The sequence below is a fragment of the Sinohyriopsis cumingii genome, chromosome 3 (genome assembly GCF_028554795.1).
Source record: "Sinohyriopsis cumingii isolate HCF-2022 chromosome 3, ASM2855479v2, whole genome shotgun sequence".
NCBI lineage: Eukaryota > Metazoa > Mollusca > Bivalvia > Unionida > Unionidae > Sinohyriopsis > Sinohyriopsis cumingii.
Window position 1 is genome coordinate 134,228,212 of NC_142963.1, and position 134,035 is coordinate 134,362,246.

General features: G+C 34.5%; 4 protein-coding genes and 1 long non-coding RNA gene across 5 annotated transcripts in view; 2 read left to right on the forward strand and 3 right to left on the reverse strand.

Annotated features, from left to right (window-relative positions):
• Positions 1–49,758: 49,758 nt before the first annotated feature.
• Positions 49,759–89,664, forward strand: LOC149803900 (uncharacterized). Its single transcript, XR_016419993.1, has 4 exons — positions 49,759–49,891; positions 86,525–86,702; positions 87,763–87,857; positions 88,585–89,664. It is a non-coding gene; the product is annotated as an uncharacterized LOC149803900 (long non-coding RNA).
• Positions 89,665–90,627: 963 nt separating this feature from the next.
• Positions 90,628–94,449, reverse strand: LOC149803901 (periostin-like). Its single transcript, XM_089951459.1, has 6 exons — positions 94,252–94,449; positions 93,532–93,749; positions 92,377–92,566; positions 91,829–91,930; positions 91,423–91,527; positions 90,628–90,797 (listed from the first exon to the last, which is right to left on the reverse strand). The coding sequence occupies exons 1-6, from the start codon at positions 94,418–94,420 to the stop codon at positions 90,697–90,699; spliced, it is 885 nt and encodes a 294-aa protein (XP_089807585.1). The 5' UTR covers positions 94,421–94,449; the 3' UTR covers positions 90,628–90,696.
• An 11,503-nt stretch (positions 94,450–105,952) lies between these two features.
• LOC149803902 (periostin-like) lies at positions 105,953–116,370 on the reverse strand. Its single transcript, XM_089953715.1, has 7 exons — positions 112,338–116,370; positions 111,618–111,829; positions 110,534–110,748; positions 108,666–108,864; positions 108,179–108,277; positions 107,223–107,330; positions 105,953–106,756 (listed from the first exon to the last, which is right to left on the reverse strand). The coding sequence occupies exons 2-7, from the start codon at positions 111,790–111,792 to the stop codon at positions 106,635–106,637; spliced, it is 918 nt and encodes a 305-aa protein (XP_089809841.1). The 5' UTR covers positions 111,793–111,829; positions 112,338–116,370; the 3' UTR covers positions 105,953–106,634.
• An 11,716-nt stretch (positions 116,371–128,086) lies between these two features.
• Positions 128,087–130,099, reverse strand: LOC149803903 (uncharacterized). The gene is made up of 3 exons (XM_089951460.1): positions 129,921–130,099; positions 129,396–129,449; positions 128,087–128,815 (listed from the first exon to the last, which is right to left on the reverse strand). Exons 1-3 carry the CDS (start codon positions 130,045–130,047, stop codon positions 128,676–128,678), a joined length of 321 nt encoding a protein of 106 aa, XP_089807586.1. The 5' UTR covers positions 130,048–130,099; the 3' UTR covers positions 128,087–128,675.
• Positions 130,100–131,574: 1,475 nt separating this feature from the next.
• The window catches only part of LOC149803904 (uncharacterized), a 61,357-nt gene continuing 58,896 nt past the window's right edge, over positions 131,575–134,035 (forward strand). Inside the window, exon 1 of the mRNA XM_089954000.1 lies at positions 131,575–131,592. Within this exon, the coding sequence (XP_089810126.1) occupies positions 131,575–131,592 (18 nt within the window). The remainder of the gene's footprint in view (positions 131,593–134,035) is intronic.

Here is a 134,035-nt window from a genome sequence, read left to right on the forward strand (position 1 = left end):
GTTTCTACAAGATCTCGGCCTTATTCTGAAGAAAAAAAAAAACGGTTTGATCTTGTCATAGTAAAATTCGTACATGGGCAGCTATGACAAGTCCAACACGGACGAGCCAACATAGATTGGTATTGTCAGTTTGAGTTTTAATTGTTTATTGTGAACAGAAATAAAGCCACCATCAAAGATTATTCTGGATTCAAAAGCCGGATCAGCGATGAGCCTTCAAAGTTTAACTTGCTCACTATCACGGACGATATCAATTCGGATTATTTAGGCAAATGCTCCATGGTTTTCCCAACACGGCATTGTTCATGAGTTTGAAAAAGTCCTTTTTGGAGACGTTGGTGGCTTTTGTGCCTGGGCACGTATTCATCCGAATGTACGGGGCTATTAATCTTGCTGTAAAAATTCGAGAGCTCGATGGATTTTGGTTACACATACCCAGTTACAAGCACAGCTGCAGATCTAGCAGATATATTGTGCTGGGTCGTTAGACTTGGTACCAGTTTGGTGCATTTGATGTGTTTGCGACCAGACTCATCGACGACTGAGCACTGATAGGAAGACAGATATCAACCGGGCACCGATAGCTTTTCAAAGGCGAGCGGATAATCATTATGTACGTCGTGTAAAAACTATTCTAGCTCAACTGTCAAACAAGCATTCGTTATCACTGTTGATGTTGTGATGGTATTTTTCCATGTTGTTGGGGATCAAGCTAATCGGTGAGTCTGGCGCTGTGGTTGCTGCTTGTCTTATTAAGTGGCCAGCATACCTATGCATGTCATGAAGCAACACATGACTTTGGTTGTATATGGGTAAATTCTCAGTTGAAAATTGCATGCGTTGTGTGCCACACCTCTATATGCACTAATAATATGGCAGCGATCATAAACTATAACATCGATAGAAGTAAACGTTTTCTTTGCCCACAATTCCAGCAGTGATTTACTGCGGAAAATTCATGTGATGTTATCATCCGTCTTAATTGCTTTTACTTGTGAATCGAGCTGCCGTCTAATCCATTTTGCTGTGACTTCAAGCGATTTGAGAGCTACCTGATCTTTGCAACGTCTGCATGCGTATTTTGGCGATGATTTTTACTGTGCCGTTTAAGCTGACGAGTAAAATGTTTTATCCATGTAGTGTGATATCGATTTTTATTTTTTCATTTCACTCAGCAACGACAAATCAATTTGGATTCGGCCGTCTTGTCCATGGTAGGATAGTGCCAGTGAATAAACGCCTTTGTCGTAACTGAACACATTAGCAGCGATACTTGAGATAAGTGTTTCAGATTTGTTCATTGTGACTTTGGTAACCCTCGCCCAGGTATGGTTGATATCTTTAGCTATTTCTTGATTGTCCTTGACCGACTATAGTGCTAACGACATTCCCCATTCAAAACAACGATTCTGAACGTTTTTTACGTTTATAACCGACCGTGGAGGTACGCCAGTCTGGTGTGGGTATGCAACTGGATCCACGAAACTGTTAATAAAGTGAAAGATGGACATCCACTTGTGAACATCTTTAGAATGCCATACCCGATCCTGGAAAGTGTATTTCTCTAGCGTTTCGAGAATCTTTTCAATGCCTCTGCCAGTGTCATCATTCATGACACTGCTGTCTTTGCGGTTCAAGACTAAGAGGGTACCATTGTGAATTATCAGTGTAGTAGTTTAATATCCAGCCTCTCATGACTTTGCAGCTCAAAACAAAATATGAATTTAGATCAATATTTACTTTAACCCATTATGACCAACGTTTTGTAACACCGCTACGATTCTAAGAATCATATTTGACAATAGATGTGGAGCTTCTGTGCCTAGTGTGTAGGTGGGCTGGAAAATGACCACGTGATTTTCATACTCTCCACTACGCTTTTGAAATTTGAAATCCTGGACTTTTGTTTTTTTGCACGAACGTGTTAACCGTCTTCAGTAGCGATAGCAGATGCGTGACGACGCTTTTGTTCATCTGCAGCACGAAGACGGTTTTATTAAACGTGTCTACTAACTCAAAAATGTCGGCTTTTCTTGCATGTTTGGGTATTCGGATGTTATGCTCGTGTGAAAATTGTCTTAGTTATTTTACAATTGGTTTTGCTTGGTTGGTTGTTGTTATTGTTTGCAGTTGCAGTGGTAATCGATGGTCGTTGTGGATTCAGTACTAATATGAGTTTTAATAATTCAGGTGTGTCTGCTTTTCTCATACGACTTGGTATTTAAATTCCGTGTTGTTGTGCTGTTTTAGCTGCGACACTGTATGTATGCTTATACTGAGGAGAGAGTTAAGCATCTTTCTAAACGTAACATTTTATCGTTGTTTTACAATATTCACAACTCAACTAATATATTTCTCTCTTTGGCAGTACAAGCACAGCACTGGAGAAAAATCAACACAGAGCTTTTTGTTTATAGCAGTACAATCCTGTCTGTATACATTGTTTAAGATCGCTAACATATGCTTGCCTGTCTGAGTACACTTTGCGGGATTTTGTTTCTGCAATCACAGCAGAGTTATTTGGGAAACCTTCGGGGTCACTGACATCCGTACGAGACTCTACCTGAATGACTGGCTCACTCATCTGACGTACTTTTTACCACCCCCACGGAGAAAATTAAAAGTAACCAACATATATCGATCGTCTCGAGGATATCATGTCATTAGAGTGGTGGCGGGGACGGTGTCTGTGGGCCCAAAGGGAACCCATATAAAGGCATAACGCACAGTTTCTTAATACTTAAACAATTTTTTCACTTTCGTGGATTATTCATCAACTGGTTTCACATTGTATGGGGCTTGCTTGCCGCATCATGGGTGATAGAGGCCGTGACTTTGAGTCAGAACTCAAAGGTGGGGAAAACCAAACCGCGCAATCTGACACTACTAATGAGTTATCAATCAACATAATATAAAAGGTTTATACGTTGTAGACATATGTTTCCTAAAACAGGCCTGAAATTCAACAAACACCTGGTGATTCTCCACCCAATCAAAAAGTCTGGTAATTAAAATACCTCTAAATATTTTATCTATGAAACTAAAAAGGGTGATGCCTCTATATTTTTTATGTTATTTACAGACTCTTTTATGAAAAGGTATAGCAACAAACTCAGACTAAATGTCTTTTAAGCAAGCACTATTGAAAGTAACATTAACTATGTAGAGTATATATGGATCAGGGACATCCTTTCCACCAAATATGTATTCGGTATATTATCGGCACCACTGTTTTTACCGTTCTCTAACTGTTTACCTGCTCTGCTCAATTTTCCTATCGAAAAGGCAAGAATCAATTAATTTAACAGCAATATTTAATTCATTTAAACAAACTGTTTAAGTCACCCTATACATAATCATTATAGAAGTCTATTCCTTCGTTTTCTGCACTACAATGTGGGTCATCGGCATACTGGAACGCTTTTAAAAGTTTCACATTTATTTCTTGATGCAGCAGGTTTAATAACACATCCACTCTAAAGTTACAAATATTCCTTAACATTTTGCTTAAGTGTTTCTAATAGTTCATTCGTCTGGACATCTATACATCTTTAACGTGTCAGAACTAATGACCTATGGAAGTTGACACACTATATGACTACTAATAAATCTAATACTGGACTCATATATACACATATATCAGTACTTATTATGATTCAGTCTAACAACATCATCGAAAAATGTGAAGCTATTTCCCTGGTTTAAAAATCCACAAACTAAATGAAAAGGCATTGATATGTGTCTATCCAGATCAACATATACAATGTGTTTGATCAAATCTTTCATTCAAAACTTTTTAAAAGACGGATAGGCTTGAAATAATTAAAGCAACTAATTTAATTATTATGTAGATTCTTCGTAGGGGCTCCCTGGTTTACATGCAGGACACAATACACAAAAAGTACTGGATCGAATCCTACCAGCAACCCAATCATGGTCTGCTACTGTGGCGTGTCCTTGGGCAAGGCACCTTACCAAATTGCCTTGGCACTAAATAAACTAGCTGTACCAAACCAAAAGCTCTGTACAGTGGAGATACATTCATGTCAATTTCTTAGTTTCATTTATTGTTTCTTAATCAGTATAGAGTACTCCCACAAGGATACTACTCTGGTCAATTTTAACTCAAAAGGCGACTATATGCCTGTATGTTTTGGAATAACATAAAGCGAAGTAGGACACCACATATTCAATCCAAAATTCTTTTGTATAGGTTATATACTTTTAAAATATCTACTCAACCAGTATAGAACTTTAATAAATATAAAGGATTTGTATATTTGCTTCCAACCTCGTGATTTTTTTTTATTTATTCGTTTAAAAAAGTCGGCTGCACTCACACATTAAACAATAAAGTTAATTTATTTCTAAAATTCGAACGATGCAGTTTTATTCCAATTACGCTGAAAGCTCACCGCAGCTTGTGTGAGAACTGAATGTGTTTTTTTATAGATAAATGATAATAATAGAAGCATACAAGACTTTTATGTATGGGGATTATTAGAGTAAATATTTATTTTAAAGTCAGATAGATATAGTTTTCTGTACTTGCAAGCCTAACATGAAATTATTCCGATTTTTGTTGTTAAGTATATTTTAGAGCAAAACAGTTTAACAAGCGATACCTATCGTGTCATCGCATTTTTCTTATTCATTCTTCTTTATATTTTAATGGGATGCTCTCACCACTCAGATGAAGGCACAGCATAAAATCAATATATTCTCATCAGTGAAACTTAGTGCCAAGTTTCAACCTGTTTTTCAGTGGTAGAAGGTGAAACTGTTTTTTAATTTATATGAAAAACACATGTATCTAAATATATTTTACTTCAGTTTTGACTGTTGGATGAGTATGTAGTGTATATGTAGTGTAAAAAGATAACTGATGTATGTGGTGTGTATACAAAGACACAACAAAAAGGTAAATTTCCTCATACAGTCCCAGCAATGTATTTTTCTGATCAAGATTTCTCAGATTACTCAGTTGCTTTGGTTTTCCTATCAAGTACGCTGATTAACATAGATAAAACATCCTATCATCTGTAAATATCAAGGTTTGCAAATATCTTGGCCTTTTAAGAACTAAATTTCAATAGTTACAAAGAGATACAAAATAAGTACTAAAGTAATTGTAGTAATTGTGATTACTGCATGATATAGTATATAATAATCTCCATCTATGGAAACCATGTGTAATAATCAATTATATATATATATATATATATATATATATATATATATATATATATATATATATATATATATATATATATAGAGAGAGAGAGAGAGAGAGAGAGAGAGAGAGAGAGAGAGAGAGAGAGATAGGGTGTCAAAAATCGCAGACTGCAGACTCGAAATTCGTTAATGCACAACTTCTGCGGTATTATTTACAATACCGTAGCTTGATCGTGACATTAGCGTTACCTATATTTCGTGACTTTCATTACGTGTTGAATTTAAGAAAGTTTCTCATCTACTCTTGCTATGGCTTTCTTTGTGGCTGTGCCCATTACGGGCCGTGGAGCTATCTGGAAATCTTGTTTTTTCTCCCCAAAAATGGTTGGCCATATTTACATTTCGTTTTACATGCCGTTACTAATCAATACAAAAGGTCCTTCTTTCTTTTAAAAAAGAACAACAAATTAATTATGACTGTGATTTTGGACATTTTGAAAGTTATTCTGCTCCAGCAGGGAGTATGACGAGGAAACTTTATACGAACGTGTAACAAAGTCTGGTTGATTCTATTCGATCAGTATGGTACATCCGTGATTTTTCAATATGGCTGAAATAGAGAAATCTTAAAAGAGTTTCAACTCTAACTGCTTTTGAATAATGAGCTGTATTGACATACATGCTATACGACAATTAGGAATTATTTTAGTGGGAGTCTTGTACGCTAATGGAGTATATCCGATATCGGGCCGCAAAGATGACACTGAGTCTGAATTTGGTGGTAATGAAGATCTTTGAATATTTCTACTAACTACCAACATTGGATTCATGTAACCATACTGGGCAGGTTACAAAAGACGGACAGCTTTGTGTATTGTTTTATGATAGCTGGTAAACCTTACCTTCAACCTTTTCCTTTGATATATGAATATTGTAGTTTAATTTTATCAATTTCTCTAAAGGTTTTATATATTCACCAAGTAGCATCTGTAACTAATATTAATTAATATTAAGATTGGTGAAAGTCGATAATTATGGTTCCAATGTCTACGTGTTTTGAATTATTATTTAGTTGCAGAAAAATAATGTATTCAGTGTGCACTATGCCACCTTTACGGTCACTAGATTAACCGAAATAAAGGTATCAACCGAAATAAATATATTTACCGGAATAAAAACCGGAATAAAGTAATTACCGGAATAATTGTGGAATACCAATATAAAACGAAGATTGTATCTCTTTCAAACAGATTTTGGCTTAACCTCAACCACCGGATCAAGGACAGTAGTTTCACTATGAGCAAAGATAAAAAGGCTGGACAGAGAAAACGAAAGGTGAATGAAAGAACCAGGACAATAACATCTGGACATCTAAAGTTTACGGCATTAGCTAAGACAGCGGGTTATAATTGGAGTGAGTTATGTAAACGTGTGACATTGTTAAGTAATTGGTATATTTACCTTTGAGAACTCAATTATATTAAACTGAGACTGCCTTTTTGTAAATAAAATTTTATTACAGCACAACTGGTCAATGATATGCACTCAAATTTGTTGATTTTCTACGATCATAATGAAATGTTTTCCTTTTAGTCCTCTTTCCCAAACTGTATTAATATTATGTTAGATTGTCACATTTTAAAGTGAAACGTCCAGAGGTTTTTAATAATGGGAATTATTATGATGCAGTGTCTTAACATTTTTGTTGTAAAACAATATTTTCATTTTTTAATGACATATGTCCATTGTCTTCCTAGAAATCAATAATACAAGCTTTATTTCCTGTCTATAGTATATACGTGTTTTAATTTTTATTATTGTTACTTGTTTAATTCACAATAAATGTAATTAAATTAGCAGGTGCTCATTGTTTTTAGCAGCAAATATTTGATGGTAAAATACAACAGCTTTTTCTACTGTTTTCTGTATAAGGAGAATTTGAGCGGTGAACAAAACATATTGCGTAAGCGTCTCTGAATCTTTACTGACCAACGGGTACTCATTTTAAAACATTGGTTCTGCTTTTCGACCAGTATGAAGGTGTAAGCAAAATTGGATGCCAATTAAATTAAAATCACAAGGCACAGAAACATAATATGACCACCATTTTGTAAACGATTCTAGATTAGTTTTAATGCTCATATCTTTTTGTTGTAGGATGTAATTTTCACGCAGAATTCATCTAAATGTCAAATTTTGTAAAGGAAGACTTTAGACTGTGCATATTGTAAGCAATATGTAATTTAAGCTAAACATAGATGTCGCCATGTACTGCAAATGTTTGCGTTGCAAACAAAACCACAATTTCTTAAGTTGGAAATAAATGTATCAGTTTAATCCTTTTGAATAATAATCTGACATATATACATAGTTATCCAACTTTTAAGCAATTGTAGCACTGATACTTCATCAAAACACTAATGATTTGTCTAATTTGCATAATCAACAAAATACATTGTCTCTTTTTCAAGTAATATGAAAAGTATATACAAAATCGATGGAACTTGCAAGATAAGATTCAATCTAGATTTGACGTTTTCCAGCAGTGAAGAACCTGAAACTAGAATCGTACTGTATACAAATGATACTGTAAATTCTGGTTCATGAACGAACGATCTCAGCCGCAAAGACGTGGACATTTTTTTGAAGTTTTAGTACTTTGTCCTCTACTTTGCATAGAAGTGAGGTATGCGTAATCATTTTCAAAACTTGCTTGAGCTGAAAACAGGCATATTAAACGATAGATCCAGTGGGTTTGGATTAAGTGAAAGGACAACGATCAGTTATGAAAATGCTGTATTGATTAACAAAATATATATGTAAGGAAATATCCTAGTCTAGCATATCCAATTCTGACACCTTTGTTTCGTGTAATCTGCAAAAAGGGTTTGAAAACTATATAATAAATATAAAACAAATGGGTATTAATGCAGGACACTTATCCACTATATAAATTATTTTAAATGCCGGGAACAACAAGTATCCGTTCTTAGGCCTCATTTGCTAATAATATAAGTAAATTATACTGCTGATAGTACACATTGTTTATCTATCTATTTACCGATGAATCATCTCTGCAATACACGTTTCATTTTCGTGCTGAAAATAAAATTGCACATGTTTAATGATCTAGCTGAACTGGATAAAGCACAGAAGCAATTGCTCCTAAGTTTAATCCAGATAAACCAAGCACGAACGTAAGAAATATGCCTAGTCAAGTTTTTAAAATTACTTATCTAAGGTATGCGGATTATCCCTCACATTTTAGATTGCTACTATTATCCAACATTAAATGGACTTGTCATATTAATGGCACAATTACAACATTATAGCTAATATCATCAAATATTAAATGGACTTGTCATATTAATGGCACTCTTAAAACACTACAGCTACTATCATCAAATATTAAATGGACTTGTCATATTAATGGTACTCTTAAAACATCATGACCTCGACAAGCCAATCTTCAAAATTAACAAAGAATCTTAGGCAAATTTTAATACTCAGTTTATATTAATCACTCACTACAAGTAGTCAACATGACCTGCTGAATTCAAAATTGTAACATACAGAATTATATATTCCAAACGTTTCCCAGTTCACTGCATTAGCATGTGCCAAACATGGCTTAAAACATTATGTTAACATAAAAGATAAAAAGAACAAGAAATTCCCAAAATACTCCTGCTATGAATGGGGATACGAAGCCGCACTATTTTATTATCTTAAGTCACAGACAAGAAATGGTCCCATATTTTACATTCGTTTCTAGTCTGCTGAAGGACCCGTTGGGAATCTAACATACACATATTAAACCATGCACTATGGACCTCTCATACACTGAATCCACGCAATACAACCGGTGTCTAACAGACAGTATCACCGGCGTCAGCTAAAAATATTAACTGTTAGGAGACTATGCTCTTAAAATAAGTAACGGAAAAGAGTGAAAGGCAACAAGATTTGTAAACAACAAATAATACTTTATTTCCCTAGAATTAAAAAAATGAAAATGAAAAAAGGAAGATACGGTGTTATGAATTAAATCCCAAATTAATCCAAGAATGACAGACACAAGTCCTAATAAATAAATTCCTGAATAAAATTCAGTACTACTCCAGAATAAATTCAAAAACTGAAGGCGATTATTTGTCTGTGGTATCCCGGTTTGAATTCAATATACATTCAAGAAAATGTCTCTAAGAATTTTACCAGAGCACTTTTTTATTTCCAGAGAAAACAATCACTTGAATCCAATAATTTGAAGAAATAAACTTCAGCCCAACTGGACACAACATATAATACAACTTCAAAGTGAAAGATCTTAAAGTACGACTGAAAGATCCTCTAAGTTATAAGACCGTAAACTTGTCTACTTGACCTCAGGTCACATTAGCATTTTCTAAAGAGAAACTATTGCCTAATGGACAATAACCTTCTAGAATGGGCCTGATGATTGCAAAATTAAAACTATAAACTGGATTATGTAAAGAAACACAAAGAAAATTCCAAAACCTAGGCCTTGACCCAAATAAACATATTTGTTTCTATTAATAATAATTCTAATTTTAAACCCATACAAATTGAGAATAATTTAGCTATGCATTAGCTGCTCACACAGAATAAAATAAAAATGGTCAATTCGGGTCAAGCATAAATGAACTCGATTTTGTACAAGGTCAAGTCCAACATACAGTGTTAAATTATAATGAATGTAACGAAATAATTTTAAAAAAATAAAACTAACAAACAAGCAATGTATATTAAATATACATAACAATGCACATGAACGATAACACTGTTATACATGTTATGCACGCATGCACAAGAAAATATCTGGTTTGTGCACTTTTAAGATGTAAGTTTTAGGTGTATCAAAACCATTCCCGACAGCAGTGATAACAATTCGGCCATTTGTTTTAGCTTCAGCTTTGGACTTTCCTTCACTGGTCAATAGGTTCGTGAATATGCTCCATGAACTTACTACACATGGTGGTTCGGACACCTTAGCGATCTGCTGATCCGGATATTCTTTCATCCCACCATTTCCAATATCAACATAGTCTTCGATAAACGTGACCGACTCGTCACTGTCTCTGATTCCACCATTGTCAGTGACTTCAATCATATTCTCCACTACAAAGTTGTCTTTGAGCTTGACAATAATATTTTGAATGTCAACAATGGACGTATTAATTTTACCAGTTTGATCTTCAAAAATCACAAACCCACCTGGATCGATGCCAACAACAATACGACTAGTAAACCCAGACAAATTCGCTTTGGTGACAAGTCTGCTCAGATCCACATCAACACCATGTCTTCAGTTAAAGTAACGTCCGTAGCTGTTAATAATTTTGTATCATATTAAGCGAACTTTAATGTTAAATCAATAAGTGCTTGTGGAGTTGTTATCCGCATAATGGCCCATCCAAATGTCGTCAACGATCACCGTGTTTCGTTAAGTAATTAACAACTTCTACTGGCGGGGAAGTCAATACGAGTCAAAATACAAGCGATGTTGAGGTGTTACCGCGTATGCGACCCAATGGATACCAGGGCCTTTTGTTAAATCCAGGTTGACAATGTGATCTCATGTGCGAGTGATGCAAGACACCACGAAAATGTTTCATTGACTTTGCCATCGTTAGTAAATCAAGACTTGTCAACGGCGTGCTCTTTTGCGACCGTTTAATCGAAGACTTCATCCCGAAGGTATTCGACGACTTGTGCCTGACAATCGAAGGCCTTTTGCTTTGATAAGATCAAAAGACGCTATGTGTACACCTGGCGCATTTTCATTGCCATGTCTGGTGCAGTTTTGACAACCCCTAACGGCAAAGCTTTTGCAAATGATGGCGCCTCTGAGGCCAACAACGACGTAACCGGTGCAAGGAATGGAACCTTTCCACCGTTTAATTTCACTGAGGTGTTATTGTGTTTGGTCACATTAAGCCGAGCTAGATGTGTTTGGATCAATTACACCAGGATATTTCCAGTCAATTTTTCTGAAATACGTTTCATTGTGACCCCAAAAGTGCTTTGGATTGCGTTTTTAATTTGTCCAACTTATTCTCACTAAGGCCGACCTTCATTTCGTGATAGGAAATTAATATTAAATACGTAACAGGTTTAATTAAGAATTTTCCACAGGTGCATCGATGACCCACAATTGGCTACTAGCACCCTCTAACAATAGAGTCTTGTCAGAAAGTATCATAGAATAGCATAGATAACCATCAGCAACAGCTGCACTTACCCGTACATGAAAATGCATGTCAATAACGGATTCCAGGTGTTCCAATAAAAAGTAATAAAACCGGTAGAAAGTATAAAAATCTTGTTGGGAAATCCGTAGACCAGGGTCAACGTTTTGATGCCGGTCCAAATACGACCACATTTTGTGATAGGCATTTGCAATATGAGAAGTAGCATCTGTGCCGAATTTGTTCAGAGGGTTCCTGATGACCGTTTAGCCGAGTAATCATCGCTATGTCCGATAATCGTTGTGGCTAGAAAACGTTGTTCAAACTTCATTCGATTTCCTTCCCATATATGGAATGACTTGCACTGTTAAACAACCCCAAAATACCGTCACTGACAAAATCACACTAGGGCGTTGGCACCGTAATTGTTATCGTCAGCCCGTATCATTTTCCCCAAATTTCAACGAATGCCTCAAATGGAAGAAAAACCATGACGTGTCCTTCACTTTCCAATTATTTTTTTAATTCATTGGGATCCTTGGCCGGATATGAATAATACTAAACGTATCGTTTACTTTGATCGACAGCACAGGCGATCCCATGATAAATGCTGAATCAAATATCTCTTTGAACTGAGCTATTATGAGACTTGAGTTTCAACTTATACAATATTGATTTTCTTTAATACCACAGCCTGACTGCTTGCCGTTTTACGGCGCAGATCAACAACGTCCCTGTCTTGATCCATAAGGGAAAAATGAATATGTGTCAGTCGATTATTTTAACATGGAAGATACACAGGTTCCGATGAATTAATCGATATAAAATCACCTGGTTCACGGCTGCTGATAGCTCAAACAAAATATAACCCTGAACAACTACGCTTGTCGTTTCAGAATTGCTTTCATAATTACTACTGACTGCATCATAAGTTACATTAATCTGTGTTGTTGAGGTAATTCTCACAATGTCAGGCGCGATATGATATCCAGTCTTTTGAGGTCCTGCACTTTTGGGAATCTCTTTGGGCCACCCAATACATGTTTTCAACAACGCCTGCTTAATGTTAACCAAACATTGCGGAGATTCAGTGACGAAAATGGAGCTGAGTTTGGGCTCATGTTCACGTATGGAAATTTTGGAGTTCTTGCCAGTCAACACTACAATATTACGTCGGACCTCAGCATTGATTGAGCTATTGTCGTATGCGTCTGTAGGACGTTCCACAATACCCCAAGTTGATCCATGATCTGATGAACACACAAATGTGTTATTCTCGGGCAGACCACCAAATGGTCGCATTGAATCATAGATTTCACGTAGCAAATACACCGTTTAAGTTGTTTCACAACTCATCAACGGTGAAAGAACTTCTTTCTTGGCCTACATCATGAATATCTACAACAAGTTCGTGCATCAGCGTACGATATGTGTCTCTGCCCATGATGTCGTTGGTGAGAAACCGTTGACAAAACAAATCGGCTTCATTGATGACTTCTTGTGCTTTGTTTCCCACACGAACGTATCCCACAAATGTGTTTGCAGTCGATCAGCAAGGTCATTAGGGTAACACAATCCACCAAGGCCTTCTCCTTGCTTTATGGATGTACGTCTTGGTAACGGTCGCTGTGCCAAACTTTGTACCATTTGGGGGTTTTATGCACTGTCGAACATTCAGGTGCAGGTTTTTCTTCTGGTAATTTCAAGTCTTCTTTGTCTAATGGAGGTACAAGTTTTGGTTGAGGTTCAGCTGCTTGATCCAAATATTTTTCTGCTTCAAATTCAGGAGTAAGTACTGACTGATCCAAATGTTTTTCCGTTGTAGTTGCAAAGGTTGATCGATACGAATATCCGCTCTCAGTTTCATAGACTGGTTTATAATCTCCTGCACCGTGCTCGATTCTAACAACCGACCAGAGCCTTGTAAAGCACCTATCAACCGCGTTGATGCTGCGTGTTATCGACGTAACCTTGCTTATAAAGGATTGAATGCGATTACTCCACCACTGGGAGAATGAACCTCAAGATCTGTCGTTAAAAGAGTTATGTAAACAAACATTGTACTTGAATAACCTGCCTCTTGTGGACAAAAATCCACTCATTGAAAGCAAATTAATATTAATATAAATAAACAATGATTACAATAAACCAGGACGTTATTCAAATATGCTACAGTTCGCGTGAATATTGGAGAGGTGAAACCGCCGTCTAAAGTAAGCATGTGCAGTAAACGTCAATCATGGAATTGCTCGAAAATGGTTGGCCAAATACGTCGTGTGGAAAATTTATTTACTTGTGAAAGATTTTACGTGGATGGTTTTATCTCCAAACACCTAATGAAGTTCATCAGCCAGATTTGTTGCTTCTTCCATATGATCGTGTCCGTGACCAGCAGATACAAGGAAGCTGAGCCGTTGACGTCGAAAAATTCTGCAAGTGTCGCATATGCACACAAACACATTTACACACGTCGACCGCTCATATGGCCACGATTGTTACAAGTGGATCCTGGTAAATAATTTCTCGGGTCCGTCTCTGCGCTTTTAACCAAACATTATATGCGAATACCAGTCGAACATGACAATGTACATAATGACCAAGATATCGTGGAACTATTTAATCGCACTCTTGCAGAACTGTTATTGGACCATCGGTACGCATAGGAATTGTTGATGAAGCCAGAGCCGTCCTAGGAATGGATAACTGGTCTTGTTTTCGTTATTGCTGTACGGTTTAACGCCATTTTCAGCACAAGATAGGCCAATCAACATCGGATTAATTCGTACATATGTGAAAAATGGCTGGACTTCTCGGTTTGAGGGAGACATTACATGTCTCATAATGTGACGAAACGTCGATATTATCTGGATTTAAGCAGCCAACGATGTTTAGGACCAATATATTTCATGATTCAGTATTATTCCAATTATTTGGCATGTACGACTTCTTGCACCTAACAGGGGCATTTGGGCCTTACACATTTTTTGCTTCTTTGCTTTTAGTTACAAATAACGTCTGAAACTTTCTGTCGGTGTTTGCGTTGCTGATCCTCTAAGTCGTTATAATACGTTTCATATATCCACTGAAGCGTGATGAGTTCGGATGCCATACCTATATTAATGTCCCAAAATTATTTGTTTAATTTATCTGCTCTTCTGTATGTTCATCAGTATACCTAAAACAAGTTTCACGAACATCATCAAAAATTTCACTCCCTCCAGGCTCAGTATTCGGGATATTCCTCTTTTGCTGGTGTATTCATTCATGTACAATATTCTGCAGATTCTTTTTAATTTTCTTCATAGATTTGCCCAATTTTATTTCGTTTCATTTTTAAAGTCAATCCCAGATTAACCAATTTACCAATGTGTTCCATATTTGTTTCTGAGAACGCATACTACATATATTGTGTCTCTTTGATAAATCTGTATGATGCATTCAAGTGATAAAGCCAACTTGGTTTGTCCGTTGCACTTTTGATATTGTAGTCGTTTGTTAAATTAATGCCACTGTTAGATACCTCCATTAAATTCCTTCAAAATATTTTGAGAATCAATCAGATTGTTTGCCATTTATATGCCGTCGTAATTTCTTTGATAAAGGAAATTTCTTCGCCCAAGATGTGTTTGCTTAAATTAGATGTTAGAATTAATTGGCACGCAATTAATTCTAAGCATGGATTCGTGTTAGGTTTACGGTCAATCAATATGTGCAGTATAGATCAGTTTTAGATACGACCTGCCTGCCAGGTATCCATCACTGATATCTACCTTACAATCATCATACTGACTTTCGTTTTCACATTTTATCCCAGCAAGGACTAGGTTGTCTCCCAACTTTTAAGGAAAGTTAGACTCGATCCGGCAATGCCGTGTTTCAAAGCTAGACGACTTAACCTCAAGACCACTATGTGGCGATAAGCTCAATGAAAATGTTCGAATTTAACGTCAAGTTGATGAACATGTGATAACCTCTATCGTAGCGGGGCCAATATTGCAAGATATGCCATTAGATTATTTCCAGCACGCTCACCAAATATAATCTTGGGTACCTTGCAATATTAGTAGGTTATGTAACAACCGGTGCAAATGTATCTTGTATATCATGATTTCGCTTTGACTTTTCACTTAGCAGGCAGAGATCAATACCGCTAAACTAAATCAAAACGGTTTATCTCTCTCTGAATTTTGAGACGATCTACTTTGATTTATAGCACCAGATTATTATAAGCTACTTATATCACTTATACAGCTAATAACAGATGCCTGGTTATCGATCGAAACACACATGTTGCTGCTGCGACAGTAAATTATTTCATTGTTGGGTCTGCAGTGTGTATCGATCTGTATCGTTTTCAACCACATCCGGTCACGTGCGTGTAAAATTCACTTCCTAAACATGCATGGGTCGCATATGTACTAAACAAAATCATGCGAGCAGAGTCTGTGATGGGTGTCAAGGACCCAAAGTGGCAAAAAAAGGCAAACAACGGCGGTTTGCTACTACTATATATATGGGTATAAATTTTCCTTGTTTTGCGAATAAGTACAGTGTGTCCATATTTTAAATTGCGAAATACGAGTAGATGTCCCATTATGCATTGGGGTCTTTAAAATCGTGGTTTGAAACAACCACGAAATCCAAACAATTACTGATTGACATGAAATATTGCATTTTAAAATCTCATCGACAATCACGCTTTATAAAAAAAATAATGCTTCATGCTTTTCTAAAAGTATGAAGGACCTGATCAATATTCGCACAAAAAGAGAAAATATATATTTTATTATTGCCTGAAAAATAATCTTTAAAGTAAACCACCAGTATATAGAGCTCTTCTATTCTTGCTACGTTTTAACTATCTTTAGGATGTCGTTATAAAAACTAGAGTTCCTATTCTGCAAGAAGGTAATGATTTGTATCATAATATGTAGAGTTTTAAAAACAGATATGTTCATCTCCTTCTTTCATGTCGTGTAGTCTGTGCATTTTCTATTTTTGGGGTGATATATATACAAGATTCTGCTTTCGACAACATTGTTATGCTCATCAGTACAGCCTTGATAGGGCATTGGCTAATGACTTGCTTAATTAATTTTGATCTAGATGAATCTGGTTTTAGCTGTTATTCTTTAGTTTTCTTGGGTTGTATATAAAGCATGTGTCAGTAGAAGCATGAAGCACTGAACATTGCGTAGCATCATAAGGCATAATTTCATAACAGACAAATTAAGTATCAGAACAGCTGTTTACGAGACATGCAGCAGAAAATATTAAACTTGTAGCTGTGATAGTTTGGGTTTATCCATCAACAGGAAACGTTTGGTGAGATAAATTCCATAACATGCGCACAATGAGAACAGCCGGTAACCTGATTTTTTTCATTCTCCTAATAAGCATGACGTCAATAAAGGCTCAAAGCTCTTGTCCAACTGCATTACATATGATATATCCACTCAGGCAACTTGTATGGAAGTCTCCTCTAAACCACCTACCAGAGACTGTCGGTGGGGAGCAGGTCTTAACTTAAATGTTGACCAGGTCATTCTAGGTGGTAGAATAGCGGCTTACAAAATACAATGGTTTAGCGGCGGATGGTCAGGTTGGTATGTTCCAGGCATAAACGACCTAGACGGCAAGTACAAAACATACGTTCTGTTCCCAACCTGTGCTGTACCATACAAAGAGAAAGGAATGAGACGATTGTGGTCCTACTTCTACGATCACAGCCACATGTTCATCATTTGTAAGACTCCGTAAATTCAAAACTATAAACAGAAAAGACTTTCTTGATTGACAAGTGAAGATATTCCAAAAAGCATTGTGGCTGAATCTGGGGTTGTCTTTAATACTTCTAATATCTAACATCACCGATCTCAGTTCTAAAACGCACTTTGTTCCTATCCTTCAAAACAAGTGACAAGATATTTATTTGGAGATGAATACATTCTTCCTACATAATATGTTAATGACTTCATGAGTTTCCTCCAGACTCGTGTCTTCTGTGCTAACAGGAGCTTGTGTAACCCATCGTAAATATTATTCCTTGTTCTATTTTCTTGGGTAAGTGAAGACAGTTGTTTCTTATAACTATATGTTCATTTTCTACACAGTGCGGACATTGGACGTTTCAGATTTAAATCAAAAGCCGGCTACATTGTACTGCATATATATTCTATATTTCATAAAGACGTTTCTTGTGTTCAGTTCATATATCAATATGATGTAGCTCTATTTTGTAAATTTAATCAACTAATGTTCATAAAAATGTTCTTATTGTTTGATTCTTTGACCTGTTTTAGGCTAAACGCATGCCACCATTATGACATATTTCGACGAGGAAAGATCAGGGAGATTATTGTTACGTCCTACGTCGTTAGCAGCATTCCTTCTTTTGTTTATCTACCAGCGGACAAATATGAAGATACAGGTAGACAAGAAGGACCTGTGGATTTGACTGACCAGCGGAATGGTCATACTGGGCCATATCTGCTCGGGATGTTGCACTGAAAGCAATGCTAGTAAGGTATAATTATATGGCTCACACGAATCGTGCACAGTGACATGGCGCTCTTAACCGTTGGTTAAGGCCCTAATAACTATTACAATGGAAATCAAAAAGCGGACAGGTCATGTAAATCTACATACATATCACATTCAGAAACCATGGTGTACTTCATCTGACACAAGTTAAGCAGGTGAACAAAATCATCAATAGAAATCCTCATTAATTACCAAATGTATATTTAAAATAAATTAATAACGGACTTATTACCACGTACTCCAGTAACTCATTACTACTATAAGGAGGCAAAAGAAACTTAGCACGTGATACAGATTACAACAATCAAGTTAAATTATATTATTAACAATTTGTGGAATATATTATCCAATATTAACCTGATTTATTTTGACTTAGTGAACCATCTTACTTCAGGTGTTACCCTTTCTCGCATTGCATCTTCTTACCTTCATCTCTTAAGTATAACTTAATGATACGTTCACCAACCTCCTTTGTAATTGATTCCTTCGTAATAAACTTCTCCATAACAAGAATAATATTTTTGTTGCTATATAACGAGATACAATATTCATTTATTCACACACAATGCAAACGTCTGTATATATGTCTATATGTTTTATTTCTCGCAATGTTGTCTACCCAGTTTGTTTATGGCCTACATAAGATTCTAGGCCTAAATATTACATATTTGAGTGTTGTTGTTTGTGTTGGTGTGGCTGTTGGTGTAGGCGTCAACGTTACGTATCTGCACTTTCCTGTATCTTTAATACTACTGCATGTTCAGTCATGAAACTTGACTGGTATATTCGCTGCATTGGGTCTTGGATGATTCTTTAACACCAAATGTAGGTTACAATGATGAATTTGTCACGCTCCAGTGACGTTTCTGGGTATTGGAATGCATATATGTTGATAAGGCGAGACATTTCATTCTAATGATTTATAGTTGATTGTTAATCTATTTAAATCTCCGTCTGTCTTTCTACACGTTCGCATAACCATTTCTTTAAATATCTATTCATCAATCATTCATTCAGTTTCTCTCTCTCTCTCTCTCTCTCTCTCTCTCTCTCTCTCTCTCTCTCAGCGTGTACGTCTATCTTTCTTTCAATCTAAATCAGCAATAATAAATGTTCTCTCCAAGCAAAGGGGCATTCCTTTATGTAAGAAAAACTGAAATCAGCACAATATTAGTCTAACTGCCTACTAACAGGACTCGTTGACCAAACAAATTTGGCAATAAGGAATACAATCAATTTTAAAACCTCCCGAGATTCTTTCTATCATTTTTGTACGATATTGGACACCTTAAATATTATAACTATTAACGCCTCTGGGTGTTGAAGTACGCTAAATCAATAACTTTATGTGATAATAAAAACAATCAATGCAAACTAATGTACTGGTTAAAAAGTAAAGAGAAAGAACTCATTTAAAAAAGGAGCACATTTATCGGATTCCGGCTCATAGGAAATTACAAAATATTGTAAATATGATGGGAAACAATCTTAAATAATAGATATTAATTTATCTACCATTTTTCCATTCAAAATAGACTTTTAATTATATTTTTCTGTATCAAAAAGTCGTTTACATTACAAAAGAAAGAACATAAATACTAATTTTAAAAAAATTGCCACGAATAGTAAGGACCTAAAAAAAATGACAACAACTGCTACTACTACTACGACAACTGCTACTACTACTAATATGGTATTAGTTGAAGTTGTATTTTTTTAACGTAATAGACTTAAAATGGAAACACTCGTGCAAATATCATGTTTCTCGGTATCATTTGAATAGATGTACATACATACGTATATAACATACATACGTGCATACACACACACACACACATACATACATACATACATACATACATACGTACGTACGTACGTACGTACGTCCGTACGTGCGTGCGTGTGTGTGTTCGTGCTTTAATAAGGAAAATTTTATTCAAAGGACGCCCAATGTCTTGCATTAGAAAATGTTAATCATTCCTAAAAATCTCCAAGACACCTGCGAACTTTAAACAAGATATTGGTATGCACCAGACTGGACTGGATTTAAATCTTATTGCGCAATGGCCGTATATATAAAGTACCTGCAAGTCAAAGGCGCTGCCGATTGTGTCTCCTTGTCAGTTATTTCCAGAACGGCATTGCGAAGGACCTTTTTAAATATTCACATACGTAGACTAGAGAAAATTACAGCTTCTGTGATTTCTACAAGCCTTGAGGATCATGTGTAAGTTTGTCCCGCTGTTGTTTCTTGTCTCCCTCTTTTGCAAACATACACAAGTAGACGGACAATGCCCTACTGGAGACTGTGTAATATATGATATATCTACCTAGGCTACTTGTAAGGAAGTTGCAACTAAAGTACCTACAAGTGATTACCGTTGGCCAACCGGCTTAAACATCAACGTCGATCAGGTAATTCTCAAAGGAAGAATAATGGCGTACAAAATACAATGGTTCAGCTGATCATGGTCCAATTGGTACGTTCCAGGAATGAATGACATCGATAGCAATTGCAATCCAAATGACAGAACCTGCTTTATTCCGTACAATACGAACACGAAGAGACGAATGTGGTCCTACTTTTATCCCAAGTACATAAATTCGGATAATCCGCAGAAGCTACAACTTGGATGTGATTCGGATTTATTCTGCGACAAATGTGGACATCAAATCAACAGAGCTTCCGAGGGGATCATAATCCGAAATTGCCTATATTTTTTATTTTACTATAAATTATAATTAAAAGTAATTGCATGTTTATATTTTTTAAGAAAGGAGTATAGATTTATCCATGACTAGTCATAAAGCTCTTTGCAGACAATAATTCATATGAAATCTGGACCAAGCTCGCATTTTATTTACCTCAATATCATTCATAATGGAACTTAAAGCTGTTGTCAAGTACTTCTTTATCAGCTGAATAATTTATTTATTTGTTCTTTTGCTACAGATAGCGTCTATCCTATATTAGCATTTGACAGACTAAATCATCTGTGACTAAATGGGTATCTGCGGGGTGTCACTTTCGTTCTTAAAAAAAAAAAGCCAGTTTACTCCACTAGTTCTGTGATCGTTTGTATCATCATGAGCTGCATCATCATCATGGAATGTCAAACCAATTTCGTTTCACAATAAAACAGTATTATATCATTACTTGTATCTGTTTTACTTGAAAACGGAAGTAAATGAACTTTTGTTATTTAAAAGCATTAGAATAGCATTCCGTTTCTTGGTACTGATTCGAATGATATTGCCGTACATTTAATATGTTCCTTCATCCATATATTTTTTTGTCCCATTGTAACATTTCCCTTTCCATACCTTTGGATGAAACTACACAAAACTGACTGAGATAGTAGCTCTACCTTTATGCGGTACGATAGGGATACTATCTGTTTGAACTATACTGGAAAGGTCAAAACAACAAATAAACACAAATGTCAAAAGCATGGGTATTTGTAAACTACCCATATACATATCTGTGGATGCATGTATGATGAAATTCCCAAAAGAATATGTGACATATTTTCACATTTGTTTAAGCGTCAAACTAGGTTTCTTGACCTTGATTGCCGTAAAGGCTTGAAAATATCGCTCTTTCCAGGTCAGTTGATATCAGTTTGACGCAGAACGTATACTTCGTCACTTATCTGTGAATGTATGGAAAAGAGTGTGGAATATAAACTAAGCAAAATGACGAACCAACAACAGATATTTCAAACATTTTGATGTATTTAAGATGATCTAAGTAATTTTTCTGCTCCAGTTAATATTACTACCGACAATAAAATTGATTTTATCCTTCATCACTAACTCACATTCCCCTTTCCGTTGATCGGTTTCACTGTAACTTTGACCATCATTCATTGGTCCATAGATATCATATGACACAGGTGATAAAGTAGCTTGCTACAATGGTCCAGCGAGAGAGAGAGATGTTTGTGGTTTAGGGAGAATTACCATAAGGGTATTTTTGTTATTGTCAATCCCTGTTGGTCCATTAGTCTGCCGGTTGACCAACCAACACAGTGAGAGCAAGTGGGGTCAGAGCGGCCTTCAAACATTTTCATATTTAAAAACCAGGTACTCGATTGCATTTAAGATAGATAACTCTGGTGGAACTAGACAAGGGTAAGAATTATCTAGTCACAACATACACAGTTTCAGCTATGTGTACCACATTTTTAGAAATCATAAAAAATAAAAAATATGATCTAGATAGGACTTAATATAATCTCACATGTTGCCAAGAGGCTTAACATTTTAAGCCTAACAGAAAGCACAACTCGTATATAATACACCAATCACAGCTAGTGTTGTTCTTTATTTCTGAATACAATGTTCCTACACCTTAAGCTCCACCCACCTGGACTTGCGCAATTTTTACCGTTATACATATGCTGGGAGAGTAACGGAGTGATATCTTGCATCTCCATACATGCACCGGATTGTAGGTAGTCGTTTAGCCGTGGGCTAATTTGGGTTATGTTATACCCAGTGTGCTGCTGTCGGAGAGGACGTTGGCTGGAAGAAGATTAAGGTTGTTTATTAGTGAAGAACCTGGGCTTCTGGACCAAAGGGTTTGCAGAGAATGAAAGATTGTACGGATCTTTAGGCATATCAGGAGGGTCGGAATATTGGTGGTGGCTCCTCATCCCCCCGACCTAGCGTTGGAGCTGAGAAGATATTTCGCATTTCATTATTCGAATGAAACATTCATACATTTCACTATTGGAGTGCAACGCAATATTTTACTTTTTTGAGTGAAGCATATCATATTTCGTTGAACTATATCATTTATTATTATTTGTGAATATTGACGACGTTTAAGTGAATCATTTGATTTCATTGTGTGAGATCACTTTGAATCATAAATCTCTGAACTATTTTAGTTTCTTTTCTTGCATATTAATTCACATTTTTACATTTCATTTACACTGCATTACCTTATCAGGTTCGTGTATATTATGTTACCTGTCCAACATTTGGATCTTGTATGTGCACGAATTGAACAAAATTTTTTCCATTGAATCATTCATAAATAAACATTGTATTTTTGTTACCATCGTTAGTGCTCTTCGCTATAATCCGACCCCAGCCTATTTATCATGCTACAATCGCCCGGATTGAGTAAATAATAAAATAAAATAAGAAATTAATGGATGGAGTGACAGAGATTTGAGCAGATACATGGATTACAACTACACGTAAAACATAACAATGTTTTAATTACATAAATAAAATCGAATTGAACATGACATTTCATTGATATTTTTTTTATCTTAAGAATAAAATTACTAAATTTAAATAAAAAGAAGAAAATATGTGTTCTTTTTATATCAATGAGACAAATTTCATAATTAAATCGAATTAATGATAGAACTCAATTACCCAGCATGCTGGCACAACATGGTTGCTTATCTGTCCTTACAAATTCAACGGTGGTGACAGGTTGGAGTCAGTGGATCTCTCTCTCTCTCTCTCCAGCTTCATTTCGGGTCATCAACCGTAATGATTTTCCATTAGTTGCTTCTGTATGAGTACGTATATGGAGCTAATTTTTCCTTGTTAAAATAAATAATAAACAACCTAAATATGTGTCAGGGTTTTTTTCTGTAGTCAAACACTAGCCCTGGTCTCGGTACGTTAGATATCGTCTTTTAATAGTTCAACAGAAGCTAATTCTAATATAGGTCGTTCGCAACCTGATAGTTGATACAGAGACCCTAAAACTAGAAGACTAATGTTTCTCCCTAACGGCTACTCGATATCACTAACTAAACTATGACATAAACTGGACATATTAAATTAGCACTACGCCATGTGTGGACTATAAGTCACTAACTGTACTAAATGTCGGTCTGTAGACACTCTTAATGCTAAAACCATTAATGCTCGGTTAACATAATTTAGATCTTAATTATACAAATCCATTCACGAAGCCCACATCATATCTTAACTACAATATTTCCTAAGTAACAATTCATTGGCATAACATTTACAGGCATATTAATATCAATTCCCCGCAAACGTGATTCATAACAATTAAGCCAGATAATTTCAAACGATTCTCTCAAATTCGTATAAAAAAGGAAATGCATGAAATAGAATAAACGAATCATATAAGATTTATGACAAATGAACTCAGACAATTATTCTCTGAACTCATCAAAGGAAAATTGATGTATGAATTTAAAATACATATATAAATAAATAAACTGCTGACATGAGATTGAGATACACGTTGTGCCTTTCGAGACTCGCTCGCATTTACATAGCAGAATCTCTCTGTACCTTTAGCCCCGTGTCGTTCAAACTTCCAGACACCCTTCCCTTGGACAATTTTGACAAATAAAGTTACTAGCTATATTTCTGGAAGTCAAGACTTTCCCCTTCCGCAGAACAAAATGTATACTGACTAATTTTCCGAGAGAGAACACAAGAAACATTGAATTTCATATCCTAATCATACATCACTAATTCAGCTTAACCAATCAGGATTAAAGTTATACAATCGCCCAAAATAAACACACGCCCATCAATGTTACAATAATTCTCTAATTCGCATCTATTAAATAATCAGAGTACTATAAAATATAACTTTATAACAAATAGTTTAAAAGGCACTAACTTGTCTCGTGATTGTCTCGACTTTGTTGTTTAATTAAAAAATCGATCATGACCCAAACCAGGGATGTTAAACCAGTGCAGATTTGGGATTTAATGGTATCTAGCTCATTAGTCAATTTAATTAGTTTCGTGATAGATAGATAGATAGATAGATAGATAGATAGATAGATAGATAGATAGATGGATGGATGGATGGATGGATGGATGGATGGATGGATGGATGGATGGATAGATAGATAGATAGATAGATAGATAGATAGATAGATAGATGGATAGATAGATAGATGAATAGATAGACAGATAGGTAGATAGATAGATACAAGATAGATATACACGATGACATGCCTACTGGATAGATAGATAGATAGATAGATAGATAGATATACACGATGACACGCCTACTAATCTTCAGGGGCGTTACGAAAATAGTCATAATGTTTGATAAATAGTCTACAGAACAATCATAGCTTAACTTAGCTTAGTCTTTTTTACCAATATGAATGGTAAAGTAAATATTTTGATTTTCAACCTGAGTTCATCGTTGCTGTAAACAGATTCAGAGAGTGGTGCCACACTGAGTCTTTAAAACTTGAAGAATAATAACATTGCATAAAGGTTTCAAACCAAATCAGCTAAATACTCCATAAAATTGTCCTTTCTTTTAATCATGTAGGACTATTTATTCAAAATCATATTTAAAAGAAGATATAAATATTAATATCTCTCTCTCTCTCTCGCTCGCTCGCTCGCAACTAAGTTTCTGTAAAGGACCAACTGTCAAATCTCTCTCGCGTGCACGCTCTATTCGAACGCTGATATGTTTCTGGTAAGTGACACCTGTCAAATCTTTCTCCCATTTCTCTCTCTCTCTCTCTCTCTCTCTCTCTCTCTCTCTCTCACACACGCTCGATTCGAACGCTGATGTGTTTCTGATAAGGGGCACCTGTCAAATCTCTCTTTCCCTTTCACTCTCTCCTGCTCGCTAGCTCGATTAGAAAGTTAAAATGTTTCTGATAAAGGAGAACTGTAAATTCGATACGCAACGTATATACTGAGAGACATTATTAGTACAGCAAGTTCAAAGGTATGTCAAGAGCGGACACAAAACTTAGGAGTTGGGATGGTCATAGCGCCTTAATGAAGCCAAAAAACAGCTCGCTTTACTTGGGACATAAGGTATATTCGCAGGCCACAAATTCAATATTGTGATTCTTCAAACTAAGCTGGAAACGAATGCACCTTTGCGTACAAAAGGTTTTATGTTTGCTTGAACACGAGGATGATGACCAGCAGGTATATGTTCAGTTGTAATACTGGTCGCTATTACTTTTGATCCTGTCGGTTATTTATATCCGTTTGTATAGAATTCACTTTAAGGATAACAGTCGATATCTATTGTTATAGAATACACTTTAAGGATAACAGTCTATACATATTATTATCAAACACACATGGGCAATTTTATATTAATTGTTTCCATTTCAACACCAAATGTGTCAGCAGTATTTTTCTCTTTCATTCTTTGTATCCGTATAAGAATCACATTTATGTATGCGATAGTGAATAATCTAAAGGGTGACTAAATGAATAAAAACAAATTGTTGTTATGGTCCTGGTGATAGAGGTGACCCATTAGATAATAATTATAATACATTGGCTTCATTTAAATTATGTGAGTCTCACATTAGTTAGTACATGAGACAAAAAATAAAATAAAATACATAAAAAGCATATGTAGTTATAATCGAAAGAGATTTAACAGGCAGCTAGATGGACAAGCAATAAAACATTCAAAGAAAAATAGTTATATTGTGAAGAAGAAAAAAATTCCTTTATCTTTAAATACCCTATAGATAGTTTAATATCAAGAGTTGATAATTGCCTTCTCACAATAGTAACAACTATTTGAGAAGTTGTACAAATACATAAATGAATTATACCATAATAAAGTTGGAGTAGCGCCCCGTTTTAAGGAATTATTAAATATTTGTGATTACTTGTCTGATCATTGGAATTCGGTGCAATAGAAACATTCCTTAGCCGAAATAATTAGCCAATTACTAGGAGCAAACGTCACGGAGTGAAGTGTTAGTGAGTTTCCATGATGCCATGGTTCACTAGTAGTGAATTCAGGTCAAAACCAAAATGTGTGACCCTGTCGTAAAATAGTCCATATTAAAATCTAGTGGTGTACATTGGTAGCGTAACTGCAGTGGCAGTATTTACGGTAGGAAACCGGTAAATTACACAAAGGAATAAATAAGAAGGGTCTCGGCAGACACCGTTTATGTCGCCATGGGGGCAAATGTGATGCAGCTGTACTGGCGAAATGTGCCTGGAAACAAAAGTTTTACTGGCCTAATGTGGCGTAGTTAAAATAGTTCATTGTTTTAGGGGATAGTTGTATATTTCCTACGGTATGAACAGCTGGCGGTACGGAAACCTGATGAAGAGAAACCATGCAGATGAGCTCTTGAGAGATATTTGGCAGGTTGTGAGATATGTGGTCTTACACTGATTAGAGTAAAATTTAATGTATAGAACGGACACGTCGGGCTTTCTAATTTACCACTGAAGTTGTATGGAAGTCTTTGGAAATTAGAGGTAAATGTATGACTTCTAGCGGGAATCGCGCCAGGGTTTGACACGGCTCGGTCAAGTAAAGACCCCTGGAATTTAACAACACCATCACTTTTTCTTAACATATGAGTGTTTTCGGCTGACTCTTGTAAAGAGTGATAAACCACTTAGAACACTGTCGTTATAGGACTCGTAAATACAAAGAGTACTTAACATAAACGTTCTGAAAAATGTCAGTCTCAACTTGAATTGCAGTGTGTTGATTGATTTTTTTATACGTCTATGAGCTAAAATTAAAATTGTAACATGTTTGTTATTCTCTTTCTTTAAAATTTATTGATCCTTGAGACGGCATGAAACAATAATTAACTGATATATACCTGTATCATGTTCAAATATTTTGGACTTCTATCCGAGTAACATATTGCATTGCACTTGATTTCAAGTGTATTTTAGCAGAATCTTGCATGTCATTTGTTTACATACTACAATCTTTGTTTTCTTTCAAAATGATGCAACAAAATATAGGACAATGTTTTTATAGTCTTGAGATGCCTTAAAGTTTAAAGTTTACATTTGCCGGAGAAAACAGTGTAATAAAACGTCAGCTGTAAAGTACTTAAAGTACTTATCCTTTCTTCTTCCTTTTTGATAATGAAAAGTCATACCTGCCTTTACTGCTAAATCTCAAGAATGAATGAATGAATATATATATATATATATATATATATATATATATATATATATATATATATATATATATATATATATATATATATATATATATATATATATACATACATACATACATACATACATGCATACATACATACATATATATTGTTATGAATATTTAATTTAACTGTTTGTTTCTTAGTTTTAAATTATTTTTATTCCATTATATGTTACTGTAATGTACCATTGTTTTGATATACTATACATATATATAGATATATAGGTACAACTCTAATGTCTTAAACTAAATAACTGAAAAGAGCAAAACCTACAAATTTTGTAAAATTCAATAAATATTTTTTCTCTAAATTATAAAAGTGAAAATCTAAATAGAACTTACGGTATTGTGAATTAAACCCCAAATAATCCTAAAGGTTCTATCATAAGTTCAAATGTATGAAGTTCCAATTAAATTCCAGTGGGAGTCTAAATAAATTGAAATACTGTATGTGTTGATGTGCCAGTTATCTTGAATATGCTAATGTGCCAATGACCTGGAATGTGGCGATATCTTAACAGTTTTCTGATGTATCACAATAACATAATCCCAAATATCCTTGTCTAAATTCACTACAGTTCCAAATTAATGTTTAAGTCCAAGAATATTATTGAGCGCTTTGTAATTACAGTGAATAATTATTTAAATAAATAAATCCACCCAAATCAAAAACTGCATTCACCAATAGGGCTAATTCTGCTTCGGATGTTAAGGCAAAAATGAATAATATTTAAGTGAGCAAATACAAATGCCCATCCACTAGACCTGGCTCTCAATTAAAATTTTCCGGAAACACACTGTCAAATTAATGGAAAGTTTCTTCTCTGGAACGTTCTCAGGCCATAATCATGACTTAGCTTTAACTCAAACAGAAGTAAAGATGTTTACAGTTAAAAATGATCTCAAGTTTTAATACGTAACTATACAAAATTCTTAGATGTGTAGTAGGTTGTCTGCGAAACAAATGTCACTGGTCAGATACACCAGAAACTTCATTTTGGACTAAGATTAATTACCATATATATTATAGAATTATTATTATCATAGTAAATATAATAGTATATGGGTCATATGACGAACAGATTATCTCAGCAAAATGGACACGAGTTGATAACATGTTCCAGCAGCTGTTAAACCTAGGAGTCATATGACGAACAGGGAATCTCAGTACAATGGACACGTATGTATGTATATATATATATATATATATATATATATATATATATATATATATATATATATATATATATATATATATATATGAATCGAACGTGGTTTCTCCACTTTGATTGGCTGTAAACGGTCATGTGATTCAGATCTGGAATTTTTACACATCGATAAATTCTGTGGACTACTTTTGGTTGCTTGTTTTCAAGTCATTGCAAGTGAAGTTTTATCTATAACACCATACTAATAACAGCAACAAGCCTCCACTCATCCACCCCTTTGATTAACAACAAGAACAGCTTGGTTTAATAGCATCAGCCATTTTTCCTTAAATTCAAAAAAAAAATATTATAACACGCTCCTTAGGTAACTGCCATGACCCGCTCTGATACTGTACATATATTACAACATAAAAATCGATACCTCTTGGTTAACGAAGGTGGGGTTATGTATCCTGTCGCGGTGAAGTGGCTAATGAAAGAAAACATCAAGCTGCATAAAAGTGAACGCTTTTTTAATGAAATCTGCTGATGTGATGACAGACAAAATTAAATTAGATTTATAAGGACTTTACTTACTTTGTGAGTGATATGGTAAAATTTACATATCAATAAATACCCAATCATGAGCCTTTAATCATGTGTGTATATATACACACACACATATATATATATATATATATATATATATATATATATATATATATATATATATATATATATATATATATATATATATATGTGTGTGTGTGTGTGTGTGTATGTGTGTGTGTGTGTGTAGTGTAATTTTTTAATTTATTTTATTGGATCGTATAAGGGATAGCTTATGCAGCGAAATAAACTGCAATGGTACAAAAGTAGTTTATAACTCATAATTTTAGTGTTCAAGAAGTTTACTACCAAAAGTATTTTTTATTTCGCTTCAATTTAAATGTGAGTTGTTCACTGTGTTTTAAAGTTTCTTTTAGATATTTGTTCTAGAGTCTCTACAATCTGGGTAACATCTAGCTAGATTTATTTTATCACAGCTGCAACCAATTCCTATATTACTATTTCAAGATCTATTGTAACACTGCCTCTATTTTAGAAACAAATGACATATGAATGGGCTTCAAAACCGTTTTCAAGTATAAAAATGCAGTTATAAGACAACCATTACAATTATCCGTTCGTCTCACTGTTAAAGAAATTATCTTAAATTCAATTATTTTTGGGGGGCATGTATTTTCGTCGCCTTGCGAAAAAGCACATTTTTAAAAACGAAATAGGGGTACATGTCCTATTGTTTTTAATGAATAAGTGTTATGCATTGGGGTCTAATTCTTGCTACACTTTTACTATCCTTAGGATGTTATTATAAAAAATGGAGTCCCTATTCTGCAGAAAGGCATGGTCATCTGTGTTTCAGATCAGTCTCTCATAATCATACATTTTATTCGTTAACATGTGGAGTTTTAAAACTCGCTGTGTTTATCTGTCTTTATTGTCGAGTAGTTTGTGTATTTACTATCTTTCGAGTGATATCATATATCAAAAGATTCTTCTTTCAATAACAATGTTATGCTCATCAGTGTAACTTTGATAAAGTAGTCAATAATGGATTGCTTAATGAAGTTTGATCTAGAAGAAACTGGTTTTAGTTGTTATTCTTTAGTTTTCTTGGGTTGTATATAAAGCAGGTGTCAGTAGAAACAAGAGACACTGAATATTGGGTAGCATCCTAATGTATAACTACTTAACGCAGACAAATTAAGCACCAGGACAGCTTTTACGAAACAGTCAACAGTCAAACTTTTAGTGAGAGAATTTCTATGACATGCGCACAATGAGAACAGTCGGTAACCTGATTCTTTTCATTCTTCTAATGAGCGCGACTTCAACAAAGGCTCAAGGATCTTGTCCAACTGGAGACTGCATTACATATGACATATCCACCCAGGCTACTTGTACAGAGGTCTCCTCCAAACCACCTACACGAGATTGTCGATGGCCAGCAGGTCTGAACTTAAATGTTGACCAGGTTATTCTAGGTGGTAGGATAGCGGCTTACAAAATACAATGGTTTAGCGGCGGATGGTCAGGTTGGTACGTACCTGGTATAAACGACCTAGACGGCAAGTACAATACATACGTTCTGTTCCCAACCTGTGCTGTACCATACAAAGCGAAAGGAATGAGGCGAATGTGGTCCTACTTCTACGATCACAATCACATGTTCATCATTTGTAAGAATCCATAAATTCAGAACTATAAATAAAACCGACTTTCTTGATTGACAATTAAAGATATTCCAAAAAGGATTGTGATTAAAGCTGGTATTGTCTTTAGTGCTTCGAATATCTTACACCACCGCTCTCATCTCCAAAATGTACTGTATTTGTTCCTATCAGTCAAGACAAGTGTGACTATATTTATTTGGAGATGAATATATTCCACCTACATAATATTTTGTTTGATTTTATGAGTTTCCTGCACACTCGTGCATTCTATGCTAACAGGAGCTTGAGTAATCCATCGTCAATATTATTCCTTTTTATATTTTCTTGGATGAGCGAAGACTGTTGTTCCTTATAGGTATATATTCATTTTCTACACAGTGCGGACATTGCATTTTCAAACTTAAATCACAAGCCAGCTATATCATGGAACTGTTAACTAACTATAATATAGATGTGAGGACTAGATTTGACAAGTTCTTTATTTAAACCCAAATATAATTTATATATTGTATACTGTATGCATATGCTGTATTTCATAAATAAGTTTATTTTTGTGTTCATTCCATATGTTATGATGCTTTAGCTCTAGTATGTAAATTTACTCAAGTGATGTCTATACAGATTTTCATATTGTTTGATTCCTTGACATGTTTTAGGCTGATCTCATGCCACCTATATGAGATATTTCGACGAGGAACAAACGGAGATTATTGTTGTGTCATACGTAGTTAGCAACATTATTTATCTTATTTATCTACCAGGGACAAATATGAAAATACAGGTCGACCAGAATGACCTGTGGGTTTGACTGACCAGCGAGATAGTCATAAGGGGTCATGTCTACTCAGGAAGTTGCAATGAAAGCGATGATGGTATTGTAAAATTATATACTAGTAGGGTATACTTATATGGCTAGCATGCATCATTTACAGTGATGTGGCAACCTTAACCGTTGGTTAAGGCCCTAATAACTATTCCAATGGAAAGCAAAAAGCGCACAGGGCATGTAGTTCTACATACATATCACATTCAGAAACCATGATGTACTTCATTTGATACGAGTTAAGGAAGTGAACAAAATCTTCAATAGAAATTCTCATTAATTGCCAAATGTACATTTAAAATAAATTAATATCGGACTTATTATCACGTGCTCCAATACACATTGCTACTATAAGAAGGCTAAATAAACTTAGCACGTGATACAGATTGCAATAATCAAGTTAAATTATACTTAAATGCTGACCAGGTCATTCTAGGTCGTAGAATATACTATTAACAATTTGTGGAATATATTATCCAATATTAACCTGATTTATTGTAAATTAGTGGACCATCTTGCTTCAGATGTTACCCTTTCTCGCATTGCATCTTCTTACTTTCACTCTAGTATAACTTAATCATACGTTTGCCAACCTCCTTTGTAATTCTTTCCTTCGTAATAAACTTCTCCACAGCAAGAATAATTTGTCTTGTTATATAACGAGATACTATATTCATTGTATTCACACACAATACAAAGGTCTTTATATAGGTCTGTATATATTTATCTATCGGAATGTTTGTCTTCCCAGTTTGCTTATGGCCTACATAACATTCGAGACCTAAATATTACTTTTTGGACAGTGTTGTTGTTTGTGTTCTTGTGGCTGTGGCGTAGGCGTCAACGTTGCATATCTGCACTTTCCTGTATCCTTTGTACTACTGCATGTTCAGTCATGATACTTGACGGATATATTCGTTGCAGTGGGTCTTCATGAACAGCAACAGAAGGTTACAGTGATCAGTTTTTCATGCTCCAGTGAAGTTGCTAGGTTACTGGAATATACATCTATTTAAAAGGCGAGACATTTCATTCTGATGATTTATAGGTGCTTGTTTATCTATCTAAAGCTCCGTCTGTCTTTCTGCTCGTTTGTATAACCATCTGTTTTAATATCTGTTCATCAATCCTTCATTAATTCTCTCTCTCTCTCTCTCTCTCTCTCTCTCTCTCTCTCTCTCTCTCTCAACGTGTACGTTTATCTTTCTTTCAATCTATATCAGCAATATTAAATGTTCTTTCCAAGCGAAGGGACATTCCTTTATGTAAGAAAAACAGCACAATATCAATCTAACTGCCTACTAGCAGGACTTGTTGACCAATAAATTTGGCATGAAGGAATACATTCGTTTTTAAAACCTCCCGAGATCGTTTCTGTCATCTTTGTACGATTTTGGATACTTTGAATATTATAACTATTAAGCATCTCTGGGCGTTAATGAATAACTTTATGTGATAATAAAAATATCAGTGATAACTAATATACTGTTAATAAATTCTAGACAAATATCTTGTTGAAAAAATAAGAGCGTTAATCATATTCCGGCTGATAGGAAATCGAAACAAAATATTTTAAACATAAAGGGAAACAATCTTAAATAATATATATTAATTTATCTTCCATTTTCCGTTCTAAATAGACTCTTTATCATATTTATTTCTGTATTAAAAAGTCGTGTACATGAAAAAAGAAAGAAATATATATACTAACTAAAAAAAATTGCCACCAATAATAGGGACCTAAAAACTTTTCACAACAACAACTACTACTACTACTGCTGCCTCTACTACTACTACTAATATTAATAATAAAAATACATACATACATACATACATGCATACATACATGCATACCATACATAAGTGATGTGTGTGTGCATGTGTGTGTGTGTGTGTGATTAGGATTTTTAACGTAGCTTTAACAATTTTTCAGTCATATCGCTACCAAGTTTGCAGTGTGGCAGTTTATAGTGATGCCTAGCACTGGGGCATCATGCCGCAGACATGTAGCATGATGTCCTACCATAGTCACATTATCCTGACTCCAGGCCGACCAGTCCTAACACTAACCTCTTAATGCTGAACGCCAAGCGAGGCAGCTGTTAGTACCATTTGTGTAAGTCTTTGGCATGACTCGGCCGGTTTCAAACCCACGACCTCCCGCTTCCGAGGCGGACGCACTAACCACTAGGCCACCGGAGCGGTCCATACATACATAGATACATACACACACACACACACACACACACACACACACACACACATACATACATACATACATACGTTCTCATATATATATATATATATATATATATATATATATATATATATATATATATATATATATATATATATATATATATATATATATATATATATATCCTGAGTGGTTGTACTTCTGATCTATGAAACAAAGAAAATCTATTGATTTTCATTTTGTGCATTTAAGGGCATTTCCTCACAGGAAAACTGCCTAATGAATCAATATGTATAAGATTCGCGAAGCCTGGGAAATGGAGTTTGAAATATGACTGTTTATAACTTAAGTGGAATACTTTAAAAAATGAAAATGACTTGAACATAGTATGCACATAAGTCTATTGAAAACTGATCTTTGTAGACAGATTGCCTGGCAAAGCTGCATTGCTTGATGTATAATCTTGATTTTGTTTGCATGTTTGGATGGTCTTAAAGTTCAAAAGTTTCAACTCAACCAACAGAACTCGACTTGCGAACTCGAACAAACAAGTCTTATGTTTTCACGATCTGATATTTATTTAAGTGATACGACCTATTGTTTGGAATAGACCATGCCATAACAGTGATATTAATGTCTCTATTGGAAAGAATTATGTATTTTTCTCGTATTAAATTTACAATCAGTACATGTCCCTGCTGAAATCTGAATGTAATTGGTACCCGTTAATCTTTCTTATACGGGTTGTCTTTATTTTTGTTACTATTGTAATATTACCCTCGATACAACAAATGGTATCGTCTTTTGACGACGATGTTCATTAAAACAAAAAGACAGGTGAGTTAGTTAAGTAATGTTTTGGTGTTAAAGCATCTGTAAATATTATAGCCGTACTGCACATAGGCAGTTGTTTATTGAATGCATATCTAATAATAATATTAATTAGCTTAAACCACAACAAGATGTTATTAAAAGATTTGGGTTTGGTAAAATTTGGATATTTCTTGCTTCTGTAAGCTGATCCAAGCTTATGCTAATTGCTGAACAAAGTGTAAAAGACTTTCGAACAGAATTGAATAATAAATTGCACTGTTCGGACAAACTGTCTCTATATATACGTATCATTGTTCATCTGGCCAACGGACAATTCTTCCCAGCAATCCTTGTTTGTGCATTGTGTAAGTAGATTCTTTTGCTGCCTTATTGATATTAGCATATGGAACACAGGACTTCCATGGTCAATATTGATATTAGCGTATTGGACACAGGACTTCCATGGTCATTATTGATATTAGCATATTGGACACAGGACTTCCATGGTCAAGGTACAATTGCATAATATGCTTTTATTTAAAAGTCGTTTATTTTATAAATGTGTGATAAGTTATACATTCGTTCTTTTTTTCTGTTTCTTTCCTTTTTTTTTTTTTTTTGTTGTTTAGGTTTTCTGTTGGGTATTTGCTAGAGGGGTTGGGGAGCGGGTTGTAAAATGATAGACATATTCTTTAACTCTAATATAAAAGATGAATATATCTAAACAAATGTATCTTCGTTTTTAGGAGGCTGTTCAGGTACGGTGTATTTCTTCCGAATGGAAGCAGCGAATAATTGGTATTGATCAGTACCAGAGGAAATACATTAGTTTATCAGATAGCCCGAGGAATCATGAAATAAGAGCGAAGCTTTGAAACAATTTTGAAACTTTGAGTTAAATATCACTCAGCACAGTAGCATGGGTAAGATTAATTGTAACGAAAAAAGGTTGACCTTAATTAATACGGACACTCTTAGTTATCATCCAAGTGGACCCTAATTAATACGGACTCCACTAGTTACCATCCAAGTGGACCTCAATTATCGTTTACCAGACAAGTTCAAAATAGTCAACCAAACTGTATCAAACGTTTGAAGAGGGCTACAAAATTTATTGAGAGTGATAATTGTTACCTATATTTGATTTAAGTTATATTTGACTTAATTTGTGATTGATTTGATTTGATTGTTTGTGGGTTTTGGAATCTTTTTATTTTCTTTACATGTCAATGTAATGTAATTTTGTTTACTAGGAATTCGATATTTTTCAGAAGATTCAGTTTGACCTGAATCTTTCCATTAATACCTAATAATAGAAACACTTGTTTCTATTTTTGACTTAGTTCCTGGCTTTGATTAAGGGTCAAGTAAACAACTTTTATTCTCGGAGTAAAATAAATGGTTCTTATCAAGGAAATACAGGGGATCTATGATTTTTATATATAAACATGATCACTTGATCCTCTATTTCGCAATTAGTCATTTCCAAAATTGCGAAATACTTAGTATTAATAGTGATGTTTTGAGAAGAGAGAGAGAGATCTCAGAGGTTTAGGAGCTTTTGAATATTTGATGTCAAGTTGTTTTCTTCTGTTTTTACTAGTTTTTGAGTTTTGAGTTTTATTTTAATTTTTCGGATTCTAAAAGATTAATTCGTTTCCCTGGAAATATTTTGTGTTCATACAGAATTCTTGAATAAAGAATTTTCTTAAGAATTTTATTTGGATTTCCAAAACCGGAGGATTAATTATTGTGTTTCTACAAGGAACTGTAGACCTCAGCACAATACAGTTTACATCATACGTCATCGCCTACCATGTTGGATTCTTCGTCGGGACTCGAACTTGGAATCATTAGAACATTTCAATAGTAGGACTTCAAAAAATTTTATTCGTGGATTATTCTAGGATTATTTTTGGATTTGATTCTGGAAACCATACGTCCATATATTTTCATTTTTGCAGAATTTTTCCAGGGAAATAAATTATTTGTAATATTTTTCAAAATTTGTTGTTTTCACTCTTTCGTATGTTATAGTTTTTCGACCCTAATCACGTAATATAGTAAAAATATAATTTAAATTATAGTATCTTCGGCTGAACAGAAAGGGAAATTTAACATATTTTGGTTACCACTGGCAAAACTTGCAAAACCGTAGAGATTTATATGATCGCTGTAGTGTGATTAAATGGTCTTCCATCACGCTTATATTTTTATACGCGGATGAATGGCGTTTCCGTTATAACAATTATTCAGTTTGGTATTATATTATGCTTTCTATTATTGTGTATATATAACTTGCATTGCTTGCTTTTTTTTTTTATTTTTTACATGTTGTGGGTTATGTAAAATTGTATCATGTAGCTGACCTACTACAAAATCAAGTTCACTGTGTATGTGACCTAAATCACATTTTTTTTCTATTCTGTAAACAACTAACACATAGCTAATATTTTCGCTATGAATGTTGGTTTAATAATAGGATTATTATCAATAAAAGTAAATATATTTCTCCTGGTCTGAGTCAAAGACATTGTGTTTACTACATTCTACATTATCATTTTAGTAACAGATTTTATATTGCAAACATTTAGAATATTCAAGAATGAAATTTCCATTAGGTAATAGATTTTTTAGAAAATGGTAGCTGTGAAATAGGTCAAGTAGAGAAGTATAAAATCTTGTTTACTGGAAAAATTATTCATTCCTGCAATACCGTCTCGTCAGCAATCATTTATATATTTGTATTCAGATTTTGATTTGAGTGAAATTATTTATTATTCTCTGGAAATAAAAGGTCCTCTACATAATATTTTTGGAGAGTGACAATAATTGGGAATTACTGGGAATTCAAACGAGGAAAATTTGGATTATGTTACTGCGATCCAGCGACTGTTGGCACATCTCCACTTGACAGGTCGCTACACTACTGATGACAATGCTCAATGTTCAGTGAAAGATCTTTCCATTATCATGGGCATCAATTCATCAGTTTTTTCAACATCTTGAAAATTAGATGAAGCTCAAAAAGTGGGCGCAAAAAGTTATTGAATGCTGATCAAAACCAAACTTGGACTGAAGTCGCCGAACAACTACTCGCCAAGTATGAAAGAGTTACCAAAGGCGTTTGAAAAATATGATTATCGGGGATGATGAAACATAGATCAAATTTTGTTAACTCGACTCAAGAGAAAACAATAAGGTCTGGAGCTAAGAAAATGAGTTAAACGTAAAATACCACATGACACAATCTGATTGTAAGAGATTTATACTCATGTTTTCGATGTAAATTGAACCGTCCTCCAAGTATATGTACCTGACTCAACCATCGTCACTTGACACTTTTGCATCCAAAGTATTGTCATATTGTACGGAACACTAACAAACAAGCCGGGTGATCATGGTACGTACAGTATTCATCTACTCCTTGAGCACATGCGCATTAATGTGCCGTCGTGACATACTTCCTAAGGGAGCACAACATACATTGCTACATCCAACATGCGGCCCCGATTTATCTCCAGCTGAGTTCTGGTTGTATCACGTAATCAAACTTCTGTAGAACTGACATATATTCGTACCAAGTCTCTAATGGCATGTGTTGATTCTTAATCTACAATATGGTGTCAATTTTCTGGTCAGTTTTAACTTCAAAGATGACTATGTACCAGAAGATATTTGGAATAGCAAACTAACAGTTGAATGGGGCTCTCTGGGGTTCACCTTTATGCTGCAGGTTTACATTAGAAGGCACTCATGGGTCATCAGTGAAATCCAGTGTTAAAATTGTCCATAGGTTTAACATGAGGTAACAGTCTAAGATTAAAAATCTTTCTGGGCCCATACGGGAAAATCCGTCTTATGTTTGTTATGGGGATGGTATTATAGAGCCACAGTTTACAGAGCAAAACTATAAATCCTATGTTAAAGTAGTTCATATGTATCAATGAAGATGGTATTATGGGGTTTAAATGTTTATAGGGTCAAAACTGTTAATGATGTCAAAAGTTCTACAGCGTCAAAACAGGAATAGTAATGTTAAAATGTTTATCTACAGTCCAACACACCATATATATTATTCAACAAGCCGTGTGTAATAACCAAGATCCCGTCATTGACAACTTAACATCCAAAATATATCATCGAATAAACCCTGCAAAGTGACCACTAATACGTTTACCACTCTCCAACGCAACAAACTGTACCATCAACATACCAGATGAAGAAACATTGGTGAGCACAAACAGCGTGTTAAATTGTATATATGGGGTGTCGGACCGTAGGTGACGGGATATTGGCCACTATACAGGGCGTGTTGGAATGTATGTAAGGTTTATTGGATTGTAGATGATGGTTTATTGATCACTACACACGGCGTGCTGATGGTACTGTATGGGATGATGGATAACTAAACACTGCGTATTGGTCACTACACATGGAGGGTTGATGGTATAGTGTGAGGTGTTGGGTAGTAGAGACCGGAATATCGGCAACTACCCACGGTGTGTTGGATAGTATATGTTGATGTACTGGATTGTAGATAAAGAATTCAACATTACCATTCAAATTTGACCCTATAAAGGTTTTGACCTCATTAACCCCTTCGACCCGATAAACATGTTGGCAACATTTTGACCCCATAATACCATCCCATGTAAAACCCATGGACAAATGTAAAATAGAATGTCCAGTATAAATCCCACTATGCGTCCAAATGGAAACCTATGGCGTAATGCTAATTCCTGAACGACCCATGAGAACCCCATACAACTATCAGCTCCCAATACATATAATGCAGCTAGTTACGGAACAAGACATTTAATCCACAGTTTCCTTGTATTTAATATTTACCTCTAAAATATATGTGTATATAATATACTTTTGCGATGATATGATCATAGAATAAGTATCAGAAAGAAGTACAACCAATAAGTTTTGATAAACTTATTTAAAGTAATGTAATGAAACTTTAAGAAGAACTTAGAGTATTATGAACTGAATCCAAAATAGTCCTAACACTTTCTATTCAAGTCCAAAATGATGGAATGTTCCAAATAAATTTCATTTCCTCGAATGCACTTGTCTGCCGTTGTCCTGACGTATCAAAATGGCATTCTCCAGCACCCTTTTGCATAATGAACAATAGTCCCAGAATAATATTTTAGTACAATAAGCACTTTGTAGTTCCAACTAATAATCCAATTAATAAACTAAATAAACCTTTCCTCTCAAATAATATCTACACAACATTAAATACCTCAGAAGACTGGTATTACAGCTAGAACATAAGAAAGAATACTGACCAAAGTGTCTAGCTCCATGTATTTATATCCAGGCATAATGTGAAAAGCATTTTTCTACTACTCGTCATGTGACACTTTGCAAATACCATACATCGTAATAGAACCACCTGACCTATCCCATCCAATGGGAAATAACTTAATTCTTATAAGAACCCACCTGACTCCATCAACCAATAATATATTATCCCTAACTTGTCAAAAGGTTTATTATTAATATTATTCTTGTTGTTATTAATGAGTGTAAACACCTACGTCATCAACTATTTAAAGATCCTACGTAATTTACACTCTTAATATCTTAAAAATTGTATTACCCGTTGACCAAAATGAATTGTCTAATAACTTACACTATTACAATTTACAGTCATCAATAAAATTCAAATTAATTATCTAATAACTTACACAATTACAATTTACAGTCATCAATAAAATTCAAATTAATTATCTAATAACTTACACAATTACAATTTACAGTCATCAATAAAATTTTAACTAATTTTCTATTAACTTACACAATTGCAATTTACAGTCATCAATAAAACTGAAATTAATTTTCTAATAGCTTACACAAATACAATACACATGTTATACATCAAGTTTCAATATGATGCACTATGATATAAGTATAAGTGATGAATGCTGTGCATACTCATAGACCACAAAAAACTAAACTTGTTCTTCAGGTCATAATAATACATTTACTGACCTGGAGGACTATATTCAGTTGTGTTGGATTTTCTATCGAATGCATTTATTCTTACAAACAAAACACCCGTAAGTTTCAATTACGCAAAATATCTTTGCTGAGTTTGACTAAGTCCTTTCAAAGAGATTTATGGTTATTTTTGGTACAGGGACTCAAAGGATGTTGGTGTTAAAAATGTTACGACAGTCTGGTTACTTCGTCCAGATATAATTATGACTTGTAATATTAAACAAAAATATCACGTATGATGTTTACTGGCTAACTTTATTCACGCTCTTATGTATTAATATGATTTGTAATCATCCTTTGATGACACAAAGGGAGATAACTTAATATTTACAAACGACGTGTTCCTACTGTATTTATTGCGTTTCACTCTACCTAGAATAATATCTTTTAGGACGTTCGTTCGACGGCATGTATGCGTTCTAAAGGGTCGAATCAATACGTTTTATGACATTCGCTTGATGACATTTATACTGTTTTCTGAGTCTAGAATGAGTATGATTTTTTGTACGCGGGTTTCATGGCCATATAAGCCATTAAGAGAATCGTAGATGAATTTTATGAAGAACTTGAACTACACTGCATTTATAAGAGGGGTTGTTCTGAAGAAGAAAAAAAAAACCTGCCTAGTTTAGGGAACGCGTTTTGGACACGTGCTTTTAACATTTGCGATCAATAATCATTTTGCTAGTTCTAGCAGGAACCATGTCAATATTCCTGTGTTTTATATTATTATATTTATTTGTTTTAGCAAACATTCAAATACGTAATTGTTTTATTGGTTGTAAAGTATATCAACTTTCTATATTTTAATGTTCTGTTATACCTTTCAGCTACAACAGCCATACCTTCGTTCCAAGTATGATACATTTCTATGTTGTTATCATGTAATTTTACAGAAAGAAAAAAAAATTCTTTCGTAAAATTTATTACTCTAGTCGAGCAATACTTTCTCAGGTATTCTCACGTTTATGATTGTTTCAAAGCATTCTTAATACCAATTCCACCTTCATTATGCATTGGCATGCTCCACTGGCATTTTTGCTAATTGTGTCAATAATTGTGTATCAACTATTTATATCCTTTGTTCCATATACTAAATATTTACATAGGCCTATCGTGTTGGTTCTGCCAATCATATAGAAACTATCTTATAAGTTATCATGAAGTTTTGAGGAACCTTCGTGATTATTTATTTATGTAACTCCTTAAATGGTGGCGTTGTCAATTTTTATTCGCTCTATGTCCTTTTTGTTTCTTAGTTGTTTTCTTCGAGACCCGATTTGTGTTGGGTTCTTGTTACTATTTTGACGACCGTCTTGGCGAATTTCCCCGCAAATTTTTCCAACATGCTGCTTATATTCAGACAGTACTGTTTGCTGTTAAGCGCATTTTTGTGATAACAATAACCATGGATAGCAGATATACTATCAGGCTTGTGAACATATCCTTATTCTGGATAGTGATATCCTCCAGGCATGATACGGAATTTGTTGGCAACAATGGTAAGATTGCCTTTTGTATATCCGGTTTATCGTCTTTATAGGGTCTGAGAAATCTTCTCGTCCAAGTGTTACATATTATAGAATTGCTTTCATAACATTCGTAACATTTTTATATCAGTTTATCTTTTTCACGTACGGCAGAAAAGATCTCAGACTTATATAATTACATGTCATAGCTTATTGTATATTTTGGCATCAATATCTCATTAAAAATTGCATTCCTTAAGTAACATATAAAGTGTTTGCACACTTTTGTTCTGATCTTAAGTAAATATAGATATAGATACATACATACATGCATGCATGCGTACATACATACATACACACACACACACACACACACACACACACACACACACACACACATATATATATATATATATATATATATATATATATATATATATATATATATATATATATATATATATATATATATATATATATATATATATATATATATATATTTTTATTTATTTATATATATATATATATATATATATATATATATATATATATATATATATATATATATATATATATATATATATATATATATTGTGCTGGCTGTTTCTCCGTGATTATATATTTTGTATGTCTATATGGTGCGATTGGCCTTTGTCAGTAATTGAGCTTAGGGCGTGCCTGAGTAATGTATTGTTGTTTTTTTAAACATATTGCAAAGCTAATATAATAATTCTCTGTGACTTTAGACTAAATGTTAAGATCATTATTGATTGGAGATAAACGTTTACAAGTGTTGAGGTCACGTTCTAGTTTTGACAGGAGTTAAGAACGTTATAGAAGCAAGTTCTTCACTAAATTGATGCGAAAATTATCCTCATCCTGGTTCTGTTAACGTATCTTATTTGATAATAATGTTGTTTATTTCAACATTATTCATTCCTATCATAACATCGAAAATGGAATCTGTCTTAATGTGTTCACTCTCCTTTATTTGAGAGGATTTAGTTATTGAAACTATTCACTGGAATTAAAAAGTTTGCAATATTTACAAACTAAATCCCTACTTTGGTATCATTGTGAATAATTTCTAGGACATTTTGTATTATTTCATTATGATACATCATGACTGTTGGCACTTTAGCACATTTGGGGCTATTGTCACATCAGCAAGTTCTATATTAGAATTATTCGGAACATCACTTGAATTCATTCGGAAGTCTACATTTGGACTTTTGACAGAACGTTTAGGAGGATTATTTGAGATTTAATTCACAATGCTGTAAGTTCTTTTTAAATTGTCACTTTGTTTTCCAGGAAAATATATTATTTTACGAAACTTGTTGGTTTTCGCTCCTTTCTGTTACTTAGTTTAAGAGGACAGAATCGTAACAATATATATGTACGTGACTTTACTACTTTGCTATCTCGTAATTGCGACTTAGATATCTCGTATCTAAGAGGTGGCATTCGTAGTTACTAGATACTAAGTCGTATTTGCGCGGTATAAAATTTGTATTCAAACATGGCACTAATAGTATTCCATATAAACGTCTCCACTGAATATTTACTTAGCTATGTATCGTTCGTAAAACTGTTGTTGGACTTACAAGTAAATGAGAACTTGACTGGTAAATTACCCGGCATGCACAACAGTGTCTAAAAGCTTTAACTTTAAGTATAGTAAGTACAAAGAGGACTGGGTTGTATAGAGTGAAACCTATTGATGAACATAGCGTGATACCTACATACAAACCGGACTAAAGGGAAAGAACTCTGATAAGGTTATCTTAAATCTGTTTCAATACGACAAGCCCAGCTTACAACACATATTATTGTTTTCAAACGCAAATTAGTCGTCATTTGGCTTGCTAATATCCCGCTATTAATTCATTTCCGGTCAAGACGATGATCTGAGTACCAGTTTTAGCCTCCGATTATGAATACACCAATCACAATTTAATATGAAGTCTGCGAGGTTGTTCCTTCAATGCCATATATTGGATTCTCAAATTCCAAGTTTTAAGATATTCATGACTCGCATATGTGATACTTATGTCTGAGAAACTCCGACTGTTTTTTTTATAATCCAGGCTTGGTAATCGTTAATATATTAGCTATTGTTCACAATGTCATATTAAAATTCATACCAACACACTCTATTTTTAAATTTAATATGGATGAATGCTGAATAAAGGTTATGTGTCAACACGGTTGAGCAACATCTTGTGCTAAGTCGAGAAACGATAATTTTCGACATTTGGTTAAATATCTAATCTGATGTTTGTGCCCTGTCGAAAAGAATGCTATGATTTTGAGACAAACTTACTCTAAAACCTAACTGCAACATTGTTTCGGATAGAATACAGAAAGTACCGAATGCGATTTCCTTTTTCTGTGATGCTATAGGGTAGTCAACACGCATGGTATATAAAAATCAGAATCAGGTTCTTCAGGAACGTTCTCGTTACAAAAGGTCGCTATACTTCTACATCATTAAAACCTCCTTGGGCCCCGGTAAGTCAAAGATATCGTTATACTCTAACAATACAAATTGACCCTGCAGACCAGGTAATATAAACGAATTACGTTTACTTTTATAACATCAGCATGAATTTTCACTGGGGAGTGCCAGCACACGTTGTTATTTTATTGACTTGATGTTGCAATGGTTCGTTGAAAACGATTTGTTCAGCCAAACACAGCATACAGAGAGTCAGAACAGCAACTTGTTTGTCAATCAGGAGTGAAATATGATACATCAAAGTCACCTGCACGTATGCAGAATGAACTGCATGGTATCTGGTGATGCAGATTGATTGAATTTCATGCCATTATGTCTGTATTGCGTAACCCTTATCAGCACGATATTTACAGTTAGATCGAACCAAGTGGTTCTTTCAAAGGTAATTGATCCGCAATGTCACATAATTACATTCTAAACGCAAACTTTCAATAATTTCAAACGTTAATATTGATGTATTCTATACTTTTAGAATGGTCTATCATCACATATTCATTAAAGTAATTTCCAGTAAAATTGCTCATTTCGCATTTACAAGAAGTTTTAGCAACAAATTCGTGTTAAATTCAATAAAAACTGGTTTTTTTAAAAATAATCTTATTTTGAATGTTTTATCTTCCAGATGTTGAATGAATGGATATTTTGACAACGTGAATTTGCTTTTGTGCCGTAATATATGTATCATATATGAAGAAAACACATTTGGAATCTTAATTACCCATTCATTTGCAAAGGTTTCGATAAAACCATTATATGACATAATGTTTTGGCTCTCCCAATAAAGAATACAGGAAAATACAAAATTACAGGAAGATGCACTAGATTTAAGAAACAAGAGAAATACAAGAGGAGCCCAGTTACTAAGCTGTTGTAGTTTCTGACACGTTATTTATTAAGGAACTTGCATCTGAAAGAATCGACGAATTGGCCTACGTGGCACATGTAACCGTAAACAACCTATAAATGACTAATCCGAGAGCTGACACATCGAAGTGAAGATCTTGTGTCCCCGTCGTGTCAATGTCATGATTTTCATGCTTGTCGTGTTGAACTTCATCGCTGTTTTACCTTTCATTGTGTGATAGACACATCCACAAAAAAATGAATCATATGAACAAGATGCGTGTTTACGACTTGAAACCATAAACAAAAACAATCTGATTCATGTGAACACAGTGCAAGCTTACGACCCGGTACCTAACCGCGAGAGCGGAGTCTCGTTTATGAAACAGTCGCAACCTTGAGTATAATCAGTGCTACCGGTACACTTGGGAAACTGTGGCAACCTTGAATATAGTCAGTGCCACCGGTACATGTGGGAAACGGTCACAACCTTGAGTATAATCAGTGCTACCGGTACACTTGGGAAACTGTGACAACCTTGAATATAATCAGTGCCACCGGTACATGTGGGAAACGGTCACAACCTTGCGTATAATCAGTGCTACCGGTACATGTGGGGAAACTTTCACAACCTTGAGTATAATCAGTGCTACCGGTACATGTGGGAAACTGTCACAAACTTGAGTATAATCAGTGCTACCGGTACATGTGGGAAACTGTCACAACCTTGAGCTCAATAATACATGTGACAGCTATCACAGCTTTCAGTGTAATCAGTTCTACATGTGGTTTGCAATACCAGTGTTTTCGAAACTTTAATCGGCTCGAAGTCGACATTCAGACTAGTCGAAATCGGCATTCTGGCCGGAATCCGGCTTTAAGACAATCTAATTCTAACACCCATTCTCTAGAGTGTATTACAGTCATGGCGAGAACTAAACAAACAGCTCGCAAGTCCAAAGTCCAAAGTCTATGAAAATGTAACAAGCACTCTTTGTGGATCACGCAGTATGCTTCCAAGGCCAAAAGACTAATAGAATATATATATATATATATATATATATATATATATATATATATATATATATATATATATACCCCGAGAACGAAGACCGAGTCAGACGTTCTAATGACTAGGCCACCGGAGAGGTCTGATAGCCTAGAGTGTGGAACAGAGATTTTATAAACCTAGAAGAAGTATTTAACCGGAAAGGTTTCCATGGATAAATCTTAAGACCCAAGGGAACTAAACGATATTCCTATATGGAAAAATGGTCATAGGGGGAGGAAGTGTAACTATAAAGGAGCTATCACCCATTCTGAGAAAAATCAAGAAAAAGACGGAACAATTACATATAGCGGACCTGCCATATGAATACTTCTAGAAGCCACTATAGAACGTTTTGAAAACAAGTCTAAGATCAAAGTTATGAATGCTAGAATGGGGACCCACCCATAAGCCAGATCAAGAACCGGATCAGGATATTAGAAATTGAAAAGGAAGAAATACGGAAAATCAAACCAGTCTTCTTTCTACACGGTTTCATAGTGAATACATGATATCAAAACTGTATCTGCTACAGGAAATGCAAACACTGTGGAAACACGTGTCATGCCTACAAAAATGTCCAACGCCTCGAGACAAGAAAATGGAAGAGACAGGACAAACACACGTATATGAGCTAATAATGTTTTTTTCTAAACAGAATGTAAAAGGAACGGAACAGGAAGAGAAAATAAATGAGGTTAACTGCAGAAACAGCAACGATGGCAACATGGGGTAAATAAGAATCAACAGCAGCAACAACAACAAGGAGCATACAACATTGAGCAACAACAAGTTCCACAATGAATACAACAGCAGCAACAACTGAAATATGGAAATGGCAGCAACAATTAAAAATTAACGGTAGAAGTAGAGTGCAAGCAAGAGAAAGAGACATGGCAACCTGAAGATTCTAAGAAGACAGACAGCAAACATCAGTAGGGTCAACAGCAAAATCAAAATGAACAAGTGCACGCAACCAACAAGAACAAACAAAAACTTAATATGGAATTGAATACGGTAAAGGGGAAAGAAAAGAAACCAGAAAGACCGAAGATAAAAACAAGAAGAAAATCCACACGCCCGCTGGAAAAGAAAGCAGTTCAAGTACAAGATATGAAGAGATCAGGAACGAAAGGAGATAATGAAAAAGAACTGGGAAAGAAAGGCCAAAAATGGAAGAAACAGAGGAAACAAGCGGCCAAAGAAAGTTCTACTACATTTTAAATTTTGCTGAGGAGTTGGAGGACACTTTCTAGCAACATATCAATTTAGATACATCGATTTTTATTACAATTATTGAGAAAAAAGAATATATATATATATATATATATATATATATATATATATATATATATATATATATATATATATATATATATATATATATTAAAAAAGATCCATAATGGTCATCTTAAAAGAATAAGAGGAAGTGAGAGAGTGACTGCACTCATGCACGCACCATAACATTTAAGGACAGGATTACTTTGAAGAAAACAAAATTAGTGGAAGCCCAGCTAAAATAATGTACAAACAGCTATAAACTTTGGACAAAAAGGGCGACAACCAACACTAAATACCTCCTGGCAGAGGTCGTTTACAAATCGTCTTGAGGAAATAAGTTATGGAAACTTGCCCAACGTACAACTGTCTGGAAGGAGGGAAATACTGAAAGTTGAACCCAAGACAAAAAGCTTGGCCCAATAGGGAAAAATAACGAACCTCCATAAAATTACTGGCTCTTATAATAATAAGATCACGCATGCGGGTACCCATAAGGTGGAGGGGGAATCTCGGAAGGTCTAATCAGATCTATATGGTGGTACGGACTAAGAGCTGTCTACAAAAGAAAGCGGTAAGAAAATCGCTTTAAATCAAAGCTACATAGAACAGGTTCATTACATCAGATAACAACTGGTTTTCGGAGAGAAGATGTTTTTAATGAACTATTACGCGACATTTGGCTACGGAACAAAAACTGTTTTCTAATTTAAATGTTTCAATTTTATTAAATGCAAAATCGTTTTAAAAGTTCGGGTCGATTTTGTTGCCAAATTGGTCCAGTTGTTAGGTTTTTTATCGTTTGACATGTATACTTGTATACGTGGGGGAAAAAACGAAACCTCCATATGTTAAGTTTTACTTAAAGCAATGAAAATTGAAATCTTGGATAGGTAGGAGGCTTTGTGCAGTAGAGAAAATTTTGCTTTACACCGTTTAATACAAAATCTCATTACCTCGAGTCCTTCGACTATAAGCCATCGTTACTCTATAAACCTGTCAATACGTCAGCTTGACTGAAAAGATGAATATTTCTTCTTTTCATAAAACATCGGAATATGGAAGAAATGTATGCGCCCGTGATACAGAACAATGTATGTGCTAATTAAAACTTTATTTTGCACAAACAAATTATTACTTTGTCCTTGTCCTCAGACATGAAAATTAGGTCTACTGCATTCCTTAAGTGTGTCGTCCGAACTTGAACCCATATGGGATTATTGAATTCATATTAAGTTCTTTCTAAGAGGATTTAACGATATGCGAGTGAGTCGATGGAAAACCGGTCGATTGCCTAATGGTTTTGGGTAACAATTCTTTGAACTGATTCTCGTTTATCAATCAATTACTTCGAAGTGAGAATATCTCGATTGTTTATACACTAATTATGCATCGTCATTATAAACAGGATATCGAATTTACGCAAGTGATGTTTTGTCCTTATTGATTAACGGAGAAGGTATCCAAACATTGATAAAAAGGACAGCATTGTTAAAATAACATTTGGTGCCGTGATACGCGAGACACTTCCTTGTGTGCATGTCATAAGTGGAAAATGCTGGAATTGATTAGAAGGATGGCTTAGAGGTAAATAAAAGGATAATAATGAGAGATCCTTTTTAGGTAAGTACATTTTTCATCCTCATTTCATAAATTTATTTAGAATGAAATAGATTGATGAATTTTTATACGACACATGGTATGAAACAGCGGTAGGAAAGCAAGGTAGGAAAACAGTTTTAAAAGACTTGGCAAAAAATGTCTCGTGCAAACTTGAAATTGCATAACCTTTACAAAACCAAAAGTATAACTTACTATAATGTGACAGGAGGCAGTGGAAATAAATTCAGGCCTTTACAAGTTTGGGAGATTAAGACAGATCTCTATTTTACGAAAGTTGGCAATTCTTAGAGTACCATATTCTGTGAAGTACTTTGTTGCATTACATTAAAAGATTATTGTTTTAACCCACTTAATGCTAATAAAAGGTGCTAGTGTCTTTAGCATTGTTAGAATTGGCAGGAATGTATTGGAACTGATCTTTGCACAATGACATTGGAATGTACCATTGTATATTAAAATTGGAACGTATATTTGCATAATAAAATTGAAATGTATCCTTGCACTATAGCATTGGTTGTATTTTTGAACAAATAAATTGGAATATATCCTTAAATATAACATTGGAATGCATCCTGGCACAAATAACATTGGAATGAATCCTGGCATAATAGCACTGGAATGAATCCTGGTTTAATAACATTTACCTCTTTCAAGAAAATTCCCAAATCTATGTAACAGCTGCTAAGATGATTTTGAGATCAACTTGGTATACTGTTTTTTACTTCTAGTGTTACATTTTTACGAACATGTCAGATTACCTAAGTGTATTTACTTTGTTATTTTGATACATAAGGACGCGTTGGTGAATATTTTCAAAACAATGAACTGAGTGAAGATCACACTTTCAGAATTTGGCCAAAATCAATGCTATATAAGACATCGAAATCGGTAACAACAGTCTTCAAAAACGTGAACATATATAGTTTTCATCCACAAAAGACTTAATCATTTTAAATAAAGCCAGAAGATGATATATGTAGCTTCGGGAGACATACTGAGCAAACCTGAACTTACGAAAGAGACAGTATCGGAAATGCCTTCATGCATGGGCGCATGCACATGGGGGCAAGGGGAGGGGAGTACCTCCCTCAAGCCCAGATTTCGCTTCTAAACATGCTTTTACATATACCCGTAAAACTTAATAACTGACCGTTGCCTGTTCCTCCCACCCCCACCCCAATAATTATGTGCGTGCCCCTGCTTTCATGGGAGCATTTCTATGACGCATATTTCTATTTAATTTCCAAAACCTTGTAATGTATGAATAAATATTCTCTCCACCTGCGATATTGCAACCCTATATATGCAGTCTTCGGGAAAATATATTTTAAACTTTTAGTTATTAATTAATTAGAAATAGGTGCTGAGTCGTACAGATTATGTAATTATTGTTCGAGTTGCTGACATTAACAAGGAAATTTGTATTTTTTCTAAGATGTGATATAACGTTCTCGTAGATAGCATAAACTCGTATAAATGGACAGACGATTTAACAAATTGAATAATAATAATAATAATAATAATAATGAGGATGATATTGATAATACCTAGAATAATAATTATAATAATTATTATTATTATTATTCTTATTCTTCTTATTATTATTATTATCGTGCAAATTTGAATGGCATATGATGAGTTAATTGTATGTAGTGTGCTTCAATACATCTGAGAACACACTTGTATTCATTTTTTGAAGGTAGATACTACTTGTAGAAATCTATAATTTGTGACGTTGAATTACATGTCACCCATATAACTAGCTAAATTGTCGGAAGGTTACAAATATGAAATTTCACTTTTCAGTGCTTTCACTCGAATATTGATATTTATTTACAGGCAACTTAACGACATTATATGATCAAAACGATAAAAAGAACTTTGATGGAGTTTTCGTAACGATTCACTTGGCAAGTTATCCTAAATTGATTTTTGTGGGGGGATAAAGGGTTCTGTCAGTAAATGACATCTGTCTAGTATATCGATCCGTGTATCAAATTTGCAAAAGTTTAAAAGACTACATGTATATCATTTATATTTAGGGGCTTTTTCTGAAGTCTTGAAAACCTCTTTCAGCTGATGCGTTTTTTTATGAACGTATGCGGCAGAGTGTGCATGCTTTGATTTACCTACAAAGAAGGCATTTTTATATAAATTTCTCACCCGATCTACGATGCACTGAAAACCCTTTCCGTCCGTATTATTTGGGGTCTAATTATTACTGAACTTTGCTATCATTATTAATTAAACGAAGGCCAGTATTATCTCTGATGGAATTTTATTATTGATTTGACTCTTCAAATCACGAGGTAATATAATTTCTTCTTTTGCAAACCAGAAATTAATATAGCCTCAGATTGTTTACTTGAGGACCGGTATTAGAAATGGAGCCTCTGTAATATTCGAAGAAAGACGTAAATAATTTGAGGGCACAAAGAAACTTTCATTCAGGTGAAATTTTATTGTTAGGGTTTGTACAAATCTGGTGTTTTTCTAAATGAAAGAAATACGTATAACAATTTGTTCTGTTTTTCTTTATGTAGCCAGATACGTTTGGGAATCTCAAGTTTCTCATTATTCTAGCTATTTTTGAAAAAAGTTTCCGATTCTTGTAATGTAAACATTTTTTATAATTTTCATGGCAACATTTTAAAGTAAAGTATATTCAGAGTATACTTATTCTACTATAATATCATCTTTGTCGCAATGGATAAATAAACAAAACTACATAAGTGTATGTGTTTTGTTCCGAGTGGACGAAAAAGTTTGATATGACGCAGAAATGTTGTGGCATTCAGATCGAGACGTATGTTCCTATATTGTATCAAACGACTCGGAACAAAGCACTTACGTGGTTTCGTATTTATTATATATCCCCTTTTTATTCTCGCGTTCTTTTAAATTTCTGAAATGTATCGTTTCAGAAAAATTAATTAGGCATTGGGTGTTTTATGAATGATATTGTACAACCCTATGAAAATCCCTACGTAAATTACTGAGACTTAGGATAGACGTTTACTGTGCAGTTGTGTCGTCGGTCTGACTACATTGCAGATAAGGTTATTTTCTCATTAACTTTGAATTTTCAAAACTTTTTGTATGGAACATAGGAATGTTTTTAAACAGTGGTCATAAGCAAGTGGATTGTTGTCCTTACTTCTCAGGTGGAACAGTGGTTTTGGACAAGCAAGTGACCCGTCTTCTTGCACTCAACTCACATCATTCACATACTCTACTTCCAAGCCGATTTATGGGCAAATTTGAAGAACTAGCAGTAATTAAATACATTTCATTTTACGCAGAAAGCTAATTCATTTACAGTACATTCCAATTCCCTATTTTTATGTTTTTATTTGATATAAGCACTTACTGATGCATTAAGTCTCAACAACATTGTAACCACACGTAATTCTTCTAAATCTGAATCAGTCACAACAAGATGTTGCTCGCTGTGATACGTCTACCTCTATGTTGTAATTGTTTTTCTGTGTTATCATTTACTAAACAATATATATTGTTATAATTTGTGCTTACATAAATTTATATAATATAACAGATGTCGTTACGGCTCATCGATTTCTAGGTCAATAGAAATATTTTACAATATCAGCAACCAGTTGAAAAAAACTAGTTGAAACATAATAAAGTTAAAGATTTATTTCCTGTAAAAAAAAACGTCATGTAACGTTTTGCAAACATAACCGTTTTTCTGTTATATTTGTTTGTCTTGTCTATGTTTTGTATTTGCCTTTGAAAAGACTCATTAAAGAGTCGAAAGCGCTCAGGCTAATTATATACTAGTTTCGTACTGTCCGTTGTCAGTTTATTGCATTTATCTTAATCCCTGACACACGTGATCTCTTGCTGGATCCTGTGCACTTGATTGTTATTCGCCATATGATTTGCATTATATATATATATATATATATATATATATATATATATATATATATATATATATATATATATATATATATATATATATATATATATATATATATATATTATTATTATTATATATATATATATATATATATATATATATATATATATATATATATATATATATATATATATATGACTTGTCCATGGATTAAAAAAAGTCATTCTCATCCTACCCAAGGCTGACCAAATTAATTTTTTAACCGAGGAACATAAAGCTATAATAAATAATCAAAAATATATGTTCACCTAGGACAAGTAGAGTATCACAGTCAAGTTTTGTTTATACTGATTACCGATCAATATCTGGTAAATAGCTTACAATACAAAAATATGTAAATGGATTAAAATATATTAAACGAAATAATTGCATATGATAGTAAGGTAAGTCATATATATATATATATATATATATATATATATATATATATATATATATATATATATATATATATATATATATATATATGGACGGCCCGATATTTCTTGTTTCCAAAGACTGGAAATTTATTTTGTGTTTTACGTCTCCACTGATCGTTAGGATAAACGTTTTCTCTTGCAAACAGGAAACATTCACGGCAGAATAAATGTGTTCCACTCGCTATGGAAAATGGAACAATCGATCAGATGCCATTGCTTTTATTTAAGTTCGGTGATCCTTTGAGGAAAGGTTCTTTGAATTTATTGAAGATTATGGTCGGCTTGGTTGATGAAAGTGAATGTAATATTTAAGGCACCACTAAAGGCCATCTTTGGAAGAACCAAACAAATGCCTGTTTGTTATTGCCGCGGCATCAACAAATAAGTAGAGAACATTAATTGGGACAGAGTTTTTTTTTTTTTTTTTTGTTTGCTTATTATTTATACAGAATGATCGGTATTCAAATATAACTAGTTTCATCAAAACTATTTTTTCTTGTACAGTTAAGATCGATTGTCTATATGAACAAAGGATTTGTTTATGCAACAAAAGATTCCAGTGTATCCAAATTTACGGTTTCCTTTCAAGGTGCTTTGGAATTTCTCCACTCCAAACACAAGATTGTATATACATGTTTAAACAGTCAAAACTGTTGTCGCCCAAACAATCGCCACATAGTTTTATCGCCAATGGGGCAAAAAAAGCAATTTGCGACATTGTTGAAGCCCAGTGTGATATTTCCATACATAGCTTTGCAAATTATTTTAAAATGTAATTAAAGTTCTTATTTATTGCGATGTATTATTATTCTACTGTGCATTATCATTTAGCCTGGCGAAAACGCAAAAACTATCTAAACTTTAAAGATGTTCATTTACTTTCTTGCAATGATCTTGCGATGCATGCATAAATATAACTCTGAACTCATTTTAAACTAGAAATATGTGGATGGCACGCAATCGCAAAATCAAATATTTTGGAAATGGCGTCCATTTCAATCTGAAAGGCATCGCAGATCCGCATATTTACTTCTCCACCAGCCTCCTCTTCCCGTCCGACCCCAGGGCAGTTACACAGTATCAGAATCAAGTATTAATTACACATATTGTAATAAATTTGGAGTATGCGCATTTGTTTATAGTGCTTCTTTTTAACGAATTCTTTGATTTTTGTGATTTCTTGTTAGATTATGGGAAGTCGGTGCTGGGAATATTTTCCTCAGCCCGAAATAATTAGCCAATTACTCGGATCAAACGTCACCACGGAGTGAAGTATGAGTGAGTTTCCATGATGTCATGCTTTACTTCTGGTACATTCAGGTCAGAGTCGCATGAGTGTCTCTGTCGTTCCGTGGTCCCTATTAAAGTCTCGTTGTGTACATTGATCGTGTGACAATAGGTGGAGTATTTAAGATTGGAGAATCGTATATATTCAAATGTAATAAACGAGAAGGGACTGTTCTGTCGTCGGCAGGAGCCGTTTACTCTTTTCATGTGGTAAATATAATGCTGTGTTACAGGTAAACGTTGGCATAAAACTATGTCCTAACGTGGCATAGTAAAACTAATTGACTTTATTAGTGGGATTTGTATAGTTTTATGGCGTGAAATGCTGACGGTACGTTATGGAAAGTTAATGAAGTGAAACCATGCAGATGTATGGTTGATAGACAATTGCGAAGTTGTGAGATATGTGGTCTTGTATTAATTAGAGTAAAATTATTATGGAATGGACACGTTGGACCTTATACTTTATAACATTAGTTGTACAGAGGTCTTTGAAATTAAGAAGAAACTTATGGCTACTAGCGGAATCGCGCCAGGGTTTGACACCGCTCGATCAAGTAAAACTTTTGGATTGTTGCAATATTTACTTCTCCTCCACCAACCTCCCCCCTTAGTCCATCCCAGGGCAGTTATACAGGATCAGAATCCGTATTAATCACACATGATTTGACCTTCCTGATATGATTCCATGAAGAAAGTTTGGTACAAAACTCTCTAAAAATATCACTCTTTACACCATAACAAATTCTCTGTATCTTCTACATCCCCGCCTTTCACATTATTAAGTTTTCAAACATAAAATTAATTTCGCGCAAAAGAACTATCGAAGATTTTTTATTTGGCACCTAAGATTACATGTGTTGGTGATGTTTTATTTTTCTTTAAATCTGGGACCACGCTACCCTAAATGTCTTGCATGCAAATGAGGCGTTACAACATGCATGTGTTTTGAGTTATTTAAGAATTATACCAGGAGGAAAATTGAAACTTAATGAACAGTTGTTGTTGTTGTTGGAGGGTTTCACGCAATCTTTCAGCACAAGATAGGCTATACATGGCTGCCAGTATAAATGGTGGAGGAAGAACCCAGGAAAACACCTCAAAGAACCACCGACCCACGAAAAGCTCCTGGCCAGCTTTCTCACATACCCACATTGGCCCGAATCCGAGACTCGAACCGACGCAGACAAAGGTGAGACGGCAGTGATCTGTAACGACGAATGATTTAGACCACTCGGCCACTCAGGGCCCCCCGTAATGAACATAAAAAGGACCAAGATGTATTATTTACTGTGTAATCCTGCTTAGAGGCCATGAAGGGTTGGAGATTCAGTAGACTGGCGTTGCCCGAAAACTTGGCAAATATACAGCCGACACACTGAAAGTTAACGACTATCTTGAAAATAGGATATTATAATGTTTCTACAAGATGACGTCTGCGCTTGGGTTCCAAGGTCAGTGAGAGGATAGAAATTTTCTCAATGCATAAATACTCTCAAATAATTTTTCATATGACATCCATAATGGCATGTCTTAATGATGTTTGACCCAATTGATCCCACTGACTCCACTCCACCCAATCTCCATCCGGGGAACCCGGTTGCCGACCGTGAACAGCACGCTACATGAATGTTATATCTTTGGTAATTATATAACTCTACCAACTGACACACTGAAAGATAATATTAGCAAAGAAGAATTATTATTGTATCCATTGTTTACATTTACCACTGCCCTAAGATCCCCTAGGGCCGTAGAGAAATTCTGATTCTTTGCTTAAAAAAATCTACGTTCTTTAGGAACGTGACCTGACCAGTTTGTATTTGCGTTTGCAAAAGATATCGCGCACATACGTACTTAATTACATATGTACAGATGGACGGACGGTGAAGAAAAAAAGCTAATGAAAAGACATTTGTTTTTTTTCTTACAGCTACCAATTAGAAACAAAAGTTTAGGAATATACCTGAAAGTAAAAGTAATGTATACGCTGATGGTACGAAGTGTGGCGATGATACACTATTGATAAGCCAAACAACATGAAGAAAGCTTATATAATTGGAGAAGAAAAAATTGGGGGGGGGGTATACATTCGGGCATTTCTGTGAGTCTGTTTATTGTAGTGTAAATTGCCAGTGATATCATTCCAAATATCAAACGGCCCATTTGTGAAAAATTAAATTGAAGAAAAACTTGTCTGTTGATTTTGTGTGTATTGTTTTGTTTGTTTGTTGTTTGGTTTTTTTGGCTTTTTTGTTTGTTTTTGTGGGTTGTTTTTAAATAAAGAAAGCTATGATGACCTCTTACCTGATGAAATTCGCGCACAATATAGTACAGTTGAAGTGATGTAACAATCCACTTGCTTGATTCCCAGGACAAGCCCAGATTCGGCTAGGGCAAGCTCAAATTTCTAATGCACTTACACAGACAAGTCAAAATGTTGTGTGTGTGTGTGTGTGTGTGTGTGTGTGTGTGTGAGAGAGAGAGAGAGATGACGTGTTACGTTCACAATGCTTTGTGTTTTGCACGTTTTATACCTTGCCACAGTACTAATATCAGCACCTTTTTATTTCGTGTTTATACGTAACACATTATTCTATCATATAACTGACCACAGTTTATTTCATCTAACGTCTGTCATTTGCATCTTGAAGTAAATATCAAAGTCAGTCTCGCATTTTCTCGTTTTCTCGCGCAGACGTGATATTGTGCATATTTTCAATTCAAAGCAGGTTTAAACCCAAAAATAGGAATAAATATTTATATTTTAACTTATTATGTATATTTTAGTCTTATTATTTGTATGTATCAGGGATTCTCCTACGTTTAGGTCCTAACTTAGCCTCTGGCAGTTTGTGAGCTTGCCGACTCTAAACAATTGATTTGTTACGATGCATATGTCCGATTTTATGGTGATTACGTGTTAATTGTTCGTAATATAAGTCGTGAGATTTCTTTGACAGGTGTGTTTGGAAATAAAAGGTACTCATCTCAAACGATTAACTACCGGGAAGATTTTGCTCAAAGAGTGATCGATGTACCGAACATGCAGCATTCATGTGATTTGTTGTGTACTTGATAATTACATGAGATCGATATATACTTGATACTCGACAAACAATTACATTTATAAAACAAATAAGTGCCCTCCATCTTAAAAGTCAGCTGGTCAAACAATCTAAGCATGTCGCCGATTTCAAAGAAATAATATGTAAATTGTTAAATAAATGAATACATTGATACATTCAAGTATCGACATACGGTTAAAAGGTGCCAACAAAGCCTAAAGGAAAAATATTCTAAATACATATAACACGGTCTCCTTAAAAACATCACACATTTTATTTATTTTTAATTTATTCTCTCATGGTGGGGATATAAAGTCTGTAATATGCATCGATTACCCAAGGGGAAATTCAATTACCCAGTCAGCTTGCCCTGTGCAAACTGATTTATTTTATAAAGGTTGTGAAGACCACATCTCACGGTAAACTTGATACTAGACTATTACCAGCAGTGTTTAGAACACATCTCACCGTAAGATTCATTATATACCACAACCAAAAGTGTTTAGAGGATAACTGACTGTAAGTTTGACAATAGACGACTACCAGCAGTGTTTAAACCACAGCTCACCGTAAGTTTGACAATAGACGACTACCAGCAGTGTTTAAACCACAGCTCACCGTAAGTTTGATACTAGTCCACTACCAGCAGCGTTTAAACCACAGCTCACCGTAAGTTTGATTCTAGATCACTACCAGCAGTGTTTAGAACACAGCTGACAGTAAGCATGATTCTAGACAACTGCCTGCAGTGTTTAGACCACATATCGCTGTAGGCTTGATCCAGATACTAGACCACCAGCAGCAGTGTTTAGACTACACCTGAGAGTAAGCTTGATAGTATACCACTACCAGCAGAGTTTATATCAAAGCTCACCCTAAGTATTATACTAGACCACTACCAGCAGTGTTTAGACGGCAGCTCATCGTAAGTTTGATTTTATACCAATACCAGCAGTGTCTAGACCACACCTCACAGTAAGCTTGATACTATACCACTACTTGCAGTGTTTAGACCTGAGCTCACCGTAAGCTTGATCTCAGACCACTACCAGCAGTGTTTAGACGACAGCTCACAGTAAACCTGATCATAGACCACTAGCAGAAGTGTTTAGATCATAGCTCACAGTAATCTCGATACCAGACCACTACCAGCAGCGTTTAGACCATAGATCGCTGTAGGCCTGATTCTAGACCACTACTATCAGTGTTTGGATCACAGTTCACAGTAAGCTTGATTCTAGACCCCTACCAGCAGTGTTTGGACGACAGCGCACCATCAGCTTTATACTAGACCACTACCAGCAGTGTTTAGACCACATCTCACATTAAGCTTGATACCAGACCATCACCTGCAGTGTTTAAATCAAAGCTTACCGTAAGATTGATACTAGACTACTACCACCAGTGTTTAGACGACAGCTAATAGTAAGCTTGATTCTAGACCACTACTAGCAGTGTTTAGACCACAACTCACAGTAAGCTTCATCCTTGACCACTACCAGCAGTGTTTAGACCTCACCTCACAGTAAGCTCGACACTAGACCACTACCAGCAGTGTTTAGACCACAGCTCATAATAAGCTTACTTCTAGACAATTATCAGCAGTGTTAAGACGACAGCTCACAGTAAGCTTGATTCTTGATCACTACCAGCAGTGTTTAGACCACAGATCACAGTAAGTTCGATACTCTACTACTACCAGCAGTGTTTAGATCACAGCGCACAGCATGCTTGATTCTAGACCACTACCTAAAGTGTTTAGACGTCCATCAGTCATTAGAAATTTTTTAAATTTCAGAAGGTTAGTGATTACATTAAACCAACATCATTCTAGCTATAAAAAATATGTCACGGTCTCAGATGCTAATCAATTTTGAAGGAGTTTAATCTAGCAAATTTAACATTGTTCTATTTTCTATATTTTCATTAAATGCGTATTCAGAGCTCTTTAATTTCGTTGTGGTTTCTCTGTCCCCCCCCCCACACACACACAAAAAAGTAACTTCGCAAAAATAAATAGTACATGATAAAAGTTCCATCTACCACACACATAGGCTTTCAATATCTTCATACACCTCTCGGAAATTATCACCACATTCGGCCGAGTACTTAAATTTATCGTCTTTAAGAGTGTTTGACACTAATGTGCTTTCATCTATACGACAAATTTGTTTTTCAGCTCTGATAAATTTTAACGATAATGATGTTATATCTCATCTTATCAATTATGTATGAATTTTATCTTTTGAATAATGCGTTTTTGACGTGTTGCTATTATATTCTAATGGATATTGACCCATGCACTTTCAATTGCCTGTTTCATTTATTTTTTTGCTAATTTTATCAGTGCTCCATTTATTCGGGGCCCAGGAAATAGATTAATTAAGGAATATTCTGACAAAATGCAAGTACACATATTAATTTGGATAGAATGATTAAGAGGAACAAAAAGAAATTAGATAAGAGTTTCAAAATGCTTGCAATATGTAGAAATAATTTTGGAAATGATAATAGAATTGTTCCCCTGCACGACATTTGGTTAATTGTTAAGACACTCGATCGTATTGCAAAGATTGCAGTGAGATTTCAAACTATTAAGCCGTGACATTGATGGTACAGCTCGTGAAAATTTATATGATGACGTTTTAATTTTTGTTCTATAAAATGAATTTGTATCCAAATGATTAAAAGTCCTCAAAAAATGGAAAATACCGAGCAGTGCAGTCACAATGTACAAATGCCTAATAGTGAACGCAAACAAGGACAAATACCGAGCAGTGCAGTCACAATGTACAAACGCCTAACAGTGAACTCAAACAAGGACAAATACCGAGCAGTGTCAAAAGGGAACAGTCAAAAAAGTCAAATACCGAGAAGTGCAGTCAAGATATCTTAGATTCCTCACAGGGATAAATACCGAACATAGCAGACAAAATGGCATAGATACCGAGCATTGCAGTCAGAATGGAACAAATACCGAGCAGTGCAGTCAAAAGGGGACAAATACCGAGCAGTGCAGTCAAAAGGGGACAAATACCAAGCATTATAGTCAAAAGGGGACAAATACTGAGCAGTGTAGTAAAATAAACGACACATACTGAGAATTGAAGTCAAAAAGGAACAAATACAGAGCATTACAATCAAAAGGGGACAAATACCGAGCATTATAGTCAAAAGGGGACAAATACCGAGCAGTGTAGTAAAATAGACGACAAATACGAAGAAGTGCAGTCAAAAGGGAACAAATACAGAGCATTACAATTAAAAGGGAACAAATACAGAGCATTAAAATCAAAAGTTGATAAATACCGAGCAGTGCAATCAAAATGGAACAAATACTAAGCATTGCAGTCAAAAGAGGACAAAAACCGAGCAGCGCAGTCAAGATATGTTCAACAAACTACAGAGCTTGTCGAATGATCATTACAAACATTGGGTCGACAAAATGAAAAATGCATACTATGATATAATACAACTTTAAAACATATTTTATTGTTTTCTGTTGTTAACAGAAACAGATATACATACTAATGTTCAATATTATTCAAATTATCACGCTTTTTTATTAAGTTTTCTTGCACAAATATTTTATCGAAAGCAGAGCGTTCAGTTCTCTACTGCAGGGGTCGGCAACCTAAGGCACGTGTGACATTGGTGGCACGTCAAGAGATTTTTTGTGGCACGCAAAGGGCAGCCAAAAATTTCAATTTTAACAGTGTTACTCTTTTACTGGTGGCACGCGCTCGTTCATTTTGTAATTAATCCAGAAAAAAAAGTGGCACGCTTTGTAAAAAAATGTTGCCGACCCCTGCTCTACTGGATGATGAGAATAAAGAGAGGATAAGACTGATTAAGCATTTTTATTAAGTAGAATTGAAATCCGATTAATAAGGATAAAGCAGATGATAATGACGACTATATTAATTTTGACTGCCGTCATTATAGTTATCACTATTATTTAGTATTATTACCAGAGTAAATAAACTTTCAGCTTTGACTTTGAACAACTAGGCTTTCCATCAACAGAATATTACGAAATGCCTGTCATTATATTTATATATATATATATATATATATATATATATATATATATATATATATATATATATATATATATATATGTATATGATCGTAAGCCTTTAAACAAGCGACTGCTTTTGTTCAGATTAACTGCTCGCAAATTAACGGTGTTTACTTTTATTATTTGTTATTCTCAATATAAACGTATTTTATTGTAAATTCAAACTGTTTTATATTCTGAAAATATTGGATTATTGGATATGTTTACATTCGTGCTGCCAATTTGGTGTTGGGTTCTTACTATTTGCAGTACAGTTCGATTTTGTAACTCGGATATGCGAGGAGTAAACTTTGTTACGACAGTGGCTCCATCGATTGAGCATCGACCGAAATTTAAGAGAAGACACAAAAACGCCGTTTGAAATGACAGCTTGCAAATTTATCGTCTATTCATGCACAGATTACAGCCAGATACCTCCTCCTGATCTCTGCAATTTACATTTATGCATGTTCTATTTTAATTTATTTCCACAGTAATATATATAAATATATACACACAGGTCTTAAAAAAATATTAGAAAAGGTGAGAACCAGCAAGTTTTATAAAATTCAACAAATAATTTATTTCCAAAGAATATCAACTAGAATATGTAAAAGGAAGCTACGTTATTCCGGAATATATTCCAAATAATCACATAATTTGGAATACAAGTTTTAATATTAAAGTTCTGAATAAATTTTAGATGTATTCTAAAACAAATAATCCAACGCTGGAAGTGTTGATGTGCCTGTGGTGGCCTATGTCGTGATAATGTGCCTAAAGTCTTTTGTTGAATCATAATAATACAATCCCAGAATATATCCTTATTAGAAATTCACTATGAATCTAATTCACTATTTCCAAGAATGTTATTTCTGATCACTTTGTATTTCCAGAGACGATTCACTTGATTAAGTAATCTGAATAAATCAATTGCAGTCCAAATGAAATACTGGGTACAACATTAATACCACTGATTCCACTCAGATTTTAAAGTATGGATGAATAATCTCCAGTAACAGGATTATATAACCCTAGATCTGACCTCAGTTCACTTTTCGCATTTTCAAAAAAAGCAAACATTACCCAATGGAAAATTAAATTCTAGAAGTTTCCAAATGTTTACAAGATAAAATCTTAGATATAATTAGAAGGTCGTTACTAAAATTTTAATAAAGAACAAAAAAAAAAAAAAAAAAAAAACCACAATGCCCATGACTAAGTTCAAGATAAATATGTTCACATTGATTAATAATGATTCTAATATTAAACCCTTATTTATAGAGAAAATATTGCCCATGTATTAGTTGTTTACATAATACAAAAATCTACGATTCATGTCAGGTTGAAAATTAACTTGATTTTTAAAAAGGTCAAGTCCAAAATACGGTTATCCATAGTATATAATGAAAAAAAAAATTAACTTAAAAAAACTAACAAACATCGCAAAATACACTCTCGATCTCTCAATCGCTCGATCCGGCTATCCATCCTCACGTCTATATTGGTGTAGATATTGATACCAGTTGAGGAGGCACGATCAAAGCAATTCTACCATACATGTGTTCACCTCTCTCAGTGCCTAATTACAGTATTTGTTCTTGCATAATGTTCATCTCAACCTCAAGCATCATAGATCAAGAATCTGCCCCCACATTATGTGACGGCATATACTGGTTTATCCTGTATACATTTAGGTGAGCGTTAAACACGGATTAGTATGATGCGACATATATTTTGTAATATTGTCTTTTACCTAACATCCTTACTTCGAGGAATCGATAAAACACGATCTTTGTCATTGATTTGATTTCACTGGTAAGGTATTAAATTGATGTTCTAGATACCACACTGTGTTACATTGATTACATGAGATACAAACACACAAAGCAGGACATTGAAGCCATTCATCAATTCAAATATAAGGGCACGCATCATCGATACATATTTTCAGTCTCAAGAACAAAGAATCCATAATAACTACCTTTATCGTTTAAATGCAACACACCATGTCTCATTTCTCTCTCTCTCTCTCTCTCTCTCTCTCTCTCTCTCTCTCTCTCTCAGCAGCAGAGAGGGTGAACAGACCATAGAATTCTGACAAAACAAATAAAACAAACAAAATAAAATCATCTCGTAGAAAGGTCCAGATTTTTACAAATTAACTTTTCCTTGAGATGATTTTATTTCTGTAATGGCCGATTATACTAATAAAACTTTAATTCGAAATAGCAGCTGAAAAAATAAAGTACTCTACGTGTTTATTTATTTTTTTGTTTATTTTTTTGACGACCAACGTTGGTAGGTACCCTCTCTGCTGCTATTAATTTATGTAAATTTACCACCATACCAAGTTTGATGAATATTTCTTAACGCGTTCTCCGCATCTGTTTCATCTTTATTTGTTCTATGTTTCAAGTAATATTCAAGTTCTGATGGTGGTTTTTCTATTTTTGGATTTATGTTCTTTCTGTGTTTATAATATATCATCAAACTTCTGTATCGATCTCCACCGCAATTTTTGCAAATCTGATATAATCCTCTAACGCCGTTGTTACATCCAACACAACTTCGTGGACCAGCATGAGGATTTTTCTTTATAAGATAATTATGTTTTTTACAATATTCTCCACGGCATTTTTTATCACATTTGTTAGTGGTTCCTTGACGCAGCCACGCACAGTTGTTCATTATATGAATGATATCTTTTTAATTAAATTTATTAATTTATCCAAATATTTTATCAAGACCCACACGATATCTTGTTCTTAGATCATGTAAATTTATTGTTATAAATCCGTGCGGAGTAGCTTGCGCTAGTGAAAAGAAATTTTTGAATTTAATTATATCCATGTCACCACCACACCAAGTTTGATGAATATTTCTAAGTGTGTGTGTGTCTACGTCATTAAACACAACTAAAATGTTGCAGTTGTCTCTAATCACCTTCGGAATTTGTGTGTATCGTTGAGTAACATAGATCACGTCTGTATTTTTATGTCTACCTCGGGAAAATATTCTGGCTGGATTTGATTGTTTATCTAGCATCACATCGTCGTATACAACTAAATTATTAATAAATCCGTCTAAAACATCTACGGATGGTGCTTCATCAATATCGGTTATAAACTCTATAACATAATTACTTTCATCCAGTAATCGCGCGTTTTCATTGAAATCTTTAAGTACATCATACATCGTTGATCATCAGCGGATGGTGCTACTAAATACAATTTATCCCATTTCAACCATCTCATTATCAGATTAAGTAATAACTGCGTCTTACCCGATCCAGATGGTCCTATGATAATCATTCTGATGGAATTTGGTAACGCAGGGTGGTGTTTAACTGGCTCTCGTTTTCTTGTTGCTGAGAAATCAATTATATCCATATATATTATGTCATGAATTTATATTGCTTACGCTGTAAAGTTAAAACTCCAACTACTGATTTAGCTACGGTTACAACAAAAAATAAAAAAATAGCGTATGGTGGAAAATGTTCTGTGTGCGGTAGAAAGAAATTTTCGTTTTTACCTAATAAGCACGGTGGTGATATTGCTAAAATGATGTCAAACTTTCCAGGTGCTCCATGGGCTAAATACAGCGGAGAAAAACATCTACCAGGATATAATTATTGCGGTCCTGGTACCAGACTTGATATCAGGCTCGATAATCAAAATCAACCAAAACCAGGCGAGGAACCAATAAAAGCTATTGATCGAGCTTGTCACGCTCATGATGTAGCTTATAAAAGTAAAAATCTACAAGATAGACATATTGCAGATGTGAAATTAATTCACGCGTTAAATTCCATAAAAAATAAAAATATTAGAGAATCATTAGCTAATTGGTTAGTAAGATCCGCGATGAAAGGCAAATAAGCGCTTGGGGCTGGTAATTAATAATGGAATCGATTTATTATTCACCAAGAGGATACTGGAGAGGCAAAGCAGCAATTGGTAAACTTGCTGATGCAGCAGCGGTTAAACATTCTACTGCTAAAACGTGGTTATCAAAACAAGCAATATGGCAAATTTATCTACCACCACCGAAACGAATTCAGTACGCGTATTTCGATGTCAGTGTTCCTAATGAAGTTCATCAAGCTGATATTCTGTTTTTACCGCATGATACTGTGCGTAGAAAAATATACAAATACGCGTTAACCGTAGTTGATGTTGCAAGTAGATATAAAGAAGCAGAGCCGCTATCAGCGAAAACATCATCTGAAGTAGCCGATGCGTTTGAACGAATTTATCAACGAGGACAATTACGATGGCCACAGCTGCTACAGGTTGATCCTGGTAAGGAATTTCTTGGTCCAGTATCATCGTTGATGAAACAACATAATACCAAAATACGACGAGGTCATACTGCAATTCACCGTGATCAGGCAATTGTTGAGCGATTTAATCGAACACTCGCTGAGCGGTTATTTGGATATCAATACGCGAGGGAATTTATTCAGGATAAAAGATCTCGCGAGTGGGTTGCAAGATTACCAAGCGTGATAGCTGCATTAAATAATGAGATTACACGAACAACCAACATGAAACCCATTAATGCAATTACAAAAAAAAATATACCAACACAACGAAAAGATGTTGAAAAACAAAAAATATTGGGTGATGTTACAGTTAGATATTTATATGAGCCTGGTGAACTTGAAGGTGGTAAAGCGAGAGCGACTGATCCTATTTGGAGTGTTACCACACACAAAATATCCACCGTGACAAGATCCTCAGGTAGACCTGCAATCTACAGATTAGATTCGGCTGCTCCTCAACGTGGATTTGTACGTGAACAACTACAAATAATTCCCGAGGATACACAACTACCACCGCGATCACTTAACTAGCACTAGCGCCTCTACGTCGATTATACTCAAGACAGGTCAACATGGTATTTTCTCGTGTATGACCGCGACTATTATCTTTTCTATCTACGGTAAATTGTCTTGAATCATTACTCGAATACCTCCACAGCATTATGCAATTACAACTTGCGCAATGATTATTCTGCTGCTGTTTTAACTCAATAATAAATTCAACATCAATATCAAAGTCACGTTTATTTTTTTTATCAGATTGTTTGTATCCGATTAATTGTTTTCTTATTATATCATCATCGATGATGTTAAATTTATCAACGATTTCAGGAATTATAATTCTACGTAATTGAGATATTTTTCTGACCCTCGATACCGCTAAATAAACTAAATTTGACCACTCGATACGATCGTCTACAATCCAGATTGTGTATCAGAAATAGTTAATCCCTGAGACGAGTGGATCGTCATAGCGTATCCCAACACCCATGGAGATTTGTCAGCGCGTAATGCATCTTCGACCACACTGATATCAACGGCGACACTATCATTTAATACGAGATTCTGTTTTTCAGTCTGTCCTGGAATATCAACATTAATATTCTGTTTTCGTGTATCTGATGGTCTATAACACAACGGTATGGGTAATTCTGAGTATTTTTCTTTATGTAGTTGAAATAACTGCTGTTGTAAATCGTCTCTGATTATTTTTCTGCTTGCTACGATCAAATCGGTGGGTCTCCATAAATTTAAAAAATCACTCATTGAGGTCTCTGAGATCACCCCACGTATTATTTCACACTGAATTTTGTTTGATTGTAATCTGATTAATTTTTTAAACTCCTTTAAATTTGCATCGAGAGCTCTATGATCATCATCTATTTCTTCGTAATAATCAACGAAATTTTTTAACCAATCATGTGGAGATGGTCCAACAAAAGGCGGCGGTTGACCATGATCGCCACACATTATTATAGCGGTATTTTTCGTCAACAACGAATCAAGAAACGTTTTTAATGTATCCAATGACACCGTACATATCTCGTCCCAAATAATTATTTTAGGTATATATTTTTCTCCCATTCGCTCAGGAGTCCATGTATCCCCGCGCCACCGAAAGAAACTATGATACGTTCACGATTGTACTTGCCGCTGTTTCATCTCGCGTGCAAGTCTATGTGTGGGTGTCAGCACGATCATATCTGAATTTCTATAAACAGTAATTGCTCGAGTCGTTTTGCCGCATCCACCAGGTCCATTGAGATATACTGTCTTATATCTAGTTATTGGATCACTCAATGATGGCGCTTTCGACATTTCTGATATTTTATTACCCTTACGATAAAAATCTCTCATTGGAACATCTGCTGATTCTGTATAATTGTGTAATAATTCTTTTTTTATTCTCCACGAACCTCATCGTTCATCATTACTTGTAAATTTCATAACAGATTCTAAATATTTACTTGAAATATAAAACGAATCTGTTGCGACTCTGACTGCGGTCTCAGGAAATCTATTAATCATCGATAATAAATTTATGGAAACATAAGCCAACATGGAAGATCTTAGATGAGTATACTGTGGGGAGACGTCATTTATGTAACTAACGATCGTACCCAATTTTGTTCCGTCGGATAAATAAACACTTTCTCGATTTACAAATATATTTCTCGCTGTTGTATCAGCGATTATAAAATCGTACTCGGCATCATCTAGAATTAATCGTGCGTGATGTCTTTTATGATCATATGCACCACCTTGAGTAAATTTACCTATAATTTTTCTACCGAGATCTTTTGCGGTTTTGAGTTTATTCTCGAGAATTTTAGGAATATCATCTTCGGAAACATCAGGATATTTTTCCTTAAACTCGCTAATAACTTCATCGAGATTGATAGAATCTGACATGGGCAACCAAACTTTCGTCTGTGCATGATATGATATAATCGCCTCACTGACCACCAACGATGTCAGTATCGCACAATCTAGCATATATCGTAATAAAACTATAGGTGCCCAACGTTTTTCACAAAAATGTCTACCAAACCAAACATAACAAATCTTGTGAAGATTTTCGTTAAACTCGAATGATTCAACACAAGCGAATCCAGTCAGATCAAAATCAGGTAATGATCCATTAATTGCCACTCGCGTCATCTCGTTTGCTGGGTGACCAAATCTTTTAAAGTATACAGAACAATCTCCGTATCCTAGAAAACTTCCCGGATAACATGCAACCATATCAACCGAAATAACATCATTGTAATTATATTTGGTATTCCATAATCCACCGTGTCCATATTCGACGCAACTTGCGCGTACATCCTCGAGTAAATCAAATCGTGTTGGTTTCCATGAATTTTTTTCTCTGGCGAAATGAGCCGCAACAGATGGAACGGTAAAACAATTAGTTAGTAATTTGTCAGTATTTTCCGCGTGCTTGCACTCTAAAAACTTCTCCGCAAGATTTTTCATCTCGTCATGGAGGGATTCTGTTCGATATATTTCACCATTTGGTCTGACAAACTGATCAAATTCACCTTCCTCATTACTTTTAAATAACCATACCGATACAGGATCGTTTTTACTTATTTCGTTAATAAAATCAAACATACTCATATCTGAGGGGTAAAATCTAACAGTTCGATCACGTGGAAATATTGTTACTGCGCTAGTCCATGCATGCGCGTTATGATCAATAATATTTATTGGAGCTCCTTTCGATTTATATTTAGATTCGTACAGTACCTCTCCCGTTATTGTTGATACTGCTATTGGAAATTTTAATATTTTTCCTAATTCAGCAACATCTTTTATTGTAGCACCGGTATCCTTAACTGAATCAGCCCACGAGTTTATTTTTTCACGCCTTAAATCAGTTAATCCATTTCCACGCATCGCGTTTGTAAAGTGTTCTATTACTCGTTCGGCTACACAATTTAACCTTGAAAATTTCATGGGTGCCAGTTTATCAACGTTGGGTTTTTTATTTATCTCATAGATTCCATAAATAACCGCTGTTACAGGATACGCTCGCTCATAATACGGTTTGTCAATACCCGTCAGTAGACCCGGTCTGGAATGTTTACTTAATATGACAGTTTTATTATTACCAAGGACAGGATCATATTTGTCACGGATAATCCAACTACCTGTTTCTGATAATACAATAAATTTTACTCTGAAGAAATATTTTTGATTGACCTCGTATTCAGCGATGTAGTTAATGATAGTTGCCGCTCGCTTGTCATTCATTGTGGCGTCCTTGACAGTACTGCGTATAATCTTGAACGTTGACCATACATGAGATGCACCATCCGTGTAAAATTCTTTCTTGGCGTCGTGAATTTTCGATATCAGACTTTTATTTTTCGGATCAACCAAATCTCGCACTGGCAAGTCTGGAGATAATCTGTCGAGGTTGAATTTATATTTAACAGGCCTAGTTTGGGATAATCTCTCAAACTCATTCATATAATTAAAACAAATATTTAAATAAAGAAAATTATATATATACAATGTCTCAATGCAAATGGTTGATGATCGGCTCAGTAAATCGATGCAACAAATCCTGCAGAAAGGAATTTTGTTGGATGCACTCACAAAACATACGACGAGGAAGTCTAGGACCAATACCATGTCTGCGGTGTGGTATTGGAATTGCGAGGAAAAACAGGATTATGTGGAAAGTGCGGTGGAAAACGGTTCAGATAACTTAAAAGATATTATGACAAAAAAAACAATAATGGTGGAAACGCTATAAAATCCGTGGAGGATTATATATCAAGATTTCAGACAAACAATGATTTAAACAAATAATATTATTGTATATATGGAGCAAAATAAATTTGTCCCACATCCCACAATAACAAACTATGAATCAGATATTAATGGTGTCATCAGACACTGCAGGTTAAAAAAACCAGTTGGTTATATTAATAATCATGGTTATCTAATGTTCACATACGAGGGAGGAAAGAAACATTATCTGTGTCATCGATTCACGTATGAATGTCATAATGGGATGATCAATGACGGTCTTGTTATTGATCATATTGATGGGGATCCTCAAAACAATAATTTATCCAACCTTCGTGTTGTTACGCAAAGCGTGAACTCTGCATGTGGTAATACAGGAAGATGTAAAACAATCGGAAAGAGGGCGGTAAATTCCACAAACACAGAAACTGGCGAAGTAAATATATTTCGTTCGATGCATTCAGCTGCGAAATATTTTGATATTAACCCGCATTCAGTACAAAAAGTAGCAGAAAATATATATAAAACCGCTTTCTCGAAAAATTATAAACAGAGAATCACCTTCCGATATCAATAATTATCATAACCACCTCGAATTAATTTTTTTAATTTATGTCACAGAATTTCCCCCATACACTACTTATTTTTTGACTCATGAAAGGGAGGTAATTTTATGATCCTCGGTATATGGTCATAATTATCTACTGTTTCTAACTTACAAAAATATGCAGTTCGTGTATTTTTCTGTTCTATTCGTGAAACATTTAGAACAACACAGCACATAGACAGCATATACATTACATCTAAACTACAGAAAACCGACATTTATATTCCAGCTTACTGAGTGTAGAATCCAGCGTCTAGTCTGTATCGATCTGGCGGGTTAATTTTAGATCTACAGTACAGGGATCCTGCATGTATTTACTCGATTACAGAAATACGTGTATATAGTGTTTGGAATTAAAAATCAGTTGCATTTTCCTTGTTCAGAGCAGAAATATACATGATATATATTTGTATACGTATGTGTGATTATGTATTTGTATGTGTATGTGTGGTTACTTTTTTTATCGAGTAATATTAACAACTAAATACTCCCTTGACTATATGTTCATGGATACAGATTTACGAGTGGGAAATCTCGTAATATATATTTCTCCATAGAACAGATATAGAGAGGACTGAAAATCTCGTAATAGTCATAGGAAGGATGAAAAAATCTAGCAGTTATGTTATAGGAAGGATGAAAACATCTAACAGTTAGATGATCTATCATAGATGGCGTGGTATAGTAAATAGGAAATTCCTTAATCCAGCTTTATAAATCTAACTTGTTTGGTGAAAACGTATTTCTTGAATTCAGAATTGTATTTTGAGCAAGTATATTTGAAATTGGTTCCTTAGCTATATATTAACTTCCGAAACATATGTTTGTAACAAGATTCGATGGCTCAATCAGTATCGTATTGGACTGTGACGCTCGCGGTCCAGGATCGAATCCCCATGGCTGACAACTTGTCGGTGGTGCGCATAATTGCGATTTTTATAATAATTGGGGAACCGCAAAACCCCCGCTCAGCAAAATTCAACCATAATATCGACCGGTGGTTGATACATATTTTCGTATCACCCACGGGATTGATTATTGTGGGTGGGATTTTGCTGAGCGTATATGTTTGTACTGTCCTTGCATATATTCATTGTATATATCCATTTCATTGTACATACCCATTTCCTTAATTAAGTTATATGTTTGTGCCGTCTGAGCTCGCTGATACACTCGATAGGGGCTCTTCATTCATAATCTGAGCTCGCTAATACACTCGATAGGGGCTCTTCATTCATTGTATATGTTGTACTGTCCTTGAATCATCCCGACGAACTCACTAAAGACTCGGTAGGGGTTCTATAGGGATATTTTTTTATTTTAAAGATTTATATATTACATAATGAACCATGAAAATATCAATGATGTAATTGTTGCTATTAAAAAATTGAAAAAAGATGGAATTAATATATCCGATGAACTAAATCCTGAAAAAATAGTTTCTGATTTGGAGATTTTACAAGAACGTAAAAACCAAGGAACACACACACTATCATCTGAATACAAGCTCATGAAACAGATTCAGGCGGCAACGTTTCAGTACTTCTTTGTCATGTATAAAAACCGTCACGTGTGGTACATTACATAATATTTAAGATTTCACATACAGATTTATCACAAGTTCTTCTCCACGTATGTCAGTTAAGCGATTAAGGTGGTCTGTGAGCTTAAAATTTATTCGTGTTAACATATTATTGTGACACCGCAGATACACAGGATTAGTTGGTTCTTGCACGATTAAACTTCCAGGGGGAACTTGTGGTGTAAATGTGTATAAAATATATCCTTGTTGAGCCTGATTTGATTTTCCGAGATCTATTTGATAGCTGCCATCGATTACGTCACAAACCAGATTGACCACGATTGTCGATGTTATATTAACGATTCCCGGAGATACGTGTCTGCCGCCGCCATGTGGATCATTATCATATCTAAGAACGGTTGAATGTGGTGCTAGTTTTTTCCACGCATCGAGTATTTTAGGAAAAAAATCATCAATGACATCATTGACAGATTTTCTTAATTTATCTGGATTATAATCAGGAAATTTAAACGTTACAATGTCAGCTTCGGATATTTTGTACTTGGTTGCGAAAAACCTTCTATTATAACCCGATGATTCAAAAACCAGGTTTATGATTCTATTATGAAAATATTCAATAGTATCAGCTATATTATTTAAAATTTCTACTCGTTTAATAATTTCTTCACGCGTAGATGTCAAATCGGACAAATATTCATGAAAAAGAATACGTAAATCAACCAGTTGTTCTTCATGATCTGAATTTACGATATGAATGACATTATTGACATTCAAATCGTAAAATGAATTACCACCATCAACGTTGTGTAAGAGCCAGTAGTACTCACCAGTTTTCTCGACACGAAATTGATCCCGTTTATCCCATACACGTTTTTCTATGTTCCACCAGAAACTTGTATAATTCATTTTAATATTATGATAAAAACTTTTCGATGATGTAAAATCACCCCTCGTTGGTTCTGGTAGTCCTTCATACACGGGGGGAATTTCAGGCCAGCCTAGTACGGATCTGATTGAAGATTGATAAATATCAACGACGTAATCGGGAGAATGTATTTCAATCGTCGAGGACAGGGTCGGTTCATAAACATTAATTGATATTTTTGCTTCTTTTCCGGTTATTGATTTTATTCTACGCTGAAATTCCTCATTGATTTGTTCGGCCTCATAACTGCCAGTTGGTATTCCAACAACAACCCAGTCAGGTGTTCCATCGGGTTTATTTCTACTAGCAAATACAAGCGAATTATTTGCTGGTGTACCATGAAATGATTTTGATCTGATATTTGGCCAGCTGTAATATACCCGTAATTGCGCTAGTGCTATTTCTTTTACTGGAATTGCAGTAGGAAAATTAACATTAATTTCAGGGTTAGACGAACTTACCGAGATCATCGTTATCTTTGGCGGAGTTGTGTTGGTCACGATCTGCTGAAGTAATTCTGTCATTATTAATACTTGTATCTTTAATACCGATACCTTCGTCGTATATTTTAGTCATCATTGAAAACTCGAAATCAGATATAATTCCACCACTGAGACTCGCTGATAACAACGAGGATAATTTCGAGTATGCTACCGTCGCTGTGTGTAATTTTATTATGTAATCGGATAATTTTTCGTTCGTGCCAGTACATATTTTTTTTGCGATGATATTAAGCACACCTGCAATAGTTGTTGCTGCTGAAATACAAATAGTTACAGCTGCTGGTGCCATCATTGTCACCGCTGATAATATTACACTGGTTCCAGCAACAACAGCGGATACTGAATAAACAATTACATCAACGATAACTAATCGTCGTCGATATTTTTTTACTTTTACTGTATATTGATCGACTTGATCTTTTAGCGCCGCCTGCCATTCACGCGCTTGATTGTACCTGTATTGTGCACCGTCCATATATTTTTTTATGCAGTAACCAATTGAGGTGTTTCAGCTACAAATTCCAAACACCACCAGTAAGATGTTGCGGTTAATTTCTCATCAGCTGCTTCCAGGATAAAAATTTCTTCGGTTCCACTATTTAATATAACAGATACCACCCCGGAAAACCTATCGGTTGATTAACGCCATGGAAACGTTGTAAATATTTCAAATTTTGCAGCACTGAACACAGACAGCCTGTACACGCCAGTGACTGTTGCGGTATATTTGATAGTTTTATTTTGCTGCGACTATGAGTTTTATTTTGCTGCGACCATGTTGCAAATCCCGATGATACCGTGTATACGATGTTTGTGATATGTCCGGGAGTTATTCCAGCTGGAATTTTAATCAGACTGGTTTTGTTGACAATCTCAGGAATTCCCGCTACGATGTTTTGCTGTGTTCGTTTGATCGTGTCTAGGTTAGTTTTGATATCAACGAGTTTTATATCAATGGCGTGCGGAGTGCCAAAGAATTTATCTATGGATTCGTCGGTTTTTTGAAAATGTCTGCGAAATCTTCCAAAAGCGCCCACGTGAACATCATACTCAGCCCGCAGCGTGGGTAGTTTTCCATCCACGTTGTCGACGTATTTTTTTGTTGCTGCGTCTTCGTCAGATGTTGGATCTCTTAAAACTACTATTTTATTTCCGTTCATGCTGAGTTCACCCGTCATTGTGTCGCTGGTGTTTTTCACGCGATTAGCAACGCTTCTTGCAATTTCATTTCTAATTGTTGCTAATGATACACTTGAATCTCTGATTTTGCCGCTGTCAGTAAACACGGGAATATTATCCAATAACTGCACCGAGTACTCGTAAAACTATATCATTCCATCTGATATTTTGTCGTTTTTAGTTTACCATATCGATCTTGAAAAATAACATCTTCATCTGGGTCAACTCCAGCCAGGTTCATGATATCAGCGAGGTCATCTTTAGTCGCATACTTTGACAGATCTACGTCGGATTTTTTTTTTCTTACTGATAGAAGAAGATCTTCCGTAAATATCAACCATTATAATAACACCTGTTGTTTAAAACGCTTTACGAGCAACGAATCGGTTATTTGTATAATCATGCACAACTTTATGTGGTGGTTTGGATGATTTTGATATAGCGTCGAGTACATTAATTACTTCACGGCCGCATATTGGCGGATCTGTCATTGTTTGTGTGGGTAGCGTTGAATACCAAACTTTATAACCAGAGGTTCTTGCGTGAAGTGGTGCAACATACTTGATAAATTCAACGGGTGGAGCTAACCCGTACGAATCAAAATAAACGATTCCACGTGGATCAACCGCGTATGATACCCAATGAGTACCGGGTCCTGAATTCGAGTCTAGATTAATAATACCTGTTTCGAGTTTGTTTGGTTGTTTCGGTAATTGATCTCGCATAAAAACACCTCTAAAGGCTTTTATTTTTAATTTTTTAGCAGCATCAAGTAAATCAAAATTTGATGCTGGAACGTCTAACGTGGAAGCCTTAGACCTCTCCCTCAACGAGATCCTGGCAATCTTAAGCCGCGTCCCTTTTTTTTTGTATCCATTTCCTGTTGCTTTCTTTAGAGCCATTCCAGCAGCTGTTCCAACAGTACCTAACGCGGCTGCTTTTGCTACGGCTGGAGCAGTAGCAGCTATTAACGCTGGAATAGCCGCAAGAAGTGGAAATATACCACCGGTTTTAACCATGTCTTTGATGGCGCTTGGAGAAAGATGAAATTGAACTCCAGTTTTTTATTCCAGGGCTTTATTGAAATGTTTAATCTGATTATTTGTCAACGATAATTTGTTTGGACTACCACTAATCTGATCTCGTTTTAGTGATATTTTAGTTCTGCATTTGTTGGCGGTTTTTGATTGAAGCCTTTTTACCTGACCAGGAGTCAGAGTAACATTAACATGACTATACGACATTTTTATATAATTAATATTTTTCTGAATAATTAAAGATTTTCCACTGATGCATCAACGACTCTCATTCGACCACTACCACCTTCAAGTAACATGGCTTTATCGCTAAGTATGGCCGCGATTGCTCTGTAGGTGCCTCGAATAAGAGGTGGACCAGCTATATCAGGAGGAGGTCTAGTAACACGAGCTTGAAAGTGTATATCAACGACAGATTGCTTGGATAAATCAAGATACTCCAGCGAAAAATAATAAATCGGATATAGACCTGCAAAATCTAGTTGTGATATTTGCAAACCGGTATCCACATTTTGATCACGTCCCATAAATGACATCAAACGATGATATGCACGCGCTACATGATTTTGATTAAAATTTAACAAAATATCCTCAGCCTGTTCTTGATGTCCATTTCTCCGCAAGGAAACTTCATTATCTCCAAGGTTATCAAATATCATATGTGAATGTCTTTGATTATTCATCCGAGCATTATCTTGCAGCGCAATAAAAATATGTCGTGGTGAAGAAACACCCTGTTGTGATGCTATATGCCATGCAAATAAACCATTAACATTGCTTTGAGCAGCATCTGTGGTTACTGTTAACCATGATATGAATGATTTACCGCCTTGATCCATAAAAGATAGTAATTTTTGTTCTTCAGTAATTGATGGTGTTATTACTGGCATCCACAATGAAAGTTTTGTTATATTTACTTTACCAGCATCAACATCAGCAGCAACACCAGCACCTCGCCAGATTGCATCATTATCATCACTTTTTCTTGCGAACACAATTGTGCGTTTAGCTCCAAAGATTACCTTTCTAACATTTCTGCAAAATCCAAAGATGTGAGATAATGGAATTGCACATGAGAAACTTCTACTATCTCCCGACAACGCTGCTCGGCGTGTTGCAAATCCTAGGTTGAAAGTCGGGGCAATACCCTTTATGATTTCAAAATCACCTGCTGGTCTAGTTTCACGATCGGGGTTGGCAGCTTCTGCCTGATCAGCAACAGAAGTATCCCGTGGTGTGAGTAACTTGATATACTGATTATGGTTGGCGTTGTCGGTGGTATCCTTAGCAAACATCATTGTTGGACCGGCCGATCTTATAAAGTCGTCAGAATATCTCGCTAGACCAATTATTGTTGTAGCAACATCAACATCCTTCTGAATTGATTCAGTATTTGTTCCATCAATCATGTATGTGGCGCTATCAAACAGTGCCATAATTCCGTTGTTGACAAAACCAACTCGTGCATTGGCAGCATATACCGTATTATCCCCCTTTACAAGTTTACCTTCTACTTCAATAAACGCCTCAGCGGGTAAAAAATATCTACTTGTATCATGAACCTGTAATTCGATTCTCCCCCGCTGATCTAGTTGTTTTGCGTCATAGGAATAAAATTGATAATCACGTACCGATTCATCTTTGAGGACCGGTGTGTCCATGTCAAATGCTGGGTCGGATATGCGTTTAAACATTTTATTGTAATTATATTTTTTCCAAATGATGATCATCGTCGACGAAGACCGCTTCCTGCTATTAAATTTGCTGTTATATTTTTTTCTGCTTCTTCAGATAATTCCGCTAGTTTTTTATTTACAGCCTGATTTATTATTTTACTGACATTTGCTGGCATAACCTCAGTACTTGCCAGTTTCACCGGTTGTTGTTTTCGTCGCAATAATCGTGCTAGTCTTTCTTTGATCGCCGAGAACGCCTTACCAGCAACATTGACAATTGCACCAGGAGCTTTTTCACGAACAGCCTCAATAGCCTTCATACCTAATTGTTTTGCAATCGGTATTGCTTTTGGAGCCATCCTTCTAAATAGACCCTGAATAATATCACCAAGTCCATCTCCGTAAATAACCCTATGGATTGGTAATCGTGAGTTTACCGCTCTGACCTGTACAGGTTTGCGATGATTATTATGTATGATCATCTTATTTTTATTTACCATTTATCTAACAACTAGTCATCAGCAAGTTCACAGATAAGTTCTCGGTAAACGCCGATATCCATGATACCACCTTGAAATAATCGCCGACAAATATCAGATGCTTCATTAATTAATTCTGGTGAATTATTTCCGGCACGTTTTCCTCCTATGAGAACTTCTAACCGTGACACGTCATTGATGATATTATCAGGACAAACAAAATTATTTCCCAGACCACTTCCCGTTGCTCCATCTTCTTCTGATTTCTTAAATAGTCTTCAGGGTGATCTTTTTTCTGTTGTTTTCTTAAATAGTCTTGAGGGTGATACTTCTTCTTCTTCTTCCTCATTTATTGTTCTGAGAGATTGTGATACTTTTGGTTCTTTTTGTGCAAGATACATGTCTATTTTTCTGCGATAATCATTATATACCTCATCATTGGAGTAAACTCTATCTTTATCGTAATATATACGATATATCCATTTATACCAGATTTCAGGATCACTAATACGAGCGGGATTATATTCGGGTCTTAAAAGTTTCCCTTTTTTATCCACACTTTCTACTGCAAGTTTTGATAACATATCAATATCCCTCATTTCTTTTATGAATTTGATGCCCGCCTCGGTAAATTTATTATTCGGCGTAATTATTTTCCCTTCTTTTGATTTTATTGATTCACGATCTTTCATATCACCTATCTCAGCACGAAGTTGTCCAATTTCTTCAAGTATTTCCTCACCAATAGGTGGAGGCTGAGCCGCAGCTATATTAGTTGGAAGATCTCGTAAAATCTCCCTTGCCTGTTTAGTTCTTCTTGCTACTTTTTCAGTCTGCGCTACAGTTTGTTTTGATACCGGAAGAAGATCTTCTTTGATGACAGTTGTAACTTTCTCAGTAGCTGCAGTGACAGGCTTAAACAGTTTTTTAGTTTCTTCTTCATACTCAACTTGTGCTTCTTGCTGCGCTTGCAGATTTTTTCTGAATGAGTCTCTGACAGGAAGAAATTTTTTAATTGCTTCTAATCGTTCTCGAGTTATTCTTTCAGCATGAGATTCCGAATGTACCATTATTTTTTAATATAACAATCTTTTAATTAATATCAGCAGAAGGGGTGTAAGTTTAATTAAAAAGATATCATTCATATAATGAACAACTGTGCGTGGCTGCGTCAAGGAACCACTAACAAATGTGATAAAAAATGCCGTGGAGAATATTGTAAAAAACATAATTATCTTATAAAGAAAAATCCTCATGCTGGTCCACGAAGTTGTGTTGGATGTAACAACGGCGTTAGAGGATTATATCAGATTTGCAAAAATTGCGGTGGAGATCGATACAGAAGTTTGATGATATATTATAAACACAGAAAGAACATAAATCCAAAAATAGAAAAACCACCATCAGAACTTGAATATTACTTGAAACATAGAACAAATAAAGATGAAACAGATGAGGAGAACGCGTTAAGAAATATTCATCAAACTTGGTATGGTGGTAAATTTACATAAATTAATAGCAGCAGAGAGGGTACCTACCAACGTTGGTCGTCAAAAAAATAAACAAAAAAATAAATAAACACGTAGAGTACTTTATTTTTTCAGCTACTATTTCGAATTAAAGTTTTATTAGTATAATCGGCCATTACAGAAATACAATCATCTCAAGGAAACGTTAATTTGTAAAAATCTGGACCTTTCTACGAGATGATTTTATTTTCTTTGTTTTATTTGTTTTGTCAGAATTCTATGGTCTGTTCACCCTCTCTGCTGCTCTCTCTCTCTCTCTCTCTCTCTCTCTCTCTCTCTCTCTCTCTCTCTCTATATATATATATATATATATATATATATATATATATATATATATATATATATATATATATATATTATTTGGGGACTTAATTAGCAATACCGTTAAGTTTTTTTTCTCATTTTTACTTTGTATTATAGGGAAATAGAAATAATTTGTTACATATATATAATTTGAGGTGGCATGATTGTGACACTTGTAGAATAACAGGTGTTCACTTTTCTCATTACCTAATGACATTATGTTTTCTTGCATAATGCTCATTTTTAACGACAAACATCGTAGATCCAGATTTCCTGTCATAAATAGGCCGGCAGATCGGGATTGCAGATCATACGGTTCTGCGCATGAGTTTGAGAAAGAATTTGAACTTTGAGCCAATCAGAAAATGCCTTTCAAAATTAACAATCATTTTGTGATTATCTCGATAAAATTTCAAAATCAAATTTAAGCTAAGGGTTGTACGATTTATAGACCAGGCCTGCACACGTTTTATTACGTCATTGATGTTAGGCAAATAGGCTTGCTCTTAATCTGTCCGAACATTATGTGGCGGCATACCTTGGTCTAACTGTCATATTGAGAAGAACAGTTAAATTTAGGAATACGGCTAGCACTAAGCAAACTGCCTGCAAGTCTACCGAGTAAACTGCTGTTTACCAAGTGCTAACTGTTACGAGTCTAGGGTCTTTCAAAACGTAACAGAAAAGAGCGAAGACAACAAGCTTTGTAAAATTTAACAAATAATTTATTTCCATAGAAAAACAAGGTAAAAATGAGAAAAGAACTTATGATTTTACGAATCAAATCCAAAATTAATCCAATAATTAAAAAATAGAATTCAAATTTTTAAAAAGTCATAAATGAAACTGAGTTCGAATCCAGATGAAATTCAAAATGGAAGACGATGACGTCATTATTAGTCATCGAAGTTCTGCAGTGTCAACAGTCTCTTGTTGAATCACAGAAAATAGTATTCCAGTTCTTGTATTCTATATAAATTTCGATAAACGTCCTTGTCCAAGAATTAATTAAGAGCACTAGTATTTCCAGGGAAAAAAATTACTTAAGATCCAGATAATTTGAAGAAAATAAAATAGTTAGCCCAAACTGGACACAACATAAAAAACCTGGACGTCTCAAGCGTTAAGGCACGAATGACAATTCTTTATCAAAACATTAGTAATAAGTCTAACTAAGACGCAAAACAGATTCCCCGATGAAGGTCACATTGTCATCTTTCTAGAACAAAACAGAAGCTTTGTACATGCCTAACATCACGTACTCCCAGTATTCCCGTACCCGAAATCAATCATTCTACTCTGGAAAAAAAATTAAAAAATTCAAAACGGTTGTTTACTACAAATGTCACTGATTTCTGAATCAAGGTCAGGAAATAGGTCAACATTAGATACAATGTCTCTATAAAGTTGTTTTTACGTCACAAAATAAAAACAAACAGCTAGAGCTGAACTCTATTCTGGACAATATCAAATCCAGTAGCTGATGTTACCTTACAACAGCATGCAATGGAACTTAAGAAAATTTATCACTAACAAACACACAATTAACTTTAATCAAATATAAATTAAAACAAATATACATAACATAACCAAAGTGCCATATCATAGGATGCTGTAACAGTTTCATACAAAAATTGGAAATTATAAGAAAAAAACATTTTACGTCAATTGTGGATTATGACGTTTAGCTCACTATACATGTACATCTGTGAAATATATACAAATTCACGGAATGCAAACGGAGAATCACGTGGAGGAAAGAACTGGAGAATTATTTTGAGATATATTTGGATATGGTGAGATGTAGTTAGAAGAAAAGAGAAGAAATGGAGTTCAAGCTATAGAAAACAAATATACATAACATAACCAAAGTGCCATATCATAGGATGCTGTAACAGTTTCATACAAAAATTGGAAATTATAAGAAAAAACATTTTACGTCAATTGTGGATTATGACGTTTAGCTCACTATACATGTACATCTGTGAAATATATACAAATTCACGGAACAGCAAGCAAACGGAGAACCACATTTTACGTCAATTGTGGATTATGACGTTTAGCTCACTATACATGTACATCTGTGAAATATATACAAATTCACGGAACAGCAAGCAAACGGAGAACGACGTGGAGGAAAGAACTGGAGAATTATTTTGAGATACATTTGGATATGGTGAGATGTAGTTAAAAGAAGAGAAGAAATGGAGTTCAAGTTATAGAACAATATATATCTATATATATATATATATATATATATATATATATATATATATATATATATATATATATATATATATATATATATATATATATATATATATATATATATATATATATATATATATATGTGTGTGTGTGTGTGTGTGTGTGTGTGTGTGTGTGTGCAAGATAAAAAAGATAAACCAATATGAAAAAGAAAAACGCATTGTGTGCTAAAAATATTACTAAATTCGGTTAGCATGAGAATACAGGTCCGGCCCTAGGGCAAGGCGAAGGAGGCTACCGCCTTGGGCCCCGCGCTTTCACAAAATCAACTCCACATTGCAACTTTTTTGCTTGGGGCCCCGCGCTCATCGCTTGCTGCCTTAGGCACCGCACATCCTAGGGTGGCCTGTGAGAATGTACCTTGCGACAAGATAGCAGCAATAAGTAGAACTGAAAAGTGTGATTTTATCATCCACCGTTGTTTGAAGTGATGTGATGTGATTTGGATTTTTAACGTAGCTTTAACAATTTTCCAGTCATATCGCCTCGATGTCTGCATTGTGGCAGCTTATAGTAATGTCTAGCACTGGGGCATCATGCCGCAGACATGTAGCATGATGTCCCACCCAGTCACATTATCCTGACACCGGGCCGACCAGTCCTAACACTAACCTGTTAATGCTGAGCGCCAAGCGAAGCAGCTGTTAGTACCATTTTTGTAAGTCTTTGGTATGACTCTGCCGGGGATCGAACCCACGACCTCCCGCATCCGAGGCGGACCTCTAACCACTAGGCCACCGGAGCGGTCCCGTTGTTTGGAAAAGACCCAAGTGAAATCATGGGAAATATAATAACAATAACAGAATGAAACCGTTAAACACGAAAATATACTAAAAGCTGTGGAAGTGATACCACATGAAATCCCTCTTCGAGCGGAAACAGAAAGATTCGAAAAAAACGTCAATTTATAAAGCAGAAACGCAAATATGGCAACATATAGAGAACATGCGACAATACGATCAGCAGGTAGAATTTTCAAAATAGGGAAAAGGCCAAAACATTAAAAGTAGTTTTCTACATGCATGGATTTCCAGTAAGATCGTGGAATGGAGGCTGTATCTACGACAGGAAATGCAATAATTGCGGATTTAAAAGGCGTGATAAAAGACACTGCAAGATCAAATAAGGGACAAAGGAAAAAAGACAAATGATGTACGCGACAGCATGAAACACACGCAGACCGTGCAGTGTTTGCAACCCCAGAAAATACACAAAGCACATTGACACACTTTCCAAACGTCGTAAACATAAATGCGGAAACAGACAAAGGACTACAGAGAAAGGGAGAAAAGGAGCATATATAGAAATAGCTACAAATTCAAATGAGAAAAGAATTAGTGAGATAGGGCCAACACCGCTACACCAAGACAGAAAAGAATTGCGGGGAAAAGTAGCAAGAAATAAGATGATTGCAATGCTATAAGAAGAAGAAAGAAAAAATAAACAAGAAAAGCGGTCAGTACAGGGAACACAACAGTAAGTACCAGGACCCCAGAGAAACAAATGTCAATCTATTCGGAGAAGGGATAAATCACAGAAGCTAAGAGAAACGGAGTCACTCCAGGAAACATAAAAAGAAGTACCAGTGAAATTATAACTGTGCTAGTTCAAAGGAAAACAAAGGTCTCCAAAACGAGAGAAGGAAAAAATATAAATATAAAATCACCTTACTGAGTTCGCAAAGACTGAGTGAGATTGAAGGAAAGAAACATTACACACAAAAACCAACTAAAAATATATAATCCTAACACACACACACACACACACACACACACACACACACATATATATATATATATATATATATATATATATATATATATATATATATATATATATATATATATATACAACCCCAAACAAAAAAAGTGAAACAACAAATGGAAAACCATACCTGTTTTGAGGAAGACCCCTTGTGTGACTTAGATGGAGCAATCAGAGAGACAGAGAGGGTGTTGCGGCTTTTATCTTATTGTTGTACTAACAGTATTTTGTTGAAACACACCATTATAATTCCAGGTTTGAATTCACTAAAATTCTTGCAAATGTCTTTGTCCAAAAATATTATTTTTATCAGCATAAATAATTCAGGTCAAGTTGAAAATAAACTTTATTCTGGACAAAGCAAAAGTCCAACATACAATGTTTCATTACGCTAGTACATAATAAATTTAAAAAGTTTTTTTTTTTTAAACTCAACTAACAAACAATTCAAATTCACATAACAATGTGTCTAAACTTAACTAAAGTCAACTCTTAACAAGTTGATACTTCCTAACCAAATAGTAATATTAGAAATATAAAAACAATAATCCGGAATTACCTCTTTCTAAAGGTAAAAAAAAATTTAAACCTGAAAGGAAAGGAAGGGGAAGGAAAGTCGACCAACGGGTGAAATACCTGAAGGGATGTGAGTACTGAACCGTACACCCCTAGGGGATGAAACTTTGTAAATAAAAAATATAGAGAAATATTTACGTTAGATTACTAGACCTTCCGATATTTTGAACGTTTTCAGGGGATACCTCTAAATTGCTAACCAAATGTATCCTTAGAGGAACTTAAGGAGGTCTCCACACAAAATTTGTATCTCCTGGATATATCTAGGTGCGCGTTAAACACGGATTAGTACGATGTGACATATTTTCTGTCTTCCACCTAAGATCCTTACTTCGAGATATTGACATAACATGGTTTTGGTCATTGATTTTATTTCGCTTCTAGATATTTAATTGCGTTGCATTTATTCCATGGGATTTAAACACACGAAGCAGTCAATGATCAATTTAAATCTAAGAGAACGTATTATCGATGAATATTTTCAGACTCGAGAATAAAATAAGCCATAATCACCAACTTTATCGTTTGAATGCAACTCCCAGTGTCTCAATTTTCGATTCATGCAAAGAACAAACAGAAAAGCCACACAGGTTACCAGGAACAAAAGCATGATCCAAATTTGAATGCATAATCTTGGACCGTAATTAAAAATTGAATCATAAACAATGTTTTGTCAAATAGATATACAGATGGAGGGATGGGATTGGTATACTATTCCATTAACATGGTACTTTACTTGATGTAGACTATTCCTTTATTTGACTGTGCCATTATCATAAATTTATATAAAGAGGTAGGTATTTTTTGTTTTATATTTCATCATTGTAAATTACATATCAGTACTTTAATCGAGATTATGTGTCTTATTTATTAGAATGATGAAACGTGGAAATGACAGGCACAAACTGCAGTTACACCTTATTAAACGGATCATTTATAAATCAAACGTGTTCGGTGTCGCACCCATACTGCTGTATCTCCACCGGAAGCAGTTACTGCTCAGATTCTAGCTGCTCAACGAAAGAAACAATAGTCGACATATCCGGCATCGTGTAAGTAGCACAGCTCTCTCTGTCTCTGTCTGTCTGTCTGTCTCTCTCTCTCTCTCTCTCTCTCTCTCTCTCTCTCTCTGTGTACTTGTAATCAGGGATGACATAAGTTAGTATTTTAATTGTTCGTTTGTTTGGGATCTTTTATTTATGTTTTATTGTTGTTGTTTCGTTTGTTTTCTATGTTTATTCTACTGTCGCAGCAAAGGTTTCATACATAAAACAGAACAAAATTATTTTACATACTCGACTATTGTTAAGACTGCTAAGGTTGTTATAGTCGTTGACTTGCATTTCAATATGTTTCTGAAGGTTACAAGTGCATGGTAAATTACATTCTCTCATATTTAGTTGATTGTGTTTGCTCAGCACACGTGATTTTAAGTAGCTTAATCAAAACTGATAAATACTCAAACTTGGGCGCACAAATAGATAGTGTGAAAAATGTTTGGCATCAGGTAAAGTTAGTGTTAAAACATTTGATAACTACTATGATTTCAATTAGAGACCATCTTTATATCTGTGGTAATTATAATAATGGCCGTTGGTCCGTCACGATTATCCTGTTCCATAGTATAACGTTTTGGTTACCAACAATCAATTTGGCTGATTTTCTTTCGTGGGACATAAGTAATACAGTATTCTTGTCCTTTAGAGTCTATTAGGCTTTCCTATCACCCTATACGATGTTCAACGAATGGGAAACTGTACTGAGAGACGAGACTTTTCATTTTCACACTGTAATTTTCATATCGTGTTAACCATGTTTCCTTGGTTAGATATCTGCAATAAAATTACATATGATGAACACCATCGTAATCATCGGCGTTGTCGTCGTTATCTTCATCATTTTCATTGTTACTTTTATTATTGTTAGTATTGTTATCATTGTTAATTTATCAGCCACCAATTCACCTCTATCAATCTGACATCACTTCTAGGTAAGGATTTATATTAGAGATGACTCGTGTCTTAAGTGTCGGGACAATATGACTAAACCATTATTTACGTGCTGCAAAGTTCTTAGGTAAGACTAATTACATCTTTCCTTTCTAATTTATAGGTTCTGGAGTGTCCTTGGTGGTTTATTTTTTATAGGTGTCCTCGTGGTTGCGATGACGTATGTGATTTGTTTTATGAGAAAGCCGAGAGGGTGCGGTGGGTACCCAAATGACAATCTCAGGACAGATCAATATATTCTTTCAATACTTCTTCATTTCTTTCTTTCTGCTTAGTGTTTTAATTTTTCACGTTACTAACGACGATATATGTCATGAAATTGATTTTAGAAAACAGTTTCAATTCCTTTTTCCAAAGATGCATCATTTAAACAGACAATTACAGATGCGCTATAGGCAGGCAAATGCAAAGTATATATATATATATATATATATATATATATATATATATATATATATATATATATATATATATATATATATATATATATATATATATGTGTGTGTGTGTGTGTGTGTGTGTGTGTGTGTGTGCGTGTGTGTGTGTGTAGTAATTAGTATGTAACTGTTCACAAAATAAGTCAGAATGTATAAGTTACGTAAGTCTGCCAAGTCATTAAACCATTTCCTTCCCAAGAAAGAAATATTTCATCGATTACAACATCCCCAATGTACCACGGTAAACAAAAAACAGCTATTATGCTTTTCCTCCATGAATTTGCAAAAGATACTAGGATTACTTGTTACTATTTCTACCATATCTTGCAAGCCAAAGTATTTAACTTAATATTGACGCATAATACTTTCAGTGAACTAATAGCATGACTGTGATAATCCTTTTTATGTTTGACTAGTGTACAATTGTCTGTAATAATGTCTTTCAATTATATTTAATAATATCTTTTGTTTTAAAATAAAAAAAACAGGCACAGAAGATCCATTAGAAGAGCTGTTTCGAGAGACGGTTATGGAAAGAGAGACGACTAGAACAATTACGTCGTCAAGGATAAGACCGGGAGTATCTAGCCCCAGCACCTCCATCGATAGGTATCAGTCAGAAGTCAACACTAAAAGGTTTCTGCGACAGACTCCCCTCAAAAATATGTTTTCAAAAACTCAAGACCCGTTTCATATAAGTGTTCCCTGTGGAAATACCTCTAGAGTAGATCAGAGAGCAATTATCGGCAGAAGGACGAAGGGGAGCTCACCAAAGCTGAGCAGACATGCAAAAGTGTTATCCAGTTTGCCAAGGGTTGTCGATTGACAACCCGTTTGTGCATATTATTAGTTGAATGAATTAACTAATTTATGTATTAATGAACTAATTAATTTAATTAATTAATTAAGTTGTAAAGACTTAATAAAATTTAATTGTCTGTGATATAATATGCATATACTGCTAATTGATCTTTCTTTAATCTTTGAGTTCGTGTGTTAAATGGTAAATACCCGTGATAACTGGAAATAGCTTTGCCAGAAATTTGGATCAAAATATTGAGAGTTTTGAAATAACCATCCTTACGGTTAATACGTTCTCTAGAAAAACTGAGTGACACAAATAGTGTATAATTTTTATATCATTATTACTAAACTTTAACGCCAAAGCTTTAGTTATAAACTCGCTATAGAAGACGTTGCTTCGGAAAGTAATATTGATTAAGTTTATGCTTACCACTTGCCATGAACAAGGCGTCTACTTTATCTCATTCGAAACAAAAGGATGCTAGGTTTTGGTCGGCACAGAAACTAATGTCAATACGTCTAAAACAACTATGTGACTTACAAAGTCTATAAACAGTGCAGGTATCACGTAGAAAGCATTTATTTTAAATATCAAAAAGACATATAATTATTGGTTATTATGGTCACGTGAAAATTAACGTCTCATTCACTTAATTCATTATAACTATCATTGATTTCTTGTTCGTTTGTTATTTATGTTTCACCTGGTAAAACATTAGACTCATCTTCAATTTTAAGCCTTTTTTCTGAATTAAAAACATGACAAATAAAGAAATACATTATTTTGCCATTTAAAGGCTTATGTAACATACATACATACATACGGACGGACGGACATACATACATGCATGCAAACATTGTGCATGCATACTGACAGACATACAAGAGGTACATACATACATACATACATACATACATAAAACTTTTTAATATGTATTCATATATTTCTGTTTTATTTCTCAAGCGTCAAAATTTTGAAAGAAAAAGATATTTAGCTTGAACACTTGAAAATAGTAAGCAAACCTTTTGTGACATTGTTTAAAATATTTATCAGAAACCGTTTATTTCACATTACGAAAATGAAAGTTTTCTCAGCCTGAAATCTTTTTATGCATATGCATGCAATTTTTAGAATTTAAGGGAGTTTAGTTTTTATATTAGTTCCATCCGTATCTTAGAGCCGTTTTCGCGAACGTTTGCGTCGGTTCAAAATTGCTATAAACAAGAATGTGATTTCTTGTTCTGAACATTTATAAATGTGAAATACTTTACATATTGTTTTACATTAAAAAAAATCATATACTCACAGATGAAAAATAAGTGTATTGTAATTTTAAAATATACGTTTTTTGTGTTTGAATATAGAAGCAGGTTTTATGATCCCAATTTCCGCAATCCAAAATAAAATCGTCCATAGCTGCAAAGTTTGCGCTATATATAACAAGCCAATGATAACGAAATTGTAGAAGCAGAGGACTTTCATTCTTTGGCACCTCAATTTCATTTAGGTCATAGAATTCTTTGGAATTCAAATATTTTACGAGATATATTTGGGTGTATCCCTTCCATTGATATTTCAGTCGAAATGTTGTACCTTGAACTTGAACGATATATGTATATATATATATATATATATATATATATATATATATATATATATATATATATATATATATATACAGTAAACCGAATCACATGACAATAATTCGTGTTCTTATATTTTAAAAGCATTTATTCCTCTAAAAATGTAGATAACAGAGATTTCACATGCATTGATACGATCTTAGTTATAGGTTCTACTTAGGCGGTAAGAGTACTTTGTCAATCACATGAATTACTCCATTTGAAACACTTTCGTCAGCCATCAATACTGTTGCGTCATTTACCATTACACCACCTAAAAAATACGAGCGTGTCGATGTATATAATAGAAGTGAGCACATTTATATTAGCTGCAACATCTTTTTGGTTTTCTCACACTCGTTCAATTTAGACAGAAAAAAATAAAGCCCGTGATTTTTTTAAAATGTCAACTTTGAGTTCAAACATTTATTTAGATAGCCATGGCTTATTTATGACTTTTTGGACTTCTCACACTCGTTCAATTTAGATAGAAAAAAATAAAACCCGTGATTTTTTTAAAATGTCAACTTTGAGTTTAAACATTTATTTAGATAGCCATGACTTATTCTTGAAATCTTTCCAATAAAATGCTTATTTTGTATGCAAATTACAGTGTAGACAACATATGACACGTTATATCAATAAACACTTTAAAATGCATATATATATTTCGGGAGCAAAAAGCTACAAATTCGTCGATAACTTTCTTTCATGGGAAAAACAGGTAACAACTAACATCCTCAATTATCGTTTCAGTTCCAATTATTAGAGTTATTTGAATTTGAACTATGTGTCAACTTGTCCGATGAACTTCTCTGCCAAATGATAAAATAGATACCTTTCAAAAACAAGCAAACGGTATCCGTTGCAACGAATATCTCCGCATTCTTAAATCTTACCTTCGACGGTTATTTTTACTGACTTTCCTTCTAGTGTAGGCACGTCCCCATCCACTAATCCTTTACTGTACTGAGTGCCAGTGACTACGTGGTATTTCAATACATCTGAAGGAAGTGCGAAAGATTATTTTATATTTTGTCATCACAAGATCTAGATGTTGCATGATCATCGAAGGTAACAACGGCGGAATACGTATCAATACGTGGAATAATCCATATAATAGCTTGGAATCAGTGCTTAGAAAATGAGATTGTCATTCCACAGAAAATATGGTTTTAATTTGCTAGCTTGGCTATCTGTAAACAAAGAATAATCATTACGTTCGAACATTTTGTTATTATGCAATCGTTCAATGTCTCTGAGCATGTGAATGGTGCTATGTATCAACGAAATGAGAGTAAGTACCAACTAGAGCTGTCTGATTGCTGAGAAGATCGCTGAGTTCGCCAGGTGGTAGGTTGTCGAAGGCCGTATTATCAGGAGCGAATAGGGTGAATGGTCCCTGTCCTGAAAATTTATCAGTAAAGTCAACACCAGGCATTAGATTTCCTAAGAGGACCCACTTTATACAATGTACTGCTTGTTTTCGAACCAAAGAACACCCCTCTCTTAATATAAAAGGAAATGTTTGAGAAGAGTTGAGTTTTGCTAATTCATATCTAGCAGAAAGTAATGTTCATGAGCACCGTATAATAACGGCTAACGCAGTATCAATATGAAATATACAAATTGAATCCCCCCCCATCATCTTCCTTTATTTTCAAGAGAAGTATATTGTATTATGTTAATCTTCAAGTGATATTATTTTAAGAAGTAAGAAGCATGTCTCTGTTTTGACATATTTAAACTTGAAAACATTATATATATATATATATATATATATATATATATATATATATATATATATATATATATATATATATATATAAGTATATATATATATATATAAGTACCGGACAGAACGTCGGTGAGCTGGCCCTGTACCACGCAGTAGAAAAGTGTAGACAATTCTGGACTAAAAGCCACGTATTGTGGAATGTTGTTGTCTGGTAGAGGATACAGGACTTTATCCACTACATGTATAACTCCATTGGTTGCATTCTGATTGGGGTTGATCACTTGGCTGCCATCTGCAGTGATCACCTAGCAATTAGAAAGAATAACTGTAAATGAAGATAGCTACTCTTCAATTTAAAAAACAAATAAAGTCAAGTGAGTTAACAAAAGGCAGTAACGATTGATTTTACGATGTCGTTCAGAAATGTGATGTGCAATTTATTTTTAGTTTTGAAATAAGCAACATGGTTGTTATAAATTCTAAAATTAAATACTGTTTTTAAAAGGTCATAAAAAGTAACCGTCACTTGTCTAGTCATAACTGATAGACTAGGGGAAAAAGTTTTAACTCGGTTTACGTTTAACTTCAAAAGGAACGTATTGATAGCAACATTTCAAAGTTTTATGCTATTTATAAATTCATACTTTGATTTTTAAATAACATGCATTTAATTTTTAAAATATTTATTATCGTTATTTTGCTCGTGTAGTAATGTTACGGGGATAACACGAATCACGTATAGTGTAATGCATGCTACGCTCATGCATCATGCTTATGAAATCAATTCGTTCCTGTAAAAGCTCAGGCAATAAATCATGTATGCATAAAAGGAGAACTGATTTTCTTAAATTACAAATAGGTATTGAGAGAGAATCATGTAAGTACCGCACATACTCGTTTTTAAGTCGACTCCGACTACAAACTTCACAGATCAGGACCAATGGGGTTCTTTTTTAGTTAGTACATACGGTATCGTACATTTAAGAAATAACAATGCACAATGTTTAGTGGGTTTTAAAGTTTTCAGTTATTATCTAATTTACATTTGTAAAAATCCCTAATCTATTTACATTTAAATTTAATACATTTAAATTTCATTATTCAATAGACTGAAATACTGATGATCGATAGCACTCTTGCCAGTAAGGTGCAAAGCTCTCAAACAAACATTACTTCATGTTAATCTCCGAATTATAAGTGCAGGTATGGTCGAGAAGACATATGATAAATTTATTAACGAAGGATAAAAAGGGGTGATAAAACGTTGTACCTGTCCACCCTTATAAATGTTGATTCTTATGTCAAGAGTAGTATCCAGTGACTTCACCAACATCTCATTTTGCAGCTGACTGGAATATACAGCGCCGTTTGTAACGTGAAACATGAGAACAGTTTTCAGTAGGGTCTTGTCTGTTGCCAGTTTCTCTTTTACCGCTGTGGGAAGAGAATCGAAGGCCTCGTTCGTCGGTGCAAAGAGAGTAAACGGACCTGTGAAGAAAGTGTACTTGACTGAAAAAGCCACTGACAGATTCTCTTTTATTAGACATTGATTTTTCTTTGCCTACACCAAATAGTATTAACAGTCTTTGTTGTAATCAGGCGGCAAAACGGTGTTCAAGTTTGTCAGCACATACTAACAAAATTGTTTCAACCGCCCTTGCTTTTGTCAGCAATTGCTGATTGATTGCAGTTTAAAGAGATTTTTTTTTTTGTTGCAAGAAGTCCAAGTTTCAGAAGACTAGCTAAGTCAAATGGGGATTTGTTTTTCTTTTTAAACTTGTATGGAACAATTGCCCAAGGTCTCATGTCTCTTAAATATCTAACTCGTCGTAAATATGATATCCCTTAAAGAATAAATATATATTGCTTATTAACAAAGATATGACGCGTTTTAGTTAAGCATGCAGAATTTGTGATAAAATTGAAAAGCTTTGTGATGACTTTACTTGAAGAAAATATATGTATTCAAATAAGTGTAAAACTACTTTACCATCTCCTTCAAGTGCGGTGTCAAGACCAACTGTCTTTAAGTAACTCAAGAGTGTTGTGGCTCCAAGCTGTTTCGCCAATTCAGGTATTTTCTGTTCGCCACCTAATGCATTATAATAAATAAATGTCAGGCTAACTGCTAAAATTTTGATCATGGCGATCGCTGGCATTCACAGTCAGATAAAGGTATTATCTGTACGATTGCATGATTCTACTTACTTGTATAGGTCAATATATCACGTGTTTGGAACTGTCCTTGTGTCCTACATAATAAATAAATGGGCGGATTTGTTGACACTTTTCGCTATTTGTTAATGCCATGAGGGGGTATGTATTTTACACTTCACATTTTATTAGATAGAGTAATGCCGTTCATTTCCTATATTGCCGGAAATATCAGCTATAATTTTAAATTATACGAGATTCAAAGTATTGTTATTAATATCAGGCGTTGTCTTTCATAACACAACACGTGATGAAATCTAGAAACGTGCGTTACATGTTAAACTGGAGAGATAAGCAATATATATATGTCCCTTATCCTAACATTAAGCAAGTTCATTTGCAATATTTTTGGCCAAATGTAATGTGGGACAAGCTGCAATGAAGTCATGTGTGTATAAATATTGATTTTCCTACAGACCAAAAACAACTGTAAAACTTTTTCAGGCATATAAGACTAATAGAATGACACCAATCCAGCCGATGAAAATATCAGTAATTTTCATTTTGGCAGTATAGACAAAACTAATAAACTTTTCATTGCCTCAACAAGAAGGAAAATAAAAGTACTGAATACATAAAGGACTCGAACACATCAATGAATGTATTGCCTCATGTGTAGATCATATAACAAAACGTTTGTCAAGAGCTTTCACAAAATGCAGAAGACAGACGGAAAAGGGTGAGGAAACCAACGATGTCTTTGTGCATGTAAATAAAACGACATATAAGCAGAATCCTAGACAGTTCAGTTGTCCCAAGCAAACAAAGATAAAGTAAAACAAACAGTAAAATCTTAAAACTACAAAGTCTGTTTTTTTAATACACATCACACTCTTTTTTAAAACTGCCAGACCTTATAAGCTGTATTTCGTCAATGAACATATTTCATGACAATACTGCCTCGGTTGGTTGTGTTTTACGAAATGCTGGAGGGTGCAACAGGCATATCTCCAAACCCTGTTGGGTTGGGAGGGTGGTTGTAGTGGTACGAAAACAGGACCAACTCTTTCACACAGCCGTTTTACACTGTTCACATCCGTATGCTCTGCCATTAAAGATCTAAAGCTGAAATGTTTTCCATGTTCATAAAATTGACTTTTTGACATTCTGTTTCAACTGCCATTTCTCGTACCACTCGTACAGTCTGTAAAATAGATTAATAAATCTTTCTGTCGTTACCAAATTAAGGGCTCTAAAACGTAAGGGATGATAATTGTTTGCAATACAATGACTTGATCCCTAACACGGAACACTAAGTTATGTAGGAAATGCCCTCCCACTATTCAGAATCATGACCATATATTACAAAGTCACACATATGAGGGAAATCAGATAAAAATTTACAAGGTTATGCCATGGGTTGAAGAGTAATAATTGTACAAACATGTGATTTAATAGCGATTTAATGGGCAAAAAAATCGACGAATCTTGCTAATTGGCTACTGAAAAAGGAACGGACATGGAGCCAATGTGTTCTGACTTTGTGAGGTTAAAACAAATCTGAACATTTTCATCTGCAATTCCTTTTAAACACTTTCGAGAATATTCGTTACAGTGACACCTGTCTATATTTTGAGGCTACATGTATATCACTTGATTTAAAAATTGCAATAACATTTGCATATTTGAACATAGCAGGAAAGGCAGACTGCAAGTACACATAATTCTTCGGCACATGGTTCACTTTAACTTTGTCTATTACTGGTTATGTCGTTTAAAGCTTCAATGTGCGGTGTTCGACCGTGTATAGTCTTTTTTTTAGATCAAAGTAACTGGAGTTAAAGATTCTCTTGAAGAAGCTACTGAATATGTTGCAAAGCCTAAATAGTCAGTGGTCGTAGAAGCTTCATCTGCATTTGTGGTGGAGTGAACCTTCCTTCTTTTTACAATGTTAGAATACTCCGACTACATTTAGGTTTCTCTATTAGGGAAACATCAACATGTGTGATCTAAACTTGACATTTACATTATGAAAGTGTTTTGGCTGCTTTATAGCAACAGAAAAAACGCAGTTCTATTAGGAGTCTTCGCACTTCAATACTTTATATTATTCTCTTCAAACTTTATCCTTTTCTCTTACTACGGAAATCAGAATATTATCATGCCAGATTGGAAAAAAGTTTGGTACACATTTAATTATAACCAAATTTAAATCTTCATAAAACGCTTAAAACCTTTCTAATCCACTTCAAAGACAATGTACACAAAATAAAAAATAATTCACAAGGCCAAAATCAGTCTTTAATAGTTATGTACGGACACCTTTCCTTCAGGTGAACAAAAATATCATGTTAAAACCTCATTGTTCCAAGCAAGGGCAGATTCAGCAAACTCTCACTGTTCAGTTAACGTATAATTCAGTCATGCATTTGACTTTGCCTAACGCACAATGATGTACCCAGTGGGATATGGTGTCATCAATCATCCAGATTATTTCGGGCATATTGAAATCTCCAGCAATGACTGAAAACTGGTCCATAATGCGGATGACCAAAAATTAACAGAACGTTCGTATTCAGGAATACAAGTTTGAATATGTTATTGCCATTATCGAGCAAAAATCAGAAAATGTTTGTAGATTTAAAGAACTGTTTGCAAAGTCAGGAATGAGAGCAACACCATCTACTACGACGTTACAGCAGCATCAACAACAACGGAAATAATAATGATCGCATTTTTGGAAAACTTTTCTATAGTATAACGTTAGATCTAGCAAAGAAATATATCTTCGCATTATGTTTTGAAAACTTTCATCTGTCCTTCTCATGTTTAATTGTCTAATAGGTGAAGCAGAGATCTACTGTAAAAATGAAAAGTATTTCAATCTGAGATAAAGGCTGCTAAAATATTACGTTTTACAGAATTGTTGTATAACTCTGATGCATCTTTTGGTCCATGCAAATGTCCTGGAACTTGTATGGGCTGGCCGTTATCCTTTAATGTAATTGTGACGTTTGGGTAAACCAGTGTACCATGCTTCACTCTACGGCTTTAATCACGTCCTTAGCGCTAAATTTTCTGCATTTATACAAGAGTTAATGCATTCATCTGCATAACTGTACAGCGTGGCATGTTTGCAAAGTAACATTTATGATTATATTAGATAATAAAGATACAAGAATAGATTCTTAGAGAACGTCATTAATTATGTCCAACCAGTCGTTTTGAAATACATGTATACGACATTGGGCAATTTTTTTCCCGTGTAGCTTCAAATTAAAAGAGGAGAGCGTATCACCTACTCCATAAGATTCCAATTTTCAAATGAAAATCATGTGGCAAGCAGTCATATTTCATGGATAGATGTGTAGTATTCCGACCGCCTATTTGTTTTGATCAAAACACTGTCCAAGTTCTGATAGAGACAAAGATAGGTTGAGTGACAGAAGCAGGTAAACATAATTCGGAGATTTTGTTTTAAAACACTCACTCAGTTCAAACACAATTTCATTTTTGACATGTAGGAGTGACCGGTGTTTCCCTGAGACAGTTAGAAAAAAATTCCTTTGATAAAGTAGTGTTGATACGTTTATCTGTCAGTTCCTGTAATGCTGGTTCACGACATTTTGCCAATTTCCGTAGAATATTGACTACCCTAGCCACTTTTTATAATTTGCAATAAGGATAGATTTTGTTGCTGATTCTATCGACACTTTATTGAACGAGAATTGAACTAGACTTGCTTTAATTACTCCTGTGCAAGGTGGGAAACATTATATTCTAAATCAATGACGCCGCTTGTGTCGGTCGTTACATACAGATATATATCATTGAACAGTGAGTTTGGATCAATTTGACTAAATAAAATTTTATTAGGTTCCATTAGATGATATCAGTGAACAAGATATCATATGCCCAGTACATATCATATAGATCATCAAAGATGTAGGACACTTGAAAAGGTGACATATTTATATTATGATCAAGTACTATTGTAGCTGTTGAAATTTATAATGCAATAAACTCTGCAAGGACTCTATTGACCTTCTGTTTTATCTAAATGATATCAATGTTTTTGCATTTCATATCTGGCCTTGGTCTAACACAAGACGATCCGAGCGAATAAACATTACCAGTCCTACACCATGAGAAATGCAAATATATGATCACTGTGGATGAATTGAGTTGGGCTTAGTCTCAGAAACACGTGAGAAGTCAACAACCCGATCAGTAAAAGAACAATGTAATTGTCGGAATTTATATGTGAGACAGCAAGAACAAACTTTCAAGTCATTCGTTCATGCAAATAATGAACATTAATCAATTAAAGGATGTGCCAAAATGGCTATCACCATTTTTCAAACGGGGAACAGTCCTGTAACCTGTAAACTACACGAGCCTCTGTTAATTGGGAAGTGCATTTTTTAACTCCGTTTTTGTCAGGGAAGAAAATAACACAGGGATTTACTTTCTTAGTACTGAACTTTTCAGTGTGCCCAAAATCCAAATCGTCACATCATAATCTAAAGTATCAAGCCATTCAAACTTAAAGAAAGTTTATATTCAAAGTATTTACGTCATTGTGTTTATGGAGAAACTGAACTGTAAACAGAGCAACTTGAAACTTGTTATTTAATACAGATTTCACGTTCGGGACAGTGTCGATGCCTGACTACGTATTGTAGCCAAATTACAGAAATACTTCCCTTTAAATTGCTAACAAGAATCCCTTAATTTAAACCAAGTGCTTACCTCCCAATAGGGATTAATAAATATTCTAAAAATAAATAGTGACTACGTTTGCCTCTATTTATTCGGTAACATAAATCAGCTTAAAATCAAACGAAAGATGTCTGTCCCTAGCGAGGTATGAAATTTTCACACCTTGATGTAAAAGACAGCTCACCAACTTTACCTTCAAGGGTTTGTCATAAGAATGAACTTGTGTCCAAAACTTAAAACAGGTATGACAAAAATCCACCCAGTAGTACATGCGTATTGCTTTATTTATATTATAATTTTCAGTTCGTATAAAATCCAAAATTAAATCTGTTTATATGTAATAAACATTAAAATTAAATTATTTATTTTGAATTAAAAGCATTTAACTAAGTCAAGACAGAATTATTGTGAGTAAATTTGCTTAACATACTTACACATGCGACAGATAGATCCTTATGCTTTCTAAGAGACTTTAAGTTACTTGTCTAACAATACATATGCAAAATACATTTTACAAAAATTGTTTTCGGCGATCTATTAGTAGTCACAGTTTGGCATAGTTAAAAATATTTCTTTTACAATTCAATTCACTAGCAACAGAGACAGAAAAAAAGCATGGCGAAACTCCGGGGTTTTACACGATAATACGTTAGTCTGATATGTAATGCAAAAAAACATTTAGGTTTTGTAGTGTTTAATGTATTGTGACGAAATTGTAAATTGTCCGTTGTACAGTAAAATATATTTTGAAAAAGCAAATTCTATATTATTCATTATAATTTTGACAAGCAAAGTAGCACATTCCGCATATGTATCTTACTAAATAAATTTGTTATTGGACATTAAATAAACCCAACGTCTTTATCAATATTTTCTTGGCTATCTACGACTTGCAACATCAAGGGAAAGATAACTATCTACGACTTGCAACATCAAGGGAAAGATAAGTATCTACGACTTGCAACATCAAGGGAAAGATAACTATCTACGACTTGCAACGTCAAGGGAAAGATAACTATATACGACTTGCAATATCAAGGTCAAGATAACTATCTACGACTAGCACAATCAAGGGAAAGATAACTATCTATTATCCTGGGTTTAGTTAGTGTTATGTATATTTAATTTCCATTGTTTATTAGTCAACGTTTTATTTTTTTATTTCAGTATATGCTATTGATAATCGTATTTTTAACTCGAGCTTGTCCAAAATCAATTTCATTTTGTACCTGATCCAAATCAATTTCTTTTAATTCTGTAAACAACAAGGCATAGCTAATTTTTCTCTATGAGTATGGGTTAACTATTATGCCTATGATCATTGTCTGAATCAAAGACATTATGTTTACAGTGTTCATTATTATGATATGAGTAACAAACTTTCTGATTGTAACTAAGATTTTATCTTGTAAACATTGGGAACCTTTTAGAATGAGGTTTTACATTAAGTAATAGTTTTTTCTTCATAAAAGGTCAAATAGAGGACTATATAATTATGTTTTTCTTTAATTTCTTCATTGGTACTATAAGATCTTGAGATAGAATCATTGTTGTGTCCAACATTTCATTTGGGCAGGAATTTATTTATTGAAAAATTGCATTCAAGTGTTTCTTCCCCGGAAATACAAAGTGCTCAAAATTAACATTCTTTGAGATAGAGACTTAAATTTATAATGAAATAAGGATATATTCTTGGACAGTACTATTGTGCAGAAGAATGTAGGTACATCACCACAACATGAGCCACCACAGGCACATCAGCACTTCCAGCATTAGATTTACTTTGGATTATTTTGGATTACCATTAAAGTGTTTTCATAATTGTAATCTTTATTACTTGTGACAGTAATAATAGGATAGTCTGGATTTATTTCGTAATATAGATCCTTTTACAATTGATCTTTTCGTAATGTAGTAACATAAATTATTAGTTGAATTTTACAAAGCGTGTTTTTCTCATTCATTTCTATTACTTATTTTAAGACCATATCTTCGTAATATTAGGCTCCAAATGTTCGAGTTTGAAACCGATTTAGCAGTTATTCTCTCTTTTATGCATACATTTCACTCACTTTTCTTCATGCACAAAAATGTGTTATGCATATGTGAAATAGTTTGCCTTTTTGGCACATGTGAAAGAAACATTTTACCTATGTAACATCTTTTTTGCACATGTAATTTCGTTTAAGCAATTTAATGTAGAAAGGAACTAGATGCACATGACATAGAATTTCACGTATTTAAAAATATATTCATATATAAAAGAAGTATATATTTCACATATACAAATTTATTTTCACACACATGAAAACATATATTGACATATATGCAATTCGTCTATGCATATATCAAATATAGGATTTAGTTTACACGTGTGAGAAATAGTTGAAGGTTTTGTAAATAAAAAATATTACGAAAAGCTCTGTCTCTATCTTTCACAGACACACACACACACACACACACACATAATTTTACACGAGTAAATTCAATTATAGTTAAGCCACATATATATCCAATTACTTTCAAAATTATTGTTAATTATTGGCTAAACTTTAATGATTCTAAATCCCGTATCAATATGCTTTGGTTTACTTATAACTTTCAGCAGTTTTGCGTGAACACATTTCTAAAATGATTACATTTCTTTATAAAATCAACGTATTGGTAAAAAAAATAGTAGTTAATGTAGGGAAACACCATTTGCTATGCAGTCTTTATTACAATACATGATTGGGTTTGTATTTGTTTTCTAAAGTTTTAATTTAGGGCTATATATTGTCGTCACGTCAGTTTCAGAGCGCCATGTGTTTCGGGGCAGCCTTTTTTCTTCTTATTACGTGATAAATTTTTGCTTATGATACAATTGTCTGAATTTTTAACAAATATCAAATTGCTTTATACATTTTCAAAATACCTTTATTTTTCCATAATATCAATGATTGAAATACTTGATGTAACTTGTTTGTTGTCGACTGCCAAATGAATCAAATCGAGAGATTCCTTATCTCCGCCAACATTGCATTTTTATCCCCATCTGAGGCCCATTAATGAAATAATTATAAATCTCGCTGTTGCATTTAATGACATTTTCTTTATTTTCTTTCGATATTTCCAGTTTCGAATAAAGAAAAAAGTTATCTAATATGTTGAAATCAACATATTATTTTAAAGATAAGAATTTATATGTTGGTACATTAACATTTACGTAATGTTAGAAAGAAAAGAGCATCAAACGTTCCATTCCCTGTCATAAATGCATTAGATGGAGTTTGCATGATTATCAAAATGTAGAAAACTATCATTCTTATTATCATGAAGTTTTAACAAACGCGTTTATAGATGCTAAAGAGAAGAAAATATTGATTCATATTAAGATTATGTATTGTTATATTCGCCATTGTTGTCATTTTCTGTGATCGTACTTTTCTTTTCTCATCTCCACAATGCCTGTGAGCGACGCTGTTATCTAAATCTCCGAAAAAGATAGTTTTAACTTTTGAATTTCAGCACAGATATAATGATGATTCAAAGTGTAAATGAAGTTTTAATACAGCTTACATTGGTTACGATTTCTTCTTAAGGGCTACGAAACCGATACCGCTAGGATATTCAGATCTCAACAAAGAGGATTGCTGAATAGAAGTTCTAAATGCTCAGAGACAATGTCCAAGTCTCTGATTGTGTATTGGATCAAGAATATGAAGGTACAATTTGAAAAAATCATCTGTACACAAAAGTGCTATAGTTAGGTTTAGATCTAGATAACGGCATATATAATTGGAGTATGACTTTGTAGTCCAGTTTCCACTCTGTCTTTCCCACAAGTAGTATAAAATCCAGGTTGTTGATTTACTTTTTGCTTCGTTGTTTTGTTTTGTCGGGGGAGTGTTTGTTTTTATTGTTTTTATTTTTATTTTGATTCTGTTGGGAGGAAATTTTGGTCCCCAACATATTTAATATGCCCAATGAATAGGTAACTTGGTTTCATGTCAATGATAGGACCTAAAAATGTGATCTCCTCCACATTGGGGAGTAGAGAACAGTCAAGATAGAATTGGGATCATTAATCATTGTAAATTCTGTGAAAACAGGAGGAGTACACATAAACAATTTTAGATTTCGAATCTGTAGCTACTATTTATCTGTTTCAGATGAAAAAGTCGATTCAAAATACCAGAGGAGTCTGTTGTGCATCAATAATTCCATGGTCTTGCAATTTGTTAGTTATTATTATTATCATGTGAAATGCGTGCTCAGCCAGTTAACAATGTCATCATCAGCAAGTTGCAGAGCCTGCAGTCCACAGGGGAACTTTGTCAGTGGACAGTTGTTTAAAATGTGTGACACGATCTCAAGAGCTCCACAGCAACAAGAAGAGTAAATGACCTGGCCCCATCGGACAAGGTTGACTGCACAACGACCCTGTCCTGTCCGAAAGCAGTTCAGTGTGGTCCACAGATGACGTGAAAGGTTGAAGCCAGGAGGGCGGACAGATGCTCAGCTACGAGGGAGTGGTTTACAACGTCTGTTGAAGACTACTCAACACTCAATTCCGAAATAGCTGTCATATCCTCCGACAACGAACCGGACCTGACTGGCCGTCTCAAAGTCAAGCGGACTGCTAGATGTGAGGTGATGTCCATGTACAGTGGAATTTTCTCACTGGCATAGACCTTAACCAACACTATTGTGGCTGATTCATGGCGACGCAGATCTGGAGGAGGAATGTTGCTGAGTACTGTCAGCCATAGTAAAGGAGTAGGACGTAGTGTTCCAGAAAGTATGCGCATTGTTGTGTTGAGCTGGACATCAACAAAGTTTGTGTCGGCTGTCAAATAGTAGAGGGCAAGTGCAGATGTCTTGAGTGTTTGAGCACTAGCGCACCAGGATAGGTCAGCCAGTTTGCATAGTAGGTTGTTTTGAGTGCTAAGTTTTGCTGCAATTTTCTTCAGATGTTTGTAGAATGTCAATGATCTATCCAGAGTCACACTAAGGTATGTTCATGTCGAGTCGTGTTTTATTTGCTGCCCATTGAAGAGGATGCAAAGCTCACGGTACGCATATACATTGTTAAGATGGAAGACGCTGGAGACTGTCTTTGTTGTGCTTTGCTGTAGACGCCGTTTCTTAAGTCCGTCATAACCTCCAGGTCCTTGTTCCGCACCCCCTCAAGCTCTTAAAATGAGCGACTTTGGGTCCCGAGAGCAATGTCATCTGCATACACAAACATGTGTTACAGTTAAGTCATTGATATAGACATTGAACAAACGTGGCGAAAGAACAGACCCTTTTTGGAGTCCATTACTGTGGAGTACTTTAATCTAGTTCATCTGTCTTCCGACAGCAGTATTGTCGTCACTCATCTCGTACATGACGTTGGTGCTGTTTCTCCAGTGGTGCCTTTGCATAATTTGTTCTTTTAAAATCTAACACTACTTTTCTTTAACCAAAGTCTATTCAATCCTTATTGTTGACTGGTCTGCACCTTAACTGTCATAAAAAAAACTTCGATCTCTCTGGTCTTTTACAATGGTGACCATGCACTAAACTTGGGTCTAGAGAAGAGCACTTGAGTCGAATCGTCACAATATAGGGTAGTACGAATTTGATTATGCGTGGCGTTCATTGTGACATCTCAGCGCGCGACATTTAATCCGGATTGTACTGGATCATGCCTTTAGGTTCATTTCGTCCAAATATGTATACGTGCTTTAACATTGATTTTAACGTATGCACTTTTCGGAGCGTATAAATAATGAACTTCCAAAGGAATATGGTTGCATAAAATTCCAAATGAAATGAATACTTGCCACATAAAAGTATATAGAATAAAATTCTATAAAATCACATCTATGTGTAATGCATACATGACCTGTGTGACTCTTTCTATAGAAGACAACAACGGCAGAGTTCACGATTTCTATCTCCGATAAGACGTACACCTTGTTGCAGCTTAGCAAGATGTCAACTGATACTCCATTGCTTGCTGCTCTCGTTCACTGGCTACGGTACCTCTGAGATGCAACTCTTAAGAGACTCCTATATATGTGTGTTTGATTTGCATTTTTAACGTAGCTTTAACAATTGTTCAATTTTATAATATTAATTTATTAATTTATTTCCTAAATTACAAAGTGAATAATTAAAATTACACTAGAGTGAGTTAAACATTTATGTTTCCTAAAAATGTTATGTCAATTCCAAAGGATCCGAAGTAATCAGAATATGTTATTAAATGTTTTCCGAATGGTAGCAACAATGTACTTATGTGTTAGCGGTACGAAAAATGTCTGTTTTGAATTAAAGTTCCTTCAAGTGATTCACGGTAAAATCCAAAATAATCCAAATGTCTTTAAGAGAATGTACGATAAAATCCAAAATAACATTCTTCCTTGAATACCATGGTAAATATCCTGCAGTCCTTTGAATAAACTTACAATAATAGAGCTCAGATATTAATATCGGAATATATTTGAATACCTATTCTTCACAGCACTGAAATTCCAATTAATGATTAGCAATTTAAATAAATAAATGAATCAAGATCATCGATGTATCTCTAAAAAAAATCAATCAACTTTAAAAAAAAAAATGAATGAATGCGCTTTCTACTTCACTTATAACTGAGTGGCGCACTTTCGACAGGGCAGCGCATGACCTTTGCAAACATCTACTGGAGATGAAAAAAAGAAAGAGCGAGAGCAAGAGAGAGAGAGAGAGAGTTTGGTTTTTATTATACCAGTCGGGGGGACGGGGAGGGGGCCAAGCAAGATAGTAAGATGCCTTGCGATAGAGAAAAGGACCGACACCATTGCTGCAAATGTATTGGCAAATTCTTGACTTCACTTTATACAAAATTGTAAAGAATACAATAATTACTAACTTGTGTGACTGAATTAAAATACCATGCATTCCCTAATTAACACCACATGGGGTTATATTTTCCAAATTGGAAGTCAATTAGATCACAATAATGAAAGCTAAAGTTATTCTTTTGATATACTCTTATACTGACCATGTGTACGTCTGGGGGGTGGTGTTTTTCTGAATTCAGTCATTGTAAACATCAGCACAGTTAAATTTATAAACCTACTGCTGCTGCATTTTGTTGTAATCATGGATCTACAGCTGACTAGTATTAAGAAGCACAAGTCTTACACTGAAGCTTTTAGCTTGTCTGTTTTATAAAAGGAATTGGACGTTAATTAGGTAGTATAATGTATACTAAAGAAAAAATACTACAACATAACGTGACAGGGACTTTATGTATAACTGTTTAAATTAATTATCAAAATGTCAAATTCCTCTACCCGTTGCGACTGCAATTTAATTCTTAACGAAATAATTTCAGCATTATTTCAATTTTAATCCCAAAAATTTAATTTCCAGACTACCTGTATTTTATACATCATTCACACAAGAATACATAAAACGTAGCATTAAATGGTATGGCTTTAACAGAAAATTCCAGGGATGTCCTGTTCAAATGCATCGTGATTATTTATTGCCGTTTGTGTCTGTTGGCAAGAGTAGAACAGTATCAATTATGTGAACGACTCCTGTGTAAGTTGATCTGTCGGCTTCTAGGACCACTGCTGTGTCTACCACGAAGATTGTGTCTGAAATACCAAACAGAGATGCGATCAGAATTTTTGCAACTTAAACATATTCATAGAGGTTTCGAAAGAATGCTGTAGAAAGCTTTATGATGAGGAAATTTGTTTTAAATAACTTTTCAACTTTTTTAGCTATTTATACTTTAATTTTTATTTAATTTTGCATTCACCGTTCATTTAATGTCCTAGTTTCGCTGCATTAGACTATTTCAGCGTTAGGCAAGAGAAGTTACATTTCATTGTTTTATAAATAGATTGAGTTCTAACGTGGGCCAATGTAATTTGTATACTTTAATGTATACGCTTGGAAAGGCTCAATATTCTAGCCGTTCGTGACATAAAATGTAATCTTTTCATCGCTAAAACTCTTAAAAGAAGAGATTCTTTGAGAAGACTATCTCAGGAGCAAATGAATTTCCTCTTATAAATAGACAACTGTTTAGTAGTAGAAAACCAACTGAAAACATACCTTTGATTGATATCGTCAGGTTCCTCTGGTCGACGTTTTCTATATAAGTTAACTCCCTTAGACCTATCTCATAGTAAACACCTTTCAATAAATGGTTCTTTATTGTATCTGCAAATTAAATATTTGTCTTCAGTCTAAGTACGCAAAAAGCGTTTAAAGAAAATGCGTCTTCGATCTAATGACGCAATTCATATTTAAGGAAATTGCGTCTTCAGCCTAATGATGCAGTTAATGTTTAAAGAAGATGGGTCTTCAGTCTAATGAAGCAAGTAATGTTTGGAGAAAGTAAATGATGACAAAATGACGTTTATCTTAACAAAAAATATTCCTCCAAAAGAATTGCCACAGTAATGACGTTAACGCGAACTTGAACAAAGTCCACAACAATACGATGCTATTGTGTTCATAAGGTAAAACAAACTGAAGGAAAAACAAACGAATTTATGCTTTTTTATACTATAGAACGTCACTTGCCTCGCTGTCCTGCCTATTTTCCTTGTATGAATTCATGTGCGAATAAATGTGGTCTTTTGCGAGTCTCGTTCCTTAGTCATACGGTACTTAAATAATCTTTTTTATTTTTACTGATACAGTTTAAATACTTCATATTAGTACAATGTTACCATTGGTGGCATATCTAAGTAGTTTCATAAAATAACAACGGCCCCGAACCCCTAATGGGTAGCGTGACAACGCAGGTGCATACATATACTAAAAATAGTAGCGACTGAGAGAAAAACGTACTTTCTGCTTGAGATTTCGTAGGTCATTCACTCATTCCGAATGTTGCCTACCTGATGATAACGTTTTCGCTGTTTGAGTTTGAATTTATTATTACTGCTGAAGATATTATTGCATTTCCTTACCCCTTTCCTGTTTCTAAATATATGCGACTAATTCAGTGAATATATTATTAGTTAACTTAAATCAACACAAGTTTCAGAAGTATACGTCACCGTTAAGCAGGGTTTTGTTGCTTAGAAGATTGTAGAGCACACCGTCAGGAAGTTTATCAAATGCCGCATTGTTCGGGACAAACAGTGTCCAAAAACCAGCTGAAATTGATGGGAAATGAAACCTTATGCGTGTCTTGGAGATTTCATGTGATAGGAAATATATGCATATTAGAGAAAAGAAAACCTTTTCTGTGCATTAAAAGGAATTTTGATTAATGAGTGTAGGACCCCTAATAAGATTAAAAACACTTAAAATAATCAATTCTAAAGAAAACATATTAAGTTCAAGACATGGGAAAATGCAATTAGCTGCGAGAATGAACAGTTCAAGAAGAAAATAAATTAATTATGAGAGTTTGCTATCAAACTTTAGTTTAAAACATGTGAAAACATGTTTTAAACTAAAGTTTAACATCTTTGCTGCTAAATTTAGTTTAAAACATGTGAAACTGTATCGAAAACGGCACACCTAGTTTTTTCTTCTTACCTGTAAGATCATCGGACCAGTCAGATGTTGTTAAAGCCAACAGAAAAGTGGTACAATGACCACAGTCTGCAACAAAATAAAAGATTGAAGGTGAAGGAAACGGGTACAGGACGGAGTCTATAATATGCATTATGCCGTTTGTTGCAACGATATCTTGATGTTGTATGCCAGCTCCATTCACTGATATAATGGGTCCTTCCTGGAACAAATATTTCATACTTCAACATTTTTTATGATGATTTTTTTCGTAACATATATGTGTGTGTCCGTTCGTGCGTGCTTGTGAGCTTGCGTGCGTGCGTGCGTGTGTGTGTGTGTGTAACCGTTACTGTAATTCTGCAAGCAGAGACAATCCGATTAAAATATAGATTACCTTACAATAAGTAGATCTTGCAGGCACCAATAAAGTTTATATTCTCGTGACCTCTGGAATTCCAGGTCCAATTATTTGTAGTAACCTATCAAATAAGTCAATAAATTTTCTATTGGCGAGAAATACTGTTCATAATGATCTGTTCAGAATAACATTTTTCACTTTCGAAAATAAAATACTGTACTTTGTTTGGTGAATCAAAATGACAACACAACATTACCTTGTTTTGGTGCCTGTTGGGTCTCTGTTATGTCGGAGATATCGAATTTAATCAGACTGATTGTAGAGCTTTTGTTCCTAAGGAGCATATTTCTTCAGTAAGTAGCCCAATCTGTGTTTTAACTAAATATTTTAAATTCTTGTACGAGAAAGACATGTCTATTAATAAATCTCCTTCCCGTCCACACCCACCCAGGCCCGCAATTTTTGACAAATTGATTTATATGTCCACGTGGGCTAATCATTGAATAAATACTGTATTCTGAAGACGCATCATTTAATACTATCAACCTATGTCTTTCAACTGGTAAGTTTAAATATCAAAACGCTAATAAGATTGATACAGTATAAATCATTGCTAAATTACCAAGGCAATACAATCAATAATAGGTAATCGATATGTATTATAACTCTAATAGTGACTTTTCATGAATTCGATGTAGAAATCAGAGAGATAATACCTATTTCTAAAATTCTACGCCATCAAGGTCCATAACTTCTTTTGTTTAAAAACAATTTCATGAGTCTACGTTTTTTGCAGTCATATTAACACAGATGCAGAATAAACATGTAATATTGAATCCGAAAGAGACATAACTTCCTTTTATATAACGTACCTGTTCATGTAAAATTCAAATCAGGACACCAAGATAAGGACTTCATAAAGTGTCTATTTTGTATGGCTGAAGATTAAATATCTTAGTCTGTCTGCGATCATGCTGACTGTGTCATGACAACTTGATTGACTTAAGACCATGAAAAGGTTTGCAACATTTAATGACTCTAAAATGGATTTTGTGTAATCACCTGGAACGAATTCCTTCTGTTTTTATTTTGAGATATATTAACATAATTTTTCAATCATTTTACAACGCCACAAGCAATTTCCAAAAACGAAGTTGAATCTAACGACATTAAACTGCATGTAACGAGACTGAGAGTTTGCTATCACTACATATTTGTACAAGTTCAGTGATAACATGGAGCTTACGATACTGTTAAGTTTAGATTTAATTTATTTCTTCCTTAAGCGATTCTCCTGATAAAACATATCAACGTGAACTCTCTTAAGGCATTATCAAATTATGTATATTTAATAATTAAGATGAGATCACTATTCAACAATATTTATTGAGATCGATAAAGATAATCGATAGAGTCTTAGAACACTGAAACTGACCGAAGTGTGTGTAGAAAGGTTCACCTTGCTACTTAGGTATAGGAACTATTTACATACGTTTAATCGATATAATTTTCTTCGTTCACTGACACTAACCTTGTTAAATTTGTAAATATTCACTATTATTCCAGGTTCGTCCTTGGAAGGGATGATAGCATTGTCAGTAAATAGGTTCGAAGGCCACAGTTCAGGAGACACATGATACAACAGTATGTGTTTCAGCAGAGAGGGATTATTTATCCACGATTCCAATTCACCTGGTGGCAATTTGTTGAAAGCTAGGTCAGATGGAGCGAAGAGGGTCTTGTTCACTGAAAAAATGAAATGGAATTTATTTTATTTATTATAACCAGTGAGCCTACTTAATTATAAACTTCCATGTTATATATATATATATATATATATATATATATATATATATATATATATATATATATATATATATATATATATATATATATATATATATATATATATATATCTTCTCGCTGCATGTAGGAATATGATATTCGACAATGACCTTGTATTTGGAACTTTTCTACATCTACTCATTACCCACCTACCCATCTACCAATAATGGAGGTAAGGCATCTACCAATAATGGAAGATAAGGCTGTCCCACTCTTGCTCACAGTTACCCCATGGGAAACATAATTTCTAAGTTTTTGTGAATATCCGAAAGGCGGTTTGGTAGTTGCAAGACGGGCAATCCGACAGGGATTCACAATGTCCCCACGAAAAACCGTATGGATAAGATCAAACAAAGAGAGGGATTCACAATATCCACACACACACCACACACAACAAAACTTATGGATAAAATCAAATAAATGCCACAGACAGATAGACAAACAATACGTCCTATCTAAATACCTTTCTGGATATATGCATACAGAGAGACAAACAAATAGAGTAATATACAGAAATACAGACAGAGATCCTGACGTAAGGGTTTATACACATAGAATCCCCTTTCATTGGAACAAATACTTCGATCCATTTCAATTTGATGTTTTATGTTTTTACTGAGAAACCGCGAGACTAAGGGATTGTCCATGACATGTATGAATCGCCTCATTTTCAAAAGATAATAAGCAAAAGTTATAAAAACTGATAAACTGGTAGAATATTTAATAAAGTAACCGTATAATATATAATTGTTAAAAATCATTATACTGACCGCCCTCATTAAATTCCTCAAAGAGTGTTAGATTTTCAACGATGGTAATGAAGGTAACAAGGTCGTATATTTCTGCCCATTCCAAAAGTGTACAATCAGAAGGACATTCACTTTGTGAGGGTGCGTGAAATGCTGCAAGAAGACCGCAGACAACGCCAAGCTTCCAGATCTCCATCACACAAAAACGCACATAGGACGTCTGGGTCTTCACTCTGACGAGAAGGATAAATCTTCCGTGTGAGGTATACGAAAATACAACATGTATAGCACTCTAAGGGGAACAAGTTGTTAGGAATTATTAATATAACTCGAATTTACTAATCGTTTTTAAGCGTATCTATGCCACATTATATGTCCAAAATATTTCTTAAAGCAGCATTCGTGCGCATGCGCGCGTGCGTGTGTGTGTATGTGTGTTTGTGTGTGTGTGTGTGTGTGTGTTTAGTTCAATTATAAAACAATAAAGACCAGATTCATTGAACTCGAGCTAAACACACAATCAGAAATCGTTAATAATAAAAAGCATATTTATATCTGTTTCATAAAAGTTCATGACAAGTGTAAAGTCTATCAAAATACACAGGTAAGATGTGATTGAATCCGCGATTGTAAAACTTACATCTGAAGCGAAATGAATACAGTTATTATCCGAAATCGTAGAGATTGGTTATAATATCTTATTAATTGTTCGAAAATTAATAAATAAAAATATAAACTTACCAGTTTAGAGATTTCATAACACGTCCAATCGCCAGAATGTGTGCTATGTTTTCGAGACGTGTGTGTGTCTGGGTGCATGTATGGAGCTGTACTATTGATGCGTCTGAGTGTCAACATTTGATACGAGGCGTGTTATTTAGCATTCATAAATGTTATCGTAAGATAACGGGTGAGGCCAAGGAGTTAAAGGGTATAAGATAACTCGGATCGTCATGTTCTGATATAAATGCTGTCCTGTATTTAATTTGTGATAACCACAAGGCAAAGACCAATAACTTGAACATGTTAATCAGATGTTTCTGTAAATTGAGTTACCAACACTTCAGTTGTAATGTATTAAGCTATACAGCACAGGAAAACATCCATTAGTTATATATAATCGATTATTTCCCCTGTTACTGGCCAAAATGATTATTGATGCTAAAGCTCTTTTGAACAACAAATGTTACGACTCAGTGGTCTTAAACTAAGAAACAGAAAAAGAGTAACTTTCAACAAATAATTTATTTCCCGTAAACAAAGTGAAAATTTAAAAATAATTATATCATCGTAATGGAAAACTATCCCAAACTGTAAACAAACTTTTTGTCTAGAATCGTCTAAGGTTAAAACTAGGCGAACTAAAACTCAAACTCAAATAAACATGTTTGAAGAATGACATTAGTCAGGTAGGCTCAAACTATTACCATCAATTATGGACAAATGTCTGCAACATCATACAGAATAAATATACATAACAAATAACAGTAGACACAGTGGGCATTGTGTGCTTCTTGTTCAATTTAGCAACTGTCAATGTCATTTGTAAACAGGGTTCAAACTGATAAGATAAAATCTCAGTAACACGAAATGGTCCATGTATTCAATAGAAACAGCTTGAGTGCAAATGTGACAATTTTGTGCCTTAAACGTAATCTTGCGGGCAAAGCATTTCGTAATGAGGCGATTTTTATATGATGTTTCTTTTAGACGGACTAACGGACAATATAGATTAATAAATGTCAATAGAGGATATCAACCAATCAGAAGCCTCTACTTTGATTCACTTTTTTCTGTTATCACTGAAACGGTAAAAAAGATATTATCGTGAGAAAGAATACATTTAGTCAACGGCATATGACAATTTCTTTAAAACAGTCTGGAGGTAGTTTTCAAGAATATGAGTATGTGGGATCTTCTTGTTAAAAGTGGAGAGTATGATCCTGATTTTCCTCAGTTGAAATCTATGTTGACAGCTCGGTAATTCACATGTACCGGTGTGAGACCCACTTTTATGCATACAACTTTTAGATCCCTTTCGAGATTATAGCTGACATACATATTTTAAATTTTGTATATCTACCCTTAGAAAGCACATCAAACGGCGCACGAGTCAGTTTTAACAATGTCGGCATTGTCCTCATGACACCCAAAGTAGAGCAAATCCGTGACCACACGTTGGGAGAGCTTTTTCTTTGCGCATGAAAACGTTTGAGCTTAAATCAGGCAAAAATGTCGTCTCTTCATAAAATCGTTATATGGATATCTTATATAAAGAATACAAATCGTATGAACAATAACACTCTTTTTCAACGCCGCTCGATCCAGACGGCCTTGCAAAACTTATGTGGTATTAGGTCTAATGGAAATATTGTTTGAAAATTATAGTTATCGCACTATTATGGCTTGAATACTACTGATAAAATGACATCCTAGCTGGAATTGACCGAACCCAAGAAGGAACAGGAGCACAGCCTATTTTCCTAATATAAAGTCGTGCAGACATAGATTGAATCCCCATAATTATTTTATTCTGCGGCAGCAATAATAATAATAATAATAATAATACTTGCAAGAGCAGTGATTAGAGTAGCTGAATAAATGAATTACTTAATTTAAATAAAAAGAAGGCCGCAAAAGACAGCTGTGTAAGCACTGGCCAGGGTCGCAGAGAAAGCATCTAGCTGGCTCTGGCTCAGCGTGAAGAGAAAATACAGCAGCCATCACAGACGGAATCGGGTTACAATTAATACTTCCAGTTCAGTACCCACGAATGTACTTCTAGTCTATTTTAAGAAAAAAATCCTTTCTCATTTTGGTGGTGATAGAAGAGTTTTATTTATGCATTTTTGGTACGGATTTAAAGGTAACTGTTTATTCTTGATAATATGAGCTCAGGGTGTTGTTGTCTGTGTGTATTTCGGCGACAGTGCACAGTGAGTAATAAGGCTTTGGTGATGAAACGGAAGTGAAATCTGTGTTCTGTTTACATGCTGCTATGTTGACAGTCAAGCATCTCAAAAAAGAGCAGGTCAACCTTTGACAAGAACTTCACCGTGAAGTCTTCTGTGAAGGTATTTTAGATTAACATATGATTTGCATTGATTGTCACACAGTCGAAAGGTCAGTATTGAGAAACAAATGTAGAGAACATATAGTAAAATTAATTGTGTTCTTTGTCCAGACGGGCAGTACTTGAACACTACTGACGCCTCGCCATCTGGAGAGTGTTCTGAGATAAGGGGCGAAACGCCAAAGGAAAGATGGGAACTCGGTTGAAGACGTCTGTGGAAAGCAGTTTCACCAACTGTATATGTATAGACCTTTCTCAGGAAGCCGAATCTGTTTTTCCACTCCAATATTTAACGCATGCGCAATCAACGTAGGGCAACTTTTAAGCGATTGTCATGAACATAGCGCATGTTCGAGAAGAAAGTTTCAATCAACTGTTTAAAGGTTTGACATCTGTACACCCTTCACAGAAATATTGTGTTTAAAAATCATGAATAAATAGTTCAGTAACCTGCCTAAAACAGAAAAGTAGATATGAGCAAAACAAGCATCAGAGAGGACCAGGGCAGCGAAAGGATTTGTGAGCCAATAGGAAAAATTATCTAATAGGCCCCAATGAATCACAGATTTAAACAACGGTGGACCCCCTGACCGTTGTGGCCCCGGGAATTTGTCCTACTCTGTCCGTGGTCCTGGATAGGACTTACAAAATTATATGATCCATTTCGGAAAGGAAAGGGGTTGGGGGATGATTTTCGTATGTGACCAGAATTACAATTTGTACAAATCTACGTGTATTTAGATGACTCTTCAAGACTTTATACTCGCGAAAACATGGGGACTTACAAATCTCTTTGTTGCATATAATTAATTGTATAGTGGATGGATGCATACAGGTGAAAACAGCATTATCAATGCCCTACGTCAAATACTCATGACCGTATCGGATGCGGCTATGGGATAGGTTTGGCCAGCTAAAATTAGTATCGGAAAATGATATATGCTAAAAAGATTGACTCCAAACATATAGTGAATTTATTAGAATGTAGATGGAGTTTAGAGTTAAACCACTTTGTGTCAGTGTCCTAAGGAGGCAAATCTAGTAATATTCCTTTTCCTTTCTGTTTTACAACTGTTGTTACGGTTGTTGACAACTGTAAGTATAATATCATTAAAAGTACGGTCAGAGGAAAAAGAATGTTCTATTGCCTAATTTCGGGGGGGGGGGGAGGCTGTCATCCATACATTTAATAAATGGATGAGGAGTTGCCAGAACATTTGGTGAACATAGACTATGAAAAATATTGGATAGCGGAGGACTGAAAAACAATTCAATAAAACAGACCACTTAAGGTAAAACCAAAAATGAAAGGTTGAACCATTTATCCTGCACAACCATTACGACATTATAAAAGCAGATAGAATCATCCTGAAAGCCTGGCTCATTATGGATTTGTGTGAAACACCAAACGATCCCCCGAACAAATAGATAGTAATACTCCAAAGACCGAAAACTCCCAGAGACATCCAAATCAAAGCAAAGTTAACGCCAATCAATACCATAACATTAAGGCCAAAAAGGGTCCATGTGGTGACAAGGAAATACAGATCGACAAATTTTTTTTTGTAATGTGAGAAGCAAGAAGTTGAAAATACATGGTCCAAACATAACGTGCAAAACGGAGAATGCAATTTATCTCATCGCATGCTGCCATTTTGTCATCAGAATTCTTCCATTACATCTTAATTCACGTAAAGTTGTGGAAACTCAACGCATTCTTTTTGTGTGTGTGTGTGTGTGTGTGTGTGTGTGTGTGTGTGTGTGTGTTCATTGCTTTCTTGTTTTTATTTTTTGTTTCTGTATAACTTGTCCACAGACCATCATCGTTTTTTTAACATAATCTGTTATCATAATTATTATATTTTTATCAAAGTTTCCGTCCAAAAATAAGTAGTGTTTCCTTTGATATTTCTCTTTTTTATATATACAGATTTCAATAATCAGTTTAATTCTATCATCTTTTCTTATTTCACACTGCGTGGTTGCGTGGTATTTTGTGAAGTTCACTGTTTTGCACAGTGGGCATTTTACTATTGTTCTTATCATTCTTCTTCTTACAGCGACTTCACCCGTCAACCACGCATTGTGAAGGTATTTGAATATCAAACTCTGGATTCTGGGGGATCCGATGTTGGCCCAATGCCTCCATACTCTGTCCCATTTAATATCAATATTTTCTTCTTCTACTTTATTTTTAATTTTCCTTGCTATTTCATCTCTAAGCCAATCATATGTATGTTTTACCTCTATTTCCCATAACTTTTCTTGATCCCTATATTTTCCTATCAGTTCTTTTATAAATCTAAATTTCCTAGGTACTTCAAGTTTTTTTGGCAATTTGTTATTTTATATATGTCTTCTCTGTTTCTAATGGAGAAGCCAAACCAATACACACACACACACACACACACACACACACACACACACACACACACACATATATATATATATATATATATATATATATATATATATATATATATATATATATATATATATATATAAGGCTTCCCATGGTGTTTTCGGTTGAGCCTTTAAACGTTTGATTCTGTTTATTATGTCCTCGTATTTTCATAAAATTTGTTTCGGCGGTGCTAACCCTCCGATTTGTTTTTGCTCTATATAGAGTTGATTTTTTGACATAATGTGTTTTATCATTCCATATATAATTAATAATGTTGTTGTCAATTTTTTGTAAGATATTGTTTCCTATGTCCATAGAGTTTTAAAGATAGTTCATATTTAAGTACATATTATATCTTTACAACTTGTACTTGCTCCAGAATGCCCAGATTTGGGTGATTTCTTTGATTTTCGTTTTAAGAGTTTTACAGTTTTGAAATTCTTCGTTTCTTCCGAAAAATATTCCCAATGCTTTGACCTTGTCTTTTTTCTATGGGGTGGTAATCCCGGGTTATTACCTCTCCAGTTTCCTATTTTCAAAATTTCAGTTTTGTCATGATTGACTTTTGACTCTGAGGCTTTACCAAAGGATTCATATTTCTTTTTTATGTGTTTAAAGGAATTTGAGTCTTTAATGAGTTGGTACAATCATCCGCGTGTTGGGGCATTTTGAATTCGTCTTTTAGATTTGGAATTTTTATTCCTTCAATATGTTTGTTAATCCTTATTTTTATACTTAGAGTTCTATTGCTATTACGTATAATAGCATTGACAGTGGGCATCCTTGCCTCACTGATCTTTATATATTGAAATTGTCCTAACTGCTCCATTTACTTGTACTCTTGCAGTCATGTTGTTATACAGTATTTTGGTCTAATTTTTAAAATTTGTTCCAAAACCAAATTTTCCCAATACTTTTTGTATGAAGTTGTGTTCCAATCTATCAAAGGCTATTTCTTGGTCAAAAAGTACCATGGCACCTTTTTTGACCTGTATCATTTAGTAAGTCTATTATGGATCTTATATTCAGAATATTATTTTGTACGTTTTTGCCCTTTCCCCCGCATGTTTGATTGATATTAAACGATTTCATTTATACATTTTTTAATCTGTTTGCTAAGATTCTACTTAAAATTTTGTAGTCGATATTTTGGAGGGAGATGGTCCTCCAATTTTTTAATTCTTCTCAATGTTCCTTCCCTTTATAAATTATGGTTATCAATCCCTCCCTCATGGAGTTTGACATTGATTCATTTTTTTAAAGTATATTATTATATAAACCTTCAAGAATCGGCGCTAACTCACTTTGGAATTTTTTTGTAGAATTCCGCAGTGAGTCCATCTCTACCTGGTGATTTGCCTTTCGCTAGTTGTTTTATCGTGTTTTGTATCTCTTCACTAGAGATGAGATCATCACACATTTCCTTGTGTTCTGATGGTATCATCTAGCATTTTTTTAAAATAAATATTCTGTGATGGTATTTTCCCCTGTTTGTTTGTGAGGTGTATAAACTTTCATAGAAACTCCATATAATTCTCATAATTTCTTTTTTGTCTGTTACTTCTTTTCCTTCATCTATTAGTTTTTCTAGACGTCTTTCTCCACCTCGCACCCCCAATTTTCAATTCATCTCTTTAATTTTAGCCCACTGCTTTTATATATATATTGTTGAATTTCCGTGCCCCGACATATCGGCGGAAACCTACTTTGACACACATTCGGAACCGAGTTCCATGCATTGATTGGGAGAACCTTTTCGTATCGTATTATGAAATATCGAAAACGGCACGTGGTGCGCACTTCGACGACAATGTATAGCCTATATTGATTACAAAACAAAGGCTTTCAGCTGCATTAGTACTATTTCCGATTTGTGACTGTTCCCATATGGCGCTTTCAAAATGTCAAAAAGAGCAATATGTCTACTATCCAAGTGTTCAGTAATGTACAGGTGTCAAGACAGGTGTAAAAAAAAAAGCCGCTATAACAGATAAGGACAGTAATTAGTCTGTATGAGTTAGAGTTTGGAGAAAAGTTCTCTTTGTAATAAATTACTCATTTTAATTGTTTATTTGTTCCGGTAGTGGAGACAGACAAATGTGTTCCTTCTCTGGTAAAGACTCCAGCAGTTTTCTGTAATTATCAATACTATATAAACAGGGAATTGTATCACATTTATGCCAGAGACTGGCATAGCAGTTTTCCATGTCATGACAAATATTAAGCTCTTGTGATAAACGCATGAAAATCAAGTGACATAAACCTGATTGATGTCTACAGGCTACGTATGGTTCTCATTGATATTATGCACGCTGTGAAGGTCTTGAATTTCACAAAACTGAAAGCTGAAAATGTGGTACTTATTCATATTTAGTTCTGTAAAATAAATGACAATCATTGGCTCACCAATACAAAGGAGAGAAAGAAGGCGTCTCCAGACACCACCACTCCGACTTCCGAATAAAAAGTGATATATTGAAAATGAATAGCGAAAAGTAAGTATGTATGTATGCATGCATGCATGTATGTATGTATGTATGTATGTTTGTATGTATGCATGTATATGTGTGTGTGTGTGTGTGTGTTATCGGTTAAAGGGTACATCAGCACAATAATTACTATATGGTGCCCATGTTAAGCAATGAAAAGATGCACAGAATCTTTAGGCAGATGATTGTTGTTGTTGTTGTTGTATGGTTTAACGCCATTTTTCAGCACAAGATAGGCTATACATGGCGGCCAGTATAATTGGTAGAGGAAGAACCCTGGAAAACCCCGGGAAGAACCACCGACCCACGAGAAGCTACTGGCATTAGGCAGATGAACCGCTCCAAATAAATGAAAATATTAAATACTACCAGATGAAATATAACATGTTAAGATGTAACAATTCTGTAAAATGTATAGAAAACAAACATAAAATTAATAAGAAATATAAAAGCCTTACCATATAACAAAGCCATAACTTGTAGAATGCAGGATTCATTTAATCAAGCAGTAAATTAGCACGGATTCCATGGTGGAAATTAGGAGATTAATGTCTGATGTTGTAGAAAGAATGTTTGAAATGCTATGTACTAAACTGGATTAGAATGTAAATGGGGATATAACCTGATTATATACTAGAATAAAATTCTTTACTGTGCATGTTCATACAAAATAAACTTTTTAGGAGTGGATCTGTCCTTGATTTAGCCGAATGGGTGTAGAATCATAATGTATGTATTAATGTCCGAGATAAGAGTGACGAATGTTTCTTCTATACTCCTCAAACTGCACGTAGCTTTTCCAAACATTACCTTGACCTATATAACCATCGGCTTAAAAAGTGAGTCATTACAATTTATTTTGTGAATGTATTTGACATATGTGGCATGGAAACAGGGGAGATCACTCCACACAGCGTAGGAACAGCTCCGGTGGCTTGGTGGTTAGAGTGTACCCCTCGGATGCGGGAGGTCGCGGGTTCGAATCCCGGTCGAGTCATACCAAAAGCTTAAAATGGTACTAACAGCTGCCTCGGTCGGCGCTCTGCATTACGAATTAGTGTTAGGACTGGTCCGCCTGGTGTCAGGATAATGTGACTGGGTGGGCCATAATGCTACATGTCTGCGGCATGATGTCCCAGTGCTAGACATCACTATAAACTGCCAGACTGCAGACACTGTAGCGACATGACTGAAAAATTAGTAATACTACATTAAAAATCCAAATCACACATACACACTCCACAAAGAGTTACTCGAAAATAAATAAATAGGCGTTTTGACATGTTAATAGTGTCAGAAGGAAATAGCTGTATGACAGATTTGTTTTGATGAGATTGATATAACTGCTGATAAATAAGTACAAATTTCAGAAGTAGTTCTGTACGTGATCTCGTTCATTCTAACAATACAACTAAATTGTATGAACATCATTTGATCTGTAATACTTATTTGACGTAGCAATACCCTTGTTAATATATCTTTTATCACTGTCAAATATAGACCGTTGTTAATACATATTTTATCACTGTCAAATATAGACCCTTGTTAATACATATTTCATCACTGTCAAATATATACCATAGTTAATACATATTTTAGCACTATCAAATGTATACCCTTGTTCATACATATGTTATCAGGATATAATACTCACCTATTTCTGGAGACCTTTATAAAAATATTACCATACTCACGAGAAAATTATTCTTTCAAACAACAATGAAAATGTGTATCAGTTACAAAATCTTTCAACGTTGACAACTTCGTGAAACACGGCAAAGGCGCTCAAACCCAAAGGGCATCTTAATCGATCTAAAGCTAAATATTTATTCAGCAATGATTGGAAGGTGTGGCCCAATTATAATGGATGGTACATTCATGCAAACACATTGGCATGGAACCAACCTATTTAAGGAATGTTATCTACTCTTATGAGAGATTTGATGAAATGACAGTACCCGCAACTCATATGTAATATTCATCACATATAATGCATAATTTTAAACAACAGACCCTGGCAAACTTACGTGCCTACTATACACATGAAGACTTCACAATTTATAATATATGAGAACTTATACATAATATGATATTATTCGTCTTCTAGATCGGCAGATGACGCGTCTTGAAAGATTGTAGAGCTTTCAAATCCCATGGAACAACACATATTATATTTTAACAATCGTCATCTATGAATCTATGAAGTCGCTAAGAAGGATGTCAAAAATTTAGTCCATGCAGCGAAATCAGCCCACTACACTACTAAGATCATGTAAAGTTCCAGCTGCAAAGAGCTCTTCGAGATTATTAACAAGCCAATGTCAAGGAATAAATCAACACCATTTCCAACTACCTTCTCTCCCGTCGTCCTTCCGGACATGTTTGCAAATTTCTTACAGACCATTAGAGATAAGCTTGACACCACAATTTCAGTTGACTCGTCGTCACCATACAGTTGGGATACAGAATTTGAGCGGCAACCATTAGCAGCATTTGAACCTGTCTCTATGGATTTGGTACGTACAATCGTGATGAAGAGTGCACCAAAGTCATGTGAACTTGATCCAATTCCAACATCACTGCTGATTGAGTGCTTAGATCCAGTATTGCCTTCGCTAACTGATGTTATTAATACCTCTCTCTCTCATCCGGGGAATTCCCATCATTTTTTCAAAACTGCCATTGTAAAGCCTCTGCTGAAGAAACCAACACTAGACTATAACGATTTAAAGAACTACCGCCCAGTTTCTAATCTCCCATTCATATAAAAAATTCTTAGAAAAGATTGTTCTATCCCAGCTTGTATCTCATCTAAATTCAAACAATCTTTTTAGGAATGTACAATCTGCATATCGCCCTTGCCACAGTACTGAAACTACTCTTCTAAAAGTAGTTAATGACATTCTCTCTGCGTTGGATAGCAGAAAGATTACAGTCCTCACCCTCCTTGATTTGTTTGCAGCATTTGACACAATAGACCATGATATATTACTTCACCGTCTGTAGCATGTATTTGGCATTCATGATACAGCCTTACTGTGGTTCAAGTCATACTTGGTCAACAGGACACAAATTGTATCTGCAAATGGAATACTCTCCAGCCCAGTTGATCTGTGCTGTGGTGTTCCACAGGGGTCTGTTCTTTGACCTGTTCTCTTCATTCTGTACACTCAGCCGCTCTTAAGTGTCATAGATCATCACCCAGTGTCTCACCAACTGTACGCTGATGACACCCAAATATACAAATCTAGCCACCCAACTGAAGTTGATGCTGCCATCCAAGGTGTAGAGAGGTACATTTCTGATGTGAAAACATGGATGACATGTAACAAGCTGCAGATGAATGATGATAAAACTGAGGCCATTCTGATCACAATACAAAGACTTTCTCATTCACATCCTTTACCTCAAACAATAAATATCAGCAACGCCAACATTAAATTCACACAATCAGTACGAAACCTAGGTGTTACTGTGGACAGTACTCTCACATTGCACCAACATGTCATGAACATATGCAAGGCTGCATATCTTGAGCTGAGACACATCAGCTCAATTCGCAAATATCTTTCAGTTGATGCCACTAAAACACTTGAGTGTTCATTAATACTTTCAAGACTGGACTATTGTAACTCAATTATGTCTGTTTCTTCTCAATATCTGCTCCAGAAACTTCAAAAAGTTCAAAACACAGCTGCTCGGGTCATACTTAGAATACCACGATCAGAGCACATCTCCCCGCTGCTCTGTACCCTACACTGGCTATCCATTTGATCCAGAATCAAACACAAAATTTGTTCTCTGTGCTACGTTTCACTGTCGGACTCTAGTCCAACATACCTATCCGAACTCACCCATGTGTACACACCAGCAAGATACTTACGCTCCTCTTCTGACAATCGTATACTCATTATTCCCACTATGAAAACAAAGTCATATGGACAGCGTTCTTTTGCATACCAAGGCCCAGCAACGTGGAATGAATTGCCATCTGAACTTAGACACAAAGACACAGTGATCACATTCAAGAGGGCTCTCAAAACTCACTTATTTCGACTGCAAAAACAAACTTAAAGACCTAATAATGTTTCCTACCCGAAATATTCTCAGCATGTTTTTTTTTTTTTATTTTTTAATGTTTTTCTAATTTCATGGTGTTTGTTTTTGTAATAATATTATTATATGTTTTTTTATCTTATAGGTGTTGTCTAATGTTGTAAAGCGCTTAGAGCTTCTAAAGATTAGGCGCTATACAAAGTCCTCATTATTATTATTTTTATTATCTGAGATTGTTTGATGCAAAGGAAAATTTATCCACAGCCTTTAAAATTTCATCTATTATGTGAACTCAGTCAGAATTGTTGTAATCAAACGGATATTGAAGTCTCGTCAATAATATTTTTCTTTCATTATATTTAGTGCTGTAATTAATTTAGCATGAAAAGACATTATTTTCATGAAAGATACTTTCGATTCCACTTTATCTTTGAATCGAACACTAAATGAAATGAAATATTTCCGCTATGGCCTTGACCGTTTAAATATATAGATAATCTAAACATTTTAGTTTGTTATGTCTCTTCTAAAAGCTAACTTGCTTACGTTGGTTGCCTTCTTCTTTACGTCCACGAGGTTTGCACAGTTTTCTATGAAAAAGAGTGCATTACTCCGTGGAATGATATAGATGAGCAATTCTAACCCTTTATTCAGCTTGTTTCATGGGTATATGCTGTTGACATTGTCATCTCTAAAAGTCATATTCTACAACGATAAGTCCTACTGCAGATGCTGGTCGGACAAATGATAATGATGTAATTAAAGAAAGTTCCTATATTAAGACTTAAACATATCTAGTACAAATCTCGTCTTACAGTAATTCGCAACACCGTAAATGATAATGTCAAGAGGCTCTTCCTAGTCAGTCTCGTTTAAATGTCCTATAATAAGTACATATTCTAGGTCAGTCTTAAAGGTCCTATCAAAAGTATATACATTAAGTCAGTCTTAATGGTCTTATGTCAAAGTATATACGTTAGGTCAGTCTTAAATGTCCTATAATAAAAATATACTTTAGGTCAGTCTTAAAGGTCCTATCAAAAGTATGTACATTAAATCAGCCTTGAAGGTCCTATAATAAATATATACTTTAGGTCAGTCTTAAAGGTCCTATCAAAAGTATGTACATTAAATCAGCCTTAAAGGTACTATAATAAACATATAATTTTGGTCAGTTTTAAAGGTCCTATGAAAAGCACGTAATGTCTGTATATCCTTATCTTCTGTGACAGTTAATAAAGTAGTTTTTCTAGATTTATAGTCTTCCTTTGTGGAAGAAATTCTTAACACGCATGTTATTTAAAATTTATTTGTGCCTTTAGCATATTTGTTGGGTTGATTTATGTTTCAGTAATATACAGAATGGAAATCCTATCCAAGTTGAATTAATTAGTTCCAAAAATGGTCGCCATATTTGATTTTCAAAACAAAATGTAATCAATGACTTAAAAATTTTCATAACCGTTCTGAGATTATTTACCTCCATAACCTTTATTCTATTAATCATTTTTGATACGACTTTCCCTTCAGTATTTTAGAGATAGCATCAAAAGTTAATTTGTCATTTTTTTAATTAAAATAATATACGTTTAATCTGATAATGCTGGATATATAGCTGACTATTCGCGTTAACACACACACACACACACACACATATATATACATGATATATATATGCATATGTATATACATATATACATATATACATATATATACATACATAAACATGTATATATATATATATATATATATATATATATATATATATATATATATATATATATATATATATATATATATATATATATATATATATATATATATATATATATAAGTGTGTGTGTGTGTGTGCTTCTACATTATCTTTCCGAATGATTTGCAAATGAATACACTGATGTACATTCGCTTGCGAGTGGCCCCTTCCATGTAGACTATTATCAATGATGGTCTAGAAAGACGTTGTTTATACTTATGGTGTTTAGTTCTATGTGATTTTATTCTTCGGTAAATGTACTTTGTATCTCCCGTAAATTGAGTGCAGGTATTATGATATTATATATGGCTCAGTTACAAACATTTGTTTGGTTCTATCAGATTCGCGTTACATTGTATGACTATGCCTTTGAGGCTGTTACATAGAAAATCCAATGTGACATTAGCCAGTGAAATTGTAGATGCCACATCAATGATTCTCTCTCTTGTGGTACAGTCATGAAAGTAATATATACTTTTTCTTCACTTATCATAAAGTAATATATATTTTTTCTTCACTTATTATAAAGTAATATATATTTTTTCTTCACTTATCATAAAGTAATATATATTTTTTCTTCACTTGTCATAAAGTAATATATACTTTTTCTTCACTTATCATAAAGTAATATACATTTTTTCTTCACTTATCATGAAAGTAATATATACTTTTTCTTCACTTATCATAAAGTAATATATACTTTTTCTTCACTTATCATAAAGTAATATATATTTTTTCTTCACTTATCATAAAGTAATATATATTTTTTCTTCACTTATCATAAAAGTAATATATACTTTTTCTTCACTTATCATAAAGTAATATATATTTTTTCTTCACTTATCATGAAAGTAATATATACTTTTTCTTCACTTATCATAAAGTAATATATACTTTTTCTTCACTTATCATAAAGTAATATATATTTTTTCTTCACTTATCATAAAGTAATATATATTTTTTCTTCACTTATCATAAAAGTAATATATACTTTTTTTTCACTTATCATAAAGTAACATATATTTTTTCTTCACTTATCATAAAGTAATATATATTTTTTCTTCACTTATCATGAAAGTAATATATACTTTTTCTTCACTTATCATAAAGTAATATATACTTTTTCTTCGCTTATCATAAAGTAATATATATTTTTTCTTCACTTATCATAAAGTAATATATATTTTTTCTTCACTTATCATAAAGTAATATATATTTTTTCTTCACTTATCATAAGGTAATATATACTTTTTCTTCACTTATCATAAAGTAATATATACTTTTTCTTCACTTATCATAAAGTAATATATACTTTTTCTTCACTTATCATAAAGTAATATATACTTTTTCTTCACTTATCATAAAGTAATATATACTTTTTCTTCACTTATCATAAAGTAATATATACTTTTTCTTCACTTATCATAAAGTAATACATACTTTTTCTTCACTTATCATAAAGTAATATATACTTTTTCTTCACTTATCATAAAGTAATATATACTTTTTCTTCACTTATCATTAATGAGTTGAGCCATCATTTCAGATGCGATTCTACTTTTGTTTAAGACAAATGTTTCCAGACACATAATCTCCATTATAACTTTTTATCACTCAGGTACTTTTGCAAGAGTTATGGTACATCTACAATGTTGTATGGAAGCCTGAAAGGATGGACAGTATTATATCCTTGCATTTATATCATTTATTATCTTGTATCATTTATTATATTATATAATTTATTATATTGTATCATTTATTACATTATATCATTTATTCTACTATATCATATATTCTATTGTATCATTTATTATATTATATCATTTATTCTATTGTATCATTTATTCCATTATATCATTTATTCTATAGTATCATTTATTATATTGTATCATTTATTATATTATATCATTTATTCCATTATATTATTTATTATATTGTATCATTTATTATATTGTATCATTTGTTCCGTTATATCATTTATTCTATTGTATCATTTATAATATTGTATAATTTAGTATATTGTATCATTTATTCCATTATATCATGTATTATATTGTATCATTTATTATATTGTATCATTTGTTCCGTTATATCATTTATTCTATTGTATAATTTATAATATTGTATAATTTAGTATACTGTATCATTTATTCCATTATATCATGTATTATATTGTATCATTTATTATATTGTATCATTTATATTGTATCATTTATTCTATTATATCATTTATTCTATTGTATTATTTATTATATTGTATCTTTTATTCTATCATATCATTTATTATATTGTATCATTTATTCTATTCGGTTGGCTTATTGTACAGGTAAACCCTCTCAACATGTTTTAGTACCATGTGATAAATCTAAAGAAAGAAATCCAAGCAATCCTAATAAAGGTGCTCCACAACCACCGTAAGCCACAGGAATGATACGACCTGTATTTATTACTGAAATTTTAGCTGTTATTCTGATCGATATGCTTACCTGTCTAATGTATAAAGCGGTTGCAACTGCAGTGGTGTTTACTACTATATCTACATTCCTTCAAGGTGCATTTTGTATTCCATAGTTTTCATATTTTTTAAATTTTTAAGGATTACTGCGTGTGACAAGTGCTGCTTTTAAAGTTAAGATGACATAATCACTCCATTAAAACGTTGGAGCCCTTACTTCGCTTTTATCATAAAGGTAACAAAACATAAGAAGTTGAGGGAAAGATATGACATTTTTATGACAAGAGTATAATATTAATCTAATTAAAAAGGACCACAAATATCTCAATACATACATTCTAAAGAAATAACATCATTATAAAACATCTTAAAGCATATTTATTTTAACGTATCCAAATTTGCAAAATTTCATACATTTGCTTCATCGCTTCTCTCCTTGAGATTGGATTTACAATTTCATTAAAGTGATGTAAAGAGAAAAAAATTGATTTTCACTCAGCGAGTTGTTTAATTCTATATAAATGATCGTAGTGAAATTATTTTAAGTCCAAAAGTCAACGCGTTATCATTTTTATGTCTTTCCATACAATTTTTCATGTTTTTGAGCATTCTTCTGTAGAATTTATTGCAATATAACTACACAATAGTGTTAAATTGTTTTGGTTCTGGATAAAGGAAACAATTCGATATTGCAGCAAGGTAAAATATTCATGGATTTTGTCAATCGATTATACTTTTGAATGTCTCAAAATTGCCAGTGACCATCCATTTTCTGAACATTAATTCTGTCCATAATTCAGTTCAAATGAATTTTGTGTTCTTTTACCCAAAAACAAGTTATGGAACATTTCAAAATTTGTAAAGAGATGCTTCTGCTTTCTGCGATGATTCTGTTGCAGTAGTTTCAGTGGCGTTATTTTCTGTCTCTTCCACTATATGGTACATTGATCCAAAGCCATTGTAAGCATTCATCTCTGCGGCCATTTGGTCTAAATATGGGAGAAGAACAGAAACAATATATATCCCCCATGCATTTTAATCCCAGATAATTCGCTTACATATTTATGTAATTACAAGGAGTAGAAAAAAACTGGGATAATTGATGCTATGTTGAATATATTAAGGCAATATGTCAAAAGTTTGTTATGTTTGTTTCTTATTGAATCACTTGATAGGGCATATTATGTATACATTTCTTACTATAGTAAATGACTCCAATATTGAGTAATTGACTACACTGGCAAACAACGAAATAGTGAACAGGAACTAATAACTTGTACGGCTTCCAATTTAAATAGAAATACACCAGTGTCGTATATTGCTTCGTGATATAGGCAACAAACAAAACCTATTTTATAATCAACGTATCGGTTTCCGATAACTGTGTATGCGATGCAAACACCATGTCAAACATATAACCAGTCAAAATTCCCTCCAGTGATATCGAATCAGATATAAACAAAGTGCCACAGAAATTCTTTTACAAGATATGGATTAGGTTAAAAGCTTAAGTATATCGATAGTAAAGTCGTAAATGTTTATTCTGAAAATGGTCTAAGACGGCATTACCTGTGAATACTATTGGTGCCATCAGGAATTCTTGAAGAGATAAGAAGCCATCACCTGAAAGAAACCCATCACGATTATAAGTAATCATCATTTATTGTAAACCATCTTAGACCTTCTTAGGACAGTAAAACAAAACACAAGAGATGACACAAAAGAGATTTAACGTGTTTTCTATCACAAATATAGAAAAATTTAGTTCTCGTTGTTTTAAAATGTAGATCATCATCCCATAATAGTTATACTGCATTCTTTATGTGTTGGAGCCTGAATGAAATCCCTGCATCAGCGCCATTTCTACATTTTCCCTGTAACTGATTTTGAAACAAATAAGCAATGCAAATATTGAATTTTTCCTTGTGTATTTATGTATACTACTACCGTCCTCTTTTTATTCCAAACGTTTATTATAATCAGCCGATATTAACCCTGTGTGGGTTATGTTTTGATCAATAGTACAAAACATTGTCACTTAGGCGGAACCGTCTTAACTAAAACCTGAAAGAGACAAGGAAATGCATATTTTACCATTTTTATCTGCAAACGTGAAAACTGTGTTTGCATCCTGAAGAGATACTTCAGCTGCAGTTGAGAATTCTATGGGGGATATTAATTCATCTCCGGTCTGATCATAGTTGGTAAAGTTTGTAGACATGGGTGCTATTTGGTGTTTATCATCAGGAGACGCGATTCGTTCGCCCTGCAAAGGAAAGATTATAGCTTTACATAGGTTTCAACGATAGGGATATCGATAACAGAGTAACACGTGTACTAAATGGTCTACAGAATATGGTTTTGGGGAATTCCATTCACTGCCAAAACGAACTATTTTATACTAATGAAAAGCACTTCCGGGATTTATACCGTGACACACAATACAGGCAGGAAAAGATACATATTACTACTTTTTGCATTCTTGGCTTGTCCATACATACAAAAGATGTGGATGATTCATTTGGGAGTACTTGTTCCACTTTGACTGCATAAGAATGAAGCGTTCCGAGTTAGTTTTTAGCAACTTAGTAATCAACATTACTCCATCATGCCCGTATTTCAAGATAAGGTTTTTGAGAGTGAGAGGTAAATTCGTAAGCAAGACTATGAAAATTTCAAATGGACACAGCTCATATGGACACAACTTTATATAATTTAACCCAAACATGAGAAGAGGAAATATTATGTCACATATAATCACCCTCCTTCGTCGCGTCCACAAGCAAAACAAAGTTGAATATCCCCGTACACGGTTTTCTTAGCGCATCCAACGCAGTGTCTCGGTTTTGATTGAATTCTTCGTTTCGAGGATAAGTATTCGATCTCCGTGGGAGGATTTTTATTTTTGAAATTTTCGATATGTTCGTGTCTGTGTTTGTAATAATCCATTAAAGCACGATATTCATTTCTTCCGCATCTAGTGCAGATCTGATATTTTCCTATTTTACTATCATCTGATTTTAACTCTGCACCAAATCCTTTATAAATCAATTTGATTTTTCCGATGATACTCTTGACGGTTGGTATTTTGGATTGTAATCTCGTCTCAGGAAAGATCTCACGGAAATGTTTTAACAGTAAGGTGTATTTACTCATCTGATCAGGGTTTCGTATCATGGATTCAATATTCATCACAAATTCGTCGCGGTTTATTTTTGTGGTGATCTGACTTAAATCGTCCGGAACGATATCTAGCAATTTTAACATATCAAGAACATCTCTGATGATTTTTAGTGCCTGTTCAGGAGAGATTTGATCAGACCGAAATACCGTCGCGGAGACAGACTGACCAGCATTCAGTTTATCTACGATCACCCGCTGAGATCGTATCATCTGTGATGTTTTTTTGTAAAAAGATTCAACCGTCTCCGCAGGTAACTTAGCAAGATTACACTGAAATACACTATTGAGGTATTTTAATTTTTTCTGATACGGTTTTAATTCTCCTGATTCTTCAGGATGATATTGGTAACCTCTAGGAAGAACTGTCTTGAGAAATTCTTTGAGAGATTCATCTTGTTCAGAAGAATCGTCGGACTGTATCAATCGAGTGCCGAGTTTGGTCATTAAAAACTCATCCACGGCTGTATCATCGGCGTGTAGTGTGATTTTTTTCTTCTTTTTTTCCAACCACAGTAGGTATTCATCTGGGATGGTTTGTACGATTTCGTATCCGGTATTTCGCATCATGGCAACTAACCGCTGGGTAAAATACAACTTGGAATTATTTTCATCGATAATGTTACTGAGAAATGCAAATCCATAATCGGATCGAATTTCACCAGGATCAGGGGCTCGAAATAGCAAGATTTGTTTAGGTAAATGAACTTCATTTTGTATGATTGTTTCAATAATCTCATCGCGAGTGACTGGAAGATCTGTATTATGATGAGACATTGCAGAATAACTAATTTCATTCACGCATCTGAAACGATGAAGCGCTTGTTTGGTTGCTTCCACTGACCCGAGTTCTTCCGAAAACACGAACAAGTGCTTGAAATGTTCATCCACAATACTCACTCCCGCTTCCAAAGTCAGGTTAAAAATCACCACATCAATATCTTGATAGGCATGATGGATATCGGAAAAATCTTTTTGTTTTTGTGTCATATCCGTATCGGCATGATAATATCTCACACGATATCCTGCCTGCTGAAGTTGTTTAGCTAAACTCTCTACAGAGAAATTACTGTTGGATTTGTTGTGTGTGAAGACTGTCACATGATTTCCACCTGCGAGGGTTTTTAATAATGCTTCATAATTATCTTTATGGGAATTTTTCACAATCATCTTTTTGTCATGATCAATTTTGTAATCGTTGATCATAAATTTCATCGAAACTCTTCCTAGAATATCTTTAAACAGTATCAAATCATCATTATTAGCATCAGCATCCAAAACAATTAGCCTGGAAGTGATGGTGGTTAATCTGACAAAGTTGATCCAGTATGATCTAGAATATTGTACGGAAAAGAATATCTGTCTTCGAATCCCGTGCCATTCATCCACAATTACTACGTCAGGAACACCTTTGACGCGATGAAGAGATTCCACTTGCACAATAACTCTTCTGCGGATTTCAGGTTCGAAAATAATATCCCCGGTAATATCGGTGTAAGATTCAATACCGTAATCCGATTTTATTTTTTCTGTAAAGGTTTTTCTGTACGAGATCACTAACACGGATTGATTGGGTCGTATGGATCTCCAAGCAGATTCTGATTTTCCCATTCCACAAGCGGATCCGTCCAAATCATCCCCATTAAAAATAACCTTATAGCCTGGACCAGATTCATGGACCGGTGCAGCAGTGTATCGATAATCTGGGTTTCTTCCAATAAAATGACCTGGATGACCTGCGCGACGATAGTTTAATCTGGCTAAATATCTCAAATATTCACGAGGAAGTGTATCGGACGGTGGAGTTTCTGATTCATGTGAAATTGTAATTTTTTTTACCAGACCGTCAAAAACAGCCAATCACGAACGTATCTGAAAAACATGTCACGTAACAATCCACACACTTGGATTCAACTGCATCATGAAAACTATCATATCAGTGTCGGCGCTGACAAATATAACAAACATGACCTGGTCGTCGTGATAGTGTCACGATATTTCCTCGTGTGCCAGTAATCGCAGTAAATTGATCTGGTTCTCCAGTCAGCGCTGTAGAGATTTTAATCATATCTTCGTCAGAAATATCTTCGGTTTCAAAATGATAGTTGGTCACTTCTTCCTCGTAAATTCGGACGGTCTTAGGTTGAATCGCCATCGGACAGGCTAAAGTTTCAACGAGATTCAATTCTCCTCGAATGAGTTTTTTACAGGCTGCGAAGGGTTTATTGGATTTAGTCGTGGCAAGTTTGATACTGTGAAGTCCAGCTTGTCGGTCAATATTCCACTCGGGATTATCTTCTGCAGCTGTGTGGATTAATTCTTGATGGTCTTTGAAAGTCACTGGAGTGGTTTTACACAGCACATGAAACCCGCTGGTGGTCTCAAAAACATTTACAGGACCATTACACAACGTCGAGAAATAATCGGTAATTTCTTTCACGGAGGGGATTTTTGAATCAATATCAAACACGGGATATCTTGACCGTAGTCTCGGTATGATTTCCACTACTGCAGCTTTTCCTGCAAATTCACTTGCAACTCTGCTAAAATCCTCATCGGACACAAACACGTAAAAACTATCGTAATGCTGAAAGATAATCCCGTGAAGAAGATGCGAATAGACCGTCAAACAATCAAGTGCATCATTCTTCTTTCGAAAAACAACAACATCACTGAGAGATTTTACAGTCACACGAGAATAATACTCGAGTAAACAATTGTAATTATCTTTGGCAAGTTCTTTATACGAACCAGGTTTACTTTCATCAAACACATACTTGGTGTGATCGGAAATACGATAAAAAGTCTCATCAAAATCATCAGTTAAACTTTTGCTTGAAGTATATACTGTGTTGTTATCGCCTGTTTGTTCCATCATTTTTTTTCCATCATAATATGTTCTATAGTTAAGTTAAGTGTTTAATTGAAATTTAATGACAGTATCATTATAACATGCCCTTGAAACTTGGAACAAATGACTGCAAATGGCTTCCAGTAGGATCAACGGAATTTTGTAACAAGCGATGTTA

What these genes read in the sequence shown, in the direction of transcription:
- LOC149803903 (XM_089951460.1), bottom strand. Translation starts at nt 130,047, where the DNA reads ATGTCTACAAACTTTACCAACTATGATCAGACCGGAGATGAATTAATA. An exon ending in CACGTTTGCAGATAAAAATG is followed by an intron (nt 129,450 to 129,920) that starts GTAAAATATGCA and finishes GGTTTCTTTCAG; the next exon opens with GTGATGGCTTCTTATCTCTT. An exon ending in GGCACCAATAGTATTCACAG is followed by an intron (nt 128,816 to 129,395) that starts GTAATGCCGTCT and finishes TCCCATATTTAG; the next exon opens with ACCAAATGGCCGCAGAGATG.
- LOC149803902 (XM_089953715.1), bottom strand. Translation starts at nt 111,792, where the DNA reads ATGGAGATCTGGAAGCTTGGCGTTGTCTGCGGTCTTCTTGCAGCATTT. An exon ending in TGAGGAATTTAATGAGGGCG is followed by an intron (nt 110,749 to 111,617) that starts GTCAGTATAATG and finishes TCATTTTTTCAG; the next exon opens with TGAACAAGACCCTCTTCGCT. An exon ending in ATATTTACAAATTTAACAAG is followed by an intron (nt 108,865 to 110,533) that starts GTTAGTGTCAGT and finishes TATTTGTTCCAG; the next exon opens with GAAGGACCCATTATATCAGT.
- LOC149803901 (XM_089951459.1), bottom strand. Translation starts at nt 94,420, where the DNA reads ATGCCAGCGATCGCCATGATCAAAATTTTAGCAGTTAGCCTGACATTT. An exon ending in GCTCACCGACGTTCTGTCCG is followed by an intron (nt 91,931 to 92,376) that starts GTACTTATATAT and finishes ATAAATTTTCAG; the next exon opens with GACAGGGACCATTCACCCTA. An exon ending in CAATCAGACAGCTCTAGTTG is followed by an intron (nt 91,528 to 91,828) that starts GTACTTACTCTC and finishes CACTTCCTTCAG; the next exon opens with ATGTATTGAAATACCACGTA.